This window comes from Oryzias latipes, chromosome 16, assembly GCF_002234675.1.
Source record: "Oryzias latipes chromosome 16, ASM223467v1".
NCBI classification, from domain to species: domain Eukaryota; kingdom Metazoa; phylum Chordata; class Actinopteri; order Beloniformes; family Adrianichthyidae; genus Oryzias; species Oryzias latipes.
The window spans coordinates 27,580,508-27,715,593 of NC_019874.2; the positions used below are offsets into that span (position 1 = coordinate 27,580,508).

Here is a 135,086-nt window from a genome sequence, read left to right on the forward strand (position 1 = left end):
GAAACAAACAGAGAGAAAAACATTCGACATGCATTTGTGATGTAAAAACACTTGTTTTTTTAGTGTAAACAATATTTATTTAAAATAAATAAAACAAACTGATTTGTTAGAACTAACAACAAAAATAAACATAACAATAAGTATTATTATTTCATTTTTATTAATATTATTAATAAAAGGTCTGATGTTTGAAATGTTGTCTTTTTTGTTTTTGGCATTGCAAAAAAGATGTCACACATTTGAGTTTTTGTTCAGTAATGAAACCAACTTAAAAAAAATAATCAAGTGTAGGTGCAAGTGAATAAGTAGTCCTGATATCAAAGGTTATAGTGATTTGAGTGCTAATATTGACCCTCCCAGGATTTTAGTTAGTTTTATTTTTTTCATTAAAAAGATCTTTTTATTGCAAAAGTGTTTTTTGACTGTTCACAATACAAATAAAGTTATTCAAAAACAATCACAACCACCATAGATAAAAAATTGTGATCACGACCTTTTTGCGCAAATTACTACATTTCCCAGAAACCACTGCGACGCGTTCTTGGGCCTTCGTCACGTGCCCTCACAGCTTCCGGTTGAAGTGTAAATGGATACATGACACAGTTGTTTGGAGGAAATCGATCTTCGGGATAAGTGGCGTCTACAGAAAAAGGAAACCTCCCCCTTTGCTTTTAAATCAAATCCTGATAGCGGCCCCTAAAGCTGGCCGCCATGGAAGCGGTCCCCCGAATGCCGATGATCTGGCTGGATCTAAAAGAGGCTGGGGAGTTCCAGTTCAGCCCGTCCGTCAGGCAGGTGAGCTGGGTGGGGAGTGGAGCAACAGTGCTGAGGTCGAAAGTCAACTAAAGTGGGATTATGGACGACTAGATAAACCAGCCAAGAAGCTAGCGTTAGCCACACCGCCTCAATGGAGTTGTTACTGTTTATCAGGACGAGAGAATCTTCCAGAACGGGTGTCTGTTGAGCTAGCTGAAGGTCCTGTAACCAACAGACCACCGCCTTTTGTTTGCTAACATTAGCTAGCTTCAGGGTTGCCAGACCTTCTAAAGTTTTTTACGAGTTTTTGATCAAAAATATTCACAGTTGTGCCATCGATAATGACAAATAGCAAAAATAACGATTGTCGTTCTATCCCTCTGATTAAATTAATTAAAAAAACAAACAGTGACTCATTGTCTTGTGCACCTGAGTGAGCGACGTCTTTAGCTGGGATCACTTTTCAAGATTAGACTGCGGCCTTTTAAACACACTTCTGCTTGTGAACTCGAAAAAGTACATTATAAATAATTTTAGAATATATTAAATTTAAAAAAAGGGGTAAATTGAAAGGAGTAGATGTATATTTAAGAGATAAATCATACGTGTGCCACAGCCATCTAAAGAAAAGGTCAAAGGTTGGAATGAAATGAAAATATATAATAATTATGTAAAAAAGATACATTTGCCTTCAAAGGATATAAAAAGCAACATGTGCGAGTGGTTACAAAACATACTTACACTTTAACTATACATTAAAAAGGGGTTTGACAATACACACTTTAATGTCAACTTAAGTCATTATGAGTAAATGACTTATTAGAGGGTTTGGAAAAAATGTTTGAGAATAAATTTAAGGAGTTCAAAACTATAGAACTTAAACACAAGAACAAAACATTTGATCTGGATATTTAATGTTTTAAAGCTTCTTGTTTAAGATTTCTGGAAGACTAGAACTAAAATAGTTAGGGGCTGCTGTCATTAATTGTAAACCTGCTAAAGTTAAACCTGTTAAAGGACCAGATTATGTGAACTATGTAAACAAATGCATTATAAAAGCACAAAAGGGTGGGGTTATATAAGTTCACTTCTTCTCACTTCCTTTCCAAGCAACAAATCAAAAACTTCTTGACTTAAATTGATAATCTTTTAATTTAATTAATCTAATATGATGTGACCTGTGCTGTGCATAACCTATTACTGCAAAAATTACAAGTTATTATGAGTAATTACATTGACAAAATGTTGTTTTGTTTCATTTTTTTAATGTGTCTGTGTGATGTAATAAAGCCATTTTCTGCAACTTAAAATGAAGTTGCTTGATTGAAGATGGTATCTTCAAATATATCAATATTTATTTGTATATTTTGACTTATTTGAATATATGTTAAACAAATGTATTTAATCAGATTAAGCAAATCAAGTTGGTTTACTAAGTTGATCCTAGTGTCCAAAATATAAAAGTGTTTGTCCCGTTCATGTCAGTCAGCTAATTCACTTGTTTTCTGTCTTTGTACCAGTTCATCTTGAAAAATTATGGAGAAAATCCAGACAACTACAATGAACAGATGAAGAAACTAGAGACTCTGCGACAGGTGGGTGCATCACGAGACTTTTCTGTGATTTGAAAAGATTTTGGGAATAAACATAATCTCCATTGTTATTCATGAGAACACAGCTAGTAAGAAACAGTACATTTAAATAATTCCTACGTTTTTATATAAACAAAACCAATCTAAAGCCTTCAGTAAAAAGCACAGTTATGAACTTAGAAAGTTAATTATTATTAATCAACTAATTATGCATCTAATAAATAATATGCCTAAAAAAAACCTTCTAGCAACAATTTAGATGTTTGAGAAGTTTTTGTTGTTTTCGAGACAAAAAAAATGCAAACAACTTGTAAATTTGACTCTGTGACATCACATCATCTGTTGCTGGTGACAGTTTTCATGGTCAAGGTTTTACGAGGTCATTAAATGTCGTAATACCAAATTATTTAACTTGTATTTGTAATACACCAGAAGTAATTGGGCTGCACGGTGGCGCAGTGGTTAGCGCTCTTGCCTGTTCTTGCCTGAAAACAGAACATCAATGGGGGTCCTTTTCTGTGTGGAGTTTGCATGTTCTCCCCGTGCATGTCTGGGTTTTCTCGGGGGACTCCGGCTTCTTCCCCCTGTCCAAAAACATGTGTCATAGGTTAATGGTCACTCCAAATTGTCCATAGGTCTGAATGTGAGTGTGCATGGGTGTGTGACTCTGTGCCAGACTGGCGACCTGTCCAGGGTGTCCCCATAAGTGGTCGGGTTAGGCTCCAGCAGCCCCGTGACCCCAAAAGGGACAAACGGAGGAAGATGAATGTATTAGTATTTCTTTTTTTTACTCTGTTTTAAAGTGATGGCTTCTGTTTAGAAGTTCTGACTTTCTAAGGAAATGGAGGAAAGCTCATTATACTCAAGTGTTGGTTTGATTTTCTTCTGAATCATTTGAGGGCAGATATCTAACAGCATATCTTCAGCCTCAAAGGTGAACGACGACTGCTATGACTTTTCACATTTTTTCCTCTTTTTTCGGATCCACTGAAGCAAAGTTGCCTCTTTGAAAAAGAAGCTTTGGACTGACTGTTTTTCTTTATTGACTTCAGTTTGTTTCTCTTTTTTAGATTAATTTTTTGGGTTTGATTACCTAGTTATAACTTCAAATGGTAAAAGTTTATTAATAAAAGCGGTTTTGTTAACAGGATTTGAGTCACAATCCACAGCTAATTATTTCCACATTATGTCTTGCTTAGAGACGACATCCAATTTAATCCTTTTACCTTTATTTGATGTATTTTTAATTAAAATAACAATTAGTTTAAATTCAAAACACTTAAATATTGAAAGAACATCTAAAACTTTTGAAGTGAACACAGCCTGAGATGAAAATGTGTCTTTCTGCAGAGTGCAGTAAATGTGACTAGGGACTTCGAGGGCTGCAGCACCCTGAGGAAGTACTTTGGACAGCTGCATTACCTGCAGAGCAGAGTTCCCATGGGAGCAGGCCAGGAGGCAGCGGTACCCATCTCATGGTAATAACATACAAAGCGTGTGGTTTGTCTGCCACGGTAAAACCCGAGCCTCAAACGAGTTCCTGGAAATGGTTTTGACAGTATTTCACATAGCAACAGAAAGATAAAACAAAGAATCAGGTTGTGCTCTGATGACATGCTGTTGGTTTGGCAAAGAGAGTTAGAAATGTCCCACTTAAAAACGTCATTAAGATACAAACAAATAACTGAAATCCATTTATTCAGAGGGGATTTGTGTTGGAAAGTTCAAAACACATTTCTGAATATTGGGGAATTATTATCATTTTGTCTGATAGTTTTCTATGTTCGTGTTTCTGTTTCTTTTTTTCAGCAAATTTGTTCAGAACTAATTATGGTTGATATATTAGATGAGGGGCCTGCAACCTTCAACACTTAAAGAACCATTTGGGTCAATTGGCCACGAAGTCTTCACCCTATAGAAAAATTCAACGCTGATTTCCAAAGAACCTATAGTTTATTAAATGATAAATATCAATAAACTATAGCTTCTTTCACATAGAAAACATAAACGTAAAGATTGTTTTTTTATTTTTTTATTTTTTATTTTTTATAGTATAGCTTTAGACTTAGATTCACATGACTTCCACTCAAAATAAAGACACCCTGTACCATATGGTATACGGTACTCAACGGAGCTAATGTAGTAGTAAAGGCAGCAGTGATTAAGAAAAAATATACATACAGTTTATTTGATCATTTTTGGTGCATCTTAGTAAGAAATTCAGAGCTAAATAAGTGAACTGACCATATTTTTGAACCATATGGCACACTTAAACCCTATAGGTTATTCGTTTATAGACAGTCCACCTTAAAATGCAGTGCATTTTATGCATGAGTTGTGCTTATTTGACTCAAATTGATTTTCTGTTCCACGTTGCATAAAAATTGGTCATAAATGTTCGACTTTGGTAAACTACTAAGCTGCACCGCTTGATGGATTGTTGGAGGATTGTGGGTACTGTAGTCATTTGCCTGATGGAGTATTACGTTCTGTGCTTCACCTGTTTGTAAATGAGTAGAATGAAGTTTGACTGTTTTGTTTCGTTAGATGTGCCATATAGTCCAACAAAAAAGTTTATTTCCAAATTAATTGAAAACATATGATAAACTTTTATCAACCATAGATCCACAAAAGAAGGGGTGAAAGAGTCACATGTGGTTCTGGCGCCACAGGTTGCAGAGACCTTCTTTAGATACATTGACAGCGGCAAGACTTTCTTCTTAAAATGCTTCTCTTTTATTTTTGTTACAGTAAGTTCAGATAACTGTTCAATCAGGCACTTTTTTAAACAACTTCTATGTTTCGGTTCTGCAGTTTTAGACAGTGAAGCAGTTTTCTTCTGACTTTTACCTCTTTGATTGTTTGGTCTACATGTTGTGGCGTGCTAAGAAAAAAACTCTTGACCAGACGTTACCTTTGCATCCACAGCCTGAGTGTGAGAGTCCGAGATAATCATTTGGTTAGCAAACAGAAAATAATCCCTTTTCTTCATAAACTGTAAGGAGCTCTAATTATTCAGGGATTTTGAACTTGGTGCGAAACACTTAAAGTGTTTCTTTGCTGTCAGGAAAGAATTCCCCTCACTGTGAACACCTCCTGCTTCTTTTAACTTGATGCATATTTCCGTCTTGTTCAGGACAGAAATTTTCTCTGGAAAAAACGTGACCCATGATGACATCAGCTATGAGCAGGCATGCATCCTGTACAATCTAGGTGAGCAAAGTCAATGACAGCAATTTGAGCCTGTCATGAAATATTGGTATTAAATGTTACTTAATTCAAAAATGTTTCAAATTAATTCGACACTTGAAATGTGTATACCTTCTGATGGTTGTGCTGTACTCTATTCTCATTCTTATTTACTTTATATATTGTTATATCTTTTAAGTTTAATATATAATACTTGTTCACATTTTTTCCATCTCACGCTTCTTCAAATTTTGAGAAAATAATTTACTTTTCTTTTCATTTTGATCAAAAAAATTCACCAAAACAGAAAATTTGAATAGAAAATATTGCTCAGGAACAATTTAAAATGTTTCTGTAATATATGCAAAAAAAGATATTTTTTTAAATTACCGGTAAGCCATTATTTTTTCTGGAAATGATCATTCTGCCAACATTTACTCAGCTGTAGAGAAAACAGACAGAATCAGAAAAAAAAGGCAGATTCCAGTCTGTAGAGTTTTCATGCCGATGTGAACATCAAGTCACTAAAACAGTGACTCCCTTCAGGGGCTCTGCACTCCATGCTGGGCGCCATGGACAACAGGGTCTCTGAGGAGGTACGCCGCACACTCACAAGCACAGTATTTGTAATGCGTGTTTGCACACATCCCGTCTGACTCTGCTCTCCGGTTCCAGGGAATGAAAGTGTCCTGCACGCACTTTCAGTGCTCAGCGGGGGCCTTCACCTACCTCAGAGACCATTTCAGCCACAACTTCAGCGTGGACATGAGCCACCAGATTCTGAACCTCAACATCAATCTCATGCTGGTGGGTTTCACACATCCGCACTCACAGAAACGCACAGGAATAATGCGTGTCACCCAGGTGTGTCTGTTCCTCAGGGCCAGGCTCAGGAGTGTCTTCTGGAGAAGTCCATGTTGGACAACAGGAAAAGTTTTCTGGTTGCCCGAATTAGCGCTCAGGTTTGATGGTTTTACTATTGAATGTTGTGCATATTTGAGGACATTCTAACCGTTGATGAACTGAGTGTGTTGTGGTGCTGCTGCAGGTGGTGGATTACTACAAAGAAGCCTGCAGGGCTCTGGAGAACTCCGAGACGGCGTCCATGCTGGGAAAGATCCAGAAAGACTGGAAGAAGCTGGTTCAGATGAAAATATACTACTTTGCTGCTATTGCACATGTGCGTGTCTTATGGAAATGAGCCGTGTTGTAAACATGCTTTTGATACTTTGGTACTTAAATTGTAACTAATGAAAACCAATGCTTTGTTTTGGTTTTGTTTCTTCACAGCTTCACATGGGAAAACAGGCAGAGGAACAGCAGAAATTTGGAGAACGGGTAAGAATAGACTGTTGTTGACGAGAGAAAAACAACCAGCAACTCTTCAATGGCTTTGTACTGATGCATTTCACCTTTCAATGTTTTGCTTTCTTAATCTGCTGCTGCTGGTTATATGGTGTAATGAAATCATGCTATACTATAACACAGTGATGGGGGATGAAGATGGATAGAATCAGAGGACATTTTAAAGCTCGTGCTCAATGTTTTGGAGGTAAACGCCGGGGAGCAGAGTGAGCCGATTGCAGACCGGAGGCTTAGAGGAAGTATGGATGTGAAATTTATGAGTAGAGTTAAAGAGGACATGATAAGAGCTGATGTCAGAGAAGAGGATGCTGGAAGATGATTCGCTGTGGGGTCCGTGTGGTGAGGAAGCTTAAATATAATATATATATATATATAAAAATAGTCAATTCAAATGTACATCATATTTATTCGGAAAAGGACAAGCTTATATTGCTCCTTTTGTTCTCAAACCTTTCGCTTCTTTCTTGGGCCCCGAAAAGGTCTTTAGTGAGGCATTTTAAAGGACCTATATCATGCATAATTGACTTGTTGACCTTTTAGGTTTATTATAATGGCTATTACTCACTATGAACCCCCAAAGCTGTATTTTGAGTATTCCTCTAAAACAGGGGTATCCTTCATGTTTTCCAATCAACCTTCCATTGAATCTCCTTACTGGCTAAACACACCCAATCAGCAGCATATAATGCAGGATTTCTGCAAAACCAGCAGCAGGACGGCCCCCGAGGCCCGGATTTGGACCCAAACCCTTCTAAAACCCTGTGCTCTGAGCACCAACCCCTCCCAAGCATGAAAACGAGTGGGTTCTCCCTTTGTGACGTAGATAAGTGAGAGCAGCCCCTTCCAGTGAGAGTCTGCGCTGCCAGCCCCGCCCCCAGGCTAACACACACACACACTTTCTCTGCAGAGCTAGCGGTGTTAAGCAAAAACACTTTCATTTTATATTCACACTATGCACGTCCATCTTTGCAAAAGTTTGGATGTTGCTTGTTTTCATGGGTGAAAGGCACGATGTGGTGGCCGGCTCTAGGTTGACGTCATGAAATGGGCGGTACCCACACGGAGCGAAAGGCGGAGCCTCAGGGATCCAGTCGTCTTACTTATGGATAGGAAAATGAGTTGCAAAAAAAACAAATATTTATTTTTAATGTGCCATGGGTAATATATTTCTGTATATATGGCTATAGCTTACCCTGAAAGCCTTAATAGTGGCATGATGTAGGTCCTTTAAAGCACGAGTGGGACATTCAGATGGAATTTTTCAAGTTTTTAAACCTGTTAAGGATCTTTCACGAACATAAAGCGAACATCCAAAACATGTAGAAACCCTTGCAAAGTCAGGCTGGCTTCTGTCTGTTGCATCTACAAGCCTAAATATACATTTGAAGCTATTTCTCAGCAAACAGCCCATTAAATGCTTGTACTGAACAGTAGTCATTTAGTAAAAGAGCATCTTTAAAACATTCTTGATCAGCTTCTGTTGCATCCCCGTGTTTACTGATGCGTTTAAAATCCTTGTTTGTGTTTTTAAATGTTATACATTACTTCAGTTCAACTGTGTGAAAGCTGCTCTCTGCTGCCTGTTGGGCAGCTTTTAGACAAACAGCTGCTGTTGATGATAGAAAATGAAAATGAGAGGAACAATGACCCTGTTTGTGTCTGGGTTTTTAATGGCAGCTCCTCTTTTGTTTACATCTAAGCTCAGTCATAGTCTTTCTTGTATTAAATTCTGCTTTTGGTTTGAACATTAAACTTGACACAGAATAAAAGAGTTGATGCTATTATTATCATCGTGAAACTTTTTTAAGTTTATAGGGTTTTGTTTTGTTCTCTGGCATGAGAAGTTGTCATTTAACAAAAACATTTGTCCACAGAAAGCAGAATTCAAATGTAAAACACAAATCTATAAAAATACTATTCATATAGGGTAAACATCCACAACAGAGAACTATCTTTAGCAGGGTAGTGAGTGCAAAGATGGTGGAAGAAATGGAGAAAATGCAGATAAAATACATATTTGCAAAGAACTTGCAAACAGGAAAAATGTCTTGTTTAATGGAAAAAAAGTTTGTTTTTGCACTTGTCAATAGCGAGTTAGCCTAAGAGAAGGATCAAATGATGCATTTCTGCTCTTGGGAAGATGGGAAGTCATGTTTTTTTCTTTCAAATATGTGTACCTTTACTTGCAGTAATATGTTGGTTTTACGTCACTTTGAAAATGGATAATAAAGTTTGTCACAGCGTTGTTGAACTAAAGTCTTCTGTTGTTGCAGTTGGCTTACCTGCAGAGCTCCTTGGACAAACTGGGGGAAGCTATCAAGCTAGCTAAGGTAGCTTTTTTTCGTATTCTTTGCAACTTTCAGTGTTTTATTTCTTTCTTTTAAAGCTTTATTTATTCATTTCTCTTTCCGCCTTGATCCCTTCAGGGTCAGCCTGACGGTGTGCAGGAAGCCTTGAGATTTACCATGGATGTCATTGGCGGAAAGTGAGCATTGAGTCTATGAGTGACTGCATTTTTGTGTTTGAATCTTTACTTTGAGTGTTAAAAAAATGATTTTGTTTTCCATCTGAACCATTTAAAGGTATAATTCTGCCAAAAAGGACAACGACTTCATTTATCATGAGACGGTTCCCTCGCTGGAGACGCTGGCATCAGTCAAAGGTAACAGGAAGTGACTTTGCTACTGTAAACGTGCATTCATGATATTCAGTTCTCGTCCACACAAACGCCTTTTTGCTCTTCCAGGCGCTCCTCTGGTGAAGGCTCTGCCTGTAAACCCCACGGATCCCAGCGTCACTGGGCCGGACCTGTTTGCCAAACTGGTGCCCATGGCTGCACACGAAGCCTCGTCGCTGTACAGGTGTGGTCCCTCAGAGGAACTAACACTTCAAGAGTCTCTGTGTCTGTGTCTCTGTGTTAGGAAAGTTTCACCGTGTCTGTGCTTTTCATTTCAGTGAGGAGAAAGCAAAGCTGCTGAGAGACATCATAGCCAAGATTGACGGCAAGAATGAAACCCTAGAGTGAGTTACTACTGAAATTTGTTGTTTCTAGTTAAAGTCCTACTCCAACTGTATTTATTAAGTACTGTAAAATCCTTCCCAGTGGTCTTTGCCGCTTCTAGCCTAAATCAACAAGCCTCTGTCATTTTTTAGGACATGTGTTCTGCAGAGCGGCAGGAGTTCATTAGGAATTTGCCTCTGAGTTGTGGGCGGGACTGTTGGCGCAGAAGTAACCCTACGTTAATATCCCGTCATTCAGTTGTTTACTTCCTCTCCCGCTAGCTTACAGCCCCTCGTAGCCACAAGCTAACATTAGCGGCGAGCAATATCAGAGCTATCCAGCCAAACAGTTTGACATACAGATTCCAGCTCAGACGAGGAAAAATAAGACATTAATGGATCTATTTGTCTGCAAGTGGATGCATCAGAATGAAGCGGAGCAGGGAGACTTCACCCCTTTCTGCTGCTGCGTCACAACTGAGAGCTTTTTCAAACGGCGGTCCATCCCAATTTGAAAAGAGAAATCTTAATTTAGATATAAATTTAATTTATCTTAATTTAATTTACTTAGTCTTAATTTCTATAGGAGATATGATGTTGAGATAATATTCTTTTAGTGCACCTTGTTGATATTTGGATTGTTTAAGTCACTTTTTACTGGGAATGAGATGAGCGGTCGCTCCGCCCTCTGTAGGCAGTTCATGGACTCTCTCGGACTGGAGCCAGATTCTGTGGATAACCTGGAGATGTACAGCCACATCCCTCCGGTCCTGATGGAGAAATGTGCAGCCCTCAGCGTTCGACCAGACACCGTTAAGAGTCTCATTCAGTCCATGCAGGGTCAGTACAAACCATCTGCCACAGTGAACAGAATAAACACGAGTTCAAGACAATGTTTTTTCCTCAGAATTATGACCTATGATGCTGTCTTATCAATTAGAAATGTTTACTTTTTTTTTTAATGCTCACATTTGATTAAACTATTTTGACTTTCAATCTAATCCGTGTCTTCCCAGTGCTCTCAGGCGTCTTCACTGACGTGGAATCATCACTGAGGGAAATCAAAGATGTCCTGGAGGCAGATGAGACCGGAGAGCAAGCTCTCAAGGAGGCTGGAGGCCCCGCTGCAGGCGACATACACCCAGCAGCACAAGGCCAGGCTCTGGCAGAGATCCAGAGGGACCTGGAAAAGTACATGGAGGCCCACGAGAAGGCCAGCTTTACCAACACAGAGCTTCACCGGGCCATGAACCTGCACATCAGCAACCTGCGCCTGCTCGGAGGTCCACTGGACAGCCTGAGAGAGGCTCTGCCACGGCCACAGCTCAGTGAAGGTCAGGATTTGGTTGTAGTTTACCTTATAACATTGGAAATGTTCTTTTCTTTTAGTCCAAAAAAGTATCAAAGTTAATTTTATTGTTAATTTTCGAAAGCCAGAAGTGTTGGCCTAACATTCGATGTACAAGTACACAATTCATTAGATTTCTGATTCAATTTGTTTCTAGTAAAAATTAAATGCGTTTTTCTTTTTCTCCTAATTGCTATTCTAAAAGCCAAAAAATTGTTAAAAAAAATCCGTTCATCCATACGCTTGCTGAATCCCTTTAGGGGTCAAAGGGTTGCTGGGGCCTATCCTAGCTACTATTGAACATAAGCAGGGCACACCCCAGACAGGTTGCCAGTTTGTCACAGGCTTTTATCAAAAATTTCTTGGAAAAAATTTGTAATTAAATTGAGCATTTTCTAAGTGAAGACAGGTTTGTTTCAAACCCACAAAGCCACAATTTTGTCTTTGCAAACTAGAACTCCACAACCAGAAAGCAACAAACACAAGTGCAGTTTGACCGAAAATAAACGGATGACGTTCATTCTGCAGATTTTTTGTTTAACATGAATGATGCACATGTGAATGCAGAGGAGGTGGCAGGGCTGCAGACGATGAAGCGGATCCTGGGGAAAGTTCAGGAGATGAGGGAGCAGAGGAACTCTTTGGAAAAGCAGCTCCGGGACCTCATCCAGCAGGACGACATCACCTCAACGCTGGTCACCACAGAAAGAGGCGACATGAAGGTATTTCCTCTCACACTTTTATTATTTGTGCTTAGAAAACTGTTGTAAGCAGGTAGACGGTGCGGAGGTCTAAACCGGTGTCCTTGCAGCGCATATTTGAGGAGCAGCTGAAGAAGTACGAGCAGGTGAAGGTGTACATCGACCAGAACCTTGCAGCGCAGGAGAACATCCTGAAGGCTCTGACTGAGGCAAACGTTCAGTATGCGTCAGTTCGTAAGCGACTGAGCCAGACGGAGCAGCAGTGGAACAGCACTGTCCAGGGCCTGGTGGGCTCGTATGAAGCCTATGAAGACCTCATGAAGAAGTCACAGGAGGGAAAGGAGTTCTACGATGACCTGGAAGCCAAAGCGTCTCGCCTGTTAGAGAAGGCAAAGACCCTGTGTCAGACCAGAGCAGAGGAAAGAAGGCCCATCTTGGAAAAGTACGAAAATTGAAGTCTTTTTTTTTTCTTTTCTTTTAATTACGTTGGATATTTACATACACTATATGAAAAATATGTTTTCTTCTTTACAGAGAGATTCAGAAGAAAGCTCCTGCACGTCCTACAGCAGCAAAGCCTTCTTTAAAGCCCAGAGGGTCTGATGTTGACTCCGCCTCCTCTAGTATGGAGGATCCAGAGTTGGCGCAGATTAATGCTGCCATCTTGGCTTTGGGTGGGGACCTTCCAGAGGACCTCCAAAGCCTCCCTTGTGACATTCCCTCCATCCCCAATGCAAGAGGTCACCTGCTAGGTCCTGAAGCCTTCATGCCTCCTGCTGAGAAACTCGGCGGCAGCTCATCCTTGCCTTGGCCAGGTGCTTCAGCTGCAGGTCACCCTCACTTCCCTGCTAACCTGCCGCCTCCAGAAGTGCTGGCTCGGATTGCACAGTTTCCTACTTCAGGGGGGCTGGGACCACAAGGGCCTTTCCCTCAGATGACCCAGCAGAGGTTTCCCCAAATGCCCGCCCAGACAGTAGTGCCTGGTTATCGGCCCCCGCCTCCTCGAGCTACTCAAACGGGCCTCGTCGCTCCTGTTCCAGTCCGGCCTGCAAACACTACAGTGGACAGCGGTCAGCCCCATATCCCGAATTACACCCCCACACCACGACACCCTGTCCCACCTGCAGCCTCAGGAAGCTACCCACAGATGGGGGCATACCCCCACTTGATGCATCAACAAGGCCTTCCCATGCAGGGCCCAGCCCAGGTGTCGGCATCCCAGGCACAGCAGCAAAAACATCTGCAGCAATTCCCCCAACCCACAAGGCAAGAGCCCCCGCAGGGATACCAGCCTGTCCCGGCCCCCTATCACCCCCAGGCCCAACAGAACTACCCGCATGGATACATGCCCCCTCAGGCCGGCGTTCCCCCTCAGTACCAGCAGACTTTCCCAGGCCATCATCAGCAAAATGGCTTTCAGCCTCAACCCCAAATCCCCCAAAGTTATCAGGCTCCACAAGGCTATGTCCCCCAGCAGCCCCCCCATTTGATGTCAGGATCCCTGCAGAGGCCCCCTCAGGTACAGATACCCCCCCAGGCAACCCACTCAGCGACCCCCACCACTTCCCAGCCGGCCCCGTCCATACCTCAGCCATATCTTCCCCACCTAGGCCAGCAGATGCCCCCTGGACTCCCCCATCAGCAGATGCTGCCACAGCAGCAGATGCAGATGCCCCCCAACCCCCAGCAGATGCTGCCACACCCCCAGATGCAGATCCCTGGTGGACCCAGAGTACAGATGCCTCCAGCAACACAGAGCTTTATGCCCCCCTCTGGCCATCCCATCCACCCCAACCTGCACCCCCAGCCTCATATGGGGGCTGGCCCCCAGATTAACCTCCCAAGGGGGCCGATGCCCCAAATGCAGCAGAGTCCAATACCCCCCCAGCACCATCCCATGCCCGGTCAGCCAAACATGCCTCAGCAGCCCATGCAGATGCATAGCCAACCTCAGTCGCATCCCACTCACTCTGGGAGGGTAAGCTACCCGGGGGGGCCTCCACTAACACCCCAGGCCCCCATTCCTCAGGCTCCCCACTCTATGACCCAGCCTTCAGCCATGTATCCAGCAGGGACTAATCTACCTCCAGTGTCTCCACAACAGCCCCCTGTCTTAGGCCAGCATGCTCCTCCTGCCCCCCAGCACCTCATTCAGCCCTCCCCAGCAGTGCAGCCGACCAACCCCATACCCCCTTCTCCTTCGCCCTCCCCGTCCCCTTCTCCGTCTCCAGGTCCGTCCTCTCTTTGTCTGGTTCCTCAACAGAGGCCCACGCTCACTCCCACTCCTGGAAACATAGCTCCTCCCACTCTCCCCTCCCCCTCTGCTGCCTCTCCATCTACGTCGTCGTTTCTGCGGCAGAACTCCAGCACAGATGATCTCCTCTCTTCAAGCCCAGAAAGCCAAAGTGGGGGAACCAAGGCCGCCACCAACGTCCTACAACCCACCAAAGCTGACCCCCAGGATGGGGAGCGCCGGAAGAAAAGCTCTCAGGGGGTTCTCCTCATTCAAGGGGATCCATACCAAGCCCCCGAGCGGGTCGCGTACCTTCACCACGAACTGGAACGTTACAGGGCTCAGGTGGAGTTCCTGGAGCAGCCCTCAGAGAGCGAAGGGGGCCTGTCGGTGCTCGACGCCCGCTGGAAGGAGCTCCAGGACCAGCAGGAGAGGGACGCCCGTCAGCTCTCCATCGCCATCGCTCGCTGCTACACCATGAAGAACCGCCACCAGGACGTCATGCCTTACGACTTCAATCGGGTTGTGCTGCAGTCGGGCAAAGACGACTACATAAACGCCAGCTACGTAGAGGACCTGTCACCGTATTGTCCACGCCTTATTGCCACGCAGGCTCCGCTCTCCGGCACGGCGGCCGACTTCTGGCTGATGGTGTACGAGCAGAAAGTGTCTCTGATAGTCATGCTTGTTTCCGAGCAGGAGCTGGAGAAGGTACGCCCACTGAGAGGCTTTCATTTCACTCTTTTGAGGATATTATCCATCTTTTTTTGTCTTTGGTTTGTGTTTGATGTGACCATTAATGTCTCAGGGGAAAGTTCTCCGTTACTTCCCAACGGAGCGAGGTCAGCAGCTCTCCCAAGGACCAATCACTCTCAGCCTAACCACACAGAAGACCACGCCCACCCACGTGGAGCGCATGATCAGCCTGCAGTTCCGCGACCAAAGCCTGAAGCGCACTGTCGTGCATCTCCAGTTTACTTCGTGGCCGGAGTTGTAAATGTTTCTTATCCATCCCCCCGTCCCTTTCAGGACAGATGTGCAGGTTCTGATCTGATGTCACTTCCTCTCAACAGGGGTCTTCCTGACAGCAAAGGGAACCTGCTGCGCTTCATCCAGGAAGTTCATGGACATTACCTGCACCAGAGGCCCCTACACACCCCTGTTGTTGTGCACTGCAGGTGAGAGCATTTGTGTCTCTCCACTTTACAGAAGGCTGCAAAGGAGGAAAAGAACTATGAAGAGCTGTGGATAAATGCTTAGGTGGCAATTTATTTCACAAATCAAGATCCACAATTCTTGTTATGTAAGATATTCTGTTTATCTGGTTGCTACGTCTTTTACTGGGTGTATGACAATCTAAACATGCTTTGAATCATCTTTTATTCCTTTTTCTAGAACAGGAGATCAAGTACGGCTTCTTCTCTGTGCTATCAGACAGTCATGTCGTCACATAATTGATGAGATTTTTGTTAATATTCTTACTTTCTTATTCATGACAACTTCAAAAAACTTTAAATATAACTTTTTTCAGTCTGATCTTTTTTTTTTTCCCACTTAATACTTTTACTTTGAAAAGGAGATGCTTCATCAAGACTTTATTTTGAAGATTTTTGTGTACTTCCTGTGACAGCAGCACATTCGGCTGGTTTAGTTGAAGTTCGTCTGCATTTTAAAGCAATAATTACTTTGCCTGATCTGTATTTTTTACTACTAGATTTTGAAATATCACAAATATTTATACTCAATTTTTCCGGAAACAGCTGCATTTATCTGAGTATTTGGACACGAGTAACAGCTCTAGAGCTTTATTGTCTGTATATGAGACCAGTGGGTCACATGTCTTCTACAGTCAGTTTGTTTAGATAGTCATGAATGAAGCCTGCAGCCTTTTAAGCCCCTCAGTAGCCGTGATGTTCATTAACCCGCACACTTCCTGCTTCAGCTCTGGCGTCGGGCGCACCGGCGTCTTTAGCCTCCTGTATGCAGCTCTGCAGGAACTGGAGTCAGGAAAAGGAATCCCAGACCTTCCAGTTTTGGTGAAGAAGATGAGACAACAGAGGAAGAACATGCTTCAGGAGAAGGTGGGACTATGAAGGTCCATGAACCGAGGCATAAATCTGCCGCAATAGAGCTGAGAGCCGTGATGGAGATGAAGATGCTGCATTTTGAAAATAGTTGATTTTCTCCCCTAGCTTCATCTGAAGTTCTGCTATGAGGCCGTGTTGAAGCACGCTGAGCAGGTTCTCCAGCGTCATGGCATCACTGCTGCCTCGTACAGCAAGAACACCAACCCTGCAGCCGCAAAGGTTTGACTTTTCTTCCACAACTCCTGTTCTCCTTAAAGACACGTCCTTCAAAACAATAACGGTCCGGTTTTTAGCCTAAGTTTAAAGGTCATTTAGTCTTCGTGTGATTTCGTCCTCATCGGTCTTCACTAAAACCTTCATTTTCTGAATTTGAAGCATTAAATGTCATCTGCAGCTAATTTAGAATAACTGCAGTAACCGTTTGAGATGTTCAAAGTATTATATGTCCTGCTTGTTAAGACATTTCTGTCCTGTTTATTAAATATCCGTCACACTTTAACAAACTAATGTTTAGGCTTTTAGTTTGATCATTTATTTAAAAACAATTAAATTACAGAAATCAGTTAATTTAAACTAAACAATCCAAATTCCACGTCTGATGCTGCATCATCTCAGCAGAGAAACTCATTCTGTTATAGTTGGGTCTTTATTACATCCCTTTAGTAGAAAGAGTAACACAATGTCTGTGTTATTATTGTCTTTATTTGTGTCTTGGTACTAAAGTTGCCTTTACTGCTTATTATCAAATGGAACTTGAAGGAGTAGTTTCAATAGCTAACTGTTCCTGTTGTTGATCACTTTGCTGAAGTCGAGTCTCTCTGACTGATGATTCTGACTGCTGTTTATGCTCACATTTACTCCAAAGGATTTCTGTTGGTTCTGGTCTGAGCAGGTATTGTGTCCCAATGTGTCCCTGTGAGACTGGATGGATGGATGGGATAGATACGATAGAAAGATACATAGATAGGAAAGATTGAAGAATGGATGGATAGATGGATACGATAAGCGCTTTTAGGCCAGTGCATTATTGATTACAAAAATAATTTGTTAATTTGCAGCTAATAAATAAAAAGTGCATCAAAATACAGGAAATGACAGCAAATTAATTGCAACTTCTAAAAGGTGCATCACTTAGGCTGAACGTCTTTGTTTTCCTCGTCTGAGTTGGCATCTGGTTCAAACTGTACGGCTGGATTGCTCCAATGTTCCTCACCCTTGTTGTATGATAGCTAAAGCTTGGAGGTGTGAGGGGCTGTAAGCTAGCAGAGTGCAAACGGAGAGCTTCCAGTAATGGTTGACGGTAATCAGTAATGGTTCTCTGCTCTGACAGTCGGCAAATTTTCGATGAACTACTGCAGCTTCGCAGAAACCATGGCCTCGAAAACGACACAGGTTTTCAGATGTTAGCTAGAAATGGCATAAAGATGATTAAGACAACTGCTAGCAATGTTTAAAATATTTATTGCTGTTGGATCACAACTGTTCTGTTTTCCATCTGTGTACTGACGCTTGTTCATCTCTGCAGCCTTACTCCAGACAAGAGTCTCAGCTCGACCTCGTCCTCGGCGGCGACATGCCCATCAGCTCCATCCAGGCCACCATCGCAAAGCTCAGCATCCGGCCCCCCAGCACAGACCCCACGGCGGAGGCCGGGGCGATGGGGGCGATGCTTCCAGGCCTGGACTCGACGGGTGACATCCAGCTGCTGCAGGATCCCTGCCCCCCCACAGACTGCCAGCTGCCCTCCTCCCTGAGCCCGCCTCTCACATCGCCGACCCAATCTCCCCCACCACCTAACGGACTGGACAGTCTCTCTCCTCCTACTCCACCCAATCACCAGCCTGTCCCGGAAGCCCCGCCCAGCGTCAGCCCACCTCCAGCCTCCACTGCTGCAGCTTCTTCATCCCTGGAGCTCCTGGCCTCTCTGACTCCGGAGGCTTTCTCCCTGGAAGGGGGAGGGAAAGGGAAGCAGCGGGTCACCAAGCAGAGCTTCCTGCAGCCAGCAGAGGGTCAGGGTCTCCATGGGGTTCGAGGCAGTGACGGTGATGACCCTCTCAGCTCTCTGGACCCGCTCTGGAGCCTGGGCAAGCGCTGAGACGCCTCTGCAAACCGCCTTTCCGCTTTTAACCACCAGGTGTCAGTAGAACACACTAACCCGGCTTTTTCAGAAGGAAAATCTGAATCCCAAGAGTGCTGGAGACATTTTAATGGTCTTAGTTACCAACATGTGCCTGTTGGCAGACACGGTGTCACCTCTCAAACAGACATGGAACCCCCCCCACCATCGTTCTTTTCATTCCTGGAGACCTGTGGGACCAGATCACTATGCACTTGTCTGGACTTTCACTCCTTTGCTGCTTTCTTTGTGCGCTAGTGGATGGAAGCACTCCTGCACCTCCAGCTTCAGATCTGCCCACCCCTCCAAAGATTCCCAGCATGCACTTCCTCCACAACGTCCATTTCCATAATCATTTATAGGACTGTCGGAGATCACGTCGGCCGAAACAATTCTGTCATTTTGGTAACAAATGGAGAAAAATGAGCTCGTCTTAACAAGTTTATTTCCTTAACAATGTGGGAGAGATTGATTATTGTTCATTGTTGTAAAATTATTAAATAAAGTCAGTAGACCACAAGACTTATTAAAGACTGTTTATTTGAAAATTAGTACAAACTTTTTCTCTATTTTTTTTTTTGTTTTGTTACAAAAACGTAAATAAGTTACCCCACCACTACAGCCTGCTGAGACTGCGAGCCGCCACGGGAAAAGGAGGATCGTGACAAAATCTGAGAGTAAAGTAGAACGTTCACATCTACTGTTCTAAAGACAAAAAAAACTAGCTTTAACCTGCCCCCACAGTCCGGTCAATGATGTTTGAAGCAGAAAAAGCCTGATGGAAGAAACGGGACAGAAGCAGGCGATGCTGCAGGCTTTAAAAACATTCATTATAAACTAACAGTCTGTCGCACCAGAAAGAGCTGTTTCCAGTTGTTCCTTTACAGAAAATAGACATTTTATAAGAGAACATTTAGATTAAAAATAAAATAAAAAATGCTAACCTTTACACCACCTTCATATAAGAAGATATTTTTTTAAAATGGTCTAAAAATTAACAATCTGTAAAAAAAAAAAAAAAAACTAAGAAAAAACAAGCTTTGAGGCAGCATTTCTGCTTTGTGTCACAAATTCCAACGTAAACTCTGGTTTATCAGCCGCTCGTTCCCCGGCTAAACGTGGTCCGTGTAGAGGAACCGGCGCCGATGCTGCTGATCACATGCTCAGGTACCTGTGCTGCAGGTGTGTGCAAATCTACCTATTCGCCTCTCCTGATTGCAAAAGTGCCTCTTAGCGTCGGGCGGGGTTTGCAGTGACGGCGCTGTACTGTGTAGGGTGAAGCAGTTCTCCATGTCCAGGCTACATTCAGCGGACACACATACAGTAAAAGGTGAAACGGTACACTTAGGATGTTGAAATGCCCCAAGCGCCACTAATTCCAGTCTATTTCAGCCAAACGCTTTCATTCTCAAAGTCATCAATTTATCAATGAATGACCATCAGGATCCATTTCAGGATCATTCTTTTCTGCTTCACATTTTTTCCCTCCACCTTTAAAAATGAGAAACCACTGACTGTCTAATCTATCAGCTCAGTGGCCTTGTGGTAGAGTGTCCCCCCCTGAGACTGGAAGGTCATGAGTTCAAATCCATGGCCAAGTCATACCAAAGTCTGTGGGACCCAGTGTCTCCCTGTTTGACGCTCAGCATTAGGGGGCTGGATTGGGTGGGGGGGGGGCTAAGCCTGCAGCTCACCCCACCCCCCAGGGGATGAGCCAAACCTCACATGCTCAAGTGCTGCTGGGACTTTAACTTTAACCTAAATGACTCAAATTAGCGTATTATTCAGATTCTGCACATAAGTGAATGTTAAATGCACTGCTGTCCTCTAAAAACCCTTTTTGAAAAATCCATCCTTACAATTTTACAAATCTGATGTAAATTTAAAGCTGTTACAAAATCAAAGAATTTGAGAATTTTCTTTAATTTTTCCCCTAAAAATATAAAATATTGCAATAAAAGCATTAGAGTCCTGTAAATATGTCTTTTGTCTGGTTTAACTCCCACGACTTCAGCTTCCATTAACATTTTTATGTTTTTTATCCGAAATGTCAATTTATTTTCAAAACAAATCCTAAATCACAAGCTCTAACCAAAAAAAAAAAAAAAGAATTTCTGGTATTTGTTATTCAATCTCCACTAAACTTTTGGGTTTATTCAGTGGTCTTTGCTGCAGGTGAACTTAAAACCCCTCTGGAATGAAAACATGGCAACCAACAATTATAAATAGTTATTTCTCCATGAAACGTCAAGCTTTTCCTGGTCTAGTCGAGAAGTTTTGAACTGAAAATCGTCCATCTTATATAAACTGCTTTAGTTTCCCTCCAAAATTGTGAACTAATTAAAATGTACTTTATTTCAAATCTGTTCATTTGATTTCTGTAAAACCAGTACAGTATACCTTTATAAAAATCTCAGATGGATCCATCACGTCAGAAACCCCTCAGTCGTCCTGAATCTGAGCGGTTCTTAGAATAAAGACGGGGCACGACAAAGCTTCAGTAACAGCCGGGTTTGGTTTTTACCCCGACGCGTCACAGCGTCAACACGTTTCCAGCCTGATCTCCACACAAACGGCCTCTCACATCGTTGTCATTTCATCGTTCAGATCTGGGATGAACCGTTTGTAAACAAACCGTTACGCAAAAATACATCACTAATAAATAATTTGTTTTGTACATATAAAAACGTCCTCCTCTGGAGGTTTTCTTCAAACCATCGGTTTCCTCTTTCACAGCAGCATTCAGGGCAGAGCCACGAAACAAACACAAAAAGAGCACAAACTTGGGACAGCTTCTCTTTAACGGACTCCACGACGGTGATGAAGAGTCAGCTCTTCTTCCTCACAGCAACTTGCAGCAGCCGACGCTTTTGATAAAAACAAGTCTATTCACGATTGTGAATGTTCCCGACTGAGCGCCATCAGTCCAGCTTCTCCAGCACCGACGGCACGTAGACCAGGCTCAGCTCGCTGCCGAAGTCGCACACGATGGCGGCGTTGTCCAGCACCAGCAGCTGCCGCACAACCTGACTGTCGCTGCTCTGGCCCAGGTAGACCGTCTGCAGCAGATCGCCGAAGTTCAGGTCCCAGAAGGAGACGCAGCCTTGGCCCCCCGTCACCAGCAAAGACTCCGAGATGACTCCCAGACTGGCCCCACAACCCATGTCCTGATGAGAGGAAAGAACGGCAGCTGACCTTCAACGTTTCACTCCTCGGATTTTTAGTTTTGCAAAGCTGTTGGTTTGATCTGGAGGATTGTGAATTGTTCCTGTTACTTCGTATTCTATTGGTCATTTAGCTGGGATATACTTTCTACAACTTTACAAATGATGTTCTTTTAAATGAGTAACTTTCGAGTTTAGCTTTGGACGCGTGGACTTCACAGATTGGATTCACATCTCATGAAGGTTTTCTGAAGACGTTTTTGGAACGGATCCGGTCTACCTGCTGTATGGAGTACAGTTTGATCCCGGTGCTGCGGTCCCAGATGCAGATGAGGTCGTCCAGGCCTGAGCTGATGACGCAGGAGGTAGTGCAGACCAGTGACGTGACGTCGCCGCGGTGACCATAAACGTGGCTGACGCGGCTGCCGGTCAGGACGTCCCACAGGCAGATGGCGCCGTCCTGCCCACCACTTGCCAGAACCATTGTCTGGAGAAAGAAAAACGCACAAAAATAATTGTTATTGTAACCGAGAAATGAAGCTTCTTTTGAAATTTGACTTTGACGAGACACTTTTCTGAACTAAGAGAATATTTGAAGAAGAGACCTGGTCGATGTAGATGGCTGTGATTCCTCCAGAGTGACCCTGCAGGGTGAAGAGGCAGCACGAGTCCTCCAGGCGATAGACCTGACCGGTGCGACAATAGTTAATGAAGGACTGGACCCCGACAGGTCAAAGCATCAGCGCTGTAGAGCTCATTTATTCGGAAATGAAAACATATTTCAATACATAATAAATTCAACTGAATAGACTGTTATTCACTAAAAAGCTTCATTTTTTTCATTAAAAATTACCTGAAATTAATTACTTTAAAAGAAAACTTTCAAAATCAAGATCAAAATATGAAAGTAAAGATTGATCGAATATGAATTATTGACAGGTTAAAACCCAAACGTCTGTCTGAGGTTCTCACCCGGACGGTGTGGTCCTGGCTGCCGGTGACCACGCGGCCCGCCGCCGCTCGCAGCACTGTGATGGGCTTCTGGTGAGCGCACTGCACGGAGCGCGTCAGCTGGCAGCTGATCACATCCTCGCTGGTATAACAGGGAGACGGAGGCATGCTTCCTTGCCCGGGGGCACCTGCAGCGGGACGAGCACAGCTCTTCTTCAAATGTTCAGACTTTCTTCCTGTTTGGATCAGAGCTCGTCCGTAGTTCTCTTCTTTTTCACAAGAACACAGCAAAGTCTAAGTCAAAGTGACGATGATGCGTGTTCCAACACGTCCTGAGATGTTTTGTATGGTGAGAACGTTATTCTTATCAGTGCTGAGGGTATCTCTGAATCTCTGTATGAAAGAGAACACCTCCACATTTATCTGAACCAGTTCTACGATAATCCACCAAACACGTAGCACTATTGTCTGAGTGTCGTTACCCTAAAAACTCAACATTTTACCCCAGTATTCTAAAAAAAAAAAAAAAAAAAAAACTAAAGAAAGCACCAAATTGCAATTTGTCTTTTTTTTTCATAAAAGTCTGCAAACTTACTTTACCATGAACACATAAACAGAGAGAGAATTGCTTTTTTTGAGAGATAAACTGCAGTTTAAAGCGCACAAGGACCTGGAGAAGGGGTTTGTCAAAAATCTACTGTCACTACCCCACAGAGAATGGACATTTGTACACGTAAAAAAAACAAAACGAATGGATTTAGGCTTAAAATCAAAGCATTTGTCCTGTTCTCAAAGGTTATGTCAAAGAAGTGAGGAAGTTCAAACAGAAAACTCAGTCACAGTTACTCTACTCGAGCCCAGAAAACCTGCAAATGTTTGAAACAAGACTTTTTCTCTGCAGACACTTTGGGGGTTGTTAAGTGGCTATAAGGAGTTGCGCATTTGTTTTTAAGTGCAATAATAAATTTAAGAAGGAAAGTAACAGGAATGCAAAGTGATGTTAATAATACCAGATTTACATTTATCGTCTTGTCAATAGATTGCACTTTTAAAATGTGTTAACTGTCAAAGTCTGAAGGTAGAGAAAACAAACAGTAATTTATTTAAAAGGAGACCGAATCTACAGAAACTAAGATAAAAAAAGAGAGCTACAAAATAGTTTTAAAAATAAATCTGTCTGGAGCATCCGCTAAAATATTCCCCTTTTAATGTCCAAATGGAATTTTAAATAAAAGTTTAAACTTAAAATAATTATTTTTATTGAAGCCCCTAACTGTGTGAACATTTGTTTTTAATATGCAACAATTTCAAGTAATCATCCATGGAACATGTGCCCCACATCACATACCTAACTTAGCCTGTTCCCATAACCGTGACGTTAACGTTAAAAAGTCCTCCTGATCTTCTTTTAGTTCTAGAAGTCTCAATAAAGATGTGCTGTTCAGCATTGGTCATTCAATCATTACTTTATGTTTTGAATAAAAGTCCACCTTTGAATCATTTTTTTAATGAGATTACATACTCCATTTTTGCAGTCGGTCAGAGCAAAACACAAAATACTGTCTTTTATTAAAAATTTGTAACAACTAGCGCGAGCTCACGAGCGCCCTCTTTGTCGAGACAGTGCTACTGCATACCTCACCGACTGTCTTTTTTTATGTCACATTGTAGCACAATATAAACTAGACAAAGATGAAATATATTGAATGTTAAATGGAAAGGGATGACATGCAATAAAACTTTATACAATGAACTTTTTTTTTTAAATAAAGCATTAGGATTTAGGCTTTTTAGATATTTAGGGTTGCTTTGCCAAATCTTGCAGTTGCTATAGCAACCCCAAGCTACCACCCCTGGGGCTGCCCCTGGGTCCAAAACAGTGTTGACTGTAGGGTACTAACAATATACAAAGAAAATTAGATCTTTAATCACTGCCTCTCTTCAGTGCACCAAGAATTAATAAGTGAAGAACAGAATTCCACCTTAAATTGAGGTGGAACTTATGACCCAAAAAAAACTAAAGGGCTGATTTCTCCCAGCTTGAGCAGTGCCTTTAAACCAGAGGTCTGCAACCTTCAACAATTAAAGAGCCATTTGGTTAATTTCTCACTGACAAAACCTTTATTTTTCTTTACGCGGAGGGTCACAGTGGAAGGGTCAAAGAGCCACAGTGGAAGAGTCAAAGAGTCACAGAGGAAGAGTCAAAGAGTCACAGAGGAAGAGTCAAAGGTCGCCTTTACACTGCATGGTTCAAGTGACCCAATTCCAATTTTTTCCTCTCATGTGGCACAGATCGGATATGATCGGTGAACGTGTAAGCAGGACAAAAGCGCATGGATTCCGTTTTTCTCCGATCGGATACAGGCCTCTCTCATATGTGGAAATAAATCGGAAACAAATCGGATACGTGCATTTGCGTGTGCCATGTAAGCAGACAGATCGGATATTCCCCAGTAAATGCGAGTCGTACGTTAGTGACGTCAATTCAGGACACCACCAACTGAGATCACGTGACTTATTAAGGTGCTTTTTGTGCGCTGATTTTGCTGTCAGCATGTTGTTACCTTTCAGCCTCAGGCTTCAGACCGTAGTTGGAAACCGCTGTTATGTCCGGTCCGGACGCAAACGGTAACTAATCAAGCAGGAAACCGTTGCTATGGAAAAGGCCAGAAGCCGTTTATTTCTTTGGGGGGCGTGTATGATGGGGACCATGTGTGTGTGTGTGTGACCGCGCGCACGCTCGCTTGCGTGTGTAAGGAGAGGAGAGTGGGTGTGACGCGCGGAGCGGGGGAGTGTCGGAGAACCGGAAATTAAAAATAAGGTGTCTCCTCCAAAAGTTTTGGAGTCTTTCTTCACCCACTCTGGAGGCTGAGGGTTCAGAACGGAAAAGTGAACTCAGAGGAAATCTCCCGCGTGTTTCTGACAACGGTCGGAAAAGAGAAGTCATCGCGCAGGAAAGGTTCAACACTTGGATCAAACTGTTAGTACAGCATGTCTGCAAACACTTCCTCATTCAAAATTCAGAGAGAGCCGAGCAGCCCCCTTTTTTTTCCTCTCCCGCGCATCCCCTCAGAAGCACCCAAGGCAACGCCTCCTTCCGTCGCCGCCTTGCCTCCATGACAACCGCAATCACAAAAGTCCGAAAGATGTCCGCGGAAGTCGGAAATACTGCTACGTAGTCCTCAGAACGTCTACGTTTGATATTCGTTTCAGCATTGTATAGTGTAAATGCAAAAATCAGATACGGGTCACTTTTAAAAGATGATGTAAGCGGGTCGTCAAAAAAATCGGATATAGTCAGAAAATCGGATATGAGCATTAAGACCTGCAGTATAAATGCGGCAAAAGAGTCACAGTGGAAGAGTCAAAAAGTCACAGAGGAAGAGTCAAAGAGTCACAGTGGAAGAGTCAAAGAGTGACAGTGGAAGGGTCAAAGAGTCACAGTGGAAGGGTCAAAGAGTCACAGTGGAAGAGTCAAAGAGTGACAGTGGAAGAGTCAAAGAGTCACAGAGGAAGAGTCAAAGAGTCACAGTGGAAGGGTCAAAGAGTCACAGTGGAAGAGTCAAAGAGTCACAGAGGAAGAGTCAAAGAGTCACAGAGGAAGAGTCAAAGAGTCACAGAGGAAGAGTCAAAGGTCGCCTTTACACTGCATGGTTCAAGTGACCCAATTCCAATTTTTTCCTCTCATGTGGCACAGATCGGATATGATCGGTGAACGTGTAAGCAGGACAAAAGCGCATGGATTCCGTTTTTCTCCGATCGGATACAGGCCTCTCTCATATGTGGAAATAAATCGGAAACAAATCGGATACGTGCATTTGCGTGTGCCATGTAAGCAGACAGATCGGATATTCCCCAGTAAATGCGAGTCGTACGTTAGTGACGTCAATTCAGGACACCACCAACTGAGATCACGTGACTTATTAAGGTGCTTTTTGTGCGCTGATTTTGCTGTCAGCATGTTGTTACCTTTCAGCCTCAGGCTTCAGACCGTAGTTGGAAACCGCTGTTATGTCCGGTCCGGACGCAAACGGTAACTAATCAAGCAGGAAACCGTTGCTATGGAAAAGGCCAGAAGCCGTTTATTTCTTTGGGGGGCGTGTATGATGGGGACCATGTGTGTGGGTGTGTGACCGCGCGCACGCTCGCTTGCGTGTGTAAGGAGAGGAGAGTGGGTGTGACGCGCGGAGCGGGGGAGTGTCGGAGAACCGGAAATTAAAAATAAGGTGTCTCCTCCAAAAGTTTTGGAGTCTTTCTTCACCCACTCTGGAGGCTGAGGGTTCAGAACGGAAAAGTGAACTCAGAGGAAATCTCCCGCGTGTTTCTGACAACGGTCGGAAAAGAGAAGTCATCGCGCAGGAAAGGTTCAACACTTGGATCAAACTGTTAGTACAGCATGTCTGCAAACACTTCCTCATTCAAAATTCAGAGAGAGCCGAGCAGCCCCCTTTTTTTTCCTCTCCCGCGCATCCCCTCAGAAGCACCCAAGGCAACGCCTCCTTCCGTCGCCGCCTTGCCTCCATGACAACCGCAATCACAAAAGTCCGAAAGATGTCCGCGGAAGTCGGAAATACTGCTACGTAGTCCTCAGAACGTCTACGTTTGATATTCGTTTCAGCATTGTATAGTGTAAATGCAAAAATCAGATACGGGTCACTTTTAAAAGATGATGTAAGCGGGTCGTCAAAAAAATCGGATATAGTCAGAAAATCGGATATGAGCATTAAGACCTGCAGTATAAATGCGGCAAAAGAGTCACAGTGGAAGAGTCAAAAAGTCACAGAGGAAGAGTCAAAGAGTCACAGTGGAAGAGTCAAAGAGTGACAGTGGAAGGGTCAAAGAGTCACAGTGGAAGGGTCAAAGAGTCACAGTGGAAGAGTCAAAGAGTGACAGTGGAAGGGTCAAAGAGTCACAGTGGAAGGGTCAAAGAGTCACAGTGGAAGAGTCAAAGAGTGACAGTGGAAGAGTCAAAGAGTCACAGAGGAAGAGTCAAAGAGTCACAGTGGAAGGGTCAAAGAGTCACAGTGGAAGAGTCAAAGAGTCACAGAGGAAGAGTCAAAGAGTCACAGAGGAAGAGTCAAAGAGTCACAGAGGAAGAGTCAAAGGTCGCCTTTACACTGCATGGTTCAAGTGACCCAATTCCAATTTTTTCCTCTCATGTGGCACAGATCGGATATGATCGGTGAACGTGTAAGCAGGACAAAAGCGCATGGATTCCGTTTTTCTCCGATCGGATACAGGCCTCTCTCATATGTGGAAATAAATCGGAAACAAATCGGATACGTGCATTTGCGTGTGCCATGTAAGCAGACAGATCGGATATTCCCCAGTAAATGCGAGTCGTACGTTAGTGACGTCAATTCAGGACACCACCAACTGAGATCACGTGACTTATTAAGGTGCTTTTTGTGCGCTGATTTTGCTGTCAGCATGTTGTTACCTTTCAGCCTCAGGCTTCAGACCGTAGTTGGAAACCGCTGTTATGTCCGGTCCGGACGCAAACGGTAACTAATCAAGCAGGAAACCGTTGCTATGGAAAAGGCCAGAAGCCGTTTATTTCTTTGGGGGGCGTGTATGATGGGGACCATGTGTGTGGGTGTGTGACCGCGCGCACGCTCGCTTGCGTGTGTAAGGAGAGGAGAGTGGGTGTGACGCGCGGAGCGGGGGAGTGTCGGAGAACCGGAAATTAAAAATAAGGTGTCTCCTCCAAAAGTTTTGGAGTCTTTCTTCACCCACTCTGGAGGCTGAGGGTTCAGAACGGAAAAGTGAACTCAGAGGAAATCTCCCGCGTGTTTCTGACAACGGTCGGAAAAGAGAAGTCATCGCGCAGGAAAGGTTCAACACTTGGATCAAACTGTTAGTACAGCATGTCTGCAAACACTTCCTCATTCAAAATTCAGAGAGAGCCGAGCAGCCCCCTTTTTTTTCCTCTCCCGCGCATCCCCTCAGAAGCACCCAAGGCAACGCCTCCTTCCGTCGCCGCCTTGCCTCCATGACAACCGCAATCACAAAAGTCCGAAAGATGTCCGCGGAAGTCGGAAATACTGCTACGTAGTCCTCAGAACGTCTACGTTTGATATTCGTTTCAGCATTGTATAGTGTAAATGCAAAAATCAGATACGGGTCACTTTTAAAAGATGATGTAAGCGGGTCGTCAAAAAAATCGGATATAGTCAGAAAATCGGATATGAGCATTAAGACCTGCAGTATAAATGCGGCAAAAGAGTCACAGTGGAAGAGTCAAAAAGTCACAGAGGAAGAGTCAAAGAGTCACAGTGGAAGAGTCAAAGAGTGACAGTGGAAGGGTCAAAGAGTCACAGTGGAAGGGTCAAAGAGTCACAGTGGAAGAGTCAAAGAGTGACAGTGGAAGAGTCAAAGAGTCACAGAGGAAGAGTCAAAGAGTCACAGTGGAAGGGTCAAAGAGTCACAGTGGAAGAGTCAAAGAGTCACAGAGGAAGAGTCAGAGTCAAAGAGTCACAGTGGAAGAGTCAAAGAGTCACAGAGGAAGAGTCAAAGAGTCACAGTGGAAGGGTCAAAGAGTCACAGTGGAAGAGTCAAAGAGTCACAGAGGAAGAGTCAAAGAGTCACAGAGGAAGAGTCAAAGAGTCACAGAGGAAGAGTCAAAGGTCGCCTTTACACTGCATGGTTCAAGTGACCCAATTCCAATTTTTTCCTCTCATGTGGCACAGATCGGATATGATCGGTGAACGTGTAAGCAGGACAAAAGCGCATGGATTCCGTTTTTCTCCGATCGGATACAGGCCTCTCTCATATGTGGAAATAAATCGGAAACAAATCGGATACGTGCATTTGCGTGTGCCATGTAAGCAGACAGATCGGATATTCCCCAGTAAATGCGAGTCGTACGTTAGTGACGTCAATTCAGGACACCACCAACTGAGATCACGTGACTTATTAAGGTGCTTTTTGTGCGCTGATTTTGCTGTCAGCATGTTGTTACCTTTCAGCCTCAGGCTTCAGACCGTAGTTGGAAACCGCTGTTATGTCCGGTCCGGACGCAAACGGTAACTAATCAAGCAGGAAACCGTTGCTATGGAAAAGGCCAGAAGCCGTTTATTTCTTTGGGGGGCGTGTATGATGGGGACCATGTGTGTGGGTGTGTGACCGCGCGCACGCTCGCTTGCGTGTGTAAGGAGAGGAGAGTGGGTGTGACGCGCGGAGCGGGGGAGTGTCGGAGAACCGGAAATTAAAAATAAGGTGTCTCCTCCAAAAGTTTTGGAGTCTTTCTTCACCCACTCTGGAGGCTGAGGGTTCAGAACGGAAAAGTGAACTCAGAGGAAATCTCCCGCGTGTTTCTGACAACGGTCGGAAAAGAGAAGTCATCGCGCAGGAAAGGTTCAACACTTGGATCAAACTGTTAGTACAGCATGTCTGCAAACACTTCCTCATTCAAAATTCAGAGAGAGCCGAGCAGCCCCCTTTTTTTTCCTCTCCCGCGCATCCCCTCAGAAGCACCCAAGGCAACGCCTCCTTCCGTCGCCGCCTTGCCTCCATGACAACCGCAATCACAAAAGTCCGAAAGATGTCCGCGGAAGTCGGAAATACTGCTACGTAGTCCTCAGAACGTCTACGTTTGATATTCGTTTCAGCATTGTATAGTGTAAATGCAAAAATCAGATACGGGTCACTTTTAAAAGATGATGTAAGCGGGTCGTCAAAAAAATCGGATATAGTCAGAAAATCGGATATGAGCATTAAGACCTGCAGTATAAATGCGGCAAAAGAGTCACAGTGGAAGAGTCAAAAAGTCACAGAGGAAGAGTCAAAGAGTCACAGTGGAAGAGTCAAAGAGTGACAGTGGAAGGGTCAAAGAGTCACAGTGGAAGGGTCAAAGAGTCACAGTGGAAGAGTCAAAGAGTGACAGTGGAAGAGTCAAAGAGTCACAGAGGAAGAGTCAAAGAGTCACAGTGGAAGGGTCAAAGAGTCACAGTGGAAGAGTCAAAGAGTCACAGAGGAAGAGTCAGAGTCAAAGAGTCACAGTGGAAGAGTCAAAGAGCCACAGTGGAAGGGTCAAAGAGTCACAGTGGAAGGGTCAAAGAGTCACAGTGGAAGAGTCAAAGAGTGACAGTGGAAGAGTCAAAGAGTCACAGTGGAAGGGTCAAAGAGTCACAGTGGAAGGGTCAAAGAGTCACAGTGGAAGAGTCAAAGAGTCACAGAGGAAGAGTCAGAGTCAAAGAGTCACAGTGGAAGAGTCAAAGAGTCACAGTGGAAGAGTCAAAGAGTCACAGTGGAAGAGTCAAAGAGTCACAGTGGAAGGGTCAAAGAGTCACAGTGGAAGAGTCAAAGAGTCACAGAGGAAGAGTCAGAGTCAAAGAGTCACAGTGGAAGAGTCACAGTGGAAGAGTCAAAGAGTGACAGTGGAAAGGTCAAAGAGTCACAGTGGAAGTGTCAAAGAGTCACAGTGGAAGGGTCAAAGAGTCACAGAGGAAGGGTCAAAGGGTCACAGCGGAAAGGTCAAAGAGTCACAGTGGAAGTGTCAAAGAGTCACAGTGGAAGGGTCAAAGAGTCACAGAGGAAGGGTCAAAGGGTCACAGTGGAAGGGTCAAAGAGTCACAGTGGAAGGGTCAAAGAGTCACAGTGGAAGGGTCAAAGAGTCACAGAGGAAGGGTCAAAGGGTCACAGTGGAAGGGTCAAAGAGTCACAGTGGAAGGGTCAAAGAGTCACAGTGGAAGGGTCAAAGGGTCACAGCGGAAAGGTCAAAGAGTCACAGTGGAAGTGTCAAAGAGTCACAGTGGAAGGGTCAAAGAGTCACAGTGGAAGGGTCACAGTGGAAGAGTCAAAGAGCCACTGTGGAAAGGTCAAAGAGTCACAGTGGAAGAGTCAAAGAGTCACAGAGGAAGAGTCAGAGTCAAAGAGTCACAGTGGAAGAGTCACAGTGGAAGAGTCAAAGAGTGACAGTGGAAAGGTCAAAGAGTCACAGTGGAAGTGTCAAAGAGTCACAGTGGAAGGGTCAAAGAGTCACAGAGGAAGGGTCAAAGGGTCACAGCGGAAAGGTCAAAGAGTCACAGTGGAAGTGTCAAAGAGTCACAGTGGAAGGGTCAAAGAGTCACAGAGGAAGGGTCAAAGGGTCACAGTGGAAGGGTCAAAGAGTCACAGTGGAAGGGTCAAAGAGTCACAGTGGAAGGGTCAAAGAGTCACAGAGGAAGGGTCAAAGGGTCACAGTGGAAGGGTCAAAGAGTCACAGTGGAAGGGTCAAAGAGTCACAGTGGAAGGGTCAAAGGGTCACAGCGGAAAGGTCAAAGAGTCACAGTGGAAGTGTCAAAGAGTCACAGTGGAAGGGTCAAAGAGTCACAGTGGAAGGGTCACAGTGGAAGAGTCAAAGAGCCACTGTGGAAAGGTCAAAGAGTCACAGTGGAAGGGTCAAAGAGTCACAGTGGAAGGGTCAAAGAGTCACAGAGGAAGGGTCAAAGGGTCACAGTGGAAAGGTCAAAGAGTCACAGTGGAAGTGTCAAAGAGTCACAGTGGAAGGGTCAAAGAGTCACAGAGGAAGGGTCAAAGGGTCACAGTGGAAGGGTCAAAGAGTCACAGTGGAAGGGTCAAAGAGTCACAGTGGAAGGGTCAAAGAGTCACAGTGGAAGAGTCAAAGAGTGGCAGTGGAAGGGTCACAGTGGAAGAGTCAAAGAGCCACTGTGGAAAGGTCAAAGAGTCACAGTGGAAGGGTCAAAGAGTCACAGTGGAAGGGTCAAAGAGTCACAGAGGAAGAGTCAAAAAGTCACAGAGGAAGAGTCAAAGAGTCACAGTGGAAGAGTCACAGTGGAAGAGTCAAAGAGCCATGTGTGGTTTTAAGCTGCAGGTTGCCTTAAACGGTTTGTCATCTATGTCTGCAAGAGAGTCTCAGCTGACCAAGCCCCCCCCCCCCCCCCCCGTTGTTTGTACGCTCTCGAACATGATGATCATTATGGACGACCCCTAAACAAACAAAGTTAAGATCACAAAGCAAACTAAAGGAGAAGTCTCACCTCTGTACTGCAGCAGAGCCAGAGGTTTGTTGATCTCCACCGTGAAGAAATCCAAGGATCCGTTGAGCCGAGCTGCTACAATTCTGATGAAAGCAAGATTCCCACACTGATGACTGGAACCACAGACACACAAACTCATCCATCCACAAACATTCCCTTAGGACAGGCATGTCCAAAGTCTGGCCTGTGGGTCAAATACAGCCTGCGTACAGATTTCCCTGGCCCATAGGCTCCTGTCATGAAACACTTTCTAAGAACTGAGTGTACGATTCCTTGATTTCTATAGGCTAAATGACATTACAAGCCGGAGTAAACCTGTAGCTACTTGACCTTCACAGCCTTCAGGGCCAAACCAGAACAGATTTCTGTTTCTGTGATCAAAACCAAATTGGTTTGTATTTCTGGATTCCATCACTATTTGTTGTTATTTTCTTGTTTACATGATTTACATTTAGAAGTTTAAACCCAGATTAATGTTAACCAGACAGACTTTTTCTTCATTTTATTTTTGGACTTCAGAAATTCAAAGTTCAAAATTCAAAGTTCAAATTCAATGACTTCCGGCTCTCGGAGAAGACGCCACGCAGGCATAGAGCAGCTGCAGTTCTCAACTCTATTTACCGCATAAAAGTGTAAATATTGAGAAAAGCAATTCCTAAACATGCCGAGAAGAAACCCAGTGTTTTAGGAATATGAGGACTGAAATCATGAATGAATGTTTTCTGAAGATCATCAATCATTTCTAGGCACTGGATTTTGTTACTTGAAGAGAATCTATCTGATCAGAACCGGATTTAAAACACTGTAAAACTATCAGATGAATGAACTCAGTAGGGGTGGGATTATATAAGATTGCTTCTTCCCACTCCTTTTCAAGCAATAAATCAAACTCTACTTATACCTCAGTTAATTATCACTGTATTTAATTAAGCAAATGTAATTAAAGTGGCATTTTTGTTTTGTTTTCTGTCTTTTTAATCTATACATTTCATCATTTCTGTAATGAGTTTGATAAATATGTATAAATTCTTTATTGCTTTGACTACAATGCTTGAAATAAATCAATAAAATCAAAAAAAAATCAAATCAAAGTTATTTTGTTAAAGTTTATTTTGATGCTATACGTTTCTTGAAAGGAAACTGTTCATTTGGATTCAATGATGTAAGGGTTGAAAGAATGCTGGCCAAATGGTTGGTCATTCTTCTTTTTGCCACGTTTGAACACCCCTGTCTTAGAAGACAATAATTCCCAGGTTTACACTCAGTATTCTGTCAATTATTAATATTGTTATTTTACTTTTATTAAAATTGTTTTGTCTATTGGAATTTTTTATTGATATACCGGTACATATTATTATTTGTAATTCTGTCATCATTATTAACATTATGGTAAACTTTATGATATAAATTAATGGTAGTAACTATTCATTTATATGGTGTCTTTTTTATTGATTTATTAGTAACAGTCTTGTCAAATATCCACTGAACTGAGTCACCAACACTCACTGACACAAACACTTTCTTGTTCTCCTGTTTCATTTGGTTGGCATCTGTATGTCATCCTATACAATCACTTTGTCTGTAATGGTGTCTTGTATGTTTTTCACTCCACTATTTCCTTTATCATCCTTCTGCACAGATAATCAATTGTTTTATGCATCTGAACGTTTTTTTATTTTATTTTACTGTGTTTTAATCCATAATTCATAACGTATTTTGATATCCACTGTGTTATTAAATGTTTTCTTGTACTTATATATACATACATTTTAAATTTAGACTAGAAAGATAAACACTTCTTGTTTTAGTAAAACGGATGAAAGACATTTGAATAAAAGGGGGAGGGGTTAGTTGCTCTGCAGGTGTTTTTACCTGTTGTTCAAGAAGGCTAAAGCTGTGATTCCAGAGACTCCGTCTTCATTTCTGCATCGCAGAGACCCTTCCACTGCATCCCACAACTGAAAGACAGGCGCCATGTGTTTCAATACATTGATATGAATATATGTTGTTTAATTGTGAGCTTGGGCAGACAAACTTTGTAAAAATGCCCCTCCTCCCAAATGCAGGTGGAGCATTTTCCTGTCATTGATGGGACATCCAGTCAAATAGGTTCATTTCTGTTGCAAAACTGTAAAAAAAGCTAATTGGCTAATTAAGAGATGCTGAGTGAGGTTTTTCTCCTACTTCCAGTTTGCCGCTGCTCCTCCCAGCAGCTATCAGGTTTCCTCTCAGCTCCATGGCCCACACAGAGCTCTCCCAGTCTGGAGCCGCCTGAGTCCCGGATCCGGAGCCTCTCTCCTGACTCGAAGCCCCGCCTCCATCGCCAACGCTGAGTCTCCTCTGAGGCTGAGCAGCTGAGGACGGCGATGAGGACGCAGAGGAGGCACAGGGGTAGCTGGACGGCGATGGCGGCTCGTGCTCTGTGTACGCCCGCTCCACCAGACTGCCGTAGTCAAAGCCTTCTTTGGGTGGGGTGGACAGGTGAGAAGGGGGCTGGGAGGTGAAGTTGGTGTCAATAAGCGGAGTCAGATCGGGCTGGTCGGTGAAAAGAACCACTCTGGAGGGTGAGGCGCGGCGCCTCAGCGGGAAATAGTCCTCCTCTGAGAGGTTCTCCCCGCCGATGGAGGGATCTCGGCTCTCAAAGCCCAAACCTTCGGGTTCTCTGCTCAAACCATCCAAGCCCTCCCGCTGCTCCCAGCAGCCACTGCTGCTGCTCCGCCTCAGCCTGGGGGGGGGGGGGGGGGGGGGGGGGGGGGGGGGGGGGGCACAGAACTTTGTTAGCTCTAGAGCAAAAGAAATTACTCAAGAGTAAACAGTAAAATGAATCATGACAAAAAGGAACCCTACTTTTACTACAGAATGAGTACTTTCAAATGTACAACCTTTCCCAGAAGTCTATTCCGCTAATGCAGGGGTCGGCAACCTTTTTTACTCAAAGAGCCATTTGGGACCGCCCCTAATGAAAAAAAAAGCACCCGGAGCCACAACCCGTTTTGACATCATTATATATATTATGCATGTATATATTATATCAAGGGTGCTCATTACGTCGATCGCGATCGAATTTCAATGACATAAGTGTAGATTGCGGGCCAGAAAAGATAAAAAAAAAAGTACTTCTTCATGTTTATTTGTTACATGTTTATTTCAACATTATTGTTTATGTACTGATGATTAAAAACTACACAGTGAGTTTACATAAAGATACTTTTGTATTAACAGATAAGGCGTTTTATTACAAAGACAGAAAGCAGCGACCATCGTATTCATGCTCTGCTGTAAACGGTGCAATGCGGGGAGCGTGGCATATTGTGAGGCATTTGGCGCTGTTGGCTCCGTATTGATCAGTATTGATGGGGAACAACGACTACTAATTTAGTGCTCCGTCCTCCGAAAACACAATATATTTCACGCACACACCTCCGCTCCGTGCTGACACCCCCATCTCCACCTGCACGCGCCCCTCCCTCGTGGCACGCGCACCGCTCAGCACAAACACACACTCGGCAACAGTATAAAGCGCGCGCCTCACAGCTTCCTTGATGAGCTCGTATTTATCGGGCGAGAACTGCAGAGCTTATAGCAGGAGGAGAAACGCGGGGCGGCTTTAATAAATTCCGGTTGCTGGACTTCTACCGGGGACATGATGTGCCGCGGGGAGAAAAAGACGTTCTGAAGGCAGAGTTTGCGCTGAGTGCATTTATTTATTTTATTTTTTTTAACTTGTCCTGTCCAACAGCTGGGCAAACAGATGAGAGCTGAGGGCCTCTTGTGTTGGACATATTTTATTTTAACAAGAGGGGTTATTCATCTTCAGACAAACCAAAGGTATGTCTGAATAAACCCCTTTTGTAATTGAGGCCAAACTTTATTAATTTCAATCATGTTTGAAAATCTTTGGTGTTGGACCGGACGGAAAAAGAAAGAGGGGAAGAAGAGAGAGGGACGTTAGAGAGAGGGGGGGGTAGGAGGGTGATAATAGGAGGGGAAGGGGGGTAAGACCATGAAGCAGCATAGAGCAGACAGGTTTACTGGTTGTTTATCGTTACGGTACGGTTCAAATGTAGTACAAAAAGGGCGGGGCCTGTTCACAGACACTCAAATATTATCAACACACCTGCTAGCCGCAAAAATGTCCACATGTCAACATGCACACAAGACAGATAGTGTTCACGAACGCATACCTATGCCTTTAAACCAACTAGTGTGAAATCTTTCATTCATTCAATCATGCAAACTATTAGTGCAAAGGTGAGCTAACACCTGTGCTCAGGTGAGTGTATATGTTCTTCTAAAATGGATGGTGGAATGTGAAAAGAAGGAGGAGGAGCGCCCAGCCACCCCCACACCCATACCCCCGCCGCAGCAGCAGCGGCAGCCGGAATTCCCCCGACGCCACACGGGAACAGGCAGGGAACAACCGCCCCCCGGGCGACCAAGACCGCCACCCAGGCCAGGGCCAGCAGGACCGCCGCGAGGCCCCCAGAGCCAGAGAGCAGGGAGGCGCAGAGGGAAAGAGAGCGCCGCCCCAGCCCAGCCAGGAAAGCAGCCCCCCGCCGCGCCGGAAGAGCCCAACGCAGGGCCCCACCGGAGAGGGACGCCCACAGCCCCAGACGAGCACCCCACCACCACCCAGGAGTTCCGGGCATCCCCCCGCCCCGACCCCAGGTACGAGCCAGGACCCCCCAAGGGAGACCCGCTCCGCACTCCAGGCAGCCACCCACCCGGCCCACGGTTGGTCCAGGTAGGAGCAAGGCAGGGGCCCGCCGCCCCCGCCCAGGAGGGGGGAACCCCGGGGAAAAAAGGGCGGCCCACAAGGGATGTTATAAATATGGCCCGACCAGGCTCGGCCATGTTGGAAGTTTGGCGGGGCCCAGCGCCCAGGGGCAAGGACCAGGACCCACCCCCCAGGGACACGAACACCCCCGGCTCAGGTGTAATATGAACCCCCCCACCGTGCGGAGAGAGCACCGCCGGGCCCAGGGAGCCGGCACCCAAGGGACACGGCCGCCATCGCCAAGGGGCCCGCACCCCCCACCAGGGAAGGGGTAGGGGACAGATGGACCCAGGTCCCACCTTCCTTGTAAAATGTGTGTGCGTGTATGGGTGTTTGAGAGGGTGTTTGTGTGCATGTGTGTGTGTTTATGTTTGAATGTATATATTGAAGGGGGAGGGGTGTGTGTACTAAGGGGGGTGCAGTTAAAATTGGCGAGTAGGGCACTAAGGGGACATCTCCTGATTACTCACAGTGATGTCCCCTCACCCTCCACACCAAGGGGCCCTAAATGTCTAAGGTGCGGTTAAAATTGGCGGGTAGGGTGCCAGGAGGACATCTGCTGCTTGCTTGCAGTGATGTCCAAGCACCCCCCCTACCAAGGACCCTACATGTCTAAGGTGCAAATAAAACCGAAAGAGGGGGGGCCCACTCCATACGGCAACCATAGGAGGGGGGCCACTCCCAAGTAGCCCCCCCCCCAAGGCGCATAGCAGGCTAGACCCCCCACCCCCTCACCCTAATATGAGGTTATATAAGGAAGGGGGTAAGTTGGGGACAGCTGGTAGACTGTCCCCCGGTGGTCAAACAGCCGTCCCCCAGCCCACCCCCAGCAAAGGGGCCAGGGCCACCCAGCCCAGGGGCCCACCCCCGGAGGCGCCGACACCCCAGGCCCGGCACCACCCACCCCACACAGAGAGAGAGGAGCCAGAAAGCGTCGCCCCCCCCGGAGCAAGCCCAGGCCCCCACCCCCAGACGCCGGCCCTAGAAGAGCTCTGGTCAGGCCTCGACGGGACCGAGGAGGCCAACCGGCCGAGGCAACCACTGATTGCCTCAGCGGAGACCCCGACCCGCTAGCCCCCCCGACCCTTACTACTAATGGGCCCCCCCTCCCCCCCAGAACGCCCCCCCACAGGACAGGGCCGACAAGCCCCCCACCCCACCCCACCCCAGACCCCGCAGCCGAAGCGGGTGACACCCAGAGCGACCGGGGGCCCCGAGAGGGTTGTCCCGTCCCGTCCCAGAGCCAGGGAAGGGCCGATCCCAGCCCCAGGTGCAGATGGGCAGCCCATCCGGCGCCGCTGGGCCCCGCCCACCCGAGCAGGGCCCCCCGCCAACCCCCCCCAGCACAGGCAAAGGGACCACCCCCCCAAGCCAAGCCAGACCACCACCCCACCCCCCCACCACGCACCCCCGCACCCAAGCCCAGAGGACCACGCAGCGCCCCAGCCCGCCCCACCCAGGCACCGGACCCGACCCCCCGACCAACGGAGCCCCCCACCGCCCCCGCCAGGCACCGGAAGCCCCGACCCCCACCCCAAACCACGGCAGAAGGGCAAGGAGCAGCGACGACCAAGCCCTCCACCCCCTAAGTCATGGAGTCAACCACAGGAGACCAGAGAGACTGAATTCTTTCAAAGTTACTTGAGCTTTGGGCTGACATTTTTTCCAAGCTGATATGATCAAACAGCAGATTTCTGTGTTGACTTATGTTTATATTTTTCTTGTTTTTCCAATTTATTAAAATAGTTTTTTTGGCAATACAAAGAGTTATGAAAATGATAGATGCTAATCCTTCTTCTATATCGATGGCACTCATGTCACCAAGCACACAAAGTGACGGTGAGGCAGTGATTGAAACCTTAAGCCAGACTGATAAATCGGCACATACCTGCTGCCAGAGAGCCTGGACAGGAGTGCAGAACCATAGTGCGTGCATGTAGCTGTCGGGTAGATTATTATCACAGTGCTCGCAAATGTCTGAGTTACTGAGACCCATCTTGAACATCCTCTGTCCAGTGTAGTAAATTCTGTGAAGAGTTTTGAGATGGATTAGCTGCAGATTTGGACTTTTTGTCAGTTTAAAGGTGTTTAGACAGAGTTCTGACCAGAAGCTTTCATCTGTGCTGATGCTCAAATCTGCATCCCATTTTTTTGTTGGAAGGGCAATATTGTTATCTAAATTACATAAAAGTTTGTATATTTTGGAGAGAGTTCTATTCATTGAAAAATTAATCAGAGTGGTAACTACATCTGGTAGCTTTAAATCGTCGTCTTTAATTTTATACTTTTTAGTAATACTTGATTTAAGTTGCTGATATTCCAAGAAGTTATTTATTCCATGTTTGTCTTGAAGTTCCTGGGGGGTTATGAATCTTCTATCAATAATTACGTGCTCTAGTTGTTTTATGCCCCCTGCTTGCCAAGCTGGGAAGTGAATCATTTTTTTTGTTAATAAGGATGTCCGGGTTGTTCCAGATGGGTGTCATTTTGCACGGTTGAATTGATGATTTTGATATTTTGAGAAATTCCCACCAGGCTGTTAAGGTGGCATTTATATTAATGCTTTTGAAACAATCCTGTTTTTTAGCTGTTTGGCTAATAAATGGTAGCTGTGACAGGTTGATCTTTCCACATAACACCTGTTCCAAGTCTAACCATGAGTTGGTTTCTGGATTATTTTTTAACCATTTTAAGATATATTGTAATCTATTTGCAAGAAAGTATTTGTTGAAATTAGGTAATTCTAATCCTCCACAGCTTTTTGCAGATTTTAAAGTTTTTAGACTAATTCTTGCAGGTTTGTTGTTCCATAGAAAGCTTGATATGGATGAGTCTAATGTTTTGAACCATTTTAATGGCGGTTGTGTGGGAATCATTGAGAAGAGATAGTTAACTTTGGGTAAGATTTTCATTTTAACCGTGGCTACCTTGCCCATAAGGGACAGAGGCAGGTTGGTCCAGCGTGTTAGATCGTCCTGTATGCTTTTCAGTAATGGGGTGTGGTTTAGCTGCACCAGTTCTGATAGTTTGGGGGAAAAGTAGATACCCAGATATTTGATGTTTCCTGTTTTAACTGGAATTGTGAGTCTTTGTTCCATATTCCTGTTGAGTGGTAATAAAACAGACTTATTCCAATTAATGGAATAGTCTGATATGGAGGAGAATTCATTTATGATCATTGCTGTTTCATTTACAGAATGTAAATTCCTTAAAAACAGTAATATGTCATCTGCATAAAGACTAATTTTATGATGGCTGTGTTTGGTTTTTATTCCTATAATGCTCTCATTCTGTCTTATTGCTGCAGCTAAAGGCTCAATGAATATAGCAAAAAGAGAAGGAGAGAGTGGGCAGCCCTGTCTGGTTCCTCTTCCAAGAAAAAACCTGTTTGAAGTCTGTTTATTAGTTCTAACTGATGCATTGGGGTTGTGATATAATATTTTGATCCAATTGATGAATGCTTCTCCAAAACCAAACTTATGGAGGGCAGCAATAAGGAACTTCCAATTAACTCTGTCAAAGGCTTTTTCAGCATCCAGCGATAGTACCGTCATTTCCTGGTTTTTAATGGTGGCAAAGTCTATTATATTAACTAGTCTACGGACATTATCATCCGAGTGTCTGCCTTTGATGAATCCAGTCTGGTCGAAGTGAATTATGTGAGGAGTGATTTTTTCTATTCTCTGTGCTTTGCAGATAATTTTTACATCTGCATTGATTAAAGAAATAGGGCGATAGCTTGAAGGGCTAGTGGGATCTTTGTCTGGTTTTAGAAGAAGAATTATGTTGGCTGAGTTCATGTTAGGTGGCATTGATTGGCTCTCATTAATAGATGTGACAGTTTTATAAAATGTTGGTGCCAGTTGTTCCCAGAATTCTTTATAAAACTCAGCAGGAAAGCCGTCAGGCCCTGGTGCTTTACCATTGGGCATAAGTAACAGAGCTTCATGAAGTTCAGACGGCGAGAGCGGAGAATCTAAGTTTGTGATTTGATCCTCATTTAGCCTGGGTAGGTTTACATTATTAAGAAATGAGTCAATACTTTGCTCTGACGGATTGATCTGCGGTGTGTACAGGTTTTTATAAAAGTTTTCAAATGCGTTATTAATTTTGACCGGGTCATGGGTGACATTTCCTGTTTGGTCCATAATAGAGGTGATTGATGATTTTTCTCTGTTAATTTTAAGCTGATTAGCCAGAAATTTGCCAGATTTATTAGAGTTTTCAAATCTTTCAAGTCGTAGCCTTTTTATTTGAAATTGTGTTTGTTTATTAATGATGTCATGACGCTGAGTGCATTTAAACTCGCGTCTGCAGTGACGTATGTGTCAGAGGATGTCCGATTGGCCATTCTGCATGTCAATCAAGTCCCGTACTTTTCGGTGAGGATTTTGATTGGCTGGTGGATTTTCCAGGAGCACTCTGTTCCCCTTCAATCGCCCCCACGTCCCCGAAGATGACCCGTCGATCGCGACCGACGCAACGAGCTCCCCTGCTCTGAAACACACATCACCGCACACGGGACTCCAAAACACCGGCGCAAACTCTCCGTCACCAGAAAGCCGCTCCCCGTTCCGCGCCACGCCAAGCCCCCGGCAGAAAATCCCTCCAGACCCGGAGTGTTTGAAGCCGCCCCGCGTGTCTCCTCCTGCTATCAGCTCCGCAGCCCTCGCCCGACAAACACGAGCCCACCAAGGAAGCTGTTTTTTACGTGGCACGTGCCTCGCACGGAGCCAGCAGCGCCTTTGAAATGCCATGAAAAATGAACAAACTAAAATAAATTTGAATTTTTATAAAATACTCATTATTTTCCAAAGTCACAGGGAGCCACAACAGAAGGATGAAAGAGCCACATGTGGCTCTGAAACCATGGGTTGCCGACCCCTGGGCTAATGCAACAAAGTCCACAGTGCACAAACACAATCCCAACAAGTATTTTCCTCTAGTTTTAATATCTTAATATGGCAACAAAACTAACTTTCTAGTAAATTTCCAGTAAAATGTAACGACTCGTTTTAACCCATAAGGACCCAAATATAAAATTATGTGGAATATACCACAAAGCAAGTGGACCGCAGAACACAGGTCTGGTATTTTCTGTTACAATGATGTCCCAATGGGCTCTTATGGGTTAAGAAAATACATTTTAAATATCTTGTTGAGTCATTAGAACTTAAAATCAATTATTTTACTTTACATAATATTTCAAGCAGAAGTTTTATTTGTGAGTGATCTTGTTTAAAAAAAAAAGACTTTCGGGAAATTAAAACATTTGATTTGACTCCAAATGCATTTAACAACAGCAGGATGGACAAAGCAAACATACATTAGCACATCCTTTACCGACACATTTATTTTAAATTGTGTCTTTCTAGACGGAATATAAGGGGATTGTGGTCTAGAAATAAGAATAGTTGGACTATTGTAGGACTTTAAAGAGGATATTTGAAGGTGTTTAAATACTTTAAACATATAACACTCTTTTTTTTAAGCAAAACTCTTTTTGTTAAGACATAAAAGTCCTAAAACCACCTAATCACCTTAAAAGATCAGTACACCACATTTAAAGAAATCTTACAAATTCTACTAGATTTTTTTCAACTTTAACAAGAGAAAACATCTCATTTTATTTATAGATTTGTTATTTGTTCGTAGAAAGACATTTTTCTTTCCAGTGTAAAGAGAAAAATAAAAAAGTGTGATTGTCAGATGCAGGATTTCTCACCACTGCTTTGGGATGACGGTCAGGCAGTCTCCAGTCTGGGCGTCCCAAACACGGATCTGTCCAGCCAGGCAGCAGCTGGCCAGCAGCATCCCGTCACTGGCCAGACATTCTATGTCCTGCAGGACAGAAAAACACAACATGGCTGCAAACAAAGGGAAAAAAAGGGGCTTCTTTGCATTTTTTTTTTATAGAATGCCGTGCATCTCCTCTCACCATACTGTGGCCTCTCAGCAGGAGGGGGGAGATCTCGCTGACAGGCGGCGAATAACCGTAGTCATCGCATGGCAAGTCTCCACGCCGCCGGCGTCCGTGAGCGGCGCCGTTTTGGCCATAGTTACGGGGGCATAGAACCCGGTAGAGACAGAAGAGCAGAAGAACCAGCAGAACCCCTGCAGCCAGGCCCAGAGCTGCCACCCTGAAGAGAACGAGAACAGAGTTCTCAGAGGTCGGATCAGCGCAAACACATTGAACAACACCATTTTGTGGGAGGAAATGAATCTACCAAAATCCAGCGCCCTGGTACTTTCCCACAAGTCCCTTTAAAAAAAACGTAGGCATTGGCAAATATACACCACAATGCATTGCGTTTGTACAATTTTTTATTTGACAAAAAGGTATGTAAATGTATTTTTTATGAATCACCCCAGTTTTCATCATCAAAAGTAAAATGTTCAAATTTATAATGTTTTTTTTATTTGGCAAATGGGTGACGTCATATTTGCATTTAAAAAAAAGAAGTAGTGAGCATGTGTCCAAACCCTATTTAAATCCAGAACTTTAGATATAGACTACATATATTTAAATGTAGTCTTTTAGAGGTTACAGGGTAGTGAGGGAATTCAGAAACAACCTGAGATTCATCTGCATCAGCCATTAGTTGCTTGGTTTGTTGCATTTTCAAGCTCCTCTTTGTACGGTGAAAAACGGCATTTTGGCCGTTAATAGAGTTTTCTTCGACAATCATACTGCCTGCCTTAAAACTGCCGACACAAACTCCCTTATCTGTGACTTAACATAACAACTCGGTCTTTCTTCAGGAAAAAAATCAGCAAATGTTGGATGGAACCACCTGACCAAACAACATCTGCCTCCTTCACTGTCCTCTGAGGAATGTTGAGTCGATGCACAGATCAAATCTGTCAGACAGCTGCGACTTTCTCAGTCGACAAACAACTTCCCTAAAACGGACTCAAGCATGGGAATATTTTCACCGTCAGACATTTATGAAGTTATAACATGAAGAGATTGGTTGACATGAGGGATTTTATCAAATGAAGGAATGTCAGAACAACTAAAGTGCGGATGAACCTCATGGCCTCACTTTCTCTGTTTGGATATTTCCCAGGAGGCCACACGTGCAGATCCAGGGGGAGCTCTTTCACAGAGCTCTCCTGCAAATCTGAACCTTTGAGCGCGTTTAAACCCATCTTAGAGGGTAATCAAATCGGACCTCGGATCAGATAAACCCTGTTCACCTCTGCATGGTGCTGCAGGAAAATAAACAGAAAGGAGCCCAGCGTGCAGCACTGTAACCACAGGAGGAAGAACAATGCAAGATCGCATAACATCTGTTTCAGTGAGTTACATACACAACCATGTTCACTACAGAACCACATAAACCAGGCACTGACGGAAAACGCTTCACTTTTGCAAAGAGGAGACACAAAAAAGTCAATAACGTATTGAATGTTTCTAACAAGAAGATGTTACTTTCTTAAAACGCCAGCAGAGTGCAATCTGTGCCCTTCAATGTTACATAATTTGGAGATAATCTGCTTCCAACATCTTTATGGTGCTGGCCTTCAATCTATCTTTGGTGGCCTCTTTCCAGCGGAGAAGGTCGCGACCCTGACCCAATTACAGTCACCAGCCTTTGAATGTGCTGTCCAGAGATGAAAGAAAGAGCTTCCACTTGGATGAGCTGCAGTCCCGGGGACGGTCCACGGCTTTACGTAACGCAGCACCATGAAAACCACGCTCCAGAATCGGTGTTTGATGGAAATTAGAGTGATTAGAAACCAGAACAAAGGCCGAACATTTTCATGTGTGAAACAACGACGGAGATTTCAGGTTCATAGAAATCTGCTGCCAAAAAACGAGTTTGCTTCACTGTTCAATTTGATTTATTTGTCAAATCTTAAATGTGTGTTTGGTTTCAAAAAACTGTTTTCACATATAAGGTGATTTTAATTTTTAAAAAATGGAGCTTTCATTAGTGAAATATGAATTCCTACAACAACAAAGAACAAACAAAAACCTATTTTTCTTTGAAATATATCAGAAAATTACTTTAAAAGAAATTTATAAACAACTTTAGTAAATCAGCAGTTTGGAAAACATTTTATTTATTTATATATTTAATTAGGCCTGCACAATATACCGCAAATTTATCGTTATCGCAATATCCAGCTCTGCAATATGCATATCGCAAAAGACAGTGAAAATCGCAATAAATCGTAAACCTTAAATGTGTTAATACAACCTTAAGGCAGCTTGAAGCATTTAACGAATCAAATAAACCCTTTTATGCATTTGACCAATCGGATGGACGCCATCACCTTGTTGACCAATCGGATGGAGGCCTGTTATGTTAGATGTTTGTCTCCTATGTCGACAAGGGTCATTTGGAGTATAATTTTTAAAATGTTGCAATGAAATGGGAATGATGTTTTTGTTTATTTTGTTAATTGTTTGTATACCGCAAATTATACCGTTATCGCAATATTAATCTTAAATATCGCATATCGCGAGTTTTCCTCATATCGTGCAGCCCTATATTTAATCATTTAATAAACAATGGGAGGATTAGTCCATTGAGATGCTATATCTTGTTTTCAAAATAAAAATAGAGTTAAGAACAAACAAATAAAGAGAAACAGACAACAAAAATACAAATTATGATACAGATTAGGTGTTTAACCAACACACACACACTTTTACCTCTGGTCCCATTTCAAGGTCCCATTTAGATTTAATCCATCCCTATAACTTATCTTGATTCATATGTAAATGTTTTTAAATACACAGCTAGCTAAAGACGGGCTAAGAATTGACCAATCCAAATATTTTCCTCAGTCCAACGCAAAAAAATTAAAAGTGGCAGATCACTTTTGTGTTCCACACCCAGTGTGTTGTCTGGAAACAACCCGTCATCCGGGATCGACCTCAAACGCAAAAACTCAAACCCTCAACTTCTCATCTTCAAACATCTGGCTTCTCATAGCAAAAGCTGGTGAACAAACACCGATCATCAAATCTTTATAACTTTTAAAGTTTATGGCATCCTGTCTGTCTGCTCAAGTCTAACCTCAAACTCTTGACCCACATGAAAGCTGAAGGTCGCGACCAACATGTAGTTTGGCCTCCGCTCTAGATGTTTGTGTGCTCTGGCTTTCTTTTCTGTTTTGCTAACCCCAACCTGGTTAGCAAAACAGAAAAGTTTTAAACTGAACTAAAGGCCGGAACAGTTAAAAACCTAAAATTAAATAAATTAATGATGTTTATAAGTTCCACAAACGTATCCCAGATCCCGACTAAAATATATATCCCACTTTTCTAGGTTTCGTAGGTGTAATTATATAATGTTGTGATCCTATTAAACGTGGTTTATTTAGTAGCATTTAGTAGGGCTTGCGAGGCTAAAAAACAAATAGCAAAACAACTAAATACATCATTTCCATGTCACTGCAACAGTTTAATTTAATAAGAGTCAACATACCTTAAATCATACTCCAAATGACCCTCGTCTACATATGAGGCGAGCATCTAACATAAAGGAGCTCAATCTGATTGGTCAATGATTTAAAGAAGTCCATCCAATTGGTCAAATGCAAAAAGGGATTTATTTGTTTCGTTAAATACTTCAAGCTATACATAACATTGTTTTGGCACATTTAAGGTAACAATTTATTGCAATTTTTGCCAACTTTTGCGATATGCGTATTGCACAGCTTGATATCGCAGTAACGATAAATTTGCGAAATTCTGTGCAGGCCTTGCATTTAGACATGTTTGGTCCGAAAATTCCACAAATAACTTAGCAGAAAGAAGTATTAGGGGTGTTTCTGAGTACTGACTTGTAGAGTGTGAGATCCGTCTGTAAATCTGCAGAAACCTTGGGGATCAGCGGGGGGCGGTGTCTCGTGTCATGAGGGTGGCGCGTCTCAATGGCCTCCTGGGGACTCAGGTGAACAGAGACTGGAATTACAGGTAAAATGCTGATGTACCTGAAAACAGAGAAAACAAAAAACAAAAGTGTCTTTTTTAGAAACAGTATGATGTCAAATGCTATCAGAATTTTAAAAACACAATGTTACTTTCAAAATAAAAGCACAATCAATTTCCTTAGACCCTTCTTTAAAGTTATAATTTAACGCTGGAAAACCCAAGAACCATTTTCTTCTGGGCTTTTAAAGTTAATTTGACAATGTTTTTGACAACAGCAATTAACAGCAGCCAAGAAAATAAAAATAAAAAACAACATTTTCTTTAGAATACATTCAAATTATTTTAAAAAGCGGCCAAATTTAGTCCCAAAGATTTTCCCTAATTAAGTTGCCTACTATTCAAATGACTCAGAACAAACTCTGCAAAGGTTCTGCACAGTAAAATGCACCAAACAATACAGATAAAACACAACATTGGCATCCCAGCTGGAGAAGTAACTACCATCTTGTTTGCACACAGTGTTGATTTTGGGTTAAAATAAAAACACACATTTAACTTATTAAACAGGTGGAGCTTATCAGTCCACCGCTCAGGTCTAAACCCCCCAGGAGAGTTTAGAGTTCAAGGTCATGAAAACATGTTTGCAGTTTTATCTACCACAGTCCTTGAGAGTAATCAAGAGGTTCATCTGATGCATAAAACATGAGCATTCCCACAAATCCAGAAAACAATCTTATTCCAGTAAGGCTGCTTGGTTGAAAACATCAAACTGTGTCTTGTTTATAATAAAGATCAGAATTTGAGTAAATACAACCGCTTATTCTTTATTGCGTCAACTTTATCACTCCAAACAAGATAAAAGAAAACTTTACAAAACATTTGAAAACATTTTTTTTAACCTGAACCTTGAATTTCACTTTCAGCACTCACCGTTTTGCTAAAGTGATGTTATAGTAGCTGAAGAGTGAGGGCCAGTGCCTGAAGGACAACCTCCTCCACCCTTCCTCGTCTTCGGCCCCCCAGGTGATTTGAGGGACTGAGTGTGAAAGCGGGGGCAGAGGCAGGGCCCTGCCAGAGCTGTGGTGGCCCTGTGATTGATTCTCTGGTACAGGAGTTGGATCTGGGGCAGGGTGAATGTTCAAGGTACTGGTAGGGTCCCCGGCTGCGAAAACTGGAGCCACAGCCAGGTGAGGGGATAAACCGGACACTCCGGGGTCTCCCAGGGGGCTTTGCTCTGACACCTGCGCAGCCAGGTAAGCCCGGATTCCAGCCGGGTCGGTGTAGACGAGGATTCCGATCCAGATCACCGTACCAGCCTGCACACAAAGGTTACTTTTAGTTATTAAATCTTGCAGCTGCAGACGTTTAAAAAAACTTGAACTATCCGATAACTTATGTATCTGTTACAAAAAAACAGCTCTGAGATGCAGAACAGGTTTTTGTTGACAAAAAAGTTACGAAGATAAACTTATGATGAGGCACGATCAGTTCGGACACCAAAGGCTGATTCCCATCACTCAGGAGGAAATCTGTGTCTCACCATGATGATTCGCTGAGCCAGACGTGTGCGGGCCAGGAAGTACACCACACGCAGCCTCTTGGGGAGCCTGAGGTTCCTAAAGGCCGGGGTCTGCAGGGTGATCGTGTGGGGCAACGGCCGTGGAGGAGGGGGGGCCTCACGTGTTCGAAGGGGAACCGGTTTGGGTTGAGGCAGACTCGCTTCAGCTGGCAGGCGGCGGTTCAGGTCGGCCAGCTGGTGGAGAAGATTCATACAACTAACAATACTTTTCTCAAAGGGACAAAAATATTTCATACAATAAATCACCAAAAACTAATAATCTCCAAAATGCTTAAAGGGCTTATATTGTCCTATTCTTAAGCCTTTTATAGTAAACAATATCCATGTATATCAGTGGTCCACCACCTTTTTAACGCCGCGGACCGGTATGACGTCATACAAAGTTTTCACGGCCCGGTCTTTGGTGGCGGACGATTATTCTAGCAACGCTACGATGAAGGAGGAATAGGGACGTGGCAATACGAATTCTGAGCTTTTATCTAGACAGGCATGACATTGTACATCGCACAGGTCTCATCGTCGTCTCCCCTTCCCTCACTCATGGTGCAAAAAAGAAGTACTGTCTATTAAATTTATCTTTCTTTCTTTTTTGGAAGTCAAAGGCTCCTCTTCTGTCTCCTGGCTGGGCCTTTTCCCCTCCAAAGATGTTTGTTTTTTATTACGTGACCGAGAAGAGCGCCTTGGCCTGCGTCAAGAGTAACATAGACGGATGGAACAGAGAATCGGGCAATTTTTCAAAATAAAACATCTTTCAGATTCCGAAATAAATAAAACGGAAGTTATTTATTCTTTCTGTGCGGCCCGGTACCAAATGACCCACGGACCGGTACCGGCCTGCCGCCCGGGGGTTGGGGACCGCTGATGTTTATGATAATATATTAGCTTTAGAACGAAAAAGAATTGATGTATTATTAAAGTTATAGTTATTATTAAAGTGAAAATTATAGATATTTTTCTGAGCTTTTTTCCCATCTCAGAGGTAAGAAGACTTGAGTTCAGAGGCTCCGCCTTTCGCTCCGTGCAGGTACCGCCCATTTCATGACGTCAACCTAGAGCCGACCTCAGCAGCGTGTCTGCGTCTCGTCAACGAAAACAAACCACATCCAAACTTTTCTCTATGCAGTGATGATTTTCTATAACCTTTGTTTTGAGATAAAGCTCCATAAGAATACAGATATCAAATAAATGAACCCATTAAAAAAACAGCATTAATCGAAATTGTTTTAATGATAATTGGTTTAAAAATGCCCATCTGTGAGACACAGAATGGATTCTAAAGCCCAACAAAGAGTTACATTTTTACAATAATGAGGACAGGGTAATAATTGTTCGTGTCTCACCTCCATGCGGCGGATATCTATAGACAGAACTGTTGTGAAGAAGAACATTTGCAGGAAAAAGTCAGAGACGAGACCCACAACGGCAAAAAGACAAAACTCCTACAGAAAAACAAAATCAACGTTACAACTCTTCAACGAACACAATATATAAGAAATGACATATTCCATTTCCCTCTACCTGGATAGCTGGCACCAGAGTGAAATATCCGATGAGAATGATGCAGAGTTCAGTGGCCATGTTCTTCATGATAGACCAGCTTTCATTACTGAGACCTGGTGTTAGAAGTACAGTAACACAGGGGGGATTCATTTCAATCTTCAACACAAAAGAAGTCAAGCGGCAGGAATAAAACGTCACCCTGAGCAATGCGGAGCTTGACCTCCAGGTCGACAGGGGTGGAAACCACAGATTTGGTGAGGACCAGAACATTCTCCAAACCGATCACCACCACCAGGTAAGGAAAGATCTCACTGGAAGGAGGAAGGTGCAAAAACAGGACTCATTTGGTTGGTCTTAAGAGTTATTAGGATCCACATTACATTTAAGTTATCCTATTTAAATCAGACAGCAACATTGGAATTTTTTTTCCCCTTTTTTTATGGTGACTCTGAACACCACACATGAAATGCAACAGAGTCGTGCTGTTCTAAAGTTGGTGGGTGGAGCTCATCAGTGTCACATGCTGCTAAATGAGGATCATTTGTTTAAAAGCTGCTGTAAAGTCGGGAAAACGTGCAAAATACAAAAACGGAATCACTTTTTAACAATAAATGTCTGTTCATGTTTGACAGCTGACTGTTGGAAATTCCTGCTTCGAGAGGAGTGTAAAGAGAGATTAACAAGATTACAGATAAGCTTTGGAGGTAAGTGTACAACTGGGTCATTTGGGAGTCAACAGCCTTAAACATTACATCACACCTGTTTAACAATACAGCACATCATAAACAAACTCCCAGGAGGGGCTGCTGCTGGCTTGAAATCAGCAGTTCAGATTGGAAGCAGACAAACGCTTTCGGCGCCTGAGCCCAGATTATTCCTGCAATCTGAAAAAATGAAGTTTTCATTTAAGAAGGGCTTTGAAGACTGACGCAGTTTTTTGTTGTTTTTTTTTTGTCTTTGTGGTAGTTTTTCGGCGTTTACAAAGTGGCTGTCCTGACCTTGGTGAGTGTTTGCACAAGCACACAGCACAGCCCACTGCAGGCCGGCGTGGATCATAGTCAGTGGTCAGATAGCGCCGTGCCTTTGTCACGCCATGATGACAGCTTTTTAGGAATCCTGAAGCGATTGGACAGTAAATGAATGGCAAGAACAGCATATCCACGCCCCTCTGGGTAATCCCGCCCACTTCCACACACAGAGCTTCCTCATTTTATCAATTTTAGTCCGTCTGTTGTAAAAAACTAACACAAATCATCACTAATTAATAAAGAGGAAGTTCCAGGTCAGGGATTTAGTGTGTGTCCACCGACAGAACTGAACTTGTTTTTTCAATGAATGAAGTAAAAGATAAAGTGAAACAAACATACAAATAGACACAAACTGAGCAGAAGAAGCTTCAGCCTAATGAGACTGAAGAAACAAAATCTTTAAAGGCTTCAGGAGGAGCTGAGACAACAAACCCAGACAACCAAAATCTATTACCTGAGAGATTTAAAGACCCACTTCAATAAAAAAATCATGTTTTATTGGTGTTTTTCCCCACGATGGAGGTGTTTATAAAAGAACTGAAGATTAAAACTGTATGTTTTCATTCAAATCGTGTTGGCTCAGAAGCAGAAGAAAAAACGGACGACTGTTTTCTTCTTTGTCACTGCAACGACGGCCAAAGCCTCAATGCTCTGCTCCAATTCTAAATACTACACTTGAAGACAAATAGATCGTTTTACAGCTTCGTTTTCCTCATCTGACCTCGGATATTGTTCGCCATCTCTTTGCTAAGCTAATGTTAGCTTGGGGTTGTGAGGAGCTGCAAGCTAATGAGAGAGAGAGTGTAAACAAAGGCATGCACTCCAGAAATCTGATATCCAAAGGTCAGTTTGAAAAGGTTTCTATGATTTAATCTAAATCAGGTTCAGTTGTAAGACTTCTATGAGTCATTGCTCACACACAGACTTAAGCCTCCTGTAGACAAGGACAACAGCCATAGATATTTCACACTGACTTTACCGGTCAGTAAAACAGGATTCCTGCTGCTGCTGTGCTTTGTTTCATCTCCATAAAGAAAGAAATGATTGGCTTTCAAACCTGTTGTTTCCTACGCGGGTGGGACAGCATCGAATGCACCTCCTATGAATCTCATAGGCTTTTTCATGCACTGTCATCTGTGCAGGAGATATCTACAGGAAACCTGTGCTGTTCAGATGAATTATAACCAGATAATTCAAATAATCTGATCAAGGACTTCAGATTTTGTTCTTTATAATAAAACTAATAACTCAAAACAATCAGATAACAGTCAGACTTTTGGCGTGCAGGTAAATGGGATCAGTTAGGTTTATTTAATTGTAATACTTAGTCATCCCTTATAAAGCACAAAACCCTGCAGAAAGTGAAATAAAAAAACATTAAACTAAAGATGGAAAAAATGAAGCTCTTCTCGTGTGTTGGTAAAAAAAACGAGTTTACAGTGATCCCGCATTGCGTTCTGCATCCTGATTGGCTGTAGAGCATTGTCAATGTCCTTGTGCCGTGCCTCCAACAGAATGCGTTTAGTTTGCCAAATCTACATAAAATGTTCAATTCCATGAAGATGACTACCTTCCCCTGTTGTGAGTTATTTTTAGAATGAAACTCCTGAGATAAGCAAAAATAAAATCGCTGTACTTTAAAATCACTGCCAGCTTTTTTAATACCTTGATAGTTCAACTAAATGCTAAATGGTTTGGATTGTAAAAAGTTCCCAGCATTCATCTTCTTCCGTTTATTCCCTTTCGGGGTCACGGGGCTGCTGGAGCCTATCCCGGCCACTTGTGGGCGAAGGCAGGGGGCACCCTGGACTGCTCGCAGGGTAGAGTGTCCACTAACACACACCCACGCACTCTCACGCTCACATCTAGGGACAATTTAGATTAACCAATTAACTTATGAAGCATGGTTTTGGACAAGGCAAGAGGGCTAACCACTGCGCCACAGTGCAGCCCAAGTTCCCAGCAGCCTTGGCTAAAAGTTTGAGAGCTGATAAAAAAAGTAACAAATTCTAACCATGTTTGCTAGTAAAAAAACAAAATCCTGAACTTCAGTAATTATCTTGAGCATAGAAAACGTTGGCATCCCTACCCTCCGTTTAAAGTGGGTGTCAGTCCGAACAGCGTGCACAGTCCCACAGACATGAGCAGCGAGCTGAGGACGGTGACCACAGCGGCCAGCGCCAGGCCCCACTTTGACCGCACCATGTCAATCTTCCCTGTAAGAAAGAAATAAATGACTTTACTTATTGATAGTAACATCTAACCAGAGATGTACTTCATGCACAAATCCTCCACATTGTTCTTTGTTTAGTTTGAGAAGCTGTTTAAACAGATTAACATGTGTGGGTTACAGAGCTCAGATCTTTACAAGCCTTGGAGCAAAACACAACACCAGGTTAGGTTTTATTACACTGACTCATTAGTTTAAGACTTCAGACAAACAAGACTGCCTTTTTTTGCAATTTGGAAGCGTTTTCAAACCATTTACAGTTTAAAACACACTTCTGTTGCAAACAATAGTTCCTAAAATAAATCAAAAGCAGTGAATTAGTACTTCCGAATATTGTGAAATACTCCCATTAAAAAAGTAGACCAAAAGATAAGGTAATGCGGTGTAAAGCAATGTAGGACACATAGAATTAGTCGTTTTAAGTCATTTCTGAGGCACAAGGTCAGTTTGGAGATAATCCATCATCTGAGAAATTACGTTTTTGGGCAAGATGAAGGCAATATTTTATGCACACCAAGATATTACAACGTTTTATATTCCAAAGGCGATTAAAAGTTTTAGTAAGATGTTTCTTTTCTAGAATGTGTTGTTCCTGGTAAAAGAATTAGGAAAAAAGAATAGAGATTACTTTTAGGGGGGAAATAAAAAACCTCCTTTCCTATAATTTTCATGTTGAATTTTTGGATTTTATAAGATAAATATTTTTGTTTCTTTTGCAAAATCCCCTGATGACAATCATGTCCTGGTAGCCAATGGGCTCAAAGCTCCACCCACTCGTAAAAAATAGGGTCAATGAAAAAAGCAAAAATTTCAATTGAATATTAATTTGAAGAGGGCGAGAAGTGAAAAAAACAATGGAAAATACAAAACAGCAGCTGCACGTAGAAATAAACAAGTTTAGGTTTACAGTGTTTTTTAATTCAAGTTTCAAATCTACAGTTTTTTATTTATTTTAAATATTCCTTTCAAGTTAAAATATATATGTCATCATATTACAATCATTTTTATTATGTTCAATATTTCCTTAAAGTTTAAAATATACACAGTCAATCTTTTCAAGTTTCCAGTCTGATCCTGGTTTTACCCCATGGAGTTTGGCATTGGTGCCGTGGTCATGTTTGTGCTGGCAGGCTGCTGAGGGTTTGCTGGGTGCATTCTTACAAAGGTGTGCAATGTTCCAGTGCGAGGATAATCCTCCCACCAGACAGGAACAACCTTGGCACAATAACGCACGTGCGCACCCACAATGGCACAAAAGACGTGCGTATAAAACCCCATCGCTTTACAAATGCCTGGGCTGAAAGGAGCCGAAAAAAGGAACAAAGGAGCAAAAAAGGCAGAAAGTTGCACTCACGTGTGGAGAAGTAGATGTAAGCAAACAGGATGATGTATGTGGTAACGAGAGGTATGAGCTCGGCAATGCCGATCTCCTCCTTGAAGTGCACGTGAACCATGTGGTCTTCTCTCAGGCTGCAGTTGGCCGACGGATGAAGCTGCTTCAGACGGGCTCTCAAACTGTTCAGAAACCTGAAACGCACACAAACAAAAGCTTAAATGTACTTTTAGAGATAAAAGTGGATGGCGGAGACATTGCTGGAAATTTTCAAAATATGCTAATCTACATTGAAATAAAGTTCTCTCAGCTAAAGATGACTGGACATAAAAATGTATTGGAATAATATTAAAATAGTCCCAAAAAAAGCCCCATGAACCATGGCATTTGACCCCCTTCAAATGGATTTGACCTTTCAATATCTTGTAAACTATTCTGCCGCAAAAGTTAGAGGTATAAGGAAGAACAGTAATTGTCATAGAATTTTTATTTCAAAAACTGTTCAGGATAAGCGTTTCTTTTGCAGAAGTGTCAGACCATTAAGTGAGCATTTATCAGGAAACAGACACGAATCAACTTAAAAAAAAAAAAAAGAATTCTTTTTTACATTGTAATGTAGGACATTACTGTAATTACAGACCCACATCACACACTGACAGAAAGCACAGCCTATCAACTTTTTGTCAGTGTTGGGATTTTCTGATTAAACAGTGCGTTTCACTGCTGGGTTACTTGTCTATAATATAAATCACAGGATAATATACTATACTTCTTCTTCTTCTTCTTCCACTTTTGGCTTCTCCCATCAGGGGTCGCCACAGCGAAATAGTAACAAGACATTTAAACAAAGTGGTTTTGATAAAATATCAAAAAGTTAACACCAAAAAAAAGTAGTGATAAAGGTCAAACAGCCTTAACCTAATAGAAGTGCACAGAAAAAAAAACATCATCATCCTTTTTAAATAAATGACACCACTTACACAGGAAGCACTGTTCTTCCTCTGCAGCAATCATAAATGTTTAGTTCTTCTACATAAACCTTCTCATACACGGTGATCAAATCTGTCTGGGAAACGTCCGATGGAACATTCAGTTGTTCTGAATATTCCACACGTCCTTTTTGCAAAAATAGTAAAAGAAAAAGTAACTACTCCAACATTCCAAAAATGGCTTGGAAAGGAATAGAGGCTGCAGATCTCATGCATGATAAGTAAACAAATTAATAACGCATTACGCAATTCCTTTAGAATGAAATGCATTCACAGCAGCCTGTTTTCTACTGAAACGCTTAAAAAAAATGAAAGTTTTCCACTAAAAAGTGTTTCTACTTTTCCGTTTGAATGATGCAACTCACCTTGCATCATAGCTGACCAGCACCACGGTGATGGTGTAAGTGACCACCCTCTTCTTGTTGTAATGACTGACCCCACTGTACTTTCCAGGGACGCCAAAGAGCAGATCTAAAACAAACAAACACAAAACGGCATCATTCAAAATAACTACATTTATCTTGAATGTAAAGATTTAATTTGAGTTTAGTGGTTAAAATGTTTTGCAGCATTTCTGCATGTTGTCAGTTGCTGCAGTGAATGAAGAGACTTCAGCTTTAATTAAAGGAGGCTGAAGCATGATACAGGTTTAATACAGGATCACAAGTGAACATTAATTGCAGAAAGACAAAGCTGACACAATATATGGTATCTAACAAACATATAAAAAAACAGGGTTGTGGGGTTTTAGATGGTCTTTGAAGAGCAACTCTTTGTGTCTTTGTGGAAGTCGTCTTCCAGAAAACAGAGCCTGACTGGATTTACAACAAGCCTCCGCTCTAAATCCCCCTTGAGCTGCAGTGAGACAAAGTGCTGAGCTGGCTTTGGTGTAGCTGGGGAGAAGCACCGTTTACTGTGTCAGTGGGTAAAGTTATAATAATTCAATTAAATCCAAAGGAATGAAACCGCTTGTGCCAAGTCAATAACAAAAAGCTTCTTAGCGGGCAGATTGAACTAATCTGCCCAGCCTTACTTCAGGTATTGTACAGCCTTATGTAGGATTTTAACAGGAAGACATGCTATACAATAAAATAGAATAAAAACATATTTTAAATAATAGATTTAATCAAAAGAATGAGTGTATTTTTTGGACAACACTCCAAACAAACAGAAAAGTCCCGATGACCACGCTCGTGTTTTTCCCCAGCATATGTCGTCTACCTCGCAAAGTCGCAGAGGTGTGCAGCCCTTTGGGCTCATGTTTCTGGATCGTCTTGAAAAGGTCAGGGTCCGAGTCAAACAGCTCTCGCTGGTTCTGCCAGTAGTTGCCAGGCGAGACGAGCAGGCATCCGTGCTCCGGCAGCACCGTCTGCATCCGCCGTAACCCCGGAAACAGGTCCGTCACCTGGAGGCACAGCGACTCCAGGCTGCGAACACCCGAGCTGACAGGAAGGATGGAGAGATGAAGACTGGAGGATCATAGCCGAACAAAACTCAATGACTGTCGAAAGTTTTCAGCATTTAAAAAGAAGCTAAAATTCTGAACTTTCCCGCGAAGCATGTCAACAGGTAATGCTACGTCAGCAACTCGTGCCACCCATGACACAGAACAGTTGTCAAACAGAAAAATGGAACACGGCATAAATCAGTGACCTTTAAGTCTACAGCACACTGATGTTTTCTTTCTGGTTCAAGGTTGTTTCACAAAAAACAGGTTAAAGTTCAAAGTGTTGTTTTTACTCACATCTTAACATGAAACAAACATACAAAAAAGCAGAAAAAGAAGAAAGATCCATCCAATAGGAAGAAGCTTTTATTTCCTTTGAAATCTTTAGTTTTAATTTATTTTTTATAGACTGTGTGAACTACAGAATCTGCTCATCTATACTAGTTTGTATGTTTTTGTTCATGTGAACAAGCAGTTAACATTTCCCTCCAGGGAGGATAAAGTACATTTGAATCTAAATCTGAATTTAAAAAAAAGAAAACTATTTTCTGCTGTAACTTATCCCCATTTTTGACCCACTTCTTCCTCCAGCATCAATGTGTTTACCTGTCAGAGTAAACATGGTTGCGAATTTCCTCCAGAAGGCGGAAAACCTGACCCAGAGGCGACCGAAACACATCCACAGGAACCAGGCTGCTGTCCCACGGAGACACGGCTGCCTTCACCAGGACCTGCTGGATGTAGGCGACCGGAGGACCTCGGTACTGAAACCCAAACAAACCGCTTTGCTATGAAACACGATCTGCTTATCAGTTATTTGTTGGGTATAACAATTAAAACTCAGCGTTTGCCTCTGAGTTTCTATCAGTAAAACTAAGTAAATGCTGCAGACAGGAAGGACAGCAGCAACGGTCAAACGGCATAAAAGGACTCTTGTCTGCTGTCCTACCCAGTCAGGTCGCTCCCCTTGGTCTCCATGGGGCTCGTGAGAAGGGACGCTGTAGTCTCGGACCCCGGTGGTGAACTCCACAGGACCTGTCCCGGGGAGGGGAAGCTTCAGTAAGGGATAGCTGCAGAAAGAGAAACGGCAGACTCAGTGAGTCAAGTAAACAGGGGTGAGTTTCTTACAAGGATTAATAAATAAAATATGCAAAAAGATTTGAAGTTTTTCACCGTAAAAGTGGCTAATTTAAATTTAGTTCATTGACCGTTTCATTAATGGATTGTTAATGAAGGAAACAAAATTGTCACTGAATTGACAACAATCATAATAAATCAAATTGAATGAAAATAAGCAGTCACTATGAATTCCTAAAATTATAAGTTGCTCTATAAATAAGGGAAACAACATGTTTGTCTACGTCTTCATGTGTCAAAGTTGGAAAAGCAAATGTAATATTTTCAAACCACTAAGGCTTTATTCACAACTGCCCTTACAGGTGGGTACAAATTGGTAAACCTGTACGAGGCACCATGTGATCTGCACAAAATATTAAGATAGTAGACCGCTCGGTGAGCCGGTAGAGTGAAAATGTTCATGCACGTTTTTTCTACGTGCATCTGCAGGCGAAAACGTATGCAACACGTAAAGTTAGGGTGAGGTAAATGAGACGTAGGCATGTCAGACAAATTTATTATCTTTTCAACTCAACCCCTCCTTTAACCCTGTCCGTTACTGTTGTTCAAGTGCCTGGCTGTTGATAATGATTAAATTAGACAATCAGAGCGTAGTTTGTGTGGGCATCCAGGCGTCCGACGGGCACCTACGTACACATCCTTTGCATGCAGCCTGTGCACGTGGTCTGTAAGAAGCCAGAACGCACCTCAGTAATGACTAGAGTGTGGTGTAAGGGCACCGTACTACATTATCCATACAAATACTTCACACGTCACACAAACGGCAATCGTATGTTTCATCTTCATGACGTCCCTTGAAGTGGCCACATGAGCCTCAAGGGAACTGCAAGACACTCTTCTCTTCAGCCCTCCACAGGCCCAGACAACCCAAAAACCCACAGCACCCGTATGGGTCAACCCCACTGTAAGGGTGAATATGACTAAGAATAATGGTCATGCAAGAACCTGATCGGCGCCTTTTCTTTAAAAAGGTGTGTCCGACAGTAAACATTTACTTTTTGGTCTACATTTAAGCATTTATTTATGTACATTTTAAGGTTAGGAATATACCGTATATACCACCAGTCAATATCATCAGTTCTTAAAAGCCTAACAGCAGATAAATGTATGCTTCTATTCCTATAATTTCCATTTACATTTTGGCTTCATCTATTCCAAATCAAAGACTGACAGTGTCAGAGTTGACCAAAGTCACAGTTGTGATTCTTGTTACTGCGTCACTGTTTGCATTGTCATACTTCTCAGAACTGGAGCCTCAGGTTTTTCTCGGCAGTTTATGTCATTACATTCAGACTGAAAAGATTGACTTGGTTTTCTCCAGAAATGGGTGGGTCTTTATAAGACAAGCTTTTTTTAGAAATAATAATAATAATTAAAATATATAGATATAGGTCATTGGAGCACTCGGGGCAGTAACCCCCAAGCTGGAGGAGTGGCTACAACAGATACCTGGAAAGACCTCTCAGTCCAGAAAAGCGCAGTGCTAGGAACAGCTAAGATACTGCAGGACCCTCAAGCTCCCAGGCCTCTGGTAGAGGACCTGAGCTTGGGTGAGAAACCACCCGCGGAGGGTGAGAGGGGCGTTTTCACCTTCACTTTCCAGGCTTTCTCCAGTTTTTCTCAGAGTTCCTGGAATCTCTCCAGTTTCTCATGTTCCTTCTTCCTGATGTCCCCATAACGTGGCACCTGTCTAGGTGGCTAAAATGTTAGCTGAGTCAATGGGATTGATTGTATTGATTGTCACTGCCCCCCATGCAAACACTGAAAGGCCATTTTGTACCATTCTTCCAATGTTGCTTCTTATTAAAACAACCAAGATAGAATCTGCCGCCTCCCCCACACCTTTTCTTTTGCCTCTGTTCCTCCATGCTTTCCCGTGCCCCCTCCACTCCTGCTGGTCACTGTACTTCCACAAAAGATCCCTTTGTGTGAAGCCAGGCCCCCTCCTGACAGGCAGATGGTGGGACACATATCCCATTCTCACAGGGCCACTTTCTCACAGCCTCTGCCCCGGTCTAGCCGTTAACAACACTGTTGTCCAGTTCTTTACTTCCAGTATCCCCCCACCCCTGGGTGGGGGTCACCCACCCATTTGTCCTGCACTCCTACCGTAAGGTGCAGCACAGAGTAGGTACATGTGTGAGTTTCATGTTTATGACGCCTGCTCTGATGAAGCTTGGTGTCTGACCTCTGTCCTCTCTTTGGACCATTGATTTAGTCAGGGCAGACACCGCATGCGCACGTGCTGAGTGAGTGTGAGCGTCGTGCCGTCTGCCAGACCTCTTGTGCGTGTGCACATGGTCTTTTTAAGAAGGCTGGACTTAGATGTTATGGCAAAAATGTGTTATTGTTGGGTTTCAATAAAGACTGGCTTTTCAAAGTCCTTTAGAAGACAAAAAAGCTGAGAGAAAAGAACAAACCATTTATCTAATATGGGTTTTGTCTTGAAAAAGAAAAGCCTTAACAGCCTGTTTTTGAGTTAACATTCAGCATAAGAAGTGCTTGGAGCTGGACCAGTGGAACAAATAACGAGAGAACGATTCAAACTGTAGACAGCAGAATGTTTTCCTGAATCCATGAAACTACCTACCAGCAGGTGAGGATGCTGGCAGAGGTGAAGAGGATTATGGGTACGGGGTAAGAAGCACACAGCAGCCCGTGGTGGTAAAAGGCCGCTGAGATCTTTGCTCTTAGCTGCTCGCGCAGCGTCATCTTTGTGGGCGTGGTCAACTCCCGGCCATTTGAAAGCACTGGGCGGCCGAGGACGTTGCGCTGCGTGGCATCCAGGGACCTGACGGTGAACGAAAATCCAAATGAGTTCCTCCTTTAACCAAAGTACTGTATACATTTGAACATATTCATCATAAAGACTACCGTACCATTTATTTTTTAGTGGAAAAGTTGTAGTTTGTTATTTTGCAAGTTGTAAATAACCAGATCTTGTTGATGTTACTGAGTTTTTCAACTGTTTTTTGTTCATAAATGTAGATATTTCTTGTTTTTTTATGTGAGTGAAAGAAGAACACTGAGGATCTTTAGACTAGGAAATGGTGGGTCAGATTTTATTTCAGAACTTTATATTCAAAACTTCAGAAATTGGGCACAGGCCCTATTGAAGAACAGTACGGTGTGTAGAATAAATCCACAAACCGTTTGTAGGAGCTATTCTGCTCCATCAAGGATGAGCAACATATTTCAAGAAGTTCATTAAAAAAATCTACAGTCACTGCTTGGAATATCTTAACACACCTTAGTTAAAGCACTGATGCTTCTGAACTATGTAAGAATGGCAAATCGTTGCTTTTCTTGTAAAACTATATTTGTTTAAACTCTTCATTTTAAACATGTTCATTGATTAGAAAACTTAAAATAGCTAGAATAAAACCGAATGAGTTATTGAGGAGTTTATTTAAAGCGACTCTTTCTGGATAATTCAGCTGCAACTGTTTAAAAGTAAGCTAGCATTTGGTTTTGTCTACATATTTGCAAGTTGCACTGAAACCTACTGATTAAATATTTATCTAATCTTTTATTTTTTTTACACTTTAGAATAAAAATAAATATAGAAATAATAAAGTGGTGATTCAGAGTCGATTTTGGTTCATTTTAAACGATCCGATCCACTGACCTACAATAGATCCTGGACATCTTTAGCTAAAACTTCAACCAGTGGGACTCGAAGATAAATACCTATTACTGAACAGGGCAGGTGAAGTTTTCCAGATTACTTGTATTATCTTGCAAGATAATCAAGTAGGCCAGCACAATTAATCCCAAATTTATTATAAAGTTATCATGATTTCAAGCTGTGCAATATCCATTACGCAAAGGTCGGAGAAAATCTCAATAAATGGTAAACCTTAAATATGCTGAAACAATCTTAAGGCAACTTGAACTATTTAATGATAATAAATCATTGTATGCATTTGACCAATCAGACGGAGCCCTTCACATTGTTGACCAATCGGATGGAGCTTTTATGTTAGATGTTGCCCTCCTAATTAGACAATGGTCATCTGGAGAATAATTTAAGGTATTTTGACTCTTATTTAAATTAAACTTTTGCAGTGAAATGGAAATGTTCTTGTTGTTTTTGCTATTTGTTCATTTATCGCAAGTTAAATCGTCATCGCAATATTGATCACTAATATCGCGAGTTTTCCTCATATTGTGCAGCCCTATAATCAAGTGTAAATAAAAAATGTGTACAAACCAACAAGTCAACAAGAACTAATAGTAAATGCATTGACATTTTAGTTTGCTAAAGTTCAGCCCACTGTTGTTTTCCCACATTCACATAATACAAACAGAATATTATTAGAACATTCTAGCACACTGTATGGTCACATTTGGTTTTATTTGCTGACATCACGTGTGTGTTGTCCACTGTGATGCACTTTGTTTTTATGTTATAGTGAAATAAACCTACTATATCTCAATCACAGTGGTGTTTTACAATATTGATATTAATTTATTTAATTTTGAAACAGTTGTATAGTTAATTTGATTAACAACTTGCCACAGACGGATCAATCTGGTTGGATTGTATGAATATTCATTACTGGTAATTAGGTTTTACACCCCTAGACATAAATTGCATTAAAAAATCCTGAAACCGGCCCACTGGCTTTTCACTGAACATCTCTCCCTCCAGAGTGTTTTTTGTCTTCGGCGCAGCTCCGACGGTGGTCACATGTGAAACAGCACGGAGACACACAACTCATTCAGCAGCCCAGAAAGGTGTGGGCACATTCCTTTCTGTACAAAACACCCAACGCACACAAATCATGACTACACATCCCACTCCTTAGCGTCTCCTTTTCTTAGATAGAAAATCTGAACCGTGTGACTCACGTTAGCCACAGCAATTTCAACATCAGAAGAAAAAAGTATAAACAAATACATATAATCCCTACTTTGTTCGTTGAATATATATATTTGCATTTACATTAAAACTGAAAAATAAAATAAAAAAACTCTCAAAAAAAGCTAATAATTACAAATACTTTTAGAGGGCTTTCATCATAAACAAAGACATATCAATATTAAACAGGTTAGATAATATTAAGTTTAGTTTAAAGAAGCTGCAACCACAGCCCTTTTTTAAGAGTCTGAATGTAATTAATAATGAATTACAGTCATTAAAACATTTTAAAGTTTTAGAATGAAACAGTTCTTGTTTTTTTATTTGTTTGAAGTAAAATATATACGTAAACCTGGTCAATAAATGACAAATACAGATAACTGCTTTAACTCTAGAAAAAGAAACTTGAGCAAATTAGTAACAAAATCACAAACATATTTATATGAAATCTCAACAAGATGGAGAAAAACAACAGATATGCTCCACTAGAACTCTAAAGTTTTTGCCTCTTTGCTTTCTCATCAAACGGCTCAATCTCAGCTCTTGTATCAGTGTTTACTCAGCTCACTGCTGGTTGTTCTGTTTGTTCAATTACAATATTTAACTAGTCTTTTCTTACACAAACATTAATGTAGCCAGATGTGTACCGGCTTTCACTCCTTTGACTTCTACACAAATCTGATGCAAAGGTAGAAATTGAAACTTCGCCGGAACAACACGTCAGCCGGTGTGTCAGTAATATTCCAGCTTCACTTTAAGACCATACCTGCTAATGAGAGACCAGTTTCTCTCTCTGGATCGCACCTGTTTGTGTCCCCTGAAAGAGGCAGCACTGGGCTTTTTCAGTCTAATCTGAGCCTTCTGGTTGACACAGAGCTCCCTTCTTGGTTCAGCCGCAGAGTACAACTGCTCGGCTTTTGCCCCCGGGAGCGATGGAAACATTCCCTGGGAGGAAATGTTCCTCTGGAGTCTCTTGATCTGCTGTTATAAATACTCCACAGTAAACACAGCAACGTTGCAGAAAGCTTGCACAATGGCTTCGGCAAGGAGGCTTTTGAAGTTGGAGCCCTTCTATTCTGTCGCTGAGGAAGTGTGGTCTGCAAGCCGGGTCCTGGTCCTAAGCATTCATTCAAAGGTCCCAGAGAAGGCCTCCATCCCCCAGCTGCCGATCCAGTTCACCGAGTGCTACAAGGTATCCTGGATGCAACTGCAAGGTCTGAATTGGGAAGGGCTCAGCAGCGACTCCGTCAGTAAACTAATCTGGGATTGAGTTGATCGGACACTCAACAAGAGGGACGCTGGCCCTGTGGCCACCTCCCATAGCCTTCCTCCTCCTCTGCTAACTGTGTAAAAGACATTCACATGTCTTTCAAAAGACAAACCAGAGTGGAAAATAAACTTCAGCCAGCGAGTCAAGTGCTGGTAAGCAGCTGGTGAGTCTGTGTTCTCCTTCAGACCTTTTGGCAGGTAACCAGTGATTGATTAGAAAGCCTTTTCTGATAGCATGGATGAGGCGGCAAATGCCGGAACCTCTAATTGGAACATTTTCCCCCAAACAAACCACAAAATAAATAAATAAAAGCTTTCATTAAATGGAAAAACTAAACCCAGTCTGCTTTCAGACTAAATTAAAAACAGATTACTTCACCGGGTTGTGAGCAAGAATAGGAGCAGAAAAACAACAACATACCTTTGCTCAGCACCTTTCAAAATTGCAATTTTAAAAACATTCCCAAACTTTCCATGTTCCAGCCACATATTGAGTCTTTATTCCCAGCAGAACATTCCCTACTCTGCTATGTCCAACATTCCTAAGAGCTTTAGGCTGCATCCATTCAGTGAGACATAATTGGATCAAAATTTGGTGACATAACTACATCATGTTGAGGCATAAACGCCTTATCGGAGAACATTGGTCCTGTTGTAAATGCAGAAACAAGAGTGTAGTATGCGTGACACAACACTGCCATTTATAAGCGCGGCTGCTAACAGGAGCAAAAGGCTCTGCCAATGAGTAACTATAATGCAATAACTAATAATGTGTTGCAGGCAGTCTAGTTCCTGCATTCCTTACACCATGTTAAAACGGCATATAAAGTCAAAGATGGAAGGAATCATGCAATGATGATGCAACATCACCTACCAAGACTTATCATATAAGCCACCATAAGTCTGAGATTTATCCAGAAATAACGTTAAACTAGATATTTTTAAGCCATTCAAATGGAACTTTTAAAAAGATAAAAGAGACCAAGAATATACTAGGAGAAGAAAACGTGAAACTCAGTCTGACTGAACATAATAAACAGTTTCTTCTTGGAGCCATTCATCAAAAATTAATAGTAATAATATGATATCATACCCCCACCAGCTAATCAACTCTATTCCTAACAAAGATCTAAATTATTATAATTTTTGAAAATCCGGATCGAACGGTGGAGAAGCTAAAAGGATACAAACATGAACGAGAAATCAGCACAACAAACAAATCAAATGGTTAGCCAGCTTTCGTTACCTGTGTGGGGATCTACTTGGGTTGATCGCTAGCATAAATAAAACGAGTTTCAGAACTAAAACAACACAAACTGGAGGACTTTAAACAATATATTGCGTCCACGTTTTTCTTTGTTTTGAGAATCTGACATCAACTTCTTCTAGCATCAAGCTAACATGCTAATTGATAGGTTTGCTAGCTTCGCCGTAAAACGGTTTCTGGAGCATAAGAGCTCAATTAACCTGTATAAACGATAAATAGTATAGACTTTATATTCACAATTACCGGGGTACTTGTCCAAAAACACAAATATACTAATTTAAATGCATTTGAAGTGCCGACGTTAGCCTACTTAGAAGTATTCAAGTGGGATGTTTAGGAAAGGTATTTCTATTGGGATACGTATTTCTTTCAAACAAAACGCGCAAAATTGCAACCTAAACCACCACTACGACAATGTACTAAATTTATAAACAGACTAAACAAACCATCTCCCCACATCTGCTACTATTCCTAACGAAGCTAATGCTAATTAGTTGTAGGTTTATCGTTTAAACTTGCCTGGAGGAGCTCGGTCCTTGTAGGTTAACAGAAACTGGACTACTTCCTTATTCTGGAAATTTGCTTCAGGTAAACTCCCCGTTTCTAGGTGATGACATGCGTGAGGACCGCGTCAAAACTAGTTGTCAAATCACATGGAGACCTCTCGCCTTCGACCTCTCACCCACCAACTTGGAAGCGCAGGGACACAGCGCCCTCTAGTGGACGCAAATGATAACAATGGTTGACAATTTTTTTCTTAATTGTATAAAATGTCAAAGTAGTTATTATTTAAAAAAATAAAAGAAAAACAGTATTCATATTTGTTTTGTTAATTAGTATTTTCTTTGTCTTTATTTTCAAAATGAAAAAGTAAAAGCCATCCAAAAACAGATAAGAGCACAAGTTTGCAGTTAATGTCAAAGCTGGAGGTAATTGAAATCTTTATAATCAAACCATCAGCTGACAAGATTAAGTGCCTACATCTCATCAGTAAATATAAAAAGTGTTTGGTCAGCTTTAGCAGGTAAGACAAACTCTGATGCTGACTGGTGAATCTAGAGAACAGCACGGGATGTCCCACGAGCAAAAAAGGAGACTCCTTTGTCGTGGACCTTGAACTGGAAGACTTTCTTTGGCGCATGCTGCCCATCACTTTGCCTCTTTTTCCAGCAAAACTCCACCTGGAAAACAAGAAATACTCCTATTTTCTCTGTCCCAAATGGTTCCATAAACTCATAAAAAAATAAAAGATGATAATCATTAGTTAAAACCACTTACTGGTACTTTTTTTGTTGTTGCAAATGTTTTATTTTTAGGCAAGGTTGCCAAAGAAAGTGCTTATCTTTTTATCTCTGCCATTTCCTTTGGGACGAGGTGATAAGGGGAACATTGAGATCCTATGAAATATTAAGAAATCCCCAGGCCACCGGAGAGAAATGAGCCTCCACAGACGGTTCAACACAAGTTTTCTTTTGGAAAACATTTGAAATGTCTCCAATACTCAGATTTGTAAATTAATTTAAAGGATCAGCACTTATCGTTAGTAATCATCCCATATAACTGAACGCCTTGTTTTGTCTTAAAGAGAAAGCCTAAAAGGGCCATAAAAATGTATAAAATGTCCGGTAGTCTAGATTTTAGAAGATAAAGAGGTTGTCTCTATATGGTGCTTGAAAGAAAAACTACACGTACATTTTACTGGATGTTCTGCTAACATTTATGAGGAAAAGATTGAAATCCATGAGCAAATCAACCTAAGTAAGGTTCAGACACACACCTGACCATGAATGTCTCTGCAGTAGCCTGTCGGGAGGCCCTGAACATGAAGAGTGAGGCAGCTCTGGTGGGTCAGGCCCCTCATCAGCTGCTCCGAGCCTTCATCGTCTGCATCGTCCTCCTCTGCTTCCCCGTCACAGCGCACCAGCATCACCACGTTGCCCTGCAGCCAAACACATCATGAAATGTAAATCTGGCTGTGACAACCTCATGGGAGACATTGGGTGTGTCCACATTCGAGGGCAGCGGCCTTCGCGGCCGACATTGACCGGGTCCTTCGTCCAGCGGGTAGGCGGGATGATAACGGCTGTGAATTTGGACGAGTCTAGCCTTTAGAAAATTACAGTCGTTACATCGGCGACTGTCCTGTCGCCAAGCAACCGTGAGTCCCAAACAGAGAGGAGAGGAGTAGTGAACCAGGTATGGAGCTCAAAATTTCCTGCGTTATTTGATCCAACTTTTAATCTTGGAGGTGTAACTATAGAAAGGTGTAATTATTTCCAACTCCGGATTCCGCTTCACAGTCCGCCATTGTTGTCATTGGTTCGGCTGCAATGCATCTTGGGATACGGACAGTATAGAAGGATACACCAGACCGATCCCTGAAATCGGGAAAAAGAAGGCCATATTTGTTTGCCACATTTGAAGGAGTCGTTGACTTTGGACAGCTTGTCACGGCGCTGTGACGTAAAATGCAGCCCAGGAAGAACGCAGCCCTCCAATTTGGACAACAACCATAACCTCAGTGGAGGAAATGTGAACCTGCAGCTGGGAACAGACTGTGGTCCTGCAGTAGTGGCTGAAGTCCAACACAGCTCCAACACGGACTCCCAGACTCAGGAGCACGCTGACGTCATCCATCAGCAACACAGGAGGCCCCCACTGCTCTGCCGACGCCCCCCCACCACCACTGGATTCAACCACACTGGACTGAACGAACTCGTACAGGCTCCGCAGGCCTGCAGCCGGGTCCCTGAAGGACAGACAGGAGTGATGGATGACATTGCTCCCTTACAACACTTTTCAGGCAGCAGACAATATTTCTTCACTTTAACCCCCCCCCCCCCCCTACTGTTTTTCATGAAATATCCAGGGGAGAGCAGGAGCCGGTTCAAACAGAGGTCCTGCAGGAGGCGGATTTATCAAGTCATCGCCATGCTGACATTGTGTCTGGTCACAGCTGGTCATCAAGACGTCACAGGAAGGACCCCCATCAATATACCAGCATTAACTTCAGTTATAATCATCAAATTTTGTATTTCATCAAATTGTTGGGAATCAGGAGAGGAGAAAAATATTCTATTTGAAAAAGATCGTATTTATTACATAGAAAACAGCTGGATTGGCCACAAGCTTCCTGCTCCACTCCATTCCGAAACATATAAATTATGTCTGAAATGCCACCCTAATCCCTAACTAGAAAAAATTATATAGTGCGGGACTTTATAGTGCCTTGAATTATATAAGCAATTCGGATTATATAAGCCATTTTATTTTTTTAACGGCTTATATGACGTCATCGATTTCAGGAAGGGTTTTGCAACATAATTTATGAGTCCACTGTCTTCTGAAGAGAAAACGTTGATGGTTTATTAAAAAATACATTTAAATACATTTTTTTTGGCAATCACGTTTTTTGGCCGTTCTAGTCGGCATCAAATACTAGTTTTCTCACAGAGACTTCTGGGAAATTTCTAGGGCACTCGATTTGGGAATTGTAGATTCGGACAGCACTAAAAAATGGCGAACGCCCTATATAGTGAGTAGTGAAGGAATTCAGACACAACCACAGGCCGAGCTGGTCTCTGGCTCTAAACTGCCACCGCTAATGTTAGGTTGGGGTTGTGAGGGGCTGTAAGTGAGCAGGAGAGCGCATAAACATAGAGGTCTCGGGTAAACTCCATGCCAAAAGTCCCTCCCACAACGAACTGCTGCCGCTCTGCAGAAACTATGTCCCATAAAACAACACAGGTTTATTGGTTGGGACTAAAAACAGCATATTTGTTATTAAAAGACCACTGGTAACCTTTGAAAATAACTCAATAGATGATCGGGTCTTCAAAAATCAATACAGAACAAAAGTATCTAATATTTAAGCATCTACTTCGGCTCTAATAAGAAGTTTTAAGGTTTATAAAAAATATTTCTTTTAATATCTGTACACTGTGGGGGTTAAAAGATAAAAATAATAATATGAAGACAAAAATCAGGTTTGCAAAACAATTATAAATATAAAATTCGCTTTATTAATCAGTAAAATACAAAAGTGTGGAGCATCACTCTGAGCTTCACTGTACCTGAGGAAGCTCATGGCCTGATGTCCTGCATTTTCCTCCTGGGGGAGGAAAACAGACAGCGACTCCTTCAAACCCTCCAGAAAAATCAGCTGTCCCTTTTCCTTCGCTTGGGTTAAACTGACGCCCTGAGATGAAACACAGTCAGTACGGACTGCAGTCAATCTAAATCCTGATCAATGCTGATTAGTTTTAGAAACACATCATCCAAAGTCACCAGGATGTGATGGGACAGAAGGTTTTAAGGTGGACTCACCAATCTCTGACTGACTGCATGGTAGTGGCTGAAAGACTGCACCAGAGCCACAAAACACACTTTACAGCGCGCTGAAAGTACAAAAAGCAGAAACAAATGTGACTTATTTTATATGTGTGTGTGTGTGTTTATGCATGATATACTGACGGGTTTAAAACCACCTCACCTTTTAGATAAAAAGAAAGAAAGTGATGGATGAGGAAAGAGGCGTCACTCTGTCTGTCAGACAGCAGGATAAATTCTCCCTGTCAATCAACACATCATGGCAGAACTACTTCAGCTATGGAGACTTTTTTTCTCCAAAAGAATCATTTGACAGCCAAACAATTGGAAGTTAGCACGTAAACCCATGTTGTTGTTTTTTTAACGGAATGTTGAATTCTTACCGGTGTGAAGCTCTCCGGAGAGGTGTTAAGGATACTGTTGAGCTCAGTAAACATGGCTAACCGGACAAGTTCAGCTAATTATAAAACAAGAAAGCAAAACTACAAGTTTATTGCCACATTAACGCCACGAAATCGAAACACTTGAGCTGATAACCTGTTAAAAACAAAGAAATCTCGTAGATGGCATTTCATTTTACAGCTTTTCTCCACGCTCATATAGTGAATGTGTTCTTCATAGATTTCATCAAAAAAAGCAGAGGTCTTACTCTGTGCCCTTTTTTTTGGTTGTCTGAAAGAAAAAGAAAAGGCCTTTCATTTACTGCCTGGCACGAAAATTTAAAACGTTAAATTTATGAGAATTAAAATTTCCATGTCGCATTAAATGGTGAGAAAGTCATTTTTTAAATTAAATCGGGATTTTTTTTTAAGATTAAAATAAATAATTCGTCCTGATTTGCGAGCTCTTTGTTGAAGAAAAATAAAACTTTTTAGGTTGCACTGAAACAATATGCTTCTAGAGTTTGAATAGAAATATAACTACCTCAATTTGTTATACAGAAAAATCAATGCTTACTAGCCTAAATTTTGCCATTTCGTCCATTTTTAAAATGTTGCTTTATTTAGAGTTAAAAAAAGCCTGATGCAGTTCTTCTCACACGATCTTTGTAGGTTCTCGTTTTCTTCGAGGCTTTTCGTTGGTTTAGTTTGGCGGCAGCGCCATCTTCTGGTCATGATTAGCTAATTTAACGGCACAACAATTGCAGTTAAAAAATGACAAATGGTCATTATTGTTTACCCGAATTATTATCACACTTATTTTAACAAGAACAATTTTTAGGCTTATATTTAATTTTTAGACATTCTTCTTCATTTTGTAAACAGTTTTGTGTTAAAAGTATTCTGGTTTAGATATGAAAAAGACAAAGTACACATTCAGGGTTGCACAGGAAAACTAATATATTCATAAAAGTAAGTTAGACTTCGATTTCCCCGCAGATATAGTAAAAAAAAATTCATCTTAACAAACATTCAATTTTTTTATAAATTCCTAAGTTGAGTTAAGACTATACAGACACTGCGTGTTGTGATGGAGCTTGGATAACATAATTTATAAATATATTAGAAGATAAATGAAGCTCTTCAAATGATTTAAAAATAAGTTGTGTTAAGACGAAACATCTCACACAACTTCATGCTGAGTGCAAAAACAAAACTTCTTTCAAGAAGTTACTCCTTAAGTTACTCAACAATATTCCTACATCGTTTTATGAAGCAAACGTTATGCTTCTGCAGAAAGAAAAACCTGCAAATTACTTATGTAAACTGTAACGTTTTTGAAATGTAATTTATTTCTGTTTTAACATTTTTTGCTTCTTCATAGAGTTGTAAAATACCGTCAGCAGATGGCAGTATGTGGCCCTTAAACTGCTCAAAATCAAATAGTCTGGATTATGCAGAACAGTAGGAAACAAATGTTCTCCATGGATTTCATTTAAATAAAACTTTCTGATGTTTTATTTGTTTATTGCATCATAAATTAAATAATATCAAAACATGAATTAAATCCGTTCCTCGCACATGCACCGACAGACCATCAATTTGACTTTTCTAATACTTTTGCTGCAACAAACTAAGAATTCCAGAACAGAAAAGTGTGAATCGCTCAAAAAAATGTAAATCATTATTTTTTTCCTTTATGGAATAACACTCAAGACACTCACAGCCTTAAATCCTTTTGTAAAGGAATCTATGTGGTAAACAAAAACAGCTTTTTTGTTTAGGTCCATGCAGACAGTCTTCACTCCTACAAAACTGCGGGAAAAATGTTTCCAAATTACCTCATAAAGTCGATTAATTAGATAGAAAGAGCGCAGAGCTGTTATAAAACCCTGAGCTCATGACCCTGAAGAATGCAAATAAAATGCAGTCCTATGGGTCTATCACATCGTTAAGTGTTATTCTTTGATGTGAAGAAATCTCTTTGGGTCGCTTTTAATGTTGACGAAAGATTTGTTTCTAGTATTTATTTCCTCTTTAGGTTTAGGTTAATGTAATTATTTCATATTTCTGATCAAATAACTAATATTGTCCAATTTGAACACGCTTAGATTAAAAGCTATACTTGATTTCAGGATTTTAATCAGAAGAAAATCAGAAATGTACTCTGACGTCAATTTGGGTTATGGCAATAACAGAGGTATGCTTTTGTTTAAATGTTGTTTTTGACTCCATGTTTTAGATATTGTCATGTGGTTTCACTGCTATTCATTCAGTCAACAGCCAATGGAAATTTCCAACAACAAAATTCTGAATCATCCATTTTATTATGTTTATGAGTCAGACAAAAGCAAAATTCTCCATCAGGTCGTGCCAAATCTATCTAAGATAGAATAAAACAGAAGAACCCCATCTGCAGAAAAGGGCAGAAGGTTTGTCAGAGGTTGAAGTCATTGAACGTCCATGGTCTGGGCTGTCCAGGCCCACTGATTATTGAAGCTGGAGGAAGGCGGGCGTTCACAGGGATGCCGAGAGAACGTGGAGGAGAAGGTGGGTACAAGTCGTCCTCCCACCTTATGACCCGACCTCTGCTGCTGGGTCCATTTGCAGTCCTGGCCTCTGGCCCGTTGGAGATGTGGGGTTCGACGGGCGGCATTTTGCAGAGGTAAACGTCGTATTTTGCGTGCGGTTTCCCAGAAGTCTTTAACTTAGTCCTCCTGTTGAAGTGGAGCTCCAAGTCGATGGTCACCTTTGCAGTGCAGGGAGAGACTGGTTACTGAGCAGCAGGTTCAGTGAAGGTCATCACCTGACCCAGCCTCAGACAGACTATTAGAGCCGCGTTATTGTCCTCATTCGAACACAGACTAAACAGTTTATTCATGTCAGTTTTTGCAGTTACAGCCGTGCAGCTACACTGCTCACTCACATGTAACGCAGAGGGACAGAGTGGCCGGGGGGGGGGGGGGGGGGAGATGGGGGGGGTCTGATTTGGTTGGTTATTTCCATCAGAAAAGAAGCATCGTGGTCCTGCTTTCATTTGAATTCCATTGAGCCTCATTAGTGAATTAAACATTGCCAGACAGAAACTATGAGGAGGAGGGAGCGGGTGCAAGAGTCTGCTCCTTTAAAAAGGTCTCTCTTCATCTTTGATTGGTTTCTTATGCACGCAGTTATGCTCACATGCACATCTGAATTAGGCCACATGAGCAGGCTGCATGACAATCCCATGCTAATCAAATGTTGTGCTGTCTTTTGCATGTTTATGCATTGGTTCTTTGAATCAGCCAATCAGACCGGTTACTTAATCAAGAAGCATCTTTTCCCCACATGACTGACTGTGGATGCTTCTTCTGTCAAACTGTGATCAAGTCAAATCTTGAATATCTTGAATGTTTAATATTCTTAAAACTAAATGTATGACTTTTGGTAACAAAAGAAAATGTTTCGTTTAATTTTGAAAGGGTAGAAATACAAGTAAATTGTATTTTTGGGTGTTATGATGGATGATTTGATACTCTGATATTCTTTAATAGTATTTAAATAGAAAGTTATACTATACTGAATAGAAAGTAGTACTATACTGTTTTTAAAGAACGAATTGAACAATAAAAATGAAAGAAAAAGTGTTTACTTGCCCTCCTTTTCACTAATTGTATTCTGCACCTTTTTTTTATCAAAGAATGCTTTGGCACAAATTAAAAAACGAATGGACAAAGCAAATACTGTGGTCATTTTATACTTGACATTCTGCACTGATATCCTAGGAAATGCATGGAAAGAATATAGGTTAATCTGTTTCCCCTCTGCAAGTTTTCTGCTAATATTGGCTAAAACCAACGCTGCTAAACCTAAAAAATAAAACTTTCACATTTATAAGGGACAAAAGTCCCATTTGGAACGACATAAAACGGGGTTTATTTAGAGAACAATTTCAACATCTAGATCAGATTTTATTTTGAAACTATGTAAAACCAGCATTTTTGGAAACAGTTTTGTTTGTTTGAATATGCTAATTAAATGAATTGGACTGTATTAAAACTGAGATGATGGAGTTTTTAACATGACTGAAGGATGAAAATCTAATTTGGTCTGTTGGAGTAAAATCACAGCGTTGCAAATATAAATTTTAATTTGGTTTTCAGTAGATGTTTACAATATTTCTATGTATCGGTAGTTGTAAAGTCATTTTTCCAGAAATGAGTCTTTATAGTTTGTGTTTTAATTCAAAAAATGTGTTCCTTTCTTTTTTTTAGCTATATTACTTTGCTCAATAATATTTTTTTTCCTGTGTAAATAAAATAGCAACATAATTATAGTAACGTTGCCCAATAATAACGACAGAAAGTTTGTGCAGGTTCTGCTTGTTTGGTTGGATCTGCACAGACGCGTCACTAAAAACCCTGCAGACTGCAAATAAAGTAGGAGCCTGCCTGTGTCTGTGCATCCGTCTGTGTTTGAGCAGCTTTTTACAGACTCACATTCCCCTTGTTGTTCTTGTTGCTTCACTAGCGGCATTAGGGCTGCAGGTGTTCTGCTTAATTAAAGAAAAATTACCCAACGCATTTATGTAACCGCTGATGATGATGTCACCATGCACCTTTCTGGCCTTAAAAAGCAACAAATGAAAGAAACAGACATAAAGTGGAGAAGAGGATAGCAAATGCAACATATGTGAAGTAAAGTGAACTATAAGGACCCTGATCATTTCACTCCAAGCTGTGGAAAAGATAAAACTGTTTATTTATAAATCATTGCTATTATTTATTCTGTTATTTTAAAGCTCAATAAATAATTTCCTTCATTTTTAGCTTCTTTTAAGACGATATATAGGACTGAAATTTGGTTGAATAAAACAAAAAGTGAAAATATGTTGCAAAAGATAGATTTATTGACCTGATGTAAAAATGTGGAAAGCCTCTCTTGCTGGAGTACATTATTTATATTCTGAATCTGTGAACTTATTTAAAAACTTTTATTATTTGTTAAGATTAATCTCTATTTGGAATCTTTTCTGGTTAAAATCTTTTAACCCTTTTTGTTTCCCAAAAAATTTAATAAAACAACATAACTTTTTTTTTAATCATTCATTTTTGACAAAAGTTTAGAAAGCAAAGCACTTCAAAAGCAAATAAAGCTACTTTTATGACTGATGTATTTTAGTAATCCTATAAACTGAAGGTAAATGTACTCAATAATAAATCAATTAAGAATTTGTGACAATTTTTCTGACAGATATCTTATTATTATTTTAAAGTCTCTTCATAAAAGGTGAAAAAAACATGAAGAAAGTACAGTACAGTGAGCGACTGAACGTTCACATGCAACAGCTGGACAATATTGTGATTGTGTCTGTCTGCAGAGATCCCATGATGCAATGTTGAGCCTAAAGTGCAGATGGGAGCAGTTTTTATGCACACTTTTATTAGTGAATGACAGCAAAGCTGCAGAACAGCCTTTTAATCTGCCTCTCATCCTTCTCTGTGTGAGTGAGGATGAGCGTGTGAAGGCAGAAAAAGCCCGAGGTCCAGAGTTTAGATCCAGCACTGTAGCCTCAGACTTCGTTTCTATGGCAACGACGCCCTCTGTCTGAAGATGGTCGCTGCAAGCAGCCGATAAGTGAGAGCGTCAAAGAAGATAAAGGGGGAATAAGAGAGAGGATGCTGCTTAAATCCTCAGTGGACGTGGATTTTCTGATGTTGCTGTGATGGTATAGATCAGCAGCTGTGTGCATTTCTCAGGAATCAGGTGGGAAAATGTCAGATGTCGATGAATTAAATCAGCACTTTTCATCTAACGGGTTTATTATCTTTATGGGTGGAGTTGAAATCTTTTTTTTCTTTACCCTTTTCAATACGTTTTTTAGAAAGCATTTAGCAGTCATCAAATTGCTGCACACAAATCAGAATTACATAATCCAGTTTTTAAGGGAAAAATAATCCACCACTTTCAACCTAACAGTGTCGGACGGCTACTGACCTTATGAGCAAAATCTGACTTTGTCGTATTTTTTATTCCAAAATTCTGAGCAGTTTTGCCACATGAAAAATTTTCAATTTTTTCCAATTCTTGGCCAAAATTGACCCACAAACACACAGCCAAAGTTAATTACATTAAAAAATGTTTTGTGCCGCAAAAGAGTTGCTGAGTTCGTCCAGATCCTCCCACACTCTGGACAAGACACCAGCAGGAAGAAACCATGCCAGCTAGTGTTTGGCTCAATGAAGACCAACAACAACAAGAAGTTTGTGCAAAGTTTAGCTTTTTTAATTGACTTGAGTTCCTTAACTTTGGGTTTTTGTGCACATTATGGGAGAGTCACATTCAACAATTTCCCTTCAGCTTCTTGTCTTCCAATCATTTCCAATACTGGAAGACTGATCTGCACAAATTGACAAGTATTTTGTCGAGATGCTACCATCGACAGTGTATGAGAATTGGACTGGACTGAACCTCTCCTCCCCAGGCATTCCAAACAGGAAGTACCTGCTGGTTCCAAGAAGCCAAAGTCCTATAGAACTCTAATGAGGAATAAGAACATGTTTTTACTCATTCTATTTGTTGCTACTTTTTTTTAAAAAACACATTCTTTCTAATTCAAATGTTTTTCATGATTTGTTTTTTTGTTCAAGGTATAAACTGACCAATCATATACCTCAAGAAAAGTATGTGCTGTTAAATTGAACGTTTAAAACGTCCGACAAGCTCACTCCTGATTGGTCAGACTGGTTTCCATGGAAACAACAACTCAGACCAATTCTGATCAAACGATAGATGCGACTTTAACCTTTTTTTCCCGTTTATTTAGAATGCCACCAATTCTACAGCATTAGGGAATTCTGCAGCAAGACAACAGATCATGATACAACCACATCCATGCTTCACAGTGATGGTTGTGTTCTGAAGCCTAAGAAATTGTTTTTTTTTAACATGATAACAACCAAAACAGAACAAATTAAATAATTTCACAAGAATCAACACCAGGACTTACAGGTAAAATTGAATCTGGGATGTTTTGTAGACTCGTTTTCCTGATTTCAAGAAACAGAAATGTAAAGTATTTCCTTGAGCTTCCCAGATTCTTTTCATGCTTCATTAGGAACAAAAGTCCCTTTACTACTGGAAAAATGATAACTTCATTTTTTACCTGATCTTGGTTGTGTGTAAAATGTATGTAATTATTCATTTTTATTGGGCTGCAAGAAGGTTTTACTCCTTTAACACCTTTGTTTTGACATTTGTTTAAAGCCACAACTATCATTCCTGACAGTAACCCTTGTGCTATCTTAGATGACCCCACCCTTACATTGACGTGTTCTCCCTACCATGACAAAGGTGGATAAAGGTGGAAAGATTTCATGTAATCCATGGACACCAGTGAAGATCACAAATCATTGAAGAAAAAAGGTTCAGCGCACTGTCTAGTGGGTCTAGATGACCCAACTCCCAATGTTAAAGTGCCTATACAAAAATATCATAATTCAATGACAGTTATTTAATATTTCACACAAAAGCTTTTCTAATACAGTCTTAAAGTTTGACATTTTGATTCCTTTTGCCGACAACAAAAAGCCCTTTCAGGGTTTCATGCGCCTGATGGTTGATGACAGAAAAGATTATGTGCGTGCTGCAGGAGCGATTTCCTGCCTCATCTTTTAGGACCTGCTGCTCACAGCTTTGGAGTGTTCTGATTGTGCATTTCTCCAGAGCCTATAATGTGTGGAAATTTGATTAACACCAATAAACAGGCTCAGAAAGATTCCATCTTTCACTGTGCTGCAGCGAGACAATGACGCCTCCATCACTTCTATTCTCTCAGCTGGAAATGAAATGCCCACTTGTTACCATGGAGTCCGCTGGCACTTCCAGCTTTCTATTCAGAGGACCCTCCTTTAGTGTCGCGATGGGTGAGTTTGTGCATTTGTGTGATGGGCCGGCAGGAATAAAGGGAGTGATGTTCACTGTTGTTGCTGTTTTTGTGGTCTTCGGACTGCTGTTTGCTATTCTGTATTAATTTATTAAAATGTGAAGTCTTTTATTTTAGATTCTGCGGACTGCAGTGCTCTCTTGGCCTCTGGTCTATTTGTCAGAAGAAAGAAAAGGGCACTCAGAACTGCCCCCACCCTATATCAATTGGCACCCTCATCCCCCATGGGAAGGTTTTACCACAATGCTGTTATTTAACCCTCTGCGTTCACACCAAACCAAAGGAAGGAGCGGACAAAAGCCAGAGGACACCGCAGCCTCATCCCAGACACATTCAGGCCTGTTTATCAGCTCCAGACAAGAGCTGTTTGTTTTGCTTACACTTCATAATTTAAAGTCCACGTTTGTATCAAAAAAGCACACTTGTGACACAACGTAGACTAAGGAATCCAGACAAATTCATCTTGATTTTTGATATTAATTTTAAGTTTTGTTCAGAGACTTGCCTTACACCAGTCTGGTTGTATTTAATTAGACTGAACAAAATTCACAGCAGTTATCCAGTGTATGTCATATTCACGTGAATGACAGGAATAAACATTTGGGGGGAGCATTGTTTAACTTTTCCAGTTGGAATGTGCTCAGGATGCTTCATTACAAAATTAAAAGAGACAACTTCAGTTTAACCCTAAAAATGGGATATGATGCAAAGACACCCCTGACTTCAAATTAAAGCTCAGAGGGTCATACGAAGATTTTCAGAAGTTCAACCAGTTCAACCAGATGTTCGGCCAATAAAAGTGAGACACACTTTCTTACTCTGTGAATAAAGAACTGAAAATGGAATTGGTTCAGGCGGTTGACCAGGTCGTCCAAATGATCGAAGGGTTTGATCCCAGCTCCATCCAGCCAATCGTCGGTGTGTCCTTGGGCAAGACACTTCACCCTCCCTGCCTCCAGTGTGGCTCCACTGGTGTGTGAATGTGCATGAATGTCCCAGTGATGCTCAGAGGTACCGTAGGCACGAACTGTCAGCCATTCCTCTGCCTTCACCGAGTATCAATGAAGAGTGAATGAATAATGGACACAGTGTAAGCGCTTTGAGCGTCTGGAAACCCGCAGATAAATCTAATCCATTATTATTTTATTATAAAAATTGATAGGGTTTCTTTTTAAACTCATCCATCTGTCCATCCAACTTTAGAACCATCTTGGCTGCTATCTAGCACAGCCACTGTGGGGTAAAGGTGGGTTACACCATATGGAGTGATTTTTCTGCCATTATTCCAAGCGCAAAACTCACTGTTTTGAGCTCAAAGCATGAAATTATTTTGTATGCTCAAAAAAGGTTTGTGCGCTTGAAACAGAAAAATCTGTTCAGACAAAATAATTTTTGAGAGAAACTTGAGAGAAATTCTCTCTCTTCTGCGTGCAAAACAGACCGTGGCACCTGGATTGCAAATTTTGCCACAAAAGCCATTCTAATCGCATACATGGACGTGAAGGTTGATGCTGATTGGTCAGAAATTTGTCCAATTGCTTTGTATACTGGATCAGGTTTTAACTACGCTCATAGGAGTTTAACTTTGATTTAAGCAGAATAGTTTTGTGCATTTATAAACTCAGTTGGCAGCACACATGTGTGATAACAGGTGTGCCTGTTTCGCCTATATGTGTCAAAAAATATTTCCTTAGAGTAAATCTGAAAAGCATGAAAGTGTGAAAGTAAGCTCTTTGCACATTTATGCTGTTATTCCAAGCCTGGACAACCGAATCCAATGTCGTCTAGTAGCATAGTTCGCATTTGGAGTGTGAACCAGCATCTCTTAAATGTTTTTTAGGAGCATTTACAGCAACAAGCACTTGCTAACAAGCACTAACAAAGCTGCGTTCAAGGCCATGCAGAGCGCTCGACTTGGAGGGAAAGAAAAAGGGGAGGCGACACGGAGGAAAACGCAGGATCCAGAGGAGGTCAAGTTAAAAAGGTTTATTTCAACAACTGGCTGAATCTGGTTTATTTATTTTCTGTTCAAAGTCCAAAAAAAGTACAAAAAAAGCCAAAAAAAACAGAAAAACATCAAAGGATTAGAAACCACATCAATGAAAACCAAGACACATTGTGTTGCTTTTTGTTAAATCAATCCAAGCAATTTTTTCCCCAATATTTTTTACATACTCACTGGATTAGTCAGACAAACATCAAAATCTTTCAGTAGCTTTATCGTAACTTTTTTTTTTAAACATTGACGTTTTAAACTTCTGTATGACTTTGCTCTTTTTACAAAAAAACACCAATGCAGGCAGGGGAGGGGGGGGGGTGTACATACAAGCGTGGTGTCATTTTCACAGTGTGTGTGTAAATGCTCATCATGTCTGTGTGTATATTTGAGTGTGTGCAGAGGAGAGAGGGGAGAGTAGAATGACAGCAACAAAGAATCTGGGATTTGGAAAAAAGGGTGTCTTTTGTAAGGGCGGAGAGGAGAGGCGAGGAAGGCTGGGGTTACTTCAGCTGGGGCAGTGATGGCGGCGGCGGCGGTGTGTTTCGCAGCGACCCAGAGGCCGCGTGTGGCAGTGTTGCCGTGTCGGAGAAGGTTGCAGACTGAGTTGGTTGGCTGGTACGTTGGCAGGTTGGTTGACCTGGTCGAGCGGTTTGACGCGCTCGGTGGCGGGTTAACAGAGAGCAGCGAGGGGGTTTGTGGGCTCCAGTTGCACCTCGCTGTTTTCTGTGTCGTGTTGTCAGGTTTCTGGGCTTGGTTCACACCTTGTTTCGCTTCACATCATGTTGTTCTGCAGTGAATTTACCTCCGAGGAGTTCTCCTCGCCCAGGACCTTGTGGTTCTCTTGTTTGGGGGTCAGAGAGTTGTGGATGTTTAGGGAGTCGTCCTCCTTGGCCAGGGCCTTCATCGGGTCTTCCTGCTTGTTCTGGGAATTGGGATCATCCTATCCAAGGTGAAGGGGTGAGGAGCATAAAGCACAGTCAGAACCATAAAAACAGATTTACATTTGGCTGCAAACCACCCTCCCTAACCAATAGGAATCTGCTTTTTAAAGGATTAACAATAAACTCCAATAAAATCTATTCCCTCTAAAACAGCAACCGTCTTTGCCAAATCTAAGGAGAACAAGTGATGCATTCATAGTAAACTATAATATCTACAGTTTGGCTGTAAACTCCTGCGTCATCTGGTTTAACTGGCTTTGATCAGTATTTTGCAGTTAAACCACTAAGAACGAGAACTTTAAATGTTGCCAACAGACATCACAAACAAACAAAAAGTAAATGTGTTAACTTATAAATGTAAATCACCCCAGAGAAATTAAAAATGGATAGTTTTCAAGCTCTAAAAGGGATTTTATGTTGTATTTTCATGTCCTTAAAGGACCACACAGATGTGTTTGTTTCTCCTAGCAACTAAAAAAAAAACAACAATTTTTTTTGCTGACTAATAGAAATTAAAAGGGGAAAGTTTGACTTTTTCAGTTACGTAATTTAACCTTTGTAGCAAAGTATAAACTAGTTTTTATCTGGTTGACACCCAAGCTTTTTCGCTTTGTATTACTAGACAAAGCAACAGGTAATAATATCCCGCTTACTGATCAAAGAAAAGCAAATGCTTATACTATTTACTGCTTGTAGTAAATAGATTACACACATATAATCCTATGAGTGGAGCAAAATTCTAATGAAAAATAATACGCATTAACGGACAGCAAACCCCGTTTCAGTCATCCCGCTGTTTGGAAGTCATCGGCCGGCACGCCATGTTTAAGTGAGGAAACATGGAGGTGAGCTGCATGAGCGACCCCCCCCCCCCTCCCTCCCGGTTTTCCCCATCAGGCAAGCTAAGGCGGCACATGCACATCCACATGCAGGACCCTCACAACGAACCCCATGAACTGTCGCTCATGCACAACCCTTCCCGTGGCCGCTATTCTTTTATCGTTCCCCGAAATCATAAGCAAACAGTCCTGGCTGCTTATCTGTGAGTACCACCATCATACATACCCAAGCAGTCACTGCAAGAGAAAGGCATTGCGTTTTAGAGGGTTTCACTTTAATGCATTGGCATTTAATTGAGGTCAAAGGGAAATAATTGATCGTGGAGTCCATTTAAGCTCTGCTTTCCAGACTCTTATCCCTATTAATTTTGCATGGCATCATCGGCTCGGCTTCACTGGGGCATTCTGGGGGCGTCAGCCTCTGCCTCTATGTCCCAACCACACCCATACAGACACACACACACACACGGGCAGAGACACACGCATACAACAAATTCCAAACCCTGAGGCCTGTGCCATTTGCAAACACTCCCTAAGTGAATGTTTGCATTTGACTGTAATGGCACTTTTAGAGAGGAAGAGCAGTGAGAGGATTTACCCGATGGCTGTTGGCCTAGATAGTAACTTCAGGCAGGACGTGTGGGTATGTCACTTCCATGGTTACGGGATAGGGGCCCTCTTTCCTCCCGTCAGCATGAAACTGGAAAATGTTTGTGTTTGTTGGGTTTCATTGTTGTCGTGCATGGGTGGAAGGGTGCAGGCGGTAGTTGGGAGCACAGAGTCACGAGGACTTTTGAGTGGGAGCCATTTTGGGGGGAGTGGAAACAGAGATAAAAAGGGTTCTGAGGATGATGATGATGTTGGTGGTGATGATGATGACGATGATGGAGGCACATGGACAGTCCCTAATGATCTTTTAGAGGTTTTTAGGTTGTTGTTTTGAAGATAATTTTTAAGTGAGCTTTTGTTCCTAAACTGTACAGTTGAAATCACTCCGGAATTTAAATAAAGTTCTTATTTTAGTCTTTAAAGGGAGAAAACTCAATGTCCATCAGTATTTCAAACTTTTAACATTCAGACAATAAATTATTTAAAGGAGCTCTCTGTGGAGCCAGTGATACAATTTTTAAAGGCTTATGCTTCTTGTTAGAAGGCACTTTCCTTTAATCCTCAACTGTGTTTGAACCTCCCGATGCAACTAATGCTAAAAATATCAAATATACTTAAAAAATGAACTCTAATACTATAAGAAGAGGTGAAAAAAACAAAAAATAAAATGACTGCTGCAAAGCAAAGGTCCACCATCATTACAAATATTAGAGCATCCCTTTATATTTTTCAATTTAATTAAGAAAATAAATAAAACAAAAATAATCAGGGAATTAAAAGGTCAGAAATAAGATAAGTGAAGCCACATTTACACTTAGTGGGATCATTTCAGGCAGCAGAGACATTTATGCCAGGATTGACCCACTAGTGTCTGAATCTAAACCATTATGTAAATTCCTCTCACCTACGGACTGGAACTCTTAACAAAAAGAAAAATCAACTCCCAAATCTCATATCTAAACCTCAGTTTGACACCATTTTGAATTACCTAGAAATTACATTGTTGTAGCTGTTTTGAACACTTCAATGCTTTTAATTTTCAATCAAATGTCTTGGGTGTGTGTAACCTTTGGCCTCTTGGCCTGGACTCCCTTGGAAAAGAGATTAATGGATTTCAATGGGACTTTCCTGGTTAAATTATGGTTAAAAAAAAATGTTTGTGTATGCTCTTTTGCTGAAGAGCAAACTTTCCTGTGTTTGTTCTATAGTCAGTGGAAGGAGAACATTACAGCTTATTTTTATTTATTCTGTGACTTTTGAAGAGATCAGAATTTAAAAAAAGGACCTTGTACCATCGGTTTAAGTCATTTTTCTTTAAACTCCAGTTGGTACTAAAGCAGTTTTTGTATCCTACAAAGAAATATTATTATTTTCTCTTTTTTGTTTATTTAAAAATGTGCTTGTCAGTAGAAGCTTTGACCAGGAAGTTATGAAATATCCGTGCAAATTTTCATTTTAATGTTATGGGCCTATATCACGCCTTTCTTAAGCTTTTCAGAGTGAACTATTTATTCATATTCACATTTATTCCCTTTCGAGGTCGTGGGGCTGCCGGAGCCTATCCCGGCCACTTCACCAGCAATAATATAATACATTATCTTTGGCACACTAAAGGACACATTTTTTAAGGAAATATGATTTATTTTTACAGTTAATTTTACCACCTGGAAGTAAAACGTCTCGACCTCTGAGGCTCCGCCTTTCACCCCGTTTGGTTGCCACTCATTTCATGATGTCAGCCTAGAGCCGGCCTCGGCAGCGTGTCTGTGCTTCGCCCACAAAAACAAACAACATCCGAACTTTTGCAAAGATGGATGTAAAGATTGTGTATAGAAAAGAAAAGACTTTAGCCGATCACCACCAGCTCCGTGGAGAAAGTGGGTGCGTGCGTGTGTTAGCCTGGGGGCGTTGCTGGCACCGTAGACTCTTCCTGGATGGGGCCGTTCCTCGCTTTATGATGTCACAATGTGAGAACCCCCTGGTTTTTATTCAATTAGGAGGGGCTGGCGCTCAGAGAGCAGGTTTTTAGAGGAAAACTCAGATGTGTGAAGGATCAAAATATCGCTTTGAGGTTGTTTTTTGTCAGAAATTAATATCATAATGCCCTTAAAAGCTCAAAAAGTTAACTTTGCATGATATAGGCCCTTAAAATCATAGAGAAATTAGAGTAGGCCAACTGCTAGCAGGGTTTTGCTTTCAGGTCATTTCAGTTGTGAAAAGTAATACATCACTTAGAGCCACTTGTCTTGATAGAAATGAAATCCTCTTATAAACGATGGCCGGCTCTGCCTCTTTGAGTCACTTTCTGAATTTATTTAGTATTGATAGATAAAGAATCCGTTTCCACAGTTTGCTAGACAGGGAAGCGTGCGACTGCACTCAGCAGAAATGCTGTAAATTAAAGTTAAGGATAGGTGGGTTCAATCCACCACCATGATACAAATACACAGCACTCAATTAATGCAGGAAAACCAAAGTGCTGTTTGTGTTGTGGGGCAGAGAGGAATGTGGCTTGTGTGTCTTTGCTGACAGCTGTTTTTTCACTAAAAATGTTTTTTTCCCTAATTGCATTGAAACCTCCCGGTGTGTGCAGTAGGTACCACAGCTGACTGGATATCTGACAAGCCTAACAGAATTTTTTTTTATGATTTTAAAATCTGTTTATTTTTCCTCCAGGATCTGTCTGTTAAGCTCAAGTTAAAGAACAGTGCAGCAAAAAACAAAAAAGAAAACAAGTTTTAAAAAGCAGCAAGCTGTCACATTTTACTGAGATTCATCCCTACACTGAGCTTCTAGTCTGGCATTGTGACAGCTTGAAACAAATTACAAATGGTCTTAGGCGAAAGGTTTTCTAGCATGACTTTGTAGCTCTTGCTCTCGGAATTTAAAAACAAAAAAGCCTAAAACGTTTTGGCAGAGGTCGGTGAAAAACATCAAACTTGTTGGTGATGTCATAAACGTCTCTTCCATTAATCTAAAATGGAAGCTGGTTTTGGTTCCATTTTGTAAGAAATCAAAGACTGAAGTCTGACAGACCAGAGATTAGGACTTAAGCCTGGTTTCCATTTCACAGCGCACGGCCGTCGCATCAGTCGGCTGGATTTGGTGGCGACAGTCTGCAACAGTTGCGCTGAAATTCCGAGTGGCTTTTATACTATTTGAGCGGCGTGATTGTCTGTTTATTTTTAAAATCCTTATCATACCCTGCAAATGCGCAGGTACACAATGAGGCAGAGGAGAAAGTGGTATGTTTGTTCACTAAACAGAAGTAAGCAATACAGGACCAAATAAATAAAAAAATAGGGGGACAATTTGCATTTTCTGAGTGCAAGATATCTATATGAGATATGATATATATCTTTCTCTATGCTCTATTTTCCATCTATTTGTCCGCTCTCTATGTCTGTGAGTGAAATTAGGTATTTCCCTTCTTTAAATTAAGTTTTCATCATCTGTCATTTTCTTGGCAAAGTTTGCTCCGTCATCACGTGCCTCCAATCGCTCCAAATAAATTCAGGTTAAGTGGAGCAATTCGTACAAAACTGCACTGCGGGTGTAAAATTCCAGTGAATGATGTCATCACATTTTCCAGCGATTGGGGCCATTCCACTCCAATGGCCTTGCGACAGATGCGATCTGGGCGATTTTATATCGCTTTGAAGTATTTTTACATCTGGAACATCGCAGTAAGACTTACAAACAAGATGTCTCACCAAGCGGTGTACGATCATATTTCATGTGGGGCACCTGTGTGCCCCGTAAGGGTTTGGACACCCCATTTCCCCCCCGTAAGGGCAGTTGGGACTGAGGTTTCCATTTAGTACCTCAAAAAGCATATTTTAACCATGAGTTTTAGGACTTGAGACTCGGACCTGCAAAAGAGAACTTGTGAGCATCTTCGAGACTGACTGATGAGAGTCAGAACGTCGGCACACATTCAACACCAAAGAAGGGTTTGTGTACTTTCTGAGTTTCCTTCAAAGTAGTTGTAAAATGTAGTCAACACACAAAGTTGGAGACTATTTGGATCCATGAACATGAGGACAACGAGGCCCCATCTGGTTTGGAGCTGTGATAAAGCGTCTGCTACATTTGACTTAAACAGGTAAATGGTGCTTTATCCTATTGCATGTTGTTGACATATGCAAACATGTTTTATTGCTAACAAAAGGAGGGGAAGACACCACCAACTGTATAGTAACTGTAATGGTGCTTTGGCACAAACAAGTATTATACTTCCTTTTGCATTTTCAGGTCAAGATGCTGCGAGAAGGCTTCAGATAACATTTGCTTGAGTATTACAGAAGTGGTATGTATATATATTTATGGTTTTACCCATAGTGAGCTCCTGAAGTTATTTCAAGCCTCGCCGCTATATTATCAAAGCAGATGTGTTTTAAAGGCTTTATTTGGTAAAACTGAAACAGAGAAACATGTTCCTACTTTAGATACTTCTTGGCTTTAATGATTTTATGTTTTTCAAATAAAAAAAAAACTGTCAATTTCGAAAAGGAACTGAGATTACTTTGAGCTCATAATATAATAATGTTTTGAGTGAATTTGTCGAGTACACAGCTAAAAATGTGACTGACAGGCCCACAGTTACAATGAGAGACTTTTTGGAAAGGTGAGAACGGGTCGGGACTATCTCGACATTTGGAATTTGGTCTTACCTCGCAGTCGGACTCCTCTTTGGTCTTACACTCCCAGGTGTATCTGCTCATGGTTTTCTGGGGGGAGGGGGATTGGGCAAAGGGTTATACTCTTCAAATAAAAACCCAAAAGGCATCCTGAGAGAAAGACTGGACAGAAAGCAAGAGCAGTGGACGGAAAGAAAGGATAGAAGCTGGAGAAGCAACAGATCAGAGATAGGAAGAGAAGAGACAGAGAAATGAACAGACAGAGAGATGGAGGCCCAAAGAGACTCCATGTCCTTTCAGATGCTAATCTATGTTCCAAGATGGTCACACACTCAGGTAATACAGTCTCTGTGGAGCTGCTTGTCCCATCACCACAGCTGACAAAGGTTTGGAGGCTTCAGCTGAGGTCCTTGAGCATTCGGATACACACAGGACAGTTAATAAGAAAACCATTAAGGTTGTTTGTTAAAACGTCCTCTGGGAGTTTTTGTTAAACCTTTGTGTGATTTTGGTATGTAGATGCCTTTTAATTTTGGTAGGTTGAATATTATTTAAAAAAAAATTTTCCCTTCAACTTTTTCCTTCAGGGGTCGCCACAGCGAATCAGCTTCCTCCATCTAACCCTGTCTTCTGCATTGTCTCCACTAACACCAGCTACCTTCATGTCTTTGGTCTTCTTCTAGACCTTTTGCTTGGCAGCTCTAGACTCAGCATCCTTCTACCAAAATACTCATTGTCTCTCCTCTGAACATGTCCAAACCATCTCAGTGTGGCCTCTCTGACTTTATCTCCAAAACCTCAAACGTGCTGTTCCTCCGATGTCCTCATTACTGATCCATCATGGTCACTCCCAAAGAGAACCGCAGCATCTTCATCTCTGCTTCCTGTCTTTTCCTCAGTGTCACTGTCCCTTGCTTGTCTCACCACAACTTTCTACACCTTTCCTTTTATTTGACCTGAAACTCTTCCATCATACCTGACACTTTTCACACCAGAGACTTTTTTTTCACTACTTTTCCACACTCTCTATTCCTCTGGACTGTGGACCCTAGTTCAAATCCTCCACCTTCTTCATCTCTTCTCCTTGTAACCTCACTCTTCCACTTGGGTCCCTCTCATTCAAAAACATGTACTTCATCTTGCTATTACTAACTTTCATTCCTCTCCCTTCCAGGGTAAACCTCCACCTCTCTAGCTTACCCTCCACCTGTTCCCTGTTCTACAAACCACAATATCATCTGCAAACATCATAGTCCACATTATGTATAATCAGTGTTATCCAAGCTGGTTTCTGGAAGTAAAGAAGTTGATTTACAGCTTCAGTCTAGTTCTACTGTTAAGTCTAGTTTTAGTCAGCTTTTCTTTGGATTCAGTTTTACAAACTTTTTGAATAAATAATTTCCATAGTTGCTGTCATTGATAAAATGATTAACAAAAGGTTATTTTATAGGTTAGGTTATAGGTTATAATGGTGTTGGAAAGTTAATATTGTAAGAATGTCAGTCGGTAGTAATTGGTTAAGGATTTTTCTTTTCTTTGCATTTAGGCTGTTAATGTATGTCAGGGTGATGAAATGATGAAAATGGAAATTGTGTGTCTACAATGACAGGGTGAGACAAACTGCCCCTAAACAAATCAAAAACTTCAAAAGTACTTCAGGAGAGAAATGACAATCACAGGCTGGTTACTAAAGAAAGTAGTTTAAGGGTGGAGATACTACTGATGGAGTTGTTAGAGGGTGGTACCACATTTTAAAAGACAAAAAATAGTCTGTCTCAGCTGTAGCATTACGTCTACCCATGCTGCTACAGTGCTAGCACTAAAAACTACCCATGCTTCTATTAGTGGGAAAGCTTTTTTCTGCCATCTACAGGCAGCAGGAAGTTGTTGCATCTCAGATGTTTATCCTGATAAAGTCGTCATTCGTCACAATATGAATCTGTTTAACTTACCTGCTCATAAATACTCAACCTTTCAGAAAAATCATATTTAATCTGTACATTTTTTTCAGGATAAACAAAAAAAAGCAGACTAGCAACAAGGCAGAGCTGCAGCGGCTGACATGTCCACTAGGTGGCGCATATCAGCGACAGAGCAGACATGCCATGACATACCAATGTCAGAGTTGATAGAAGAGAGAGTAGGGAGGGGGGAGGGGGTTATGGGCGGGGGTCACAGTGAGGACACTTTCTCTTAAAATGGTCAGATTGAAGCCAAAGCGGCTCAGCTGGCAGATGTCCTGGGATGACAGTCCATAAATGTTCAGTTTGCATAGCCTCAGGGGTAATTTAACCTCTGAACCGGCCGTGATTGCGTCCTCATTGACCAACAAAGCTGATTTATTTGACACATCTGACAATGCTAGGCTAAGACTAGTAAGATGTGAAACCATCACATTACTCTTTTTCACGTTTTGCTCAAAAATAGTTAAAAAAAAAAAGTTTACGTGGCAAAAAAGACTAAATCAACAGGAAAATGGCTCTAAGATTGTCATTAAGATTTAAGAATTTTGGCCCTTTATTGCTGGTAGCTGTTGCTGCACTATGGATGCAAATTAGGAACATCTTTGTTAAAGTTTCAAAGATATTATTTTAGTGTTAAACTTATAATTAAGTAATCTTATATCTGCTTTTCTTATTGTCTTATTCCTATAATTCCATATACACCTTAACGTGATGGTCACCTTTAATTTCGTCATGCACTTTGTATGATGATATCCTATACTCTAGCATTCTATTAGATTCTACTGCAACAGCCAGTAACTACATGAATCACACAAAATTGTGTAAAAAATTTGAAAAGTACATCTTTTTAAATTTTAGATTGAGCTAGCGTTGGGGTGTAACAATTCCTACAATCCAACCAGATTGATCCGTCTAAGGCAAGTTGTAAATTAAATCCAATCAAATGGACCTCTACTGTTTATATCAATCTTGGATGTCGGTTTCTTTTACTGTACGTCTTTAGGTTTCACGATAACATATGTAAATCGACCAAATGCATTACAGCAGACAACACACATGTGACGTCAGCAAAAACTGATCAAGCCATCATTCCACTTCAATGTGAGGAAACACTGAATTTAGCAAAGACATGGGACCATACAGTGTGCTAGAATGTTCTAATAATGTTCCCTTTGGATTATTTTGATGTGGAAAAACAACAGTGGGCTGAACTTTAGGAAGATAAAATGTGAACAGATTTGCTATCAAATGTTGTTTACTTGATTTTTTGTACACATTTAATTTACACTTGATTGTAAGAAAAACAAGGAATCTGGAAAAACTTCATCTGCACTGTTCAGTACCAGCTATTTCTCTCTGAGTCATACTTGGTTAAGGTTTTGGTTAAAGACGTCCTGGATCCGTTTTAGGTCAGTGAATCGGATCGTTCAAAATGAATGATTGTCAAACACAAATCAAGATATGAGTCGAATCGCTATTAAAACAAATAGTTACACCCCTACGCTAACCTTTTTAATTTAAACATTTTCTACATATCTTCTTTAGTCAACAGTTTCAAGTTTAAAAATCTAAACCAAATTTTTATATGCTTGATGTAGAGAAAAAAAAACATTTTTCTAGAAATGAATAATGAATTTATTTTCCATTTTCCAAGGCCTCACTTGGAACCCCCTCCATGCCGCCCCCCCTCCAGCGTTTCACACCTCAGATTATTAGGGAACACTCATGCCCATGCATTTGAGGGAGGCTCGGGCGGGGTTTGGAGGGAGATGCAGAAAGGGGGGGTGAGAGAGAGGCGAGAACCACGTTACCTGACAGATAATGTTATCATAGTAAGCCAATGCACGGGCATGAGGGACGTTAGGAGGGGTGTCGCACAGTTTCCTTACATTTGGGTGGGAGCCCTCAGCGATGGTGGACAGCGAGAAATTATCATTGTGCTGCTCCGATGAAGGCCGGTACTTACTGCTGGGTGTTGGTGGGGATGGGGGAGGGAGGGGTGATAAGAAAAGGAAGAATATTTCAGAAAAAAAGACAGGGAGATTTGTAGAGATTCAGAAACAAGACACACAAGGGGAAGGGAAATGTAGGTCATGTAGAAGACATTAAAATTGGAAAGAAAGATTCCTCCAGGAGGAGAGCGGGGAAAAAAGGGTGAATGAAAAAGGGACAGTCCAGGGAATAAAGAACAAGGTCATAAAAACAGAGGAGGAGAAATGACAAATTAAGTTGTAGTAAAATAGAAACAAAATAGGCAAGAGACATAAGGGAATACATGGCAGGTGATGGCATAAAATGAAAAAAAAAAACAAGAGAAAAATGGTTAAAGTAAAAGGAAGAAGGGGGTTGTTATAGAGAAGGTGGGAGGGGAAGATTTATAGCAAGAAAGCATTAGTTAAAAAGCAAGATATCTGAAAAATGTCAGAATAAAGCAAACATTTTGTCTGTGATGCAACGTAGCAAAAGTGAATTTTGACCCATTTCTCTCAACATAAACGTTTAATAAAGAAATGTTTTACATTTTTTACATTTCATTGGCATTTGCCTAACATTTTTATTGATAATTAATTTAGTTGAGCCTGATGTTCATCTTTAACCTCTTTCCAACGAGGCCTATTTTGTATATAGTACAGCATTTGATTCAGAGATTAAAAAGTGCTCTTAATAAATCCAGTTTTAGAATAAAAATAGTGCATCTTGAATTCAGCAGAAATTTATTAACAATAGCCATAAAGATAGGGACACCGATTTGGCCAAAGGACCTACTTTCAGAGGTTATATTACTCAAATGAAGAATTGACCTGGAATGCAACATGTGGTTTTGAAATTTTCCCTCCAGATGGAATGCTATAAAAAGAGTGGACAATTCATAATATGCATTTGTTGGCTTTGAGTAAAGAGATGCAACTGAAAGACTTTTATCTGGATGGGAAGTTTCTTCTCAACTTAGTCCGTCTAGTTCCTCATCCTCAGATGAGTTTTCCTCTGTTTTTGTCGTAGAGATCAAAAAATGCATCGTCTTTGAGTATGACAGTGGCTTCCTCCCTTATTTATAACATGTTTTCATCAAATAAAAAAAAAATCTTTCATTTGCTTCTTAACCCAAACGAGAAGCATCCGATTCCTCAGATGTTGAGCTGCATTTTTCTCTCTGATCATTTCCCCACCGTGGCACGAGAAGTTAAAGAGACCCTGATCTGCCTTCTGTTAAAAGCGCAATAGTTTCTGTGATCTGCACGCAAAGCTTCCATATTTGCGTTTGATGAGCGCCGTGACGTGAATATCAAAGGCTGTGTAATGACACAGGAGAAGTACTCCCCATCAGAATATGTGTCATACAATTCTTGCACCAAAAAGCAACAATTTTCTGTCTGCCACCACCTAACCATGGTGCACATACATTTTGCACAATGGACAAGTTGTACCATTAACAGGGATATTTTGTTAGTTGCTAAAAAAAAAGGTTGTTTTCTGTCTGGAGGAGTCCGTTGGTCAGGACTGAGTCCGCTTAATTTGGTCCAGATTAGGTCCGGACTTTTTGATATTGGTCTGACAATAATGTCTACTGGACATTTCTGCTCCCAACCAAAGCTTGTAAATGAAACCATGCGACTAAAGATCTCTTCAAGAATTACAAGGGCGGGGCAAAGCAACCAGAGTAGGAATAATGGAAGTCCTACGCTTTGCAATCCCTGTCAAATAGCTGGTTATTTATCTAAATTGTACCTTCAGATATCTTGGTTAATTCTTCTCAATAAGCTGAGCCGCTGAGTTGTCATTTTGCTGCTCTGCACTCAGACTCAGAGAACACTAACCTTCTGAATTTAGTCCAGCTCCATATAAGCCCCTTGTGCTTTAGATTAATATCCTGATAAGCTATTATTGTGATCAGAGTAACAGATAATATTTGTTTCTGTTGCTTTTGGTGTCAGTCACTTAGAACATGCAGTCAGGTTAGTTTGAATCTGACCTTTTTGAACATATTAATCTAAAACTCCTCACAATCCTGATTATAAACCAGCACATTTTTTCAGTCCATCTTTGAGCAGGATGCAGGCTCTGTGCTGAAAGTCTCAGGGACAACAGATGGGAGTCTAATGGATTCATAAGCCTCTTCAGGAGCACACACTTCTTTGAACACTGCCCGCAGAGTCTTTTTCTCCGCTAAATGGCCGTTCTGTTTCTTTTTTCCTCCTGCAACATTTTGTCATTTTCTTATTTCCTCCTCCCTTCCTCTTTTTCCTTCCTCAGTCCCTCTCCTCTCATTGATTTCTTTAAGCTTGATGAGGCAGCTCAGTCTCTTTCGCCCTCAGGTCGCACAGCTGTATGTAGGTCAACCCCGCCTCGGCCCGTCTCGCTCCCTCCCCTCCTCCTTTGCAGACTGCCCTACTTTCAGCAGCATCCAGAGTACAGATGACATCACCCTTTCTCCTTTTTTTTTTTTTATTCTGCAAGCCAACATTGAAGTATCAAACCACTGCATCATTTTTCTACTCTCTATCATTACCCTTAATCTCCTGTGCGTGATCACCCCTTGCACAGAACTAAAAATAAACTGTGCAGCGTGGGATCTGCTGATGAGAATGTGGACCTCTGCTTTGCATCCTCTGTGCAAGCTGCTGCTCATCCACGATGGCTCTGATGCTGCGGAGATCGTCGAAAAAATAAAAGAAATATAACCCAGACGACAGGCAAACCTTGCTGAAACAGTAACTCCTCTCATCTGATTCGTCACTGCATCGTACAGAAAAAAAAAATCATTCCAGTTATGTAGGTTTTGTTGCAGCACGCTTTCTTTTATCGTCCCAACAGATGCGTCGCGTTGACTCTTTACTTTGAAGACCCACTCCAATGAAAATCCTGTTTTTCGTGTTTTTAACATGTTCTTGAAGCGATGATGATGAAGGACATATATAAAGAAAGTTAAGGCTAAAATAACATATCTGTGTATTTCTTTCTCCGTTGTGAATCAGGAGTAGACGAAAAAATGCAGTTGAAAGAAGATTGCAGATTTGACCTACAACGGCTCCTGCTCCGCTTCATTCCAATCCATCTACTTGTTGATTAGATTCACGTCTTTGTTTTTCTTGTCTGAGCTTGATCGCCATTTTTTGTTGCACCCGTATTGTTAGCTTGGGTTTGTGAGGTCTGTAGGCTAGCGGAAGAGAGTGTAAACAAAGCAAGGCAGGCTTACTTCACGCCAACGGTACCACCCACCACTCAAAAGCAAAGTTCCAATGAACTCCTGCCACTCTGTCTTTGTGACTCTTTCAAGACTCAAACAAAATGAAATGAATAAAGATCCAAACTTAAAATATCACAGATGAAACAGAACTCCTTCATGCTGCAGCGAATCGGCTGCCTATCGCAGTAATTAATTGTTGCTGCTTGTTCCTCGCTCAAAACTCCTCCTGTGATGCTACAGTCAAGTCAGGAGCTTTCCTTAGGATTTTTCTACATGAACTGAAATCAAATTAAATAAGTCAGTAATTATCTGCTACTTAATCCCTACAAATTGGCATCATTTAGTTTAGTTGTGTTTGGATTTTAACCTAAAACCTCTTTCAATGTTGCTAAAACAGTAAACCCATTTAAAATTATCCAAAGACAGAAACCTGTACCGCAATCAACGCCAACAATGACTCAGATCGCTTCTTTTTTAAAAATTAAGCTGCACTTTTATATGGCATCAGTGGCCAACAGCCCATCATACAGTATGTGCTGCTTTGCTGCAACTGCCATTCAAAAGCGGCAGGAATTAACCAGCAGAGGAGGAAAACAGACTCTAAAGATGATGATCACACATTTCCTAATGTGAAGAAACATTTGACAGTTTCTGCGTTAGATGTTAGGCGAGTACAAGTCATCCAACTGGGAGGTCATCATCCTGCAGAGCTGCTGTTTTTGCGACTTTTGTCTGACCCTGTGCATTTTCTAATGCATTCCTCATTTTTGGAAACACCTTCAACTGACATTGGTGAGTTTTTGTGAACTTCACACAAAAGCTGAGTAATGGTAGAAGCCTCTATAGATAAAGAAAATAAATCATGATTAGCAGTTTTGTTTTATAATTTCTCTGTATGGTGTGACGTTTTATTCAAGGATTATGCACATGCTTTTCTGATTTTTTATGTTAATTACTATGCAAAATCAGTGTGCATTTGGCAGGTCAATGACTATATTTGGCTTTCTAAATTTTTGTACACAATTTGTGTATGTAAGGCTAAAAACAACTAATTTTACCTGCTTTTTGAATTGCTAATATAGGTCAAAGCCCTTTAAAGAGGGGGTCACATGAATACATCTTTCTTTTTAGATTAAAGACTTTTGGTATTTTTTTTTACTTGTACCTTGGACATTAAAACAGTTGTGTTTGACACAGAAGACACAGAACTTTAAAACTTTATTTGGATTCAAGATTTTTCTGGAGAATTCATGATGAAGAGACTCAATAAATAAGAGGCTTTTCTGCTCTTTATGGCTGCCAGCTCTGTCAACTGAGTAGTCATCCTCAGTAGCTTGATACTGCTCAGGAGGCTTTTCTGAAATCACAAGATTTTTTTCTTTTTTGCTTAATAGTTTTGTTGTTTTGGTGAAAAATCGGTGAATAATTTCTCTTCTTTCACCCGCCCGCCCTCTTTTATTCATACATGTTACCAGCAGAGCTCGTTTGAAAGAGGTTAAATGGTTGATGCATGGTCAAAACATGCAGATATGACATCAGGCATTTACATTTGCACATAAAGTATGCATTCCTTTATCACGCATATTCATCAATTCAAAGACTGCTAAATAACAGACTCCAAGGCTTCAGGTAATCAGCTTTTCTATGGGATGTTTCTTTCCTTTTTACAATGCAGCTAACTAATTAAGTAACCATTACCAGAGGCTCACCTGCGCTTTCGCAGCTTCTTGTTCTCAGTCTTGAGCACGTGGAGCTTCTTGGCAAAGCAGACAATGATCATGAAGAGGAGCAGGACCACCAGAGCCGAGGCGCCAACAACCAGACAGATGACCTGGAACTCGGTCACCACAGACTCACAGCGGGAACCCTTGTGCCAAATGTAATCCTGGACATTGCATCTGAAATACAAAAAGAGCGAAATGTGAAAAAAAAAAGGTTTTCAGGACAGGGAAGAAGACAAAGGTCATGTTTATGATTCTTGTAAAAGGTGGTTTAAGGTTAAAGTCATGTTCCTTCTGTCTTTAAATACACTCATGCTTTGAATACAGCTTCATCCTGTTTTTTCTCGTTCCTCTCTGCTTTTGATTACGTGAAACTAAACAGTTCAAAGAAAAGCCCAAATAAAAGCCCCATACTTTGTTACATAAACCCTTTTATAAAATCCTCCACTGCAGCTGCATTAGTCACTACCAGGTTTGGGTTAACGCTTTATTCAGTTAATATAATGCCTCTGAGTCTGAAAACTGAAAAGAAAGTCGGGAAAAAAAAACAATAAATAAAACAGCCGCAGGTTCTTTTCCCGATGACAAACGCGTTCGCTAACACAAATGTACATGCACTTTCTGTGAAACATGCACAGTTGGAAAAGACATTAGATATTTTAGTATTTAACACAATGGGGATGTGGACACACAAACAACACACAGCCGCCATCTGAGTCCCATGTTCCTTTCAGTAGCGTCTGGCAGAGTACAGCGTCCGCCTGGGGACAGAACCCACTGAGGCAGATGGCTCTGTCTAAACACAGTTTAGCGTGTAAAACAGCAAATATCTCACTATTTAGTAAGATTCTATCTCAGTATTTTCAAACAAATTTCTCCTTGTTTTTTGTCTATAACACAAATTGCTGAGAAAAAACTAGCAAGTGAACTTGAGGACCTGAGAATGAACGTTTTTGACAGAAAGACTGAGGATTCGAGAAGGCTACACACAGAAGCACATTAGCAGTTCCTCTATTGATGTCTGTCTAAACCATATTGATGTGTCTTGTGTTGGATATTTATTGTGCAGTTTCCCCGTCCTGCCTGCATGCTGAGGTTTCTAGTCAAACAACACAAAATGGGTCAAGGATCTATTTTTGATCTAAAAATAGAGAAAAAGTTTCCCCTTTTCTTTAAATATGTATGTTTGAATATAGAAGCATTTCAAAGTTACAGCGTTTGGGTTTCTTGTCCATTACCTTAGATAATTTTCCTCTGCTAGCTCACATTGCACCTCACAGCAAAAACTTATGAGTTAAATACACAAAATTGTGAAAAGATAACTAGTAACCATTTTTGCTCAGAAATATAATACATAATTGCTGTTGCACAAATGTTACAGAAACACCACATAAAATTTGGATTTACATTGTGAGGTTCTCAATATAGTCTCCTATCAGTCACAGTCAAGTGTAAGGGGTTTTACCGGCCTGCATCATTTTGCAAGATGCAACCAGAGTTTGCATAGTTTTGGGCCTCGTCGTGCAAATTCTTATGAGTTGAGTTGAGTTGGTCTCGATTGATTGATTTCAAGCATTGCAGTCTTAACAATTGGGAATTCACAGATTTGTCAAACTCATTACAGAAATGATTATATGCATAGATGAAAAAACCAAAGACCCACCTGTTAAAAAATTTTTTTGGAAGAACTCTACCTTAAAGTCCAACTCTGATGATCTTTGGATCTATTTTCAAAGCGTTTGTGGTCTTTTAATTATGATTATGATGTTTTTAGTTGTGATCTGGACTGTTGATGTGGAACAACTCTGCCCCCCCCTGCCCCCCCTTCCCCTCCCTGTTGCTGATAGTTTTGTTTAAAGCTACAGTCACGTATCCCAAAATGCCACCGCATGGCGGCCTTAATGCACATTTTTTAGTAAATTTGGCACATAGCCGGCGGATGCATTTGTGTTGGGGAGGCAGCAGTCGCATACATGCTGCACGATGACCAGGGACGTACAAATTTTACAGCAAACAGAAGATTTTTCTTTGAACGCTGACATAAGTGCGTGGCTGCCCGGGCACATTTCGAGGTCGCGCGGCTACAGGGCAACTGGCGGCCCAGTGGCACTTGATATGGATGGCCATCGTCCGGAGGCATTTGCGTATTGTTCATCTGTCGCCAGATTTCGAAATCACGTCATTGCAGCCTGACTGACTGACGCCGTCTACATTCATGACCACACTGACAATTTTCAAATAATCTGGCATCAAATCTTGCAGATTCTGCTGATGCCTCCCCATCGCAGGGTGGCAGTTCTAGAGCAGGTAGTTTGTGGCCCACCCGCTGTATGTCCTATCAAACAAATACTCTTTTTCCAATGGCATTTTTTCCTGTTATGTTAAAAAACACCAAAAACAGGATCTTAATTTGAGTGGGTCTTTAAAAAGAGTTCTTGGGTGTTCCCAAATGCTTTAAATAGGTTTTAGGTTAGTTGTGCGTGTCATTTCACAGAGTCCCTCAGGTTTCTGAACAGCCAAAACATACTTTCATCTTTTTTTTGAAAGAAACTGCAGTGAAAACAATAACTTATTTAAAAAAAAAAAAAGAAGTAAAAGCCAGCTTTAAAATAAGACATCACACTGTGGAGCACAGTTGGAAAGTTAAATAACTGGAAAATCGGTTTATCTCTAACCAAACAACACGCATCAGGCTAATGTTGCTCTGGTTCCACTGAACAAAGCGGGAAGCAGCCGCTTTAAACACCAACTGACCGTATTTCTTTGCCTTTATTCCCCCGTCACTGTGTCACGTTTTTGGACATTTGATGTGCTCTCACAGACAACGGCGTGTAAAGTGAATGAAGTTGCCGGGCTCTGCAGCCGCCGCAGCGATGCTACCCACATGCTAATAAGTAGGGTCTTTTCACAGATTTGTTCATTCACGGGTTTGTTTCCCGAATCCTGCATGAATCCTTTTGAATTTTACAAGCTGAAGGAAGACACTGGCACGCAGCCAGGAGACATTTTGAGCGAGAAGGAGAGATGAAGCATGATATCACAGCGCCCTCAGCCTCGCAGTGTTTCTGTTTGTGCCCACAAAGAGGACATTTATATAAGTCAGTGTGAGAAGGCGAGGGGGGGGGGGGGGGCGTGATAGAAGGCAAAAATGAAAAGCAAAGAGAGAGCATGCATAAAGAGAAGATGATCGAGGAGGTGCTGGTCGTCATGGAAACCCAGCTGAGCAGCAAACGGAGCAGACGCAGCGCTGACACCGCGAGCACACAAAGCGACAGAATTTTGTAACTCGGCCAGTTGAACCTTTCCCCTTCCCTCTCCATCATTACCCCCCCCCCCCCTTCTTGTAATCACTTTCACTGCTCTTCCCTCCTTCTCTGCTCTTCATTTTGCTGAGTGCATTCACCTCAATCAAGCTTGCCTCCTCAGTTTGAGCAGCTTGCCTTAGTTTAGATTTTTCTTCTGTCATCAAGATGGCGCTTTCTGGTTCTTGTTTGTGTTTTATGAAAAAGAAGATAAGTGACATCAAGCACGACTGCCGCCTGACTAAAAACTGCTCTAACCTGTCGTGTAAAGCTGACACAGTGATGGAAACATTAGCATTGATTGTGGATAACCCTTCACCTACTGTGCTTACACTAGTTTTTCTATTGATGTCTTCCCGATTCTGTCCTTTAGTGTTAAATCTTATTTGTTAATTGTGAATTAAAAATGTGACATCCATCCATCTTCAGGCCCCACTTGGCTGCTGGAGCCAACCCAGCTACTGTTGGGCAAAGGCAGGCTACACCCTGAACAGGTCACCAGTCTGTTGCAGACACAGGGATTCACTCACTCAGATGCACACCTAAGTACAATTTACAGTAACCAATCAACCTAAGAACCATGTTTTTGGAGCTGTGCGAGAAAGCTGGAGTGCCGGGAGAAAACCCACGCATGCACGAGGAGGACATGAAAATCCACACATAAAGATTCCAGCCGGGGTTCAAACCAGGGCCTTCTCGGTAACACCACTGTGAAACTGTCACCAAAAACACATTTGTCGATTTGTCTGAAAACTGCAACCATCACAGCTATGATGAGCTTTGCAAACACAGACTCACCTTCTGCAATTACTGCTTTTTAATTGCACCACCAATAATATATGTTTCAGACTGACAACTGTTTGCTCTGAGAAGACATATGTAGATCTAAAGAATTAGATCTAATAATCTCCATAAATATATAACATGTATTCTTAGGGGAAAAGAAGAAATGGAAAATTGTTCCCCAGACCCGGAAACTTGTTGTACCACCTTTGACAGCAGCCGCTGGAATTGAGCTTTTGCTGTAGTTGGTCTAAATTTGAAAGAAGGAAACTTCAGCAAATCAATTTCCTGGATTTCCTCTAAATCCCAGGAAACTACAGGGAGCAAACTTCTGATTTAAAACAGGAAAAAAAAAAGTATTCTGCCAGACACTTTTAAGAGGCCCAAGTTGTCTTTGGCTCTTCCACCAGACATCGCTCATCCTATTCCACAGTGAAGCCCCCTCCCCAAACCCATCATGGCCAGGCCTCATCGCAGCCTCACAGCACCATGACAAGCAGACAGGACCACAACATTACAGGGAACAAATCATCTCAATATTTACCAGATTATGTTGGGCCGCCATAAAAACAGAGGAGGTGAAGGCAGATGGAGGGGAAAAAAAGTATTTGCTGCTGTTGTGCTGAGGGGATTGCAGCCTCTAATAAGAACCCCTGCTGGCTTTTTAGTGAGGAAAAAGGGGAGGTTTAGAGTGGCAGTGATAAAAGGAAGAGTGAGAAGTCCAGGGGTGGACTTGTAACACAGGGGGAGGCCTTAATTTGGCCAGCCCAACTGTGGGGTGCAGGTAGAATATTGAGGGTTTGCTGAGAGTTTGGGGTGCCATATCCCAAAAAATGCAAAGAAAACCCATTGACCGTAAAAACAATGGACAAATCAAGATGTGATGTCATCCATAGAAAATGTCTTAACACCAGCTGTTGCAAAATGAGGTATAATTTCTCGTATTTATGGTAAAGGTGATAGCAGTTGCCATAGATACGATGACTCAGTGCAACTCGGACCAATCACTGTTGACTGATTTCAATATGGCGGCACCCGTATCAGGAAGCAACGGTACTTCCTATTTGGAAACACGAGAAGGGAGAGGTTAAGCTGCCCATTGTTTTTACAGTCATATGTTTTTATTTTTTATTTTGTTTGGTTAATTTAATTTCTTCAGCTAATTTTGGGTCTTTGCAAGCCATCACGTTTAGGGGGGCAGTCACAGCATTGCCCTTGGGCTTGCACTGTGGCAGCATTACACTCAGTTTCAGTGAAACCAGAGCATGATAGGCTGAATGTGTGACGTTAATGACTTAACGTTTCCTTTTTGATCATTTAACACTTTCTAGAAGTGAGAAGCAGCTGTGAAAACAAGTCAGTGGGGAATTTCTATCAAGATTTACAGAAGGTTAGAAGGGACAAAATGAACAGAAGGTTGGATCAAAATAAACCATTTTAAAAAAAAACTGACAGGAGAGGGCACCGAGGGATGTTTATGGAATATTTTAGCATAAGGTCCAGGATTTGCATATGAGGAACATATCACAAGATTTTTCCTGGAAGCAAAAAAGGATTTTCGCAAAACAAGAACTGCACAGACGGCAGTAAGGAAGAAAGGAGGAAAAACAGCTAAAGTGTTTGGCAGCAGTCAGATAGAGTTGGATGTGCGGATAAAAAGGCCACCAGAGGACAAGCCAAGGAACACTGCTCTGCTGCAGAAAACTCTCAAGAGGCCGAACAGCAGCTGAAACTAAAGCATGCTTTTATTTTCAATAAAAGGAAACTGATTCCACCAAAAGCTGAGATCTGGATCAGATTCAGAGAGATTTTACGAGCAAACCGGAGAAACAAATGGAGCTCCATCTGATCCGATTACACTTTTGAAGAGAACAAACTCTAAAGATTTCAGTGTTTTTGACTACTTTCAACAAGATGTCTGGAATAAAATGAGCTAAGCTTATTAAAATAATGTTGTGACTTCATTAGTTCACATGTTCACTTGGAGGGTGGGACCCATAAATTACTGGGTGGAGGTTCAACTGTGGATCCACAGAAAGGCTACACGAGGGTCCGGATGAAAAGAAGAAAACATGAAGCTGATTTTGGAAAACCTTTTTTCCGAAGGGTTTTGGTCAAGACTTAACGCACGACATGACTGTAGGCACTTCCAATTTCTACTTAAAGCTGAGAACAAAACAAGATGCAATTTTGGCTCATTTTCCGTCACCTCTGGAAAGTATTAACAAAAGACTTGAACACACTTTGTTCAAGCTAAAAGATTACTTTATTCTGATATTTGATTTTAAATATCCCTTGTTTTATGAAGACACATTTCTATATTTATCCATCAAGGTCTAGTTTTCATCCAGCCAGATGCATCTGCAGGCGTTTTTCAGATAAAGATGCAGCTATTCAAAATAAACATTAAAAAAGTATCTAACCATCTATTTCCCTCAAATGGTGCAAGATGCTAAAACCAACCCCAATCACACCAAAGGTCTAGATTAACTCCTTTAAGCTTAAATTAGGTATCTAAAAGTAAAAATATTTAAATTTTTGAAAAGTATTGAAAAAGAAAATGATTATCTAACAACTGATATAGACGTAAATTAATTTATACAAGGGTCTGGATGAATACTTGATTCTGATATGGGTGTAGGATGTCCTTCAAAATGTCATAGTGAACACCAACTAAAAACAAAAAGTTCTGGTCACATAGTCTGAATGTTCTATATCATTTCGCTGGCCTAAACACCAACCGTAACAACAAAAAAACTGGAACAAATAGTTAATGGTGGATAGGCAGGAAACTGCTTGAGGACAAAAAGAAGCGGACTATTTGTCACATGGTGCCACTTAGCCGGCTGAGCCAACCAATCAGAACACTTCGCTCGCAAAATGCAGGACTGCTTGTGGTTCCTAGAATTAGTAAAAGTACGGTTGGAGGTAGAGCGTTTAGCCACCAAGCCCCTGTCTTATGGAATAAACTCCCAGCTCATATAAGAGAGGCCGACTCAGTTTCTACATTCAAAGCTAGACTGAAAACATTCCTCTTTGGACAGGCTTATTGTCAGACTAGTTAGTATTCAGAGATTATTTAACTTAATGTTAGTTTGTTTAAATTAAACTTAATAATAACCATTTCTTTTAAAAGGCTGCTAGAAGTTGAAGCTGGGGTAACTATGGTACACTGGGGTTCTGTCCTCTTTCCTTTTTTACTTCTACCCTTCCTCTCCTCTATTCTTGATCATAATTTATCATTTAGTTCTCCATGCCTCTGTTTGGTGCAGTGCGATTCATGTATTGTCCCTCTTTTCCTCTCCCCTCCTGGGGAGTGGGAGTGCTTCCAGACTCCAGTTGGCTCATCCGTGCTCCAGTTCCTGACCGTTTACCTCGCCTTTGCTCCTGCTCCCACACCTGGCTGTGGATCCTGCCTCTGGCTCATCTCTGGCTCGTCTCTGCTCTGTACCTGACCGAGTACCTCGCCTCTGCTCCTGCTCCTACACCTGGCTGTGGTTCCTGTCTCCGGCTCGACTCGCGCCTTTGACTGTCCCCACAACCACGGCTGGATGAAGCTCGTCTGCTGGACTTTTATATATGTAGTTGTAGATTTAGATAAGTTAATTCTTCTCTAAGAGTTCTGGTAAATCGCCTGTCCGTCCTGGGGGAGGATCCCTCCTTCATGTGGGCACCCCTGAGGTTTCTTCGTTTTTTCCGGAATCCGGTTTTTTTGGGAGTTTTTCCTTACCGCGAAGGGGGGTCTAAGGGCAGGGATGCCAGTATAGCTTAGTCAGTTTGTTAGTTCATTTTAGTATTTTCCTATTGAACTCTTTGTATTTGTGATCCTTTTGATTTCATGTTTTACTTCGAAGCCCATCGAGACGACTGTTGTTGTGATTTTGGGCTATACAAATAAAATTGAATTGAATTGAATTGAATTGAGCGGGGACGGACCTCGACTTCAGCGGCAAGGGAAGCGATATATATGCTGATGGGTTAAATCAGTTCAGAAAGAAAGTTCACCTCTTACCACGTGTTTTTGTCCAGATGATGAAGCTAAAGTTTGTTTTAAAGAAGCCAGCGCAGTGATACAAAACATTTAAGCTATGTGACTGGAACTTATTTTTTAGGTGTGCATTTTCCCTGTGCGTTATCACTTTTTAACGCACACTCAGCAGCCAATCAGAATCGAGAATTCACCCGGACCATGGTATAACAGAAACTAATGGACTAAACAGAAGCCATTAGTCCATTAAATTCTGATTAAGAACATTTTGTCTGTCATTATCCCTTACAAAATAGCTACCTCGTCGGGCATTATCCCTTACTTGTTTTGTTTAATAACCAAGAGATGATTTCTGGTATATGTCCATAAAAGTGTTCACCCAACTGTCATTTGGTTTGTGATGTAACATATAAGCACCAGTCTACCAAAGCTGCAGGGGGTGGCCCTTGTGGTGCGTTGCTGACAGAACAAACATACAAAGGGGAGGAAAATCCAGTTCTAAAGTGGGGTAAAAGCGCTTTATAGCATCTTCTACACAGACATGCTCAGTAAATGTAGTCCATTTTGTTTAGCACACAAAATTTCAGGACAAAAAAGTCAGTTTTGATGTGTGTGCACTGAAAACCACTGAATGAAAATCATTTTTCTGATGAAGCCTTTTTATTGTTCCCGTGTGAATTCATTTTTCTTTTTGTACACATAACAAAGCGGATTCTTTGTGCTGCTTCAAGTCTTTGCCAGACATGGGTGACTGCTGAGCGCCTCTGACACATTCGTCTCATCAGATAAAAAGAAAAAAAACAATGCAATATAAAACAGAAACAATTATGAAGACAGCTGTGAAATAATGAGGAACTGGCAGTTTCACTTAATCCAAGCTCTGTCTAAAACCTGCACATTATCTTAATTAGAGGTTTGTTTAGACCTGGACAGGTAAAGAGAGTTTAGTTTTATAGGGAGAATTTAGTTTTATAGGGATTTTTTATAAGAAAATGTTCAATTATTTATTGGGTTTGCTTTACTTTCTTGTAGAACTTGCAATTCTATAAAAATGTATATAGCCCTTCTTACAATATATCAAAAGTATTTGTACAGAAATATCTGCACCTTTTCACTTTTTATCATTTTTGAACACTAGAAAATGTCCTCATTTTGTATTTGCACCTCTTAAAATTTGGCTTTACATTCATTGCTCACTTCATGTTCTCTAGATAGTCTTGTGTGAATCACTGAATGAATTATACAGGGACTTGCTTTTAATACATATTATTTGGTAAATCAGTGTTAGCTTGATTAGTTTAGATGAGCTTTTATAAAGAAGCTCAACTGGTTAACCAAGAAAAAAGACATTTCTGTAGATAAACCTCATGTCTGTCAACAAAACATACATTTTTTTGTGATCCTATGAGTGAAAAGCATGTTATATAATGAACTCTAAGGATTTCTTTTACATCCTTCTCTGCAATATAAATATCTCCACCTCGATAAAACTTAAAGGACTTCATAGATGAATGGTCAAACAATAAAGTCCAAGGATTTTCCAGCTTGTGTGGAAACTTCAAACTGCTAACTTCATTAGTGTTCCAACACTCATCTTTCAGAAAATTGGATTAAACGTGGTTGTTCATATAGAGTTGTTTTATATATGAAGAACTGTTACTTGATGTCAAATATTTTTCCATCACTTTGATCTGTGGGCTTTTATATGAGTTTATAATTCAAGACTGTGTGCAATATGGCTATTATATACTTTGAAGCTGATGTAAAACTGTGCACATTAATGATTGTAATGCAAAGAAGATATTCGATTAAGTAGTTATTGTCTTCCATTACTGGGATTTTGAAATAACATCATGAACGTCATTGAGACACTAATTGTACTGCAGCGCATACAGAACAAACGGGCTTAAATAAAACATAACTATGGGGCCTACCATTATGCAGATGGAACCATTATAACTTTATTAGCAGGCGCACAGAGGTGGACCATTCAATCAGCCACAAATGCTTAATCCAACATTTTGAGAACTGAAAAGGGATTTGAATGGGTGATGAAATCACCAATCTCAACTTGGAATTAGGAAATTCCCGATAATTTTCCATAATCAGGTCTTAACATTATTTAATTGTACCGTACCAGACAAATAATCTAGTTCACTAATGTGATATTGTTGTGATTAAAAAAGTGGATGTTTGCTTGTAACTATATACACTTTCAGGCACGTCAGAGCCTTTGATATCAAGAAGGAAAGCGTGAATGTGATTATCTCATTTCTTTTCGTTTCCCATACATTTAATTTTCTGCATTTTTCCACATGCAAGCAGACAGAAGGCATTCCCGCTGTTAGGCATTAAAAGAAGCTTGTTAAAGCTGCGAATGACAGATCTGTAACCAAACCTATTTACATTTAGCTATGCATCCCTGGAGTGCAGTCACAACACCATAAACTGCAAACCATTTACAACCTTCCAGATGTGTCCCGTGTCAACAACCAGCTGCAGTGCTTCCCCTGCTTTCATTCACCTCAAAAAGAAACAAACATGCCCAAAAAGTTGGGTTTGCTCTGAGGAGGCTGGGATGTGGATTTCTGCTTTAACAATGAAAGTAAAGGTGACGCTGGATGCCTAGGGTCTGCTCAATTGGTGCCAAATTCTCTTTACAGAGAGTCATAAATCTTAGATGGAAGTGTCTGCATCAGGGTCGGGTCCTCAGCAGTGCTGGCCTGTGTGGCCCATATTCAATTTTTCCACATTTACCAACCAAAATGGTGTGAAATATATTCATTTTTTTAACCTCAAGTGATAAAAACTGAAGACAATGAAAGTTTGCACATTAAAAAAACATTGTTATCAGCGTTTACAGCTAATAATTTTGCTTCGCAGAAGCAACTATCCTTCCAGTTTACCTCACTGCGTCATCCGTCATTTTTGACGATTTCTGAGATTTTAAATCGTACAATTTATGAGATAAGCTTGTACATTTACTAGTTTTTTCTGTTAAATTTAAGACTTAAAAGTCGTAATAAAAAAAAAAAGACAAAGCCCGTTAGATGCAGATGTCACTATGTGGAGAGCTGGGTAAATTTATATTTTTATACAAACGTATATTTGTAAGAAATTACGTTATCTAGTAAGAAAACACCCTAATCTTTTCCAAATATCACGTAGCTCTCAGGAGCGCTGAATAGTTTTTAAACTGAATTATTTTTTTTCCGCCGGTAGTAAAAAAAAAGTCCTCATTTCCGTTGTGCTGAGGCTAATGCTATTGCTGCGGTTATGTCGTCGTGTTGCGGGTAATTTCGTTGTGCCTCAGGTAATGTCGTTGCGTTTTTTCTTTTGCATGTAGTGTGAGCCCTGTCGGCCACCGTAGATTTGAACCTAAATCTAAAAAAATCGGTGCCGTTCTTTAGTACATAGTTTGTGCAGAGCAGCAGAAGTTCATATGAAATTCACCTCCAAGTTGTGGGCTGGACCATTGGCACAGAGTAAGCCTCCGCTCATTCCCCATCATCCGTGTGTTTACACTCTTTCCCACTAGCTTACAGCCCCTCACAACCCCAACCGAACAGCAAAAACTGTGAGCAATATTGGAGCAATCCAGCCATACAGTTTTCAGCCAGATTCCAGCTCAGACGAAGAAAACAGAGACGTATGGATCTATTTGTCTGCAAGAGGATGCATCAGAATGGAGCGGGGAGCTTGTGCCGACAGTTTTTTTTGTCTGCTCCTGATATCAAAGAATTTGAATTTAAAAAAATACTCAAACGCTTTTTCTAATATTGAGTTTCTCGTTATATGTCCTCCAACGCCACTAAAATGCTACAAGCACATGTTAAAAACACCAAAAACACAATTTTAATTGGAGTGGATTTTTAAGTGGCTCTGAGAACAAAAGAGGAGGTCGAGTCCTTTAATACCAGGAAGTCCCATAAATAAAGTTGTCCTCTACTTCAGCAATGACAAAATATGCATGTTATCATTTTTTTGCCTTAAATAAGAAATGAAAATGTTTAAGAGAATGCTTTAGCAAAGGCTAATTATGTTTTTTGTCTTTTATATAAACATGTATTGGTACTCGTAAAAACATTTTTTAAACAACAAGTTAAAGAATAAAATAAACTCAGCTTCAGACCTATTTTGAAAGACTCATAAAAAGAGCCAATTTTTGAATTTTTTAAGAAATAATGTGCAATTAAAATTCTGTGAACTTGGATTTTGTGTGAAAAAGAAAAAAAATCTGCATAACTTCGCAAATTTAATTAACTGGTAACCCCAAAGGCTTCCATGTACCTATTTTTTCCCCCCGCTAAATAAGAGCATATGTGTGGTTGTTCCACTTGGCAAAAACAGAAACAGGGCAGGCCAAAGGATTCAAAGGTCCTTGCATCAGTACACACCCACCTAAAAACTCAATAGAAACATTTTCCTGTGTTTTTGTCTGCCTATACAGCTGCATGTTCACGATCAAAGTATATACTGAACAAGAAACAAGAAACTAATTCATGCAAATAATTGTTAGTCAGAGATTAAAAAAATGATTTTTAAATTTGACTTGGCACCAACCGTGCATGTATATATATGTGCAGCAGCCCCAAGTCTCGGTTTTCACCCTCTGGCCTCCATTCCCAGCTCTTTTGATTTAAAAGCGATCTGTGATACATTTATAATCTTGCATGAGGATTTGAGTGTTTTCATGATGTGTGCAAAGGCTCTAAAGTGGATATGATCGGCTGTTGATGATCAAATGTTCCCTTAATTACATCAAGCTGCAGGAGACACACACACACACCAGTAAATTCAACCTGGCTCTCCCCAGTCGTTTCCATACTGGCAAGCGTTATACGTTTCTGACTCATTCTCCAACTCAGTTTCTCCTCCGTCCACTGCCCACTCTCTTTCCTTCTACCTTCCCAGGCCATTGATAGTTTCTAGCCAAACTATCTCTAAATTCTTACTTCTCTTGTGCTCTCTCCCTCCCTATATCTGCCTCTTTGTTGCGCTAACAGAACATAAACAGCTTGTCAGCTCTTGTTTTTTTATGCTGCCTTGACACACATCCTCTGTCATTCCCTTCTCTGCTTCTCCTCGTCCCTTTTTTCCGAATATGGTTCTCAGTCCTGCAGTTCCAGAGGAGGAAGGGATTTATGATACTAACACAGGCCGGTCCCATCACACGAGAGCCAGCACCGGAGATGCCACTGATGCTTCAAAGCAGGAGGTTCAACCGGCAAAATTCTTAAAGCAAATGTGGTCACAGAAGTGTTTTCAAAACTGCAAAGGGGTTTTACTGATACTGTTTTATTTAGTTATGTGTACAGTTAAACTGAAAGTGCCCCTTTAAAGCAGACGTCTCCGACTCAGATGAGCTCGGAGTTCATTATCTCATCAGAAGACCGCATCAACGGTCAAGTAATTAAAATAAAAAAAAAAACAGATGAGGACCACTTCAAGCTGCGCCGCTTTAAAATATTTATGGCTGCTTTTAGGATCACTTACACCATCGTAAAGGGTAAACACTTCAACAATCTCCTGCTGGTTTTTTTTCCTGAAAGGGTAGAAGGAGAAAAAAAAAACATAAATGTCTGTAGCAGAGGCTTTAGGATTAAGTGTACAGTAACAATTAGTCAAGTGTATTAAAGACACTAATTCCTGCAGCTGTTATATTTTAGGAACTGTCTCCAACCTTTTGATAGGATTCTGCCTCCACACATAAACCCAATCTCTTGAGGTTAATGGCCTTGCTCAGGTTATCACTGCAGATTTTTTGGAACACTCTTTCCTCTTTACAGTCATCGAACGCATACCATCATTTTTCCTCAAAAATAATATTTCAGCATCTATTTAGCAGCTCTTTGAGTTTTTTTGTCTTTTGGGGGTACCTAAAATGTTAAAATAAACCCAAAAATTTTTCAAGTCCAAAGGGGCCAGTATGTAAACTGCATGCATGTCATTTTAATTGCAAAAGAACCCACGATTATGTCAGTGTTCGGCTAATAGATAGAAAAACTTCTGATGGTTTCATTTTTATAAAAACTTGGCCTCTAAAATCAACACTGCAGACTTTGTGAACAAATGAAACACGTGCATCTCACAGCAAACATTTCAAAGAAGGCCACTGTGCAAAAATCTGTGGAAAAAATTACCCAATTCAGCAGCAACAAAGATTTTCTTATCTTTGCAAACATCTCAGCTCCAAAAAGCAAAACATTTGGTTTCATTGGTTTGAGTCCATCCTGAGCAAATGTGTAGATAAACCATTATGCAGGTTTGAGATAATTATAATGTTTAGCAACTTAATTAGTATGTGACACGATGAGCATCTGACTAACAATAATATTAATGGTATTCTCAACATAGTGCTACAACAATTGATACACAACAGATAAGAAACATTTACGGGTTATAGGAACAGTTGATCTGATTTAGTTTATCGGGTTTTCCCGTGAAAATCAAACAGGTTTGATTTTCCCGTGATCACATGTTTCTTGTCATTGTTTCCCCCAGATGCTTGAATACGGGCCTAATTACTTGGACTAAACCACTGGGAATATTTTTGACTCATCCATTTGAAAGCAATAATATCTGAGAGGTGACATATTTAACCGAACATAAAGATGACGATTTATGGACCACAGTGAAGATTGTTGAGCCAAAACAAATGCTTATGAAACCCATTTTTCCCCCTGTTAATAATTTATACAGATAAATGTCAGTATTAATATACAAATAAATGTGTAAATACATATATATATGCCTACACAACAAGCCACCATGGTGAAATCAACATGAGTGAAGCAGCGAAAAACATGATTTTTCTGGGTAAATTCTCCTCATGAGTTTAAATGTTTGACATACTGATGCGTTTTTCTGTTTGAGTTCATAAACATTTAGATACAGTTAAAAGACAAAGAGTTAATTATTTATACTAATTGAAAGTACCTGGGCAGCATCACCATCTATCACTTTATAACCACTATATATCTGCACAATGCAAAAGCATTTAGCATGGAGCCGATGCAGCTGGTAGCTCAACGTCATTCAAATTTTAAAAAAGGAAGTAGCAGCTAGAATTTAATAAAACATTCACTAATAAGTTGATTCTCAGGAGAGTTCAGTTGCAACAATGATGACAAATCAATCTGCAAAACGGTGTATTTAAACTGCAGCCAAAAGCTTTCAGAGTATAAAATCAATGAGCTGCACTCAATTCTGCAGCAGCTGAGATGTCTTTATCTCCTACTGTTACATTGGTCTTTTGTGCACATGCACAGAAAGTTGCTACCTATGCACACTTATTTCAGCACTATACTCTCAAAATTATGCAAAAATGTGTTCAAATTCATTTAATTTGGTCTTGAAACTAAACACAAATGTCTAAAATATTACATTTGCACATGCAAAAACTCTTATTAGTGGCCTAAAAAGGGTTAAAAAGTGAATTGTGAGCTGCACAGATCCACAGATGTGCAATTCTGCCTCCACCAAAGAGTTACAATCATCTGGTCACAGGTCATCAAACAGCCTTCAAAGGGCCCTCTGTTTTACTGCTGGGGGCCTAAGGTCCAAACATTAATCTCACTGTAATTGAATCAGTCGCATCATGCTGCACACCCAAGCACAGACACACCAGCGTAAACCCCACACACTCCCACTTATTAAGTCGGATTCAAACTCAGCATAAAACACACATTATAGTTCCCACACACTCAAATGCAGAGGAGCATTTTGGCGGTCATTTCGACCAGAACCCCACCGACCCATAAACGGCTCGTGCCCAGCAGTCAGATGCCCCTCAGCTTCTCTCTGATCCAGGCTCGTCTCTGCAGCTGTCTGCTGACTGAAGCCCAAAACCTGCTCTGCAGATCTGACGTGGAACGCTCACTGCAGCTTTTTCCTCGATTTCTCCATGTTTCCTTCATCAAATACTGTATAAGACATGTCTGAACACACACAACCCCCAGGATCACACACACACACTCCATGTGCTTCTGACAGTAAACAGTAAACAAACACTGGTAAAAGTAGTTTCAGGTCATGGCCAAGTGCAACAAGGTTGGCACTTTACTCCGGTTCAGGCCCTTCGCAAAAACTGTGTGACTTGTTTAATAACAGCATGCACCCTAACCCTGATTTTAATGAAACTGTGACTGTGAAAGCCATTAAGAGGATGAGAATCAACTCTTTTTTTAATATTGTCTCGTCCAGCAGCTTGGTTCTTAGCAGTCTTTTTGCTTTCTTTGGTCTAAAATAAGACTGATAGAAGCAGAAACCACAGGACAGTTCTTTAATCAAACAAAACTCTTGTTCTTCATTGTCATCACATAAGAATGTCAGTGAATTTTACCCCACAAGTCAGGTTTTTCTAGCAAATAAACTATTAAAGTATTCTGCAAACTGTGACTGACTGTAATTGTCTTTGTTAAGATGTGTTGCTCCTAAGCTTGTTAGTACGTACAGTTTGAAGTTTTTGCATCACACCACCTTCTGTTTACTTTTTTCCCCATTAAGCTTGAGTTAAGACTAAAATTGTGTGTGCTGACACAATAGGAGCTCAAGCTGTTTAACCGCACAAAAAAAAGATTCAGGTTAATCTGATGTGCATCTGCAGTATATTTTAGCAAACCTCTGCTTTTTTATTTTTGAGTATTAGAAAAGAATTAAGAGCAACATTACTCTACACCATCAGCAGCAGCTCTAATCCCGTACCCAGTGGGTTCCTGTGGAGCTTATGGATTTGGCCACTTGATCCACAGATGATTCTCTACATTGACATGAATCTGCAAATTCGTTGTCTAAACCTACTTTATCTTTAGCATGAGGTTGGAGGCCTTGAAGCTTACTAAAGCCATCTTTGGTGCACCATGGAGAGGTTAGCAGTCAGACCACTTACCCCCCTGCACAGAAACCAAAACAACTCTGTGATCACACCATTTGATTATTAACTATTAGCGTGATAGATTTTTGACCTTAGTTATTAGTTTTCTGTCCCAGTGTGCAAATCCTTTTTTCTTTTCTTTTGGCAGCATTTAAATGTCTTCTGCTGTATTTGTTCAGGATACTTCTGTGTATGGTTGCACCACATCTTACCTGCAAAACATTTCCTCGCTGTTGAGCTGATAGCACTGTCCTCCGTTGAAGCAGTAGTTGGGCTGCATGTCACAGGCCGAGCGGCAGCTGCCGTTGACCAGCTGGTACCCCAAGCGGCATCCGCTTGATGAGCCGGCACTCGCAGGAACCTTCGGTGCACCCACACCCGGAAAAGGGGCTCCAGGGATGAAGGAACCCGACCCAGAGAAACGGGGCTTGGAGCGGGAAGGGGATCCAGCAGCACCCCGTGGGTCTTCGCTGATCTCATAAGCATCGGTTGTGGTACTGTAGGTGTAATCATCAGAAGTGGGGGACACGGCGTCCTCGTAGGGGGTAAGGTAGTCGTAGTTTTCTTGCATGACCCAGGAAGTTGCGTCATTGCCCTGCAGCTCATGAGCTCGCAAGGAAGGAGAGGGCGGGGCCAGGTCTAGGTTACGCCCTCGAGAGGAGGGGTCAAAGAAGTCCACATGCAGAACGTCTGGGTTAGGGGGGTTTGTGGCAGTTGAGGGAGGGGCAGTGGTGGTGAACATGTGGTCCAGGTCAAACACAGCTGTGTCCTTGGCTTGGATCCATGGTGGGTCAGTGTGTGGCAAACGCCCCTCCTCCTTTTCTTCTTTTTTCTCCTCTCCCTCCACCGCCGTTTCATCTCGGTGTGGGTTGCTAGGCAACAGATGCTCCGTCTCAGCTGAGTCGGGACTGAGCTGGGGCGGCACCGACACGCTCACTTTCTCCACCGTGGGAACCACAGATTCACCGAACATGCCGCTGCTCTGATCGTCGTCCTCGCCAGCGCGTGGCATCCGGCCCGCCCTCGGGGTCACAGTGCTGATGGGGTGAGAGGTGGCAGAGTTGCTGATCCCGGTTACCGTGGCGACGCCTTCGTTTACTTTCAGTGGCCTTTCCTCTTCCACCAGCAGCGAGGTGATATTGACTGCGCTCTCTGGCTCAGTTGCATTGTTGCCGGCAACATTTCCTACAAAAAACACAGAGTAGTTCAAACGTTTAGGAGTGCGAATTTGTCTAAAGTTTCAAAAGAAAACAATCAGCTTAGCATTCAACCCAATTTTATAGGCAAATAAATGTGAAAATGGCTTAAGATTGACTCTATGAATGAATGGAGCCTCTATTGTGGGTAAAAATTGTTTTATGTAAAGAAAAACTGGACAAAATGAACAATACATTGTAGTCTATGCTGTCGTTTAAAAAAAAAACATTTACTTGGACAAACAGAAAACTCAGAATATGAGTTTCCCTATGGTCACAATACACATATCGACCCCAAAAAGCATCTTTTTTGAAAAAGAAATAAGGATAGAGTTTGAAAACTTGATCAAACTTCAGCTTAAGTCAAAAGAACAATCCTGGCGTTTTAAAGAACAGAATTTTTTTCTGCAACATCATTTCAGATTTTTCAAGGAAGGAAATATTAACAGGAAGTCAAACTCAAGAGTAGATAAAAAGTCCTGAAATGGCAAAATGAAAAATATAAAAATTAAAAAAAAGGAAAACGAGAGGAGATGCAAAGGCTGCAGATTTCACCTGAAAAACAAACATTTATCAAATCAAGAAAATATGTTATTTTTTCAAATAATGCTGTAGTTCATTTGATGTGGTTAACTATCAATTTAGCAACATAATATGAGTTTTTCACTCATCTTGGTATAAGATCATCAATTTTTTAACCTTTTGAACTTTGAGTGGTAGAAATTTATAATCTTCATTTAGCTGTTTAAATTCTTGTAGGGCCTAATCATTATATTGATTCATTTGAATTTGTTGGTGATTTGGCAGGTGATCACAAAACACCTGCCGCATAGTTTTACAAACATTTTGACAGTTTGTATTAAGTTGCACTTTGTGTTCAGACCAAATTCCAATGGAGATGTTAAAATAAAGAGTTTTTGTTTAATAGATACTGTTATTTGCTTTTTGCTAACGAAAGTAAAGAGAGAGAAAAACCCTAATTTCTCATAATCTGAAAAGAAGCTTCGTGGGTGTAACATTACAAGACACTTTGTGGTTCGCCAACGAAAGTTCTGTCGAACTTATAACCCTTGTGCTATCCTAGGCACTTTAACATTGGGAGTTGGGTCATCTAGACCCACTAGACAGTTCTCTGAACGTTTTTTCTTCAATGATTTGTGATCCTCACTGGTGTCCATGGATTATCTTTCCACCTTTATCCACCTTTTTCATGGTAGGGAGAACACGTCAATTTAAGGGTGGGGTCATCTAAGATAGCACAAGGGTTGATTAAGTGGGTCCTAACTGCCTGTTTAAGAAAAAATCAAAAGCACAAAAAAATTGCTGATCTTTGTGTTTTTAGATGTACAGTATAATGTCATTTATTTTTCTTCCATTGAAAAATTCTACTTTAACAGATTAAACCCACAAAGATCTTGAATGCAGCAAAAGACATTCATCAGTGAGGAGCTCTAAAGTGAAGTGTTTCGTGGCAGAAACCACCATCACCTCCTCCTCCTCTAAGATAAATGTGTCAGTCTCTGAAGGAGGCCCAGATTCAGCACATTACTGCCGTTTTAACTAAAACATTTATCAAGAAAGGCTGCAAATATCCAATCCAAGAGCTGCGCCTGCTGCTTGTAACAATAAAGACAAAGGGGATTAGTTCTCCACCCTCCCCAGCTTTAAAATACCAGCATCCCTCTGACAAGCAGCAGCTTCCCACCCTGGATCTATTCCGGCCTGCAGAACCAGGCGAGGCTGCAGGGGTTCTGAGGAAGAAGCAAATTAAATCGAGACCTGATTGGCTGATCAGCTCTATTCTCATTCTGCGCTTGATTACTTCATCTGAAAAGTCGCACTAAAAGCTGCTTTGGGGTCATTCCCTTCTTTGGATTAGGGGAATAATTTACTAAAGTACTTGAGTGTGGAGTGGCTAATATTATGGATTACAGGACAAGACAGGGCAGGGATTTGGGGGTACATACACTATATGGGGGACGTGATTATCTAAGGAGGGGTCGCACAAAACAATGTTTCAGTAGTTGTTAAAACAGTAATTATGTAGGTTTCATAAAGTTTGTAGCAATGCTTTTTCTAACAAATCCCCAAATAAATTCAATTTCACAAAAACAAATCTACAAGAAGTTTAACATTAAAACCTGCAGCTTCTTTGGGCTCAGGTATCAGCCAGGACAATTCATCTAAGAAGATCAAAAGATACAATGACCCCCTTTAAGAAGCTTTGCATCCGTCTTCCACTGATTCACAAAACCTGAACGCAGCGTTTTGGAACATTTCAGCTCATGAACTTCATGAACCGATAACTGCCTTTGGAGACAGAAACATTCATGCAAACATTTAGAAACCAACCACTTTATTGTCACAACATTTTAATCAGGGCATCAAAGTGACATTCAACCTGAAAAACCAAAGGAAAAACAATCCCAAAAAGTTGAATCCGCATTTTGCAAAATGAAATGGTAAACAAACAAGAACAAGTTTTTCGGTAAAGGATATTCCCTTCATTTTATTCCCCCTGATTAACACAAATGTGAGAACAATTTTCAGCCAAAACACAATTTTCAGAACCAAACAGTGATGGATAGAAACTACAACACGCTCAGTGACTGATACCAAACCAGACCTTTATAGCCAATTTGATCCACACTATTGAGTGTAATAAGACAACTGGACTGAGTAACCCCTCCCACCTGGTGCTCCAAACAGAAAGTACCCACTTTAATAATAATAATAATAATAATGGATTGGATTTCTCTGCGCTTTTCAAGACACCCAAAGCGCTTACATTATGTCCATTATTCATTCACTCCTCATTCATACTTGGTGATGGTAAGCTACGGTTGTAGCCACAGCTGCCCTGGGGCAGACTGACAGAGGCGTGGCTGCCATTTCGCGCCTACGGCCCCTCTGACCATCACCGGGATCATTCATGCGCATTCACACACCAGTGGAGCTGCACTGGAGGCAAGGAGGGTGAAGTGTCTTGCCCAAGGACACAACGACATTTTGGCTGGTGGGAGCGGGGATCGAACCGCCAACCCTTCGATCATTGAACGACCCGCTCAACCACCTGAGCCACTGTCGCCCCCTTTATAATTTAAATATGCAGTAAAATGGAAATGATGTATTAGTAGTTTTTTCTTTTGGTATTTGTTCGCAAGTCATATCATTTTCGTAACATTGATCACTTTAACTGTACATTGCAAGTTTTCCTCATCTCGTGCAGCCTTAGCTGCAACTTACACAGGTTGTCACTGCAAAGCAGTTTTTAAAGCGTTGAAAGATATGTTAAAGAAAACCGTTTTTAAGTTGCTGCTTTCCCATCAAAAAGTCCTGGAGGTTTAACTAACAAACAAACAAGAATATGAAGTGATGGCAAATACTGTATCTTATGCCAGTGCTCTCAAACTTGTCGACACATCACACAAATCTAAGAGAGGTCATAGGACACAAAAGAACTTCAGGGATTGAGCTTTAGTGCACATTACATGGAAGCACTGTATGTTTTCAAAATAAATCCTATGTTTTCCCGTTTCAAACAGGTTTGATTTCCCCGTAGTGATCAGTAAGTGCTCTCTTTGTCCTGTAAGAAGCTTTTCTTGATAGCTTCCTCCTAATGGCATCTGTGTGCATCTTTTCTGACTGAGCTAAGCTCATCTTTAAAGGTTTTTTTCTTAAACATCCATTTGCACAGCCCGACGATGACAGTTTACAGCCTCAGAGCGTCAACATCTCTCACTGCTCTTCACTGAAACACACCAAATGTCTGGAGAAATCCCTATAAAGAAAAGCCAAGCAGAGCCACAAGAAAATATGTGTGTGACTGATTCAACTTCACTTACTCTTTTTTTTTTTGTACATTAGGTTCCAACCTGAAGTTTTGTTCCTGGAACAGCAGAAGCATTTTTTAAGGTCATTTGGGGCGAATCCTTTCAGCTGTACTACAATCCACTGCTGTTTAACCCATCAACTGAGCAGCTGAACAATAACAGATGACCTCCTTCTCGCCATGTCACAAACATAGAAGCCTCATTATGAGGTTAATATCGACATATGAAAAAAAATGAAATTACTTTAACAGGACATGGTTATAGTACTCCCAGCAGGTTGACTCAGAAATACAGGTTTTTAAGATGCCCCGACGGAACGGTGCAGTGCAAATGTGACAACTGACATATTTCAGGTCTGTGGAGACCCAGACAGACACACCTGTTGGGTGATTCCTAAATGTTTGAGAAGATGATCACTTCACCCAAAGATAAAATGAATTTATCAAGAGCCAGTGGTGCAACTTAAAATGAAATAAAGGTAAGTATGAACAAACAAGAGAGAAACAAAATGTCAATACAGCTGTGGATAATGAGCAACTTAAATGTGGTGTGACCATATCAGGCCACTTTACAGATCTGCTTTCATGCACACCATCTACCTTTGACCCCTAGTATGACATCGTGAATGAAAACTGCCCCTATTAGCTTTGTTTTCATTCAAAATTTAACATAACTGTTTCAAAAAGTATGTCGTTTTGATTTTTTTGGTTTAAAAAAAACATAGCAAGAATTATGACATAGAACTGTACATATATGACACAGCATTGTAAATAGTTTAGTGGAGCTTGGTCCGTTTTTTGTTTTTTTTTACATTTGGCGAAGCTTGGTCTTCGCTTTGTTTTTGAGTTTATACATTTTTATTTTGTCTCTACACGTTCAATCTTTGTTATACAACATAGAAAAGTGTTAGATCTCATTTTTTTTGCCAATGCAATAAATTAAATAAATGGCAAAATTTACAACTCAGAATTGAGTTTTTTGGATGATTTCAGGTTCAATATGGAATTATTTTGTAATATACTGAAAAGTATCTGGGGAAAAAAGTAGATGGATATCAAGCATTTACACAAAAAAATCTTCAAAAGATAAATGAATAGAGCAACTTATAAAAAACAAAACAAAACAAAAAAGTCCTGGAATAAGAGTTCAGAGTTTACAGTTCATGGTGCTTTGAGTCCAATAATGAAGGTCTGAATTTTTTTTTTAATGTACATCTGTTCCCAGTCTTCAGTATTTAATCTCCACATCCTTATCTTTAGCGAAAACAGGAAACTTTGGAGATAAAAAAGTGTCTTTTACCAAGGCAGATCATCGCATTCAGGGGGGTTGCTATTCCTCTTCACTGCCGCCTAATGCATATTCACCTCTTTCCTTCCATCCTGTCTGAATATACTACTGAAAACTCTGACAGAAAAACATGTTGAAACAATGACTACCTGGGTTCCCAGTCTTGTGCATCTGACAGAACCTTCACGCTGCATCTCTGGATTGAGCCCCAATTATGTAGAGCTTTCAACGCCTCATTAGCCTAATTGGATTAACGAAGAGAAACCTTTTTGACGGACGGATGGTTTTGAAGCAGCACAGTGGCTCTATGACAGTTCCAGCAGCTCGCTTTTGCTGCTTTACTTTGAAGATGCTAAAAGCAGCAAAAATGGGAAGTATTCGGTCCAAAGAGAGTGAAACTGCTGGTTTTTATCTTTGATTTGGAAGACGTAGACTAAAGATCCTCTCACAGATCAAATGCTAACATTGAGTGTCTGGCTCTACACATTTAGGGTTGACAAATTCAGTTTTAAAACATGAAAAGATTGTACGTCTTTCCAAAGGAGCACAATTATAACCACAGCTTCAAAGGCCTAGGAGCTGGACCAATAATGTCCTTTACTCAATTAGGGTCAGAGACTTGGCAGAGTGAACCTTCGTCTGTGGGTTCAGGACTGGGTCGAGTCAGAACCAGCGGATCAAGAGTTTTCGACTCAGTCGTGACAGACCGAAGAGACAAAACCAAGAGATTCAAAGGGTCTTTGTTGGATAAAGAAGACTGTGAACTGGATTACATAAGTCGATTCTTCACAGTGTCTGTGTGCAGGAGTGTATGCGTGTGTGTGTGTGTGTGTGGGTGTGTGTGTGCGTGTGTGTGTGTGTGGGTGTGTGTGTGTGTGTGCATGCTTGCCCTCTCTGCCAGCATAACACACTGTTAACTGGGGTCATTTGCAGGCCCTATAGTGAAGAGTGTGGACTCTCAGAAGGAGAGTTTCCCTTCCCTAGTTAAGTGTGTGTGTGTGTGTGTGTGTGTGTGCATTTGTGTCTTTTATTTCACAGCAACTGTTTGGGGGGGCGCCTCAAGGCCAAGTGCTGCAATGCTGGCGTGCCGCCGGCCCACAGGCTTCTCTTTTTGTTTACCCCTGATCGTCCTGGTGAGGGAAGCCACTAAAGCGCCGACAGACCCGTAGGATTCTGATTGGCCCTGACAACTTTTAAAGAGGACCTTGATTGGCTTTGACAGTCAGGGTCCTCCAGCTCATTTTATGACCCAGACAGTGTGGGGGGTAAAGTGATGTACACCAAATAAACAAAAGCTTTCAGAATCGTTTAAAAACTCTGACAAAAAAAAAAAAAATTAACTCTATTTAGATGCAGAACGGTAAAGAAACAGCAGCTGAAGTGGATAAAAAATCCCCCAAGAAAAAAGTTCTTTCCTTTATTAAAAAATAAATATAAATAATGCTTCAAAAGGGGAAAAAGAAAGAAGTGTAATGTGTTTACTTTCGGGCAGGAACCAAACACGATTTTCAGTTTTCCCTAATGTGTGAGCGTCAAAGTCCAGGAAATGGCGTCCATTTTGGTCCAAAAGACCATTCCTCGTTTCTGGGTCCTTTTTTTTTTAAACCAAATCTCAAATATTCACCACAACATTGCTGCAACAGAATGACCAGATCCATCCCCTGAATTTAATTTTATTTAATTTTTTAAATTTTAATTCTCAGGGACATTAAAAGTATAAAAAAAATAGCCCAGCGGCTATTTTTCGTCTGTTGTCGCTGGACAGATGTTAAAATTATCTACCTAAAAAAAACCTAAAATAATTAAAATATCAATAAAAAGGATATCCAATGAAAATATATTCAATTAAAACACCCATTGAGTGTTATTGATAAAAATGAATACATTTTCAAAATTAATAAAAAGTTATAAAATGTAGTTATCCATGTTGTTCTGTCCTTTTGTAAATAACCACAAGTGCTAGACCACGGCTTAAAAAGAAAAGTTCTGAACTGATCATCTCACAAGTGAGTCGAGTGAGCAGGATGGAGGAGCGAGTGAGAGCCTCTTCAACAGAATCCAGCTTCAAATACCTGAACCTAAAGAGACTCACACGGGTTCCTCGTCTTTTCCTCATTCCCACACTCCCTCTAATGAATAGGACACCAGGCTTCTTTATTTGTATTCAACGCTGCTCATTAACATGGCCATGAAGCGGAAGCAAGCAGGTTCAGCAGCTGCTCCCGCCCCCCCCCTTCCCATCCTCTCTGTATTTTTTGGTTTTGTTTTTTTAAGCTCATCGTCTCATATACACATGTCATTCTTAGCATCACTTCAGTCTTCTTTTTTTCTCTCGTTCCTTCCTCACTCGTTTTCTCCCGCCTCTTCTCCGTCCATCGCAAAAAACCTTTCAATCCTGACTCAACAGGTGGTGGGATTGAGGAAGGATGTGTAGTCATGGAAACAGCACTGGGCTCGCTATAGTTGATGCAGCACTGCAAACCCGATAAGATCTGAACACATTTAACACAAACAAGAGCTCATTGAAAGGAAACAGACCAAAATTATGTTGTGTTTCTCGCTGCAGAAATGTCGTTTTATGAGGTAGAGAACTGTTATCAATATATATCCTCCACACAAGCTCCTGGAAAAAAGGGCATAAAATCATCCCGTTTACAACAGAAATTTGTTTTGCATTTAAGGACCACATAGACAAGCCTGTCATCTGGGGGGAAAATACATCCATGTGACCTTAAAATGTCTGCCTTAAACAAAAACCTTGTGTCTGTTCATGAAGCTTATTTCAAAGCACAGAGATGCTGTTCTTTAAGAAAATACTGGGCCTTGTTGCAAATCCAGCTCTAATCTCCTAAATTGGTTCAATGAACATTTTTTGACACTTTTGTTAATCACAAAAAATAGGCTTAATTATTATGAATTTTTTTAAACATAAACTTGTGGATTATAGTGTGAGGTTTTCTTGATTCACAAAAGAGCCTCACCTCCAGAACCACACTTGCATCAATGCATCACTGCCTCCCCCTGTAATGCTGGATCAAGTGTGAACCCTTATTCTTCTTTGAAAAACGTTAACCTGCTGCACGGTTTGTAAACTGACCACAAACACATGAGATTTTGTTTCTGTGTGTGGTTCTTTGATGGACTGGCGGCCTGTCCACGAGTTACCCTGCCAGCCTGACGCCAGACAAGATAGGCTCCAGCAACCTCTTTGACCAATAAAAATATAGAAAATGAATGGTGGAGCCTCTTGGGTGCCAAGAACTGATCACCAAAAATGTTTAACATGTTGAGTCACAGGGATCTGAGCAGCGCTAGACAGGTGTTAATAACTGTTTCATTTGTTGATCCTTTCCATTAAAACAAAATGCATGTTCTTGTAGCCTTTCTCTCATGATGGAGGACATACAAATATAAAGAACATTCAGATTAAAACTGCATTTCTGAGTTTTTATTTATTCACACCGTCGTGAAACCGGAGCAGACAAGAAAAAGCTGTTTGAAAACAAGCTGCTGGTGCAACCACTTGCAGACAAATAGATATGTCCTCACTTTCCTCGTCTGAGCTGGAATCTGGTTCAAAACTGTACAAATGGATTGCTTGGATATTTCGTTTTTTTAACTGAACCAGCAATATTAGTTTGGGATTGTGAGAGGCTGTAAGATAGTGGGAGAGAAAAATTCATGATTTTATCCTCCAGAACTATAAATGTTTACTCTGGTGAAGAAGTTAAAGTGCTTTAGATATGAGCAACACATTTTTGTCAATAAATCAATTCAGTTCATTTTATTTATGAAGCAGCACTTTATTTAAATAAAAAGGCTGTCTCAAGGCACTATATAAAGAGCAAGAAGCATCAAACATTGTTAAAGGAACTGTGATTGTTAAAATCCAGATCATTCCATTGAGGCCAAACTGTCTAAACTGCATTTTTATAAAATAAAAATATAATTATATTACTGACCGACATTTTACATCAAAGGATTTTCAGTGAGCAAATAATGTTTGCAGAAATTGTTTGAAAGACCCAACGACATCCGTACAAATGAGCTGATCAATCAGGAAAATGATGCAAATGAAAGAAAACATTCCAAACATAAAGTCTAACTATTTCCTTCATGTATTTTAAAGAGCTCACTAACAGCACAACTTTGAGGTTTTCATATAAACGCTTATTCCTCACTGGGTTCTGCCTGAGCTCTTTGAATCTTTGCTAATAATAGACTAACAAGCTACTTTACACGTTTTTAATATTGCAACAACTGCTAATAAAAGGATGCCTTTCTAAGCTAATTAATTTCATTCCTTTGTGTCAGCTTGAATTATAGAAATCTCAAAGATAACAGCGTCAGACAAAGCAAAGCAATCCGCTGTCTCATTATCCATCTTTCTGCTGAGCCTTGTTTGTTGACGTGACAGGTGTGTGCCGCCAAGCGGGCTGAATGCTAATATGACAGACTGCTGTAGAGAGGAGGGCGTGCACAGCCAGACAAGGTGAGCTAAAGCTGGTGCACGAGGATGAACCCAGTGACTCTTCACACGCAGGCTGTCTGCCACCTTCAGGACACACAACAGCAGCAAGCAGCACACACGTGGGAACGACTATCATCCTCTCCTACAAACCAACACACACGCGTTCTGTACGGACAGACAAATATGAAAATAAATGTTCAAGGACATCCAGAGTCTGATGACAACGCTTACACAGCATGTTTTTGAAGGATGAACTTTGATACAAGCAGATGCTCAGATTGTGGGAAAGTTTTATGACCTCCACTTTACTGAAGAATAGAGCACGACCTTCAGAGACGGCACCCACAAAAACAGTAAGACCTCTGATTCAGGGCAGAAAAAGGAAACTAAAAAAAAGATTTTCATGGCCCAAGCAGGAACGCAAGGACTTTCAATCGAACCTGAAAAATTATTTGTATGAAGATTCCAGTGCAGATTAGCAGGAAGATCTATATCACTTTCTCCAAACTATAAAAAATATTTCTTGAACTAACGTCTCCACCACACAGAGACTACAGACTACAGTTAATGGACATCACCAGTGGGGAAAAAATGTCACAAGTGGGTGGTAATTCCTAGGTGTGGACCAGCTAATGTAGGCGGGTTATGGTAACAGCACAGCTTTTATAACTTAGTTTGCAACCTATAGCCAGTAAAAGCCATTTAACGTGACTTAATGCTCAGACTTTGTGGTATGCTCTAAGAGCTTCTTTTTGCTGCAGCTTCATCAGATGGAGACGGCTGAGTGGGTGGGAAGCCACTTTAAAAGCCAACATGCGCTTTTTATATAATAATGAGCGCTTCATCACTGCATTTCATGCTGCAGAAAGACAGACACCCAATGGGTCAAACTTGTTGACGCCCATGCATGCTAATGCTGGTCTGATAGCATATTGAGGTGGGAGGAAGTTACAAATGAGATTAGGAAGGCTGAATTTCCAACACACTGATTTGCTAGATTGAGACGCCCTGTAAGCTTTGCCAATCCAATCTTAATGCTTTTGAATTCATTCCTGTCCCTCCTTAGACAGACTCTGGAGACTTTACTCATCCTTTGGCGATTTTATGATTGTAAACATTCAAATTATCCTTTGTTTTACGATTCTATTGCTGGAAATGCTTCCTTTGTTCTTTGCAGTTTGTTTGTTTAGTAGATGCTTTAAAGACATAGGCTAATGGTGTTTTTGGTGTTTTTAACACGTTCTTGTGGCATTTGTCTCATGATGGGGGACAAATATAAAGAAATTTTGCACAAAATCGCATTTCTGAGTTTTCTTTATTGAGATTGTTGTGTATCAGGAATAGAAAAAAATACAGCTGTTACTTAAAAAATACGCTGAGCAGGCCACAAACTCCCTGCTACGCTCCATTCTGATGCGTCCACTAGACAACTAGATCTATCTACATCTTTGTTTTCCTCGTCTGAGCTTGCACTATGTCCTAGAAAATAAAGTTTTTTGATTTTGACTAAATCATAATGAAAAGATCCCTGGTCTGTCTCCAAGATCTCCAAACAGCTGACATGTTAAAGTTTCACCTGATTAGGGTATTATGCCGTCATTAGTGTAAATCACACTACTTTCACATCATATTTTTCCGTGAGCACAGAATAAAATGATATGCCTTACGCATGTTAAACCATCTTTTGATGCGAGGTGGGTGTCAGTCACTCCACCGCAGAACAAGCGTAGTTAGTTAATAAAAGAAAAAAAGATGAATACATCATTATTTTTTGTCAGTTCACATCACCCACTTAAATATTTATCTGCCAGTTGACATATTTGTCTTCACAAGCAAATATTTCTACTGTCAAAATGTGTGGGTGGTTTAATGTTAACAGAACAATAAATGCTAACAGATAGAATTGTGTTCTACAGTCGAGTCTAAAATGACAAAGTTAACATGAAAGGATCTATGTTGTGTTTTTCTTAAGCCTTTAAGAGTAACTTATATTGATTTTTGGCACACTAAAAGACAAGTTTTTTATGAAATATGAGTTATTTTTGCTCGATCAACTCGATCTCTGAGGCTCCGCCTTTCACTCCTTGTGGGTGCCGCCCATTTCATGTCGTCAACTCAGCGTTTTCCTCGGCACCGTGTCTGCGTTTCGCCCACAGAAACAAACATCCTCCGAACTTTTGCAAAGATGGATGTCCATATTGTGCATGGTTTTTAGAGGATTAGTCAGAGATGCGTGAACGGATTAAAATACCGCTTTGGGAGGAATTAACATTGTGATGCACCAAAAAGCATGAACTAGTGTCTTTAAAAAACAGCTTTCATGACCAGGTACATAGAAGGTGTTTTGCTATCCGACTTCTATTGATGGTAAACACCTTGAAAAAAAATGTTTTTCTTAAATTCCATGCACACAAAATGTGACATTTCCAAAGCGCTGTTTAAAGCTGTTTAAATCAAATCAAATTAAAGTTTATTTATTAAAAAAAAAAGCGGAACTCGAAAAACTTTAACACAAAAAATAAAAGAAAAAAACACACAATATTACAATAAAAACCCAACTCACCTTTCCCATTTTTGAGCCTATTATTATTATTAATATAATTGAAAAAAAAAAGAAACTTAAAAGGTAAATAAAGAAAAAAAGTGTGGTCAGGGGCTTACAGGCAACAAAACAATTTTTAATAGATCTGTAGTTAAACAACAATCATATTTTTTCTTTTGAAGCCTTGATATTTAACTTCTATGTCTAAATAAATATCAGGAAGTTCAGCTTGAGTCCACATGTTAAGGTTAGTGATATTTCCTGAAGGGGTTTTTATTGCCGCTCAGCAGCCTAACACCGATTCCTACTGCATTTGCAGTCGGCTGAAACCAAATGAGGAAATGTGAGCGAGTGCCAAACTCGCCATCATTTTGGCCTTAATTAAATTCAAAGCGTGAACGCATTATGGCTTTATAAGAACATGCTGTGCTGCTGGCTACGTTAGAGGATGCACGAGGTTCCTATGGAAACCGAAAGGAGGAGCGAAAAGCTTTTGTTCATCGATAAGAAGTGCAGGAGACTGAAAAAAAAAAAAGACCCGACTGCTGTTTTTGCTGTTTGCTCTTTTCCATAAACAGGCTCGTCTGGGTTAGTGGAGTAATGGAGGGAGGGGGGTGATATTTGGCCTAAAGATTAAACAGCTGCACATCAGAGAGGATGCACGCAACAGCAGATATGTGTCAGCGGGCCAGAAGAGAAGATGGCACAGATTGGAGGACATCGACTGGAATCCACGAGTTTTCTGAATCTGTGCGTGAATCAGAAACACCTCAGCAGCTCATGGGGGCGGGGAGGAGGTGAGAGATATCCACACCAAAAAATAAAAAATAAAAACAGAAAAGCGTCCACTGAAGAACAAATTAAGGACATGAAGAGCGTTCTTCTGAGTCGCTGTCAATTTAAACCAGATTTGGAGATCCCAGCATCAGATGTGAAACAAGCTTCTGCCTCCACACTTGGTGGAATGGGGTGATGGGTGGGAGGAGGGGCTTAGCCCAAGGTTGGCGGCTGCACCAGATATGCCAACCTCTTTCTGTTTTACCAAGGATGCACCTGAGCTTGAACTGACAACTGAACCCGGCTGCAGCAGAGGCAAGAGATGCTTGTGGCCAATTAATTGTTCTCTGCTGTCCATGTTTTCACCACAGCTGTGCAGGAATGCATTTCTCTGACTCCGAGTCTTTGGCCCAAAGATGACAGCCACTATTAAAATACTTGAACACGTCAAGCCTTTTGTGATGCTCTAAATTAAAACCAACAAATTAACAATTTTATCATTTTAGATTTGATGAGAAAATCATCAGATCTTTCAGACTCTACTTGACTTTAATGGAAGCATTTCTGTGGCATAATTCAAAATTACTAGAAATGCTTTTTCATTTTCAAAATGAGGCTGCATTGGACTCAAAAATAAAATGAAAAATCATTTTTCTTTTTCTTCTTCAACACCGCTCATTCCGTCACTTAATTAAAATGATAAAGAAAATGGCATTTGACATTTAATGCCCTGCTTCCCTACTGGAAATGCTAACTGGAATTTAATTATGCGACACTTTTCGCACGGTGGATGTGAAAACAAAAATGTAATCTTTGCAACTGGGCGCGGTTTTTGCTAGATGTATGCACAAATTTGTGGCTTTCCACGACAGTTTTACATGTGTCCAACAGACATTTCACGCATGGACCACCACCTATATAGCTTTAATATCGCGTATAATGCGTACGTCATGTTAGAATGACATAACTGACGCACGAATCACTAACGAATTACAAAAAAACAGCACAATAATCACGCACGGTTCATGTTCTACGATGATTTACGTGTTCTTTGCGTGGTTTATTCTTACTTCCTCTGTGATTTCACCGTGGTTCATTTGTGATACATGTGCGAAAATTTCACGTAAAGACCACAAATTTTCTCACTTTTTCCACATATATTCACGTAGGACCAATTTTCATCCGTGCAAAATGTACATAGTGGCTGTGTGACACGGCCTTCAAAGACCTCTTGAAAAATGACAACAATCCTTAAAAAAAAGTCTGACATGAAAGAATCACGTGTGCAAATGACATGATCATGCATCTCCCATGGGAGATGGGAGGAAGCTCAAGTTTTCCCCTAAATCGTGCAAGCCGATCCGATAATCTGGCTGATGAGCCTTCATAAACGCTTTTAATGCAAATGAAGGCAGTGAACACGAATAAGGCTTTATAAAAGGAGAGAAAATACACACATTCCCATCAAATTACTATTAGGAACTAAAATAAACAATGATAAATTAAAAGACATTATTTGGTAATAAGTGTGGCATTTAAAATTATCCTTTTCAATTTAAGATAAATCCCAAGAAACGCAATAAAAATGCAATCACATCCCGTAAATTTCAGGGAGATTATGAGATTAGAAAACCAGACCGGTTTCATCTCGTGCACATGCCTGAATTAATAATCTGACGGTAATGTCGCCCATAAATCTCAGACAAAGAGAAAGAACAAAAAAAAAAAAGAAAAAGTCGGTTGTTTTTAACGTTTAGCCCCGATTCTTCTTTTTTTTCTCCACCCTCTGTGTGTCAGAATGTCTGTTCAAACCCCTTAATGAATTATTCATATAACCCCCCACCCCCCATCCACCCACCCACCCACCTCCAGGCCTTAATCCCTGCCTTTGTGTGGCGGTGGACCCTCTTTTCCTCCAGGGATCTGGTTTACAGCATCTACTGGATGCTGTCACTGTCACAAATCTCAAGTCCTCCAATAACAATCCAGCAGTGGATTATTTTGTGAGAAATGAGTTGTTGATCCAGGGACCTGATTTTCCTTTCTCTGTCAACACTGTTTCTTCATCATGTGTAAACGTATGGCTTCTAATCAAGTAAATTTTTTTTTTAATTCTCCAAAAACTGAAACATGGTCATTTTTAGGGGATATCCAAATGCATCTTCCTTTTGTTTTCTAGTCTAAATAGAGACATAAACGTGCCTCCTTACCCTGACCTCATTTTCGTGTTTGTCTCTTGTGACATCTCTTTAAGTCCTATAAGAGGTTAGCTTTAGGAGAATTATTCATATTTGTTTCTTCCAAGAGTAAAAAAGAATCAAATAGTGCTCAAAATGTGCTAAAATCAGATTTAAAACCATTTGTAAAGATGTGTTTGGATGCATTTTATCAAAAAGCCAGGATATGATTCCAGAATATGAAGAGCTTCCTAACCTACAATCTGAGTCTCACTGACCTCCTTTCTGCTGCCCTGTGGGAGTGTGATTAGGTTTTCTGAGAGGATATGCTGCTGCAGCACAAAAATCCTGCAGTTAATGTGCATGTTTTTGCATGCCGAAGGTGCGCGGGCAGAGGCGGGTTCTCACCGTGCACCGCCGGCGGGATCAAATGCAGAACCAGGACGCACGACAGCAGCATCGGTCTCCAGCATCCCGTGCAGACGCTCGCCCGCTTCTCCCGCATCCTCGCTGTGCGGAGTCGGTCTGAGGCAGAAATCCGTGCTAGACTGATGCGGGTCAGTGGGGCGGCAGGGCTCTCCGGACAGGTGGATGATCTTGGGGTCTGCGTTCAGTCTAGACTCCAGCCTCTGCGCGCTTGTCCTCCATAGCCGCCTGGTGTTCGAGTCTCCGCCGCTGCTGCTCCAGTCGCTCTCACGCACGCCGGGCGGGTTACGGCTCCATTGCCACAAACGGGCGGTGGGAGACGAAGCGGGGGTGAGGTGGTGGAGGTGGCTGGGGGCGTTCACGCCGTGGCTCGGCGCTTTGGGGCACTTTGTGGCTGAAAGGGAGACAAACGCACGGCGGTGTGCAGCGCGCTCGGCAGCCTTCTCATCATCTGAGCGCAGAGCTGATGATGCACCCCTTCCTCCTCCTCTTCTTCCTCACTCCTACCCCCTTACTCTTTCCCTCTTTTTCCCTGGACGCCCCCCACCATTCCTTTGGACAATATACCCCCTTCCTACCTACTTATCTCTGAACCTCCATGTCTTTCTTTTTAATCCAAAATTTTCTGCATTTTCTCTTTCAAATTTCCATCAATTATGTAAGAAATTTCTTACATATTTTATAGGGTATGTTTACTTTTCACCAGCTTCTTCTTTAATGTGAATGTTTGCAAATTGAAGTGAAATGCACCAAAATGTTCTCCTTCTCAGCTTTTTGCTTTTTTCCAATAATCTTTTTTAGTAAAACACTTTTAATTTTTTATTTTTTACAAAAGACATGCGTGCTGTCTTTTGGGTTACATTCTTCAAGTGCAGACAATAGAAACTACAAGGTCAAAGGTGAAATGGATACACACAAAACCAACTACAGTACAATTACTTAAAAAGTAATGATATATGCAGTTACCGGTGAGTACAAGTGAAGAATTCACTGTTGAATTACTGAATAAAATTCAGTTTATTTGCTTCATTGTTCCACTGAGATAAATGCTTTACACTAAACAAATATTGAAATTATTATTATTGTTATTATTGAATTTATTCCAAATAGTTCAAATTTGTTAAAACTCAATAAGGCCCAGGCCCAAAAATAAATTCAGACAAACAAGAAGAAAAAAATCAAAGTTAAAGCAAAAAGTCTGATATTTCTAAATTAGAAATAAACTAAATGCAAATGATTTTTATTTTTGCAAAAAATAAAGATTGATGTTTAGAATTAACAACACAAATGTTATTTAGTAAAAAAATAGTTTGAGGAATATAATCTAAAGTAAGTGAGTGGAATAAGGGGCTTTCAGCAACCACAACCACGATAATCTTTTTTTTATTTATTTTTTTTTTATTTTGATTAATATTCAATGTTGCTGTGGCTTCAATGAACGAACATAGTAACCATGATTTTATGATGCTTTGGTTTCAAGCTTGTATGAACCATTAAATAACTTTTAAAAAGTAAGGAAGAAAAAACGGTTACCATGGCTCACAAGTCCTAGCCAGGGGAGTGTTGTTGCAACTAGTTTGATCAAACATGTCAATTTCCTGGTTTAAAGGAAACTAAATAAGATTGGTTTTAATTTTCTACAAAATCCAGGTTTAGTTTAAACAAAATAACAATAAGAAAACACTGTAAAGTATCCAATAAACTCAATTAAAAACTGTTCGTTTTGGCGTCTTTAGAGAAATATCCAAATGTCAATAAGCTGTAGAGCAGGTATGTGTCAAGAAAGATTTCTAACTATTTGATACTGAAAATCAGGCATGACAGGCAGGACGTCCTTGGGCGAAGACACCCACACTCACAGAAACCTGTTACAAAAAAAACACGAATCCATTACCTCAAATTTGTCTTATTAGATTCATTAAAACTGTTATTCTCACCTATAAGTTGCTGTTTCCTATTAAATTGTGAAGATGTAATGTTATTGTTAAAGTTGGTTTAAGTCCCACTATCCAATCATCTTTTGATCTTTTTATAGCATTTCCCAGTGGTCTTTTAAATATAATTATGCGGTCTTTAGTCTAAATTAAAAAAAAAAAACTTTGTTGTTTTCTGCAGAGTGGCATTAGAAATTCACCTCTGAGTTGAAGTAAAAAGCTTCTCACAACCCCAACTTAACATTACGGGTGCAACAAAAATGGCGAGCAATATCGGAGCTATGCAGCCGTACACTTTGGAACCGGATGTCAGCTCAGACGAGGAAAACAAAGACGTACATGGATCTATTTGTCTGCAAGTGGATGCATCAGAATAGAGCGGAGCAGGGAGCTTTGGCCCACCGATTGTAGGTTTTCCATAACAACTACAAGCATTTACTAACTGCACCTTTTCATCTGCTCCTAATTCACAACAATTTGAATAAAGAAATACTCAGAAAAATAAATATAAGAACATTAAACACCACTTTCATTGGAGTTGGTCTTTAAGCAAAAAGCATAATCCACCAACTGGAGTCCGAAGCAAAGGGGGTGACAGGTGAGTCTGAAAGGTCCAAAAAGGGTTCATAGGTAAAAACAAACCAAAAAAGCTTGTTCATTACTTTTTAAAGTTGATTCACTTCTTTGCCACCATGTCTCGGTGTTTTAATTCTGTCCTTTTTCTTCTCTTTTTAGACTCAAAGTTCACATCCTAAATGTCCCTCTGCTCAGTCTCCCTCCCTTCCTCCATCCCTTCTTTCTCAGAGGTTTTGGTCATTCATCTTAGTATCAAGGAGTCCCCACTCTTCTGCCCCCCCCTTTTTTTATTAGAATAAAGTCTGTCACTTTTACTGAGCAAAAAAGAAAGCATTTGATGGAATAAGAGTGAGAAGTGATCACACAAACAGGTTGTTTAGAGGTGTGGCACTGATAAGGAAACAGTCGGAGGGAGTGCTATGGGGTGTCTGGAAAAAGGGGGATGTGGGCGTTTGTGCAAATGGGGGGAAGGACATGGCGATGAATGCCCAAGAGCCCTTGGGGTAATGATTGTGGTGGGGGTTGTGGGCATTCTATCACACACTCACAAAAAAAGACTGCATAAAGGAAAGAGGGGATGGGCCACAGGAGACCGCGTCCGTGTTCATTCACAAAGAATATGTTGAGCCAACACACATGCACGCGTTCGAAGCTGCACATCTGTGCACGACAAAGCAGCAGCAGAATATTTGTTGTCCTTAAATATAATGTTTAGCAGAATAGAACCTGTGTTTGGTGGATTGTGAAAAGCGGGTCAAAGCTTTCAGTTCCTGCTTCAACCGTTTAGAATAGGGCTGATTGCAAGAGGACAATGACACAGAAAAGACTAATTAAATAAAACGGTTTGCTGAAATGCTGTTTTATGTCCTCTTCAGCCTTTAACAGCTTAAAAAAAACACAAAAACAAATACAGAATTCAGATCAAAGACACCTGACCAAGCCTTCAGGGGGAGCTGAAAAAAGTGCACAAGTAAAATGAACAAACAAAAGTTTTTTATCTGTTTAAAGTTTTTACTGTGAGCAGAATAGACCATCTGCACTGGATCCGAATGAGGACCTGCAGGACTAAACACACGAGATTTGCAGAGTTGTCCGTTGTGATTTTGCAGCTTTTTTCACGTTTTTCTCTGCACAAACAGGTCTATGCTTCCAGAACTGTCTCTAGAAGCAGACAAAAAATGTCCTTGTGTTTTTTTGTACTTTCACCCCTTCTTACAAAGCTTTAATTGTGTCTCTGTCTTAAATCATTTCTCTCTTTTCTTATATTTGTTTCTTAATTGTTTCAGAGTTAACAGTTTAATGCTGTTCAAATTCTAATTTTTAGACACTGAAGCTTTGGAGACAAGAGTCTCCCATTCTTGTTGGTCTTGGACTGTGTTTTTTCTTGGATATAAAGGTAAAAGCAGAAGCAAATTTGCTTTTTTTTTCTTTTTAAACAAATTCTTTAAGAAAAAATAAGAACTTTTCAGGAAGTAGTTTATCGTTGATAAGTCAAGAAGAAGTTTGAGAACTTTTTCCTGCATTAAAATTTTGCTTATACTTAAATTTACCAAAGCTTCAATTTCATGCTCCTTACAGGCCTTGATTTGGGGGATAAGATTATTGGAAATCAGATTCTAATTTTATTTTGTATAAAAAATATATTTCTGTGGTATAGATGTTCTCACCAGCAGAGATAAGTCAAACATATAACAAAAAGCTGCTAAGATCTGTTTTTTTTTTTAGAACCACAATGAAATAAACAATAATTCATCTAAATAAAAAAAATAATAATAGATAAATAAATAAAAATAAAAAAGAGTCCCAACAGGGTTTTAGAGCAGATGCACAAATCCATGAAAAAATTTAACTCACAACATGTGACTGTCGTTACATTTGAAACTAAATTATGACTCTATTAAAATAAATGATTTAGAAATAATTGTGTTTAAGTTGCTGTTGTTTTCTAAAATTGAAGCAGTTGTTGTGCAGCAGAGCTCTGCACACATCCCCAAATCATCTTAGATTCAGTTGTTCTCAACTACAGCAATAGATTCACACAGAATTTGTTTTGTTTTGTTTTTTTTAGTAAAGCAGAACAAATTTCATCCATTGCTCACTTTTAGTTTCTTCTTAACGATTTGTTTTATGTTTATCTCAACATACCTGTGGAGTGGGGCTTCCTGCTTCCTCACCTGTGGAGTTCTTCCTGGTCCAAAGGGGTGGCTGGGGGGTGGAGCTTCTTTTTATCCTGAAGCTCATTGGAGGAGGAAGGCCACCATGGCAGTTGCTTTCCATTGCTATGGCAGTTTGATTTCTGTCTTGGCTCATATTTGCTGATAGGGATTCTTATTTGACTGTTTTCATGGGTCCAAACGTTCCTATTGTTGTCATTTTTTGTCATTTTGCCATGGCGACAGACTGGTGACCTGTCCAGGCTCCACCCTGCCTTCGCCAAACAGTAGCCGGGGCAGGCGTCGCCAACCCTGTGACCCTGATAGGGATTAAGTGGGCTAAAATAGATAGACGAATGGATGGATATGTTAAAAAAAAAAAACCTGCATTCTTGATTATTTTTTATTTGCTTATTTGTAAACCCCACCTCAGTCATATGA

At 41.1% G+C, this 135,086-nt stretch overlaps 4 protein-coding genes across 17 annotated transcripts; 1 reads left to right on the plus strand and 3 right to left on the minus strand.

Moving 5' to 3' along the window:
* The first annotated feature begins 554 nt into the window (after positions 1 to 554).
* On the plus strand, positions 555 to 18,907 carry ptpn23 (protein tyrosine phosphatase, non-receptor type 23). Its single transcript, XM_023964260.1, has 24 exons — positions 555 to 795; positions 2,277 to 2,351; positions 3,699 to 3,826; positions 5,485 to 5,561; positions 6,084 to 6,133; positions 6,213 to 6,344; positions 6,419 to 6,499; positions 6,586 to 6,717; positions 6,828 to 6,875; positions 9,176 to 9,232; positions 9,329 to 9,387; positions 9,485 to 9,564; positions 9,649 to 9,763; positions 9,858 to 9,923; positions 10,597 to 10,742; positions 10,919 to 11,236; positions 11,818 to 11,972; positions 12,062 to 12,393; positions 12,486 to 14,895; positions 14,993 to 15,177; positions 15,258 to 15,362; positions 16,127 to 16,265; positions 16,377 to 16,490; positions 17,797 to 18,907. The coding sequence occupies exons 1-24, from the start codon at positions 712 to 714 to the stop codon at positions 18,364 to 18,366; spliced, it is 5,658 nt and encodes a 1,885-aa protein (XP_023820028.1). The 5' UTR covers positions 555 to 711; the 3' UTR covers positions 18,367 to 18,907.
* Positions 18,908 to 18,910: 3 nt separating this feature from the next.
* scap (SREBF chaperone) lies at positions 18,911 to 66,480 on the minus strand. 2 transcript variants are annotated; one of them, XM_023964262.1, is made up of 23 exons: positions 66,314 to 66,480; positions 60,985 to 61,185; positions 58,207 to 58,327; positions 57,864 to 58,021; positions 57,032 to 57,252; positions 56,176 to 56,281; positions 54,843 to 55,015; positions 53,348 to 53,474; positions 50,429 to 50,541; positions 50,249 to 50,343; positions 50,071 to 50,169; positions 48,692 to 48,904; positions 48,082 to 48,467; positions 47,061 to 47,210; positions 43,198 to 43,399; positions 42,985 to 43,100; positions 34,667 to 35,207; positions 34,355 to 34,440; positions 32,483 to 32,565; positions 22,524 to 22,690; positions 22,157 to 22,237; positions 21,832 to 22,038; positions 18,911 to 21,554 (listed from the first exon to the last, which is right to left on the minus strand). In XM_023964262.1, exons 2-23 carry the CDS (start codon positions 61,104 to 61,106, stop codon positions 21,309 to 21,311), a joined length of 3,813 nt encoding a protein of 1,270 aa, XP_023820030.1. In that variant the 5' UTR covers positions 61,107 to 61,185; positions 66,314 to 66,480; the 3' UTR covers positions 18,911 to 21,308. The 2 variants fall into 2 exon arrangements, with proteins under 2 accessions (XP_023820030.1, XP_023820029.1); XM_023964261.1 differs by lacking the exon at positions 66,314 to 66,480 and adding an exon at positions 64,025 to 64,766.
* A 134-nt stretch (positions 66,481 to 66,614) lies between these two features.
* On the minus strand, positions 66,615 to 71,116 carry elp6 (elongator acetyltransferase complex subunit 6). Of its 2 annotated transcripts, XM_020710389.2 has the most exons (8): positions 71,048 to 71,116; positions 70,507 to 70,580; positions 70,287 to 70,365; positions 70,121 to 70,191; positions 69,868 to 69,992; positions 68,333 to 68,543; positions 67,572 to 67,733; positions 66,615 to 66,975 (listed from the first exon to the last, which is right to left on the minus strand). In XM_020710389.2, exons 2-8 carry the CDS (start codon positions 70,558 to 70,560, stop codon positions 66,850 to 66,852), a joined length of 828 nt encoding a protein of 275 aa, XP_020566048.1. In that variant the 5' UTR covers positions 70,561 to 70,580; positions 71,048 to 71,116; the 3' UTR covers positions 66,615 to 66,849. The 2 variants fall into 2 exon arrangements, with proteins under 2 accessions (XP_020566048.1, XP_023820031.1); XM_023964263.1 differs by lacking the exon at positions 71,048 to 71,116 and having other exon boundaries at positions 70,507 to 70,754.
* Positions 71,117 to 80,650: 9,534 nt separating this feature from the next.
* On the minus strand, positions 80,651 to 130,453 carry cspg5 (chondroitin sulfate proteoglycan 5). 12 transcript variants are annotated; one of them, XM_011485757.2, is made up of 7 exons: positions 129,965 to 130,453; positions 113,486 to 114,458; positions 96,314 to 96,502; positions 91,231 to 91,387; positions 87,489 to 87,545; positions 82,805 to 82,906; positions 80,651 to 81,366 (listed from the first exon to the last, which is right to left on the minus strand). In XM_011485757.2, exons 1-6 carry the CDS (start codon positions 130,059 to 130,061, stop codon positions 82,820 to 82,822), a joined length of 1,560 nt encoding a protein of 519 aa, XP_011484059.1. In that variant the 5' UTR covers positions 130,062 to 130,453; the 3' UTR covers positions 80,651 to 81,366; positions 82,805 to 82,819. The 12 variants fall into 12 exon arrangements, with proteins under 12 accessions (XP_011484059.1, XP_011484062.1, XP_020566051.1 ...); XM_011485760.3 differs by having other exon boundaries at positions 91,309 to 91,387; positions 129,965 to 130,452; XM_020710392.2 differs by lacking the exon at positions 87,489 to 87,545 and having other exon boundaries at positions 91,309 to 91,384; positions 129,965 to 130,452.
* Between the last annotated feature and the right edge of the window lie 4,633 nt (positions 130,454 to 135,086).

What these genes read in the sequence shown, in the direction of transcription:
- ptpn23 (XM_023964260.1), top strand. Translation starts at nt 712, where the DNA reads ATGGAAGCGGTCCCCCGAATGCCGATGATCTGGCTGGATCTAAAAGAG. An exon ending in GGCAAGAATGAAACCCTAGA is followed by an intron (nt 9,924 to 10,596) that starts GTGAGTTACTAC and finishes CGCCCTCTGTAG; the next exon opens with GCAGTTCATGGACTCTCTCG. An exon ending in CCTGTTGTTGTGCACTGCAG is followed by an intron (nt 15,363 to 16,126) that starts GTGAGAGCATTT and finishes TTCCTGCTTCAG; the next exon opens with CTCTGGCGTCGGGCGCACCG.
- scap (XM_023964261.1), bottom strand. Translation starts at nt 64,200, where the DNA reads ATGTTTCCATCGCTCCCGGGGGCAAAAGCCGAGCAGTTGTACTCTGCG. An exon ending in ACGGATCTCACACTCTACAA is followed by an intron (nt 43,400 to 47,060) that starts GTCAGTACTCAG and finishes CGTTCTCTTCAG; the next exon opens with GGTGGCAGCTCTGGGCCTGG. An exon ending in TGCTGAGAGGCCACAGTATG is followed by an intron (nt 43,101 to 43,197) that starts GTGAGAGGAGAT and finishes TCTGTCCTGCAG; the next exon opens with GACATAGAATGTCTGGCCAG.
- elp6 (XM_020710389.2), bottom strand. Translation starts at nt 70,560, where the DNA reads ATGTTTACTGAGCTCAACAGTATCCTTAACACCTCTCCGGAGAGCTTC. An exon ending in ATGCAGTCAGTCAGAGATTG is followed by an intron (nt 69,993 to 70,120) that starts GTGAGTCCACCT and finishes GTTTCATCTCAG; the next exon opens with GGCGTCAGTTTAACCCAAGC. An exon ending in CAGTCTGTTCCCAGCTGCAG is followed by an intron (nt 67,734 to 68,332) that starts GTTCACATTTCC and finishes GTTTGGCTGCAG; the next exon opens with GGCAACGTGGTGATGCTGGT.
- cspg5 (XM_011485752.2), bottom strand. Translation starts at nt 130,061, where the DNA reads ATGCGGGAGAAGCGGGCGAGCGTCTGCACGGGATGCTGGAGACCGATG. An exon ending in AGCGAGGAAATGTTTTGCAG is followed by an intron (nt 96,503 to 113,485) that starts GTAAGATGTGGT and finishes TTTGTATTTCAG; the next exon opens with ATGCAATGTCCAGGATTACA. An exon ending in ATGATAACATTATCTGTCAG is followed by an intron (nt 87,546 to 91,230) that starts GTAACGTGGTTC and finishes CCCTCCCCCCAG; the next exon opens with AAAACCATGAGCAGATACAC.